The 143,867-nt window shown below is 46.1% G+C and overlaps 2 protein-coding genes across 12 annotated transcripts; one reads left to right on the top strand and one right to left on the bottom strand.

Annotated features, from left to right (window-relative positions):
* Positions 1 to 60,323: 60,323 nt before the first annotated feature.
* LOC118092729 (BOS complex subunit NOMO1) lies at positions 60,324 to 96,309 on the bottom strand. The gene is made up of 31 exons (XM_035131182.3): positions 96,050 to 96,309; positions 94,271 to 94,360; positions 93,482 to 93,527; positions 92,025 to 92,125; positions 91,799 to 91,905; positions 91,040 to 91,112; positions 90,652 to 90,804; positions 89,587 to 89,724; positions 88,913 to 89,002; positions 88,053 to 88,158; positions 87,795 to 87,945; positions 86,800 to 86,977; positions 86,023 to 86,164; positions 84,450 to 84,581; positions 83,015 to 83,151; positions 82,253 to 82,340; positions 81,251 to 81,314; positions 78,485 to 78,580; positions 75,665 to 75,874; positions 74,579 to 74,661; positions 73,631 to 73,790; positions 72,563 to 72,689; positions 72,152 to 72,265; positions 69,527 to 69,654; positions 69,154 to 69,295; positions 67,435 to 67,518; positions 63,497 to 63,607; positions 63,079 to 63,180; positions 62,046 to 62,165; positions 61,247 to 61,339; positions 60,324 to 60,768 (listed from the first exon to the last, which is right to left on the bottom strand). The coding sequence occupies exons 1-31, from the start codon at positions 96,194 to 96,196 to the stop codon at positions 60,637 to 60,639; spliced, it is 3,645 nt and encodes a 1,214-aa protein (XP_034987073.2). The 5' UTR covers positions 96,197 to 96,309; the 3' UTR covers positions 60,324 to 60,636.
* A 3,413-nt stretch (positions 96,310 to 99,722) lies between these two features.
* Positions 99,723 to 140,492, top strand: ABCC6 (ATP binding cassette subfamily C member 6). 11 transcript variants are annotated; one of them, XR_015946768.1, is made up of 33 exons: positions 99,723 to 99,860; positions 101,758 to 101,934; positions 104,120 to 104,245; positions 105,455 to 105,586; positions 106,597 to 106,722; positions 108,518 to 108,579; positions 109,612 to 109,743; positions 111,228 to 111,431; positions 113,056 to 113,233; positions 114,956 to 115,117; positions 116,917 to 117,009; positions 117,097 to 117,300; positions 117,389 to 117,535; positions 118,813 to 118,900; positions 121,380 to 121,449; positions 121,863 to 121,989; positions 123,031 to 123,207; positions 124,746 to 124,913; positions 126,724 to 126,904; positions 127,049 to 127,109; positions 128,475 to 128,562; positions 128,863 to 129,070; positions 129,760 to 130,070; positions 131,124 to 131,323; positions 131,848 to 131,974; positions 132,811 to 132,912; positions 133,766 to 133,836; positions 135,211 to 135,357; positions 135,823 to 135,981; positions 136,378 to 136,544; positions 138,288 to 138,482; positions 139,282 to 139,554; positions 140,116 to 140,492. XR_015946768.1 is itself a non-coding variant. In XM_060283011.2 (31 exons), exons 1-31 carry the CDS (start codon positions 99,804 to 99,806, stop codon positions 139,388 to 139,390), a joined length of 4,485 nt encoding a protein of 1,494 aa, XP_060138994.2. In that variant the 5' UTR covers positions 99,723 to 99,803; the 3' UTR covers positions 139,391 to 140,108. The 11 variants fall into 11 exon arrangements, 5 of the variants coding, with proteins under 5 accessions (XP_060138994.2, XP_060138995.2, XP_088512653.1 ...); XR_009558578.2 differs by lacking the exon at positions 133,766 to 133,836 and having other exon boundaries at positions 140,116 to 140,490; XM_060283011.2 differs by lacking the exons at positions 133,766 to 133,836; positions 140,116 to 140,492 and having other exon boundaries at positions 139,282 to 140,108.
* The last annotated feature ends 3,375 nt before the right edge of the window (positions 140,493 to 143,867 follow it).

The following is a 143,867-nucleotide window of genomic DNA, read 5'->3' as shown; positions in this document are numbered from 1 at the left end:
AAAAATTCTGCCCATACTCTGTTTTCAGCAGACAAATCACGGCTATGTTCGGCAAATTCCAGACATATGGCAACCCACATTGTTTTGGAGTTATTGTCTTGTTTGTGTTAGGTTTTTCCTTTAAGACTGATGTGGTCAATGGTGCTACACAGAGATGTGTGTTTGTAACCTTGTTCTGAATGATAGCACACCTGTGAGCTTTTGCTAATTTGAATAATTGAAGGTAGAGTTTGCTTACTGTAATGTGATTGGGTAATTGATTATTTTGAATTCTATATTTAAGCAAATGGTTCATGGGTGTGGTGGTGGTGAATGTATTGTGAAATGAGAGGAAAGGAGTAGAGGAGTGTGTTGTATATAATTGTAAATAAAAGCAAGCAAAGATACTGAATACGACTTTGTTATTTCGTCGACCCTGCCACTGTTGCCACTCAGTTGGTGCGTATTTTGCCCAACATCCGGTTATGGGCCCAGAAACTGCGCATGGGTGTTTGAACTGCTTGCTAAGAGGTCTGTGAAGCTGAGCTATCTGCCGGTCGAAAAGGAGCTGGAAGTATATCCAGGATGGATGACGGCGAAAAGATGGCGCTTACCTTTCCTCAACTAACTGATGGTAATTATAGTCTTTGGTCCTTTAGAATGAGAGGATTACTCGAATGTAAGGACCTGTTTGACTACGCCACAGATGACCCTCCTCAGATAATCACCCCTGAATGGATACGGGGGGATAACAAAGCCAAAGCTTTTATAAACTTAGCAGTGTTCGACCAGCAAGTTGTGTATATCAGAGATAAAACGTCGGCTAAAGAAATGTGGGAGAGTTTAGCTGCGGTCCACTTGAGAAAAGAGTCCGCATCAGCCTTGGCTTTTTACCGCCAGCTTTATCAGGCAAAGCTGCAACCTGGCGGTGACTTGGCAGCTCACCTGAGACATTTACAGGAAATCAGGTTGGAGCTTTTGAGAAGAGACGTTGTGGTTCCTGTTAATCAATTTTGTTTTATAATCCTCTGCTCATTAAACAAAGAGTATGATGCAGTCGCAAGCCAGCTCGCTTTGGTCCCTCCTGACCAGCTGAGTATTGAAGGCGTGACTGCAAAACTGATGGCGGAGCTGGACAGGCGAGACGCCTCTGTTATGCCGGTTCCCAAAGAGCAGAATGTGCATTCAAATGACAATGGGGATGTTGTAGCTTTAAGAGCCAACAAGAAATGCTTTGCCTGTGGCCTTTTGGGACATTTTGCTTCGGAATGCAGAGCAAAGAGTAAAAAGACTTCCTCTAGGTCGCAAAAGGGACGCACAGCCACTCAGGCGTGGAAGCCTTCACAACGTCCGCAACGAGGTAGTCGACCCGAGCCGAAAGCATTCTTTGCAGAACCACAGCCTTGTGAGGTTAAAAGAGGTAACTGGGACTTTTTCATCATCGATAGTGGCGCATCGCAGCACTTATGCAGCAATCGCAGTCTCTTCATAACTTACACACCAGAGACTGGAAATGTGCATTTAGCGAATGGAATAGTTTTGCCCTCACTTGGGAAGGGTACTATAAAATTGCATAGTTTGAATATTACTATATCAGATGTTGTTTATTGCCCTGAACTGTGTGGGAACTTATTATCAGTTTATCAGTTTGCACGTCAAGGTGTTAGAGCTAAATTTACTGAAAAAATGTGCCGATTTTATCGGGCCAACAAGCAGGTTCTCTATGCAAAACAGACTCATGGGCTTTACAGGCTTAAGTTTCACTCCTCTTCAGGAGGAAGCAATAGCTGTTGTGGTGTAGCCAATAGGAGCAGGCAGGGGTTGGCAAATTGCCAGCCACATAAAAACTGCCTACATGAAGCTCACCGCAAGCTTTGCCATAAAAACTTTGCAGATGTTTTAAAAACACGGGATATAGTGCATGGCCTAGAAATTAAACCGTGTAAATTTTACATGAACTGCCTGTCATGCTGCAAGCATAAAATTAAGGTGGCACGAAAGGGCAAAAGCACTATGAGAGAAGTAGCAGAGCCTTTTGAAAGGGTTCACTGTGATCTAGTAGGACCATTGCCAGAATCACTTGGAGGGTCCCGATTCTGGCTAACACTTGTGGACCAGAAAACCAGATATGTTTGGACATATGCAATCTCTAAGAAGTCTCAAGCACTAGAAATGTATAAAAAGTTTTGCAACTGGGTTAAGACTCATTTTGGTAAAAATATACAAAATCTGTACTCTGATCTTGGAGGTGAATTTATGTCACAGGATTTTGAAGAGTTCCTAAATGCGCAGGGGACAGTACACCAAGTGTCATCACCTAGGAGTCCCTGGCAGAATGGGATTGCTGAGGTTGTTAACAAAAACCTACAATCTGGGATAAAAACAATGCTCCATGATGCTCAACTTCCTGATAGCTTCTGGGCTGAATGTTTGAGCTGTTATACTCATATAAAGAATCAATCCTATCATTCTGCATTAACAGTAACTCCTTATGAAATGCTTTTTGGAAAGCGTCCCAATCTAAAGTATTTGTGTGTTTGGGGCAGTGATGTTATGATGCATTACCCAGCTAAAGGGAAGCTGCAGGAAAGAGGTGTCCCAGGTAAATTTATGGGATATCAACAAGGGAATTATCGCATTTATTTACCAGACACAAAAAAGTTTCACCTTACCCGTAGCATTATACCATCAGTACACTGGGATGGTGTAGCTGAGTTTCAAGATAGTGATGGTCTTAAAGAAATATCCCCAGAGAGTACAGCTGATGCTAACGAGCAGCCAGTTGATACCGATCCTGACAGTAATCGGTCAGAGATTGGAGAATGTGAGTTTAAAGGGGAAGAAGAGGCAATGGACAACTCAGACCATACTTTAAGTCCAAAGCCCTCTACTAGCCATATTTCTGAAGTTTTGGAAGGAAATTTAAAAGCTGACAGTGAAAGTTTACCAGAGACGCTCCAGTAGAATAACTAGACCACCTCAGCGTTACATCAATGAACAACAGCTACAAAGGCAGAAACGACAGGAGCAGTTGTTTAAACGTAGAAATATTGCTACTGTTGATGAGGAAAAAGAGGAAGTTGCAAACAATGTATATTGTAACCAAGTTAATTTTGAACCAAAAAGTTTTAAAGAGATACAAACCATGCCAAAGTCACAAGCTCAACAATGGATGAAAGCGATAGATTCTGAGCTTGCATCTCTAAATCAAAATAACACCTGGACTTTTGTGAAGCAAACACCTGATATGCGGGTCATAGACTCAAGATGGGTGTTCAAAGTAAAACTTAATGATAAAAATAAAGTAATGAGATATAAAGCTAGGTTAGTAGCAAGGGGTTATCAACAATTGGAAGGCATTGATTATGAGAATGTGTTTTCTCCGAGTGTGAAGTTTGAAAGTATAAAGTTGATGATGCTAGACGCTGTTAAAAATGGGTGCGAATTGTACCATTGTGACATTTCCACAGCTTATCTTAATGCTGATTTGCATGAACACATATACATGAAAGTTCCGGATGGTGTAGATGCTGCACCTGGGGTAGTTTGTAAATTAAACAAATCTCTGTATGGCCTACATCAAAGTGGCAGGAATTGGCATGAAACTTTAAAACAAACCTTGATGGAATTTGGGTTTGTGCAGGGGAAAGCTGATAATTGCATTTTTACCAAACAATGTGGTAATTCTGTTGTCAAATTGGCCGTTTATGTTGATGATTTATTATTTTCATGTAAACATTTAAAGGAATACCAGTTGTTTCTTTCTCAACTTTGTAAACGCTTTGATGTAAAAGATTTGGGGAAAGTTAAGAATTACCTGTCCATGCAAATAGACAGGGAAGCAGATGGTTCTTTTGCTGTACATCAAACTGCAAAAATTAAGGATTTAATAGAAGTACTAAATTTGGAGAACGCAAAAGGAAAAGAAACCCCATTAACATGTGGTTTTACTTTTACTAAAGAGGATGCACCTTTTCATGACAAAACACTTTACCGGTCGATATTAGGAAAGCTGAACTTTATTCAGCGCGTGTCCAGACCAGACATATCTTTCAGTTTTAATTTTCTTTCCACATTTGTGGAGAATCCAACCAAGCAGTGTTTCCGAGCGTTAAAAAGAGTGGTGCTTTATCTTAAACACACACTGCATTATAGATTACATTTTAAGGCGCATAATGATACAGGGTTCGATATTTTTTGTGACGCATCTCATGCGTCTGAACTTTTCAAATATAAAGGTGTGTCCGGTTTTGTGTACAGATACAATGAATGTCCATTTGAATGGAGAACACGCAGGCAGCGTATAATTTGTATGTCAACCACAGAAAGTGAACTTTGTGCATGTTCTGAAGCCATCAGAGACATTGAATGGTTTTTGCAGTTGTTTGCAGACCTAAAAATAAAAGTAAAATTACCAATACCTGTGCACATTGATTCCCAAAGTGGAATAGCCATTTTGACATCAGAAGGCAATACCCAACGTACCAGAACGTTACGGTTACGTTTGGAGTTTGCAAAACAAATGATTGATGAAAAAATGATTACTTTAGAATATGTAGCTGGACTAGAGCAAATAGCAGATATTTTCACAAAAGCTTTGCCAACAGCTACGCATCTTAAACATACACAGAAGATGCTGAATGTTACTGCTACGCATCATTGACCAGCAGGGGGTTGTTAGGTTTTTCCTTTAAGACTGATGTGGTCAATGGTGCTACACAGAGATGTGTGTTTGTAACCTTGTTCTGAATGATAGCACACCTGTGAGCTTTTGCTAATTTGAATAATTGAAGGTAGAGTTTGCTTACTGTAATGTGATTGGGTAATTGATTATTTTGAATTCTATATTTAAGCAAATGGTTCATGGGTGTGGTGGTGGTGAATGTATTGTGAAATGAGAGGAAAGGAGTAGAGGAGTGTGTTGTATATAATTGTAAATAAAAGCAAGCAAAGATACTGAATACGACTTTGTTATTTCGTCGACCCTGCCACTGTTGCCACTCAGTTGGTGCGTATTTTGCCCAACAGTTTGTTGTTATGATGTGTAATACTATAAACCGTCCTGTGAACCTCTGGCAAAGGGTGGTATATAAATCTGATTAATTAATTAATAAAATGACTTGATTTTACCTTGTGGGGGGGTGGGGGGGGGCACATGCCAGTGTTGGGTACAGCCAGAAGCACAATCAGGCAGAGTAGCCAATGGAAATTTTCCCTTTCTACATTAAGTGAATTTCTACATACAGCCCTCTCTGTTCTGCAAGCAAGCAAAGGCATGGTCAGTTAGACAAAGACAACCACAGCAACAAATCATGGAATCTGGGGGAGAGTCCCAAGGGCCAGACAGAGAATTTCAGAGGGCCACATTTGGCCCCTGGGTCTGAGATTCCCGAGCCCTGAGTCCTGCCCTCACAGGAGAGCCAAATTCTGTCTGAGCCAAGGATCACAACACCCAGTCATTTCTGCTTATAATTCCCTTGCCCCCTTTATCCCACAAAGGTTTTTTTTTTTAATGGCAAAGAGAGTAGAGAAGAAACAATTCCTAAACCCATCTGAATAAGAAGCATAAATACATTCCATGGCAAGAAAAGCACGCGGGGGGGGGGGGGATCCACAGGAGAGGCCTTTTGTTCATTGCTAAAATAAATGTGCTAGTTAGCCTGTCAACACACGTATTCATTTCAGGGATGGTTGATTACAGAGAAGTCAAACAAACTGAGGACCATATTTAACTGAGATGCAAAGCAAGGAATGAACTTTTCCCTCTCCAAATACGATGCCTCAGTGGAAGCAAATTTTGATCATTACTGTGCCTAAAACCCCATGCGAAGCTATAAAAATCAGTGCGCACTCTCGCGCTCTCTGCTTTTTGTCTTGACGCACAAAGGGGAGAGAATGGAATTACTTGTAACTTTGTTTGAAATGATTCCAGGATTCCTGCAGTAGGTAGTTTGGGGGCAGACATCTGTAAGAGACAAGAGACAGAGACGGGGGAACTTAATTTTCAGTAGCTGACTCTAGTCTATATTTATTTTGGATGCACACATTCTCCCCCATTCTGTCTACCAAAACAGTTCCCTGAGTGGCTTTACAGAACAATTCAAAACAAAAAAACAACAAGGAAGCCCCAGCCCTCAGACATACAATCTAAAAGACATGGGGGGAAATGAAAGAGGGAGGAGGAGGAGGAGGGAGGACAAAAACAAGTAGAGTCAGGCACCAGTTCTTGAAGTTGCTGCTTTTAGGACATCTAGGTGGGATGGACACCATTCAGGAAGAGGAAGAGCCAAAGGCAGCCTGTCTTTTAGCAGAGCTGATGGTGTAGACCACCAACTTGACATGAGTCAACAATGTGATGCAGCAGCTAAAAAAGCCAATGCAATTCTGGGCTGCATCAATAGGAGTATAGCATCTAGATCAAGGGAAGTAATAGTACCACTGTATTCTGCTCTGGTCAGACCTCACATGGAGTACTGTGTCCAGTTCTGGGCACCACAGTTCAAGAAGGATACTGACAAGCTGGAACGTGTCCAGAGGAGAGCAACCAAAATGGTCAAAGGCCTGGAAACGATGCCTTATGAGGAACGGCTTAGGGAGCTGGGTATGTTTAGCCTGGAGAAGAAAAGGTTAAGGGGTGATATGATAGCCATGTTCAAATATATAAAAGGATGCCGCATAGAGGAGGGAGAAAGGTTGTTTTCTGCTGCTCCAGAGAAGCGGACACGGACCAATGGATTCAAACTACAAGAAAGAGGATTCCACCTAAACATTAGGAAGAACTTCCTGACAGTAAGAGCTGTTCAGCAGTGGAATTTGCTGCCAAGGAGTGTGGTGGAGTCTCCTTCTTTGGAGGTCTTTAAGCAGAGGCTTGACAGCCATCTGTCGGGAATGCTTTGATGGTGTTTCCTGCTTGGCAGGGGGTTGGAATGGATGGCCCTTGTGGTCTCTTCCAACTCTATGATTCTATGATTCTCTTCTCTCCCTCCGCTCTGCAGCCTCATGGAATAGCTGCTGCCAGGTGACAGAAGACCCAAGGGAGCTTGTCTCTCAACAGAGTTGATGGAGTCACTCTGTTGCATGTGGAGACCTTTTATCCACCCCCCAAGAAATAAATTCAGACAAGACTCAAATTTTGGTTTGGTTTTTGGCAGAATTTAGGCCACAACTTTATCGATTACGATCAAGTGAGTGGTTTCATAGGCTCTGGTTCGACTAGCTCCCTGCACCCTTGCAGGCAGCGCTGACCCTGGGCACCAACCATAGGTCAGCCTCAGGTGAACACCTGGGACAGTGGAAAGCAGGGGGGTCTGCTCAGCCTCCACCCAGATGTCCCCTAGACTCAGGCTCAGGGCACAACCCCTCACAGGGAAGACCAACCATGAGTCCGTGATTCCTTTAGAGGAATACCCAACACATAGGGATGGCTAGGCATTCTGCCACCCCTATCCACCTGAACCAGAGCCTATCCACAACCTTACAAGTTGTGACGATTTGCTACGCGGCAGGCGAAACCCAAGTGGCACCAGCCAATCAGCCAAGTGGGGGAAATTCCTGCCGTGCCCCTGTCCCAACGACACACAGCGGCATAGCAAGGTCAAGCACAAGCCCTAAATATAGGGAGAGGTGGGCGGGTGTTCCGATGCACAGAGCCCAAAAGAGGAAGCTCAGGGACACGTGCATGGGCTTAAACAGAGGTCCCTTGATTGCTTTGACTGGCGTCCCTCTGGCCCAATTGCACCCAGGATTGAGGGACCACCAATAGGGTGTTGTGGCTATCCAAATGTGCCCACCCACAACACTGGGTCTGGTTGCTAGGTCACACCGTGACACGTGCCCTCTTGTTAGGGAGGACCCGATCTATATTTATGGTGCCTGCCCTGACCATGTTAACATTACGATGACTGCTCTGGGACTTTGTGGGAAACTTTAAATGGTGTTTTCCCTGCTCCTTGCCGCTGCTTACCAAAGAAACACATTACTGAGAAGTCACTCAGCGGAGCTCGTCTGATGACACTTTGGCAAGAGCCCCATCAGCCCTGGAGGTGGCTCCAGTACAGACTCTGGAGATAGAGTGAGATCCTATCTATATCTAAGCTGTTCTGAGTTTTGAATCAATGCATGAATGCTGGCTAGTAGGGGAAGCAAGCACCACATTCTTCTGCATGTGCAATTTTTCTACATGCAATAGATGCATAGAAAGATGTGTTCCGAGTTGCAAACTCTGCAGTGCATAGTTAAACATGGCACATGTCCCTAAAGGAAGCAAAGATAGCCCTCAACTTGTATGGCTCTAAAAGAATCATAGAGTTGGAAGGGAACCCAAGGGTCATCTAGTCCAACCCCCAGCAATGCAGGAATCTCAGCTAAAGCATCCATGACAGATGGCCATCCAACCTCTGCTTAAAAACCTCCAAGGAAGGAGAGTCCACAGACTCCCGAGGGAGACCGTTCCACGGTCAAACGGCTCTCACTGTCAGAAAGTTTTTCCTGATGTGAAATTGGAATCTCCTTTCTTGTAACTTGAAGCCATTGGTTCGAGTCCTGCTCTCCAGAGCAGGAGAAAATAAGCTCGTTCACTCTTCCATGTGACAGATTCATGGAGGGCAAGGCTATCAATGGCTATTGGTCATAGAACCATAGAATTGTAGAGTTGGGAGGGACTTTGAGTGTCATCTAGTCCAACCCCCTATGATGCAGGGATATTTTGTCCAACATGGGGCTCAAACCCATGACCTTGAGATGAAGAGTCTCATGCTCTACCAACTGATCTATCCAATCCCAGTCATGATGGCTGTTCTATGTCCATTGTCAGAAGCATCATGCCTGGGAATACAGTTCCTGGGAATCGCAGGTGAGCTGGGTGCTATTGCACTCCTGTCCAGCTTGCAGGTTTCCCATGGGCATCTGCTTGGCCACTGTGGATACAGAATGCTGGACTAGATGAGCTGTTGTCCTGATCCAGCAAGCTCATAAAGGTAAAGGGACCCCTGACCATTAGGTCCAGTCGTGACCGACTCTGGGGTTGCGCGCTCATCTCGCATTATTGGCCGAGGGAGCCGGCGAATAGCTTCCAGGTCATGTGGCCAGCATGACAAAGCCGCTTCTGGCAAACCAGAGCAGTGCACGGAAACGCCGTTTACCTTCCCGCTGTAGCGGTTCCTATTTATCTACTTGCATTTTGACATGCTTTCAAACTGCTAGGTTGGCAGGAGCTGGGACCAAGCAACGGGAGCTCACCCCGTCACAGGGATTCGAACCGCCGGCCTTCTGATCAGCAAGCCCTAGGCTCAGTGGTTTAACCACAGCGCCACCTGGGTCCCTATAGCAAGCTCATACTGTGATCTTAAAGTTCCATTTTCACTCTTGGACCCATGGCAGACGTCAGCACCGGTTGAACCTGTTGGGGTCCTACGATCTTGGCATTTGACGATGGTTGCTGGGTGCTGAGGATTCTTGGTCTGGGCCACCACAATGACTGGAAGAGTTGCCCATCAGATCAATGGCCAATGCACATCTGAGCTTCCCACAGAATTGGGGAGAGTTGCTTGCGCATCGGAATACACCCTCAGTCAGAACTGCTCATGCTCGATTGTCACTCTTGGGGAATCCAGCAGTCTAAATTTATAGACGCAAACTGTTTTGGAAAACATTTATAATTCATGGTGAGTCCATTAATTTTGCATGGCGCTGAAGCCATCGCGTTGGAAAGGTGACTATCAAACTAGAAAGGGACCTCTCTTGTCATTACAGGAAGGTCAACATCTGAGACTAGGACTAGGACACAAGGCAACCAGTCAGTCAGTCATAACGCAGGAATGAAAAATGACACTCGCTGGAGTTGATTCTAGCAGTGGCGTTTGAATTATTCAGCGGTTTCGCTCCCTCTCTCCCCACCCCCCAACACCACCCACTTCATTCACCTCCCCTTCACTTTCTCATCAAAACCTACAAGGGTTTGCATATTTTAAAATTGTCCTGATAAGCCTCTGGGAAAGATAAGGCATCAGAATACAGAAAGGGAGTTGGGTTTGCATAACTGCCCGCCATACATCTTCCTGACTTTCTCTCGATTGGGTGACAGCATTTCATTTTGAGGTATGTACAAGCATGGGGCCAACCTTTCAGTGGTCAGCTGAAGCATTTAACCTCATCCCTTAAACCAGGAATGGGGAGCCTGTGGCCAGGGCCATCTTAAGCAGATCTGGCGCCTTCACAGAACCCAGCCTCGCCTTAGGGCCAGCCCTGCCTGTGGCTTTCCAGGGATAGCTGGACTCCAAATTCCATCAGCCTCCGTCTGCATGGCCTTGTTGAGAGGGATGATGGAGGACCAACATCTGGAGGGCCAACAGTTCCCCATCTTTGCCACCGCTTTGCAGAAAATTCCTCCCACTTTTCCTTTTTTATCCTCCTCTATCACAGGGGAGCCAACTCTATGAGGCTGAGGTGTCTTTGCCACCACCACCACCCATATCTGTTGGGAGAGGGCCAGGGACCCTCGATGTCGTGGGGATGGAGGAGGCCAAGCGCAGAGCCAAAAGTGGCTTGGCTTCAGTGGCTGGCTCTTCCTGAGTGTGAGAAAGGAGAAGCCACCAGTCATTGAAGCCAGGCTGGACTCCATGCCGGGCTCCTGATAATGCAATGTCACTTATCCCACACATGATGTCACACACATGAAATGCTTGCCAGGTGCATGATGTCACACACACGCATCATGCATCTCATGCATGACATCACATCTCTGCCCACTTTGCTATGTCTATATAATTTTATAAGCGTCTGCCCTTCCGCCTCTTGGTCACTTTTCCTCTAAACCAGGCACCCCCAAACTTCAGCCCTCCAGATGTTTTGGACTACAATTCCCATCATCCCTGACCACTGGTTCTGTTAGCTAGGTATCATGGGAGTTTTAGCCCAAAACATCTGGAGGGCCACAGTTTGGGGATGCCTGACCTAAATGAAGACGTCCCAAATGCTACAACATTTCCAAGTTGAGTTGTTCCATCCCCTCCATCGTTTTGGCTTTCCCTCACCCATTCTCCATCACCACAGCTACCTCCGCCCCCAGACACCAAAATCACCCGAACGTATTTCCCAGAAACCTCAATAAGCCTGTTTTCATTTGTTTGCTTTTCTTTTTCGGGACTTTAATCATTAGCAGACAGCATTCAGAGAGATTACCACCCCCCACGCCCAATCTTTCTGATAAAGAGCAGCAAGCCTCACCTGCAAGGTCAGGCACAGAGTACAATTCCAATGAGGGGGGGGGAGCCGGCAGCGAGAGCGGCAAGACCCAGAGAGATTTAGAAAATGTCAAAGGGGTGAGGAAGATAAATGAGGGCTTTCAAAACTGAAGGAGCTGTACACGAGTCAATACTTTCTCATGAATAATGCATTCATTTTTGTAAAAACACGGGAAAATGTGGCCCGCAGAAGTCCCCTGAAATGGTTGTTCTGGGGTTTTTTATTTACCGTATTTAAGCAAAAAATATTGTTGCACACCACCTCAGTCTCCAAGCGGTGCAAGATTCCAGGGGTTCCAAGCGCTCACTAAGGGTTCATGTTACTTTTTGGCAATGGGGTAAAGCAGAGACTGTGGTGTCTTTGAGATATATCCCAGGTGGCGCTGTGGGTTAAACCACAGAGTCTAGGGATTGCTGATCAGAAGGTCGCCGGTTCGAATCCCTGCAACGGGGTGAGCTCCCGTTGCTCAGTCCCAGCTCCTGCCCACCTAGCAGTTCGAAAGCACATCAAAGTGCATGTAGATAAATAGGGACCGCTCCGGCGGGAAGGTAAACGGCGTTTCCGTGCGCTGCTCTGGTTCGCCAGAAGCAGCTTTGTCATGCTGGCCACATGACCCGGAAGCTGTCTGCGGACAAATGCCGGCTCCCTCGGCCTATAGAGCGAGATGAGCGCCACAACCCCAGAGTCGGACACGACTGGACCTGATGGTCAGGGGCCCCTTTACCTTTTGTACATATATACCACCTGAGCCTACGATGGAGGGGTTCACAGAATCCACACCCCAAAAGAGTCTTGTTTCTCCCATACACAGTCAAACAGACATCAAACATAGCTCTCTGACTTCCTCCAGATTGCTGCTTTTCCCTCTAGGTCACATTGCTGCTCCAAAACTCTCTACTGTACTCTAAACTCTTGCTTTATCTATTGAAGGAAGGGGGCACACCCATTTTCTGTCTCACACCAAGCCAGGTTTATCACCTTACCAGGAGACTAGACTGACTATTCCAAGAATTAGAAGCCTTGATTAAATTCTAACACTTGCTGGATCCTGAGATTAGAGGGGTCTGGCAGCCAGTTGAATACCCCAAACTGGCAACAATATTCATTGAGTCCTTAGCAATGTCTGTCGCAAACAAAATACGACACTGATTATGTTGCATGGAATAGGTTGCAATGCAGAGTTGGGCTTTTTTCAGTCTTGCATAGGCTGCAAACTGGTAGATCGCGGGTGGGTCCGGGTAGATTGCAGTAGATCGCGGGACAGACACCCCCCCACACAAACTTTGGCTTCCTAAAAGAAGCTCAACAACTTTGGTAGATCACTGCCAGTTTTTTTTATAGTGGGGGGTAGATCTCAGGCTCTTGAAAGTTGGACATGCCTGATTTAGAGCATAATTTTCCCCACCCCCAAAAGTATCTTAGAAACCTGCAGTTTAGCTCTTGCAGAGCTACAATTCCCAGAACCATTAGCAAACTACAATTTCCAGGATTTTCTTTCAGTTTAGGGTGTGTATGCAGCCATCCTTTAAAAAAAAATTCAGGAAACAGAATTTATCCCATTCCAATGACATAATAGAAGTGCACACAAGTTCAGAGTTCTACCTGAGATCCTGGATGGCTGCTTCTTACATCCTCGTCCGTGAGAAGCCCACAAGCTAGACCCAAGTACACTGGTATTGAATTTAATGGGTTTACTTCTGAGGAGACAAGCACAGAACTCTGTTGATAGGTTCTTTCCAGACAGAACCCAATATTTTAAGAAACAAGCTGACTTAAGGACTATTGAATTTAGGAAAACAAAACCTTTTGGAATGAGAGCGTTGGAAAGGCTTAAATCTCACTTTGAACACTCGCTGAGGGAAATGAGTATTTAGATTTGATTCACAGAGGTGGAAAATCCCCCATTCATTTCATTCCTCCTAATTTCATTGAATGCTCTGCTACATTTTTCATTTGTTTAGTGTGTTTTAATACCCAAACTACCGTGTATGAAGGGACGCGGGTGGCGCTGTGGGTTAAACCACAGAGCCTAGGGCTTGCTGATCAGAAGGTTGGCAGTTCGAATCCCCGCGACGGGGTGAGCTCCCAGCTCCTGCCAACCTAGCAGTTGGAAAGCATGTCAAAGTGCAAGTAAATAAATAGGTACCGCTACAGCGGGAAGGTAAACGGCGTTGCGTGGCAATGTCCCTCCCTCCCCGTGAGAATAAAGACACTCAACACATCAGATAGATTTTAGTGGGCGAAAAGGCCACAACTTTATTGGTTACGGTATTGGCTTAGGCACTGAACCTTAACTGTCTATATCCAACTCCAACCCGTGTGTTGGACGTCCGGGAAGAGTTAACCACCAGTAAGGAGCCCAGTGATGCACATCAACCGGAACTCCCCCTGTGATCACCGTTAGGGGCGTGCCTTAGGCCCTAACCTCCCCAGGCTTCGAACCAGGCCACGCTCCCGGAATCCTTTAACGGAATACCCCTCGATTTGCAGGGCAGGTGATGGCGCTACCTACCCTCCTCACACGTTTCCGTGCGCTGCTCTGGTTCACCAGAAGTGGCTTAGTCATGCTGGCCACATGACCTGGAAGCTATACGCCAGCTCCCTCGGCCAATAACGCGAGATGAGCGCACAACCCCAGAGTCGGTCACGACTGGACCTAATGGTCAGGGGTCCCTTTACCTTTACCGTGTGTGAAGGGGGAAGAAATCACTGGAATTATTTTTGTTGCACTTGCTAGCATTCCAAGGGGTTCTATGACTTGCTAGTAAATGAAGTCCTGCTAGTAATAGCCAAGCCTTGAACTTTTGCAGCTTTTGTCTGTTAAATACAGATATCCCCACCTGCTTCTCTGAGCCCAAGTTGCAAATTTCAAGGAGATGAAACTGCATTTCAAAGAACTAACTTAATCAATACCATTCTTTGACCAGCAAGGTTCGGCGCAGGTTCCCCAAGTAGGAAAGAGTAGCGGTGAAGTCAGAAGCTCAGCTAATAATTCAAAATTATTTATAACTGGATGAATAAATGATGGGGAAATGTTAATAGAGACTTTGTTTGTATGCTTGCCTCATACTGGGAATATAACTTTCTAAGAGATGCTGCTGGGATGGTGTGTCTAGAGGCAAATGGAGCCCACTTTGCACACTTAAAAACCACAAATTTCAATCACTGCCGCTCCCCTGAAACATGACAGCCCAACAGGCATTCACCCCCATTTTCGTGGCCAACAAAATAGGAAGTCTAATAAAGCTGCTAAAATCAGTGCTTTTTTCTGGGGAGACAGAGGGGTACGCATACCCCTAAACATTTTGTGAATCTAAGTTTGGCCTCGTTGAGGGGCAGTATTTCAATATTAGGAAAATGAGAGTACCCCTAAACATTTGAGTGGGAAGGAAGCACTGGTTAAAATCAAACTTAAAAGAAGAAGAAGAAGAAGAAGAAGAAGAAGAAGAAGAAGAAGAAGAAGAAGAAGAAGAAGAAGAAGAAGAAGAAGAAGAAGAAGAAGAAGAAGTAGTTATATGCCACTTATATTGTAGAAATCTCTAAGGGGTTTACGTAAAATAAAATTCACATTTCCAAATTATTATGTTATGCCGATACATAGCATAATATCTATGCAATTTTTTTTTAAAAAAAAAAATACTGATTCTCACAACATCAGCAGCATAAGGGGGGCGGGGACGACAGAAGAGGAGGAAACCAGCAGCAAAATATTGATGAGATCACCGAAACAAACAGAAAGCTGTGGCACATGCAAACAGCTTTCTACATAATTCCAGGCAGCGGTGCCAACTTGAATAAAACACTGGAGGGGGGGGAGTTAAGCCCCGCCCCATATGGTCACATGATGTGGCACATGAACACTATTTCAGTGGCAATGCTCATCAACTTTGGAGGGGTCCGGCCCCCTCAAATATTTTATGGGGAAGAGGCTGAAAGACCCCTCAGCCCCTAGGAATTGGCTCCTATGGTTCCGGGGGCAGCCAGCACAGTGGGGTGAGGCCCCACCGGTGCCGCCCTCCCAGCCTCAGTGTTATTTCACTTACTGGGATTGATTGGGCTGAGGCCAAGAGCCTTAGTGAGAGCTGGGCTGGGCAGGGACATTGATGGTACCACCAGATTGGCTCCAGTGGCAGGTCCACACAGCCCCAAGCGCAACACTGCCCTACCCCATTTCATCCCAGGAAGTGGCAGTGATGCTGCTCTTTGTGGGGGTACAGCAGCACCCCCCTGTGTTTGCCACTCCTGCACAATTCAGAAGCGATGATCTGAGCAATGGAAAGGCTGTTGAGATTCAGTAATGTGCTGGTGTCATTTCAGAAACAAGCCCAGGTCATTGGGAATGGAGGCAATGGTAGTACATTTAGCCTGGGTGAGTGAAGATCGACATCAGGGAACCATGGGGGACTACATCGCGAAATGCCGCCCCGTGGATCCTGCCACATGAGGCAGTTGCCTCACCTTGCCTCATGGATGGGTCGGCTCTGCTTAGTTGTGAAATATATAAGGCACCTTTGAATTGAGACCAGGGGGTGGGGCCTTACACATCACTACAATCACTCGCTGGCTTTATGATCCTCGTCCACCATGACACATTTGATACAAGGTAGTTGGCCTTGGGACCCTCGTACCTACGGGACCGCCTCTCCTGGTATGCCCCACAGTGACCTTAAGGTCCACAAATAACAATATTTTGGAGATCCCAAGCCATAAGGTGGCTAGATGGGCCTTAACTATGGCCAGGGCCTTTTCAGTATTGGCCCCGACTTGGTGGAAAGCTCTCTCACAGGAGACCAGGGCCCTGCGGGATTTGACATCTTTCTGCAGGGCCTGCAAGATGGAGCTGTTCCGCCTGGCCTTTGGGTTTTGATTTGGGCCATTTTAAAATGTGGCGGCATTTAAAAACAATTTTTAGATCTAAATTGTATTTTAATCTGCATTTTAATCAATTGTTTTTCTTTCTTTTACGTTGTATTGTAATTTTATTGATGTCAGCCGCCCTGAGCTGGGCTCTCACTGGGGAGGGCGGGGTATAAATAAAAAGTTATTATTTATTATTATTCATATTATTATTATTCATATTATTATTATTATTACATACAAATGATGCACCCAAATCACAGCTTCTAGCCCACAGGAGAGGCTTCCTAACGGCTTAATGCACTCATCGCTGGGATAAAAATTATATTAGGGAAAACGTGTAATAAAGCAAAATCCATTTAGTAGAATAATGGGCTAATTATGCTCTGGAACCCAAATGTGCTTTTTAATGTCACTGTTTCAAAAAGTCAAAACAATTTATTATAGCGCTCCCTACTTAATGGTCACTTACCATTTCCACCATAGAAGAAATGCGTACATGCATGCACGCGCATGCACGCGCACACACACACACATTATCGTTCTAATTTGCGGGGAGGGTGAAAGAATTCGATTTGGGAAAGTGGAGAGGGTATTGGGGCTTGTCAACCTGGGAAGGTAGCCCATCTAGGGGTAGGAAAACTCTGATCCTATACCTCTGCTTCTTTGTGGGATAGTATACCTCCAGTATACCTGAAGGAGCGTCTCCACCTCCATCGCTCTGCCCGGACACTGAGGTCCAGTGCCGAGGGCCTTCTGGCGGTTCCCTCGCTGCGAGAAGCCAAGTTACAGGGAACCAGGCAGAGGGCCTTCTCGGTAGTGGCACCCGCCCTGTGGAACGCCCTCCCGCCAGATGTCAAAAAGAAAAATAACTACCAGACTTTTAGAGGACATCTGAAGGCAGCCCTGTTTAGGGAAGCTTTTAATCTTTAAGAAATTAGTGTATTCTAATATTTCTGTTGGAAGCCGCCCAGAGTGGCTGGGGAAACCCAGCCAGATGGGCAGGGTATAAATAATATATTATTATTATTAGGACGGATGGATGGTGCCTTGTATACCTCCTTCCAGCAATTCCTGCAGCCAAGCTGGTGTGAAAAATACTGCTCTGCTTTGCTTTGGATCACATCAGTGAGGCTGAGAGCAGGGTCTTGTCAACTGGGCAGTCCAGGACCTCCATAAACACTGCTCGGGCTTGCGCCCTGGCGAGGTCACTCCAGTGCTGCTAATGTAGTGGTTTGACTTCACCACTGTACGCGCACTCCATTGTCTCTCGAGACAGACAGATGTCAACAGCAGCAGGGGAACAATGGTTGGGAAAAGGGATACAGCGGTACCTCTGGTTACGACTTTAATTCGTTCCAGAGGTCCGTTCTTAACCTGAAACCGTTCTTAACCTGAAGCACCACTTTAGCCAATGGGGCCTCCTGCTGCCACTGCGCCGCCGGCACGCAATTCCTGTTCTCATCCTGAGGTAAAGTTCTTAACCCGAGGTGCTACTTCCGGGTTAGCGGAGTCTGTAACCCAAAGTGTTTGTAACCCGAGGTGTTTGTAACCCGAGGTACCACTGTATAGGAGTGGGCTGGGCAACTTTTCTTGCAGAGTTTTTTTTAAAAAAAATTCAAGCAAAATATACATTTAGTAAGCAGTGGGTCTGGCTTGCCTCACCCCTTCCATTGCTGCTCCCCTTCACTTTGGTTCTGAAGTTTATGTTATTTTTGCAAATGGAATGCAGGGGGCAGTTGGAGAAGAAACATTGTCAGCTGAAATCAACAAGAAAAATAGCACATTGATCCTGATGGCAGTTCACATTTCCAAACAGGTATCCAAAGGAGCAATTAACTTTTACTTAGAGCAGGCCCATTGAGATTAATGGATTTAACGTGAATTTCAACGGAGCCATATACCACCTATAGTTTATGTGCACAATAATTTCTGACTAGACAAATGATACCACTAGCTGTTAACCGGAAGGCTGGTGGTTCAAGCCCCTTCAGGGATGGCTGTGGGCAGGATTCCTGCATTGTAGAGGGTAAGACTAGATGACCCTTGGGGGTCCCTTCCAACTCTACAATTTTGTTGTTCTCAGGCACACCTATATCATATGTCTCCAAAAGGTGTTATTAGCAACTCGAAAACTACAGCTAATCCAGAATGCGGCAGCTAGACTGGTGACTGGAAGTGGCCGCCAAGACCACATAACACCGATCCTGAAAGATCTACATTGGCTCCCAGTACGTTTCCGAGCACAATTCAAAGTGTTGGTGCTGACCTTTAAAGCCCTAAATGGCCTCGGTCCAGTATACCTGAAGGAGCATCTCCACCCCCATCGTTCTGCCCAGACACTGAGGTCCAGCACCGAGCGCCTTCTGGTAGTTCCCTCGTTGCGAGAAGCCAAGTAGCAGGGAACTAGGCCAAGGGCCTTCTCGGTGGTGGCGCCTGCCCTGTGGAATGCCCTCCCAACAGATGTCAAAGAGGAAAACAACTACCAGACTTTTAGAAGACATCTGAAGGCAGCCCTGTTTAGGGAGGCTTTTAATGTTTAATAGATTACTGTGTTTTATTTTTCTGTTGGAAGCCGCCCAGAGTAGCTGGGGAAACCCAGCCAGATGGGCGGGGTATAAATAATAAATTATTATTATTATTATTATTATTATTATTATTATTCATCTGAACTAGCTAACTCCTTCCTATAGAGGCACTGCAGAGCTCACTATACCAAAAGCATCATTTTTTGTTGAATCAATCTCAGTTTTAAGTCTAAGATAGATTACAAACAGATGCTAAAGGAATTTAAGAATCAGCAACTGGCAACCATCAGCAGCCTAAATTAATTTTGCTCTCTTTAGGTTAGACTCTCAGGAAAGTCAGGTGATTTCCTCCAACCAATCTAGCAGAGTGCTGGAAGCCAGCTTCATCTGGACTTACACTAACCATAAAAATTTCCAATTAATTCACAACTTCCTTGCCTCAAATGTAAATTACTTTCTTTAATTGCCTTATGTGAATGCATAACTGAAGTGTTTTGACTTGCCCAGAACTAATCGTCTGTCAAAAAGATACTTTGCTGCCAAGCAGATAGCTTAATTGGATATTTAATTTAACTGTGAGCTTTGTTCTTTCAAATTTCACATTTTGTTCCTTAATATTTCCTTTCCTGAGCCCCATCATTCCACTGTCTGTCTCTCTGCAAAGGTTTTGTCCCTCCTAGGAAACAAGTCTCTATTACTGGTTTCTACCATTTTTAGGTGCGTAATATTTTCAGCCTCCATTTTCCTCCCAGAAAAACCATAGACATTGGCTGTCACTTTCAGAACTCTCATATTCAAAACAGGAGCTTGTTTTCCCCTTCTCCCTCCCATTCATTTTTCCTCATGTGCCATGACTGTTTAGATTCTGAGAATTAAGGCAGCAACCATCTTAGAATTAATTTCTGTAAGCCACTTTGAGAGCCTTGACTGAAAAATCAATGATCAACAACAAACCATCCTATTTTTGCATAAATCTGTGCATCTTTTTCTAAAAGCCCACATGAAAATTCATGATGTGCTATCACCAAAATAAATAAATAAATAAATAATATTTAAATCACTATTTTATCCCATCGTTTGCATTTCTAAAAATATTGACACCTGAGATGTGTGTGTTCTTATAGCCCCCTGTATTCTTTGGAATGTACGGTAATCTGTTTTTGGGTGCATGGGATGTTAGAGGAGAGGTAGTACCTCTGATGGGGGGGCACATCATGTACCTTCTGGGGCAGTTTGTCCACCTTTGGTCCCCACCCTGCACTCAGGTCTCACCTGTGGCTCATAGCAGCTGTCAGTGTAAGACAGTAGCCAGACGCCAGGAAACGGCTTTGATTGGCCGGCTAAACCAGGTAAGCCGATGGGTCTCATACCCTTGATGAGTTAGGGACTTTCCCTGCATGTGAAGACAGGCTATGGCAGATTGAGAGAATGAGGCTGCGGCGAACCCCCTCGCCAATGCTGCCAATAGATTGTGAGACAAAAAGGTACAGGAGTAAAGCAATCCCCACTCAATTCCTTACGCCTTTGAATGAACAACCTCTTGCCTACAGAACAGGGACTCTCAACTCAGATCCCCATTGTATCAGTCTGCCATATCACCCTGGCAAACTTGTGGCACTCTAGGTTTTCACCATACTGCCCTTCCTAGGACACAAACTATCCCCTTTTCCTTAGGTAAGTTTTGCCCTTTTCTGAGTCTCCACCTCCGTGAGTTTTAATACACTGCAGGAATAACCGAGACTTTGGCACAAAAAGAAGGTGAATTTTATCTACTTGAGAACATAGGTTTTTCTTTTCTTAACGATGCATAAGTTTACAAGCTTAGTTACAGTTATACATTAACTCTGTCCGACTTTAACTTCAAGTTATCCTAAGCCTAACCTAAACCACCACTATCCTGGCCACACAACCTTCTTCTTCCCTCTTCATCACCACACTCCCCCTCTTCCAACTGCCAAAACGGTTATTCCCTCCTTTTTAAACTGGGCACCGTCCCGCCTCCTAAAGATGTGCTATCAGTTAAGCTGGAGGTGGATCAACTCTTTCTAATCTTCCATGCTGGGGCTAATCTGTTACAGAGGCCAATTAGGGTTGCCAGACTCAATAGTGGACAGGACTTCTGTGCCTTTAATTGCCCTGCTCTCTTTTGAGTCTGGAAACCTTACAGAGGAAACCAGCAGACCCTTTGCTTGGAAATTAAACAAAGGGTCTGCTGGTTTCTCTTTAAGGTTTCCAGACTCAAAAGAGAGCAGGGCAATTAAAGGGACAGAAGTCCTGTCCACTATTGAGTCTGGCAACCCTAAGGCCAATAGTGGGTCCAACGGTCAAGAATATACTTTCTGCACCTGCTGTAGAGGAAGTGAGGGGCAGATAGGACTCATAGACCTGTGAAGGTAGCCCATCTAGGAGTAGGAAAACTCTGGCCCTGGACCTCCACTTCCTTGTGGGATATCTTCAGGAGAAGAAAAGGCTACACAAGTCCAGAGTGGATTCCTAAAATGGTGGGACATAAGCTTAAATGATAATAGGCAAGTAAGTTGATTCTCTTTGCCTGAGGCACAATGGCCATTGCAAAGAACATGGAGGGGAAATCCGTAACAAATTTAGATTTTTGCCAGCAAAGGCACAGAGGAAGCAGGGACAAAACATGGCATTAATAATATACAAGACTAACAATGGTCAATACAAACTGAGATTAACAACCTCAGGAGACTATTCTGCATGGCCCTCTTTGCAGTCCACAGCAGACGTCTTTAGAAAGATGCAACAGATTTTTTTTTAGCTGCTACTGCAAAGGTGGCCACCATGTTCATAATAGTTGTATTGTGGTCTGCTAACAGATCGCAAATAATCTCATTCACGATAAATCAATAATTGGAAATTTGGTACAGTCGACAACTGTATCACAAGATTTGGAGTAGTGTGAAATCTGAAGAATAATTTCACTCGCGCAAGTCTGGGAGGTGCAGTTCAGGTCAGCTTGCATTGAAGTTTACAGAAATCATATTCCTTGAGAAATGCTAGACACAAGGTTTTGCTGCATTCTTCCAAGTGTGCCCTCCAATTACTAGTTTTCTCTTAATGTACTGGCTGTAAAATGTGGAACACCGCAAAACATACAGGGGGAGTTATACCCCACAGCATATGGGAAATGGGATAAAGAGCGTGCTAAATTGAATAAATTACACGGGATGAAATGTTTTATTTTATTTTCCGTCTCTTCATAAAGCATCTGCTGTTCACTCTGAAGCTGCCTGCCACCAAAAGTCTCTCCTCCATCTGATTAGCCCTGCTGTGTGTGATTCCCATTGTGCAGCTGATTAAACAACATTTGTCTGCTAATAAGTTCCCAGCATTTCTTACACAGTCAGGCATTATTCATCTTTAAAAGCACTTCTAGCTTTCCACAGCTCGAAACTTGTTTGAAGAAAGGTTGTATGTCCATAAGACTCAAATCCAATGTGAAATAATAATAATAATAATAATAATAATAATAATAATAATAATAATAATAATAATGGGTCCTGTTGCTCTGGTTCCTGTGCACCCCTTGCCTTTGCCATCCTTCATCAACTCATGTGTACTTTCTATACCAAACTCTGCTTCCCCATCCCCAGCTGGCCCCAGCACCCCTTGCCAGGAGCCTCTTCATCCTCCCTGCTGTCCTGCCAGTTCATGGCACAAACACACCAACAGAGGAGGAGGCAGAGCAGAGCAGCACCCAATCCCAATGGCCACCAAGGAAGTCACTGGCAGAGCACAAAAACCAAGCTTTTTGAGTTTCTTGTTCATGGTCTCTCCAGGCTTCAGAGATGTCAGTACAGCTCTTAGCCAAGGGCAGAAGGAAGCACTTCTCTGCAGAGATGCACATACCGGAGCAAAGTGTGTGTTAAAACGCATATACTGGTGGAAAGAGCATACAAAAAGGCATTCTAGACAGGGAAATCACGTTGAAATGTGTGTGTTGAGCAATATATCCTGTCATGGGGATTCTTGGGGGCGGGGGCAGGGGCAGGGGCAGAGGAAGCGGTGGGTACGGTCCTGGGAGAGACCATACCTGCCAAGTTGCTGTCAGAGAAATAAGGGACCGGGCCGGAAATAGCAGACCGGAAGTAGCGCTGCCGCCATTTTGGAACTGGGCGGAGCATGCTCAGAAGTGACTTTTGATGCTGCTTTGCCCAGTTCCATAATGGCCGCCGCGCCAGAGGTCGCACTGCAGCCATTTTGGAACTGGGCAGAGCAGCATCAAAAGTCGCTTCTGAGCATGCTCCGCCCAGTTCCAAAATGGCCGTCGCGCCAGAATAAACCCGGGGAAAACAAAAAAATCCGTTTTTTCAGCTAGGAACAGCTGGGAAAACGGGGATTTCCCGGGGAAAACGGGAGACTTGGCAGCTATGGGAGAGACGCAGTGGCAAACGGTCCTCCCACTGCCTCTCCCCCAGCTGTAGGGCATCTGAGTGGGAGGAGGCAGGCTAATAATAATAATAATAATTTATTATTTGTACTCCACCCATCCAGCTGGGTTTCCCCAGCCACTCTGGGCAGCTTCCAACAAAGATTAAAATACATTAAAATGTCACACATTAAAAACTTCCCTAAACAGGGCTGCCTTCAGATGTTTTCTAAATGTCAGGTAGTTGTTTATCTCTTAGACATCTGATGGGAGGGCGTTCCACAGGGCGGGTGCCACTACCGAGAAGGCCCTCTGCCTGGTTCACTGTAGCTTTGCTTCTCGCAACAAGGGAACCACCAGAAGGCCCTCAGAGCTGGACCTCCATGTCCAGGCTGAACGATGGGGGTGGAGACGCTCCTTCAGGTATACTGGACCGAGGCCGTTTAGGGCTTTAAACACTTCGAATTGTGCTCAGAAACGTACTGGGAGCCTATGTAGGTCTTTCAGGACCGGTGTTATATGCTCTTGACGGCCGCTCCAAGTCACCAGTCTAGCTGCCACATTCTGGATTAGTTGTAGTTTCCGGGTCACCTTCAAAGGTAGCCCCACATAGAGTGCATTGCAGTAGTCCAAGCAGGAGATAACTAGAGCAGACTCCAGAGGCCCCGGGGTGCACCCCGCCCTCACCACACCCCTATGGGCCCCGCACACACACGCCACCCCAGGCGCCCAAGCGGCTTCCTCCACCGCTGCTTGGGGGGAAATACATTCACAACTGGATGTGGAAATGTGAAGAACTGGATTTGAGAGAGAGAAAAGGAGAGAAACCAACTTTGTCAGATTGGTCCATCCCTACTGTTGGACGAATGGTTAAACTGCCTTTGGATTACACACACAGCAGCCTTAAGATTGCACCCTAAAGGTACAATATACTCCTTATGTTAAATGGCACTTCATTTTCTTGACTAACTCAGGCACATCATTTCAAGTAGCAGGTGAATTATTAAGAGGATGTTGATGAAAAGGATTTGGTGGTGTGTTTTTTAATCATTTCCATACTGTGGAACCTTCTGCACCCACCTCCAAGGTGTTGCGAGATATATATATATATATAAATATATAGCAATAGGCTTGAAAGCCTCTTGCATTAATATTCATCATCTTCTATTCTGCAGGAGCAGTTTGCAACTCAAAACACAGTCAGTGTGTGTCACTTTGCATATCATCTATATTTTAGCTTGAACAATCAACATCAAATTTCAATTACAGGCATCAATCCAAAATCAGCTCTCAAATGAAAATGGCACAGATGATGAACCAAACTGTTCCAAATCATTAGTGCAGGACTTCATAGACTTTAAAGGATGTCATAATAATGTAACATTTTAAAGGCTTGTTTATACCATCAGAGATATACGAGGTCCTTTCAGAGGCTGTCGACACCAGGCTGTTTTCCAAATTTAACAGTCTATATATATATAAACAAGGGGTGTGCTCTGCAATGTGTGTGTATTTTTTTCCTTGCATTTTTATTTTTTATTTTATTTCATATAGTGTGTGTGTGTGTGTGTGTGTGTGTGTGTGTGTGTGTGTGTGTCGTAAAATTTAGATTTAGTTCATTCCTATTTTGAATTCTAATTTGTGTTTTGGAAACAGGGAAGACAATCAGCAGTAGGGAGAAATCTGATTCAATTCGAATTTAAAGCAAAACTTCCCGATTTGCACTTTCTGAACAGTACAGGAATTGGAACTTAAACATCCTTTGAAATTCTCACTTTTCCAAATTTAGCAGTCCAGTTCTTCTCCAGCTAAGTAAGATATGCATATAATAGGGGGTATGTGAATGTGAAAGGGGTATATAAGTGTATATATTATTGAGGGATAAGCTGTTTGGGTTTCCCAAGCTCCTCCTCACCAGCCCCAATGACCAACAGCTCTGCAAGTGCATAGGATTGTGGCTTCTCCTTTGCCCAGGGCCGGCACATCCATTAAGGTGAACTAGGCAGTTGCCTAGGGCGCCAAAATGGAGGGGGCGCTGGCACGATGGGGAGCGTTGCTGGCTTCGCAGGACTCACTCTGCTGCGCGGCCGCTGTGCCCCGATACCACCTACCCGCGTCCAGGGCAGGCGGCAGCAGCGGCACCGGTGCAACCCAGGCATGCCCGGAGCGCTGAGGGCAGCGGCGTGTGGAGGACACGTGGGGCGAGAGCAGCCCCTTCCTGCGTCCGCATGCGCCAGAGCCGGGCCTTCGGCTCCAGGCACCATCGCCGCGCTCTACATCTCGGGGAGGCGGGAGCAGCTGCTGTTGCGCCCGGGGGTCCGTGGCTGAAGCCCGAGGGCGGCCAGAGCAACCCAGCCGTTGACGTCGCAGGTAAGCGGAAGGGGCGCTGGGAAGGGAAGGGGGTGAAGGCTGGGCCAGGCCCGCAGGGAGGAGGCAGACGCCCGGGAGGGGCGCCAGAAGGTGATCTCGCCTAGGGCGCAAGAAACCCTAGCACCGGCCCTGCCCTTGCCACACACAAACTTTTGGATTAGTCTTCAAACAAACTGCCACTCTGTTTCTCAAGTGTAGGATGAGGTGATTGGGTAACTCTGTATCTCTGCCTCCATTTCATGTATGTAAAATGGGAACATTATTGACCTACCTCACAGGGTGGTTGCAAGGAAGAATAAGGTTTTTAAAAGCTGTACTTGGAGGCTGAAATCCCATGGGCCCTTACTTGAGAATAAGCCACCGTGAATTTAGTGGGAACCTCTTTGAAGTAAACCTACAAAGGACGGTGCTGTGAAACTCAGAAACCTAACGGGCTATAAATAATATCCATCTTGCTACTGTTTTCTTTCAGAAATCTAATATGGCAAAGCGCTACTTTAAATGCCACTGATGCTCTCGCTCCTACATGTGAAGACATTAATCTGTTTATAAATAAAATAAATTATAACAAGAAAACCAAAGAGATCTGGGTCATTACACCGGAGGATAATTAAATGTGACTTAGTTCGTACAAGCTTTAGAGAAAACACTGATAAAATCTGCTCAGCTTGGATTAAAAATAAATTACTGGGTAAATTAGGTTTCTCGATGTTCTATCTAATTAATCCGCACCCTTAACTCAAATTGGTTGACTTTTTAATTACCAGATAATCTCATCCATAAGGAAAGTGTTTCCTCCTCATAGTCTCTCTTCTGGGTACATACGTAGAGAGAATTCTCAAAATGTCCTGCCATATGTCATAACTGAGCTAGTTGCCCCTCTTGGACATTCAGTTTAGTCATGTGATCCCTCCTGTCATTGGCCCCATGCATGCTGCCCTACATCAGAGGCAGATTTAGGGGCACAAAGTCTTGGAGGGCCCTGTGGGGGCCCCCACAACTAAGATGTAAAAGATATGGCGAGAAGCAGCAGCGCCAAATTTGGGCATCACACAGGGCACTGATGAAATTTGAGACCGCAAAGTACACCACTGCCCAGGTACAGGTAAAAGTAAAGGACCTCTGGACAGTTAAGTCCAGTCAAAGGCGACTCTGGGGTTGTGGCGCTCATCTCGCTTTCAGGCCGAGGGAGCTGGCGTTTGTCCACAGACAGCTTTCTGGGTCATCTGGCCAGCATGACTAAACTGCTTCTGGCGCAACGGGACACAGTGACAGAAAGCAGAGCAGCGCACGGAAACCCCGTTTACCTTCTCGCCACAGAGGTACCTATTTATCTACTCGCACTGGCGTGCTTTCGAACTGCTAGGTTGGCAGGAGCTGGGACAGAGCAACAGGAGCTCACCCCATCATGGGTATTTGAACCGCCAACCTTCTGATCAGCAAGCCCAAGAGGCTCAGTGGTTTAGACCACAGCACCACCCGCGTCCCTAAACCACTGCCTACACGCTATCAAACCAGTCATCGTTGGTAACAGGCACTTCTGACCACTGAGGCTATCCGAGTCTCCAGTGACAGCAGGATCCAGAAGCACCCCCAAACTGCAAACCGTATCCTTCAGGGGGGAGTGCAATGCCATCCAGGGTAGGCAACTGACCAATTTCTCGGATATGGGAACTACTCACCCATGGTGACTATCTTTCCAGGATTCCAGCTCAGTTTGTTTTTCCTCATCCATTTCAACACTGCGCCCAGGGAATGCATGGCCTTTCCTGATTCATAGAATCTTAGAGTTGGAAGGGATCCAAGGGTTATCTAGTCCAACCCCCTGCAATGCAGGAATCTCAACTAAGGGACCCATGACAGATGGCCATCCAACCTCTGCTCAAAAACCTCCAAGGAAGGAGAGTGCACCACCTCTCGTGGGAGCCTGTTCCACTGCTGAACAGCTCTTACTGTCAGAAAGTTTTTCACAATGTTTAGTCAGAATCTCCTTTCTTACAACTTGAAGCCATTGGTTCTAGTCCTACCCTCCAGAGCAGTCCCTCCTCCATGTGATAGCCCTTAAGAAGTTTGAAGCTGGCTATCATATCTCCTCTTAGTCTCCTCTTTTCCGGGCTAAACATACCCAGGTTCTTCAAATGGTCCTCATAAGGCTTAGTTTCCAGACCCTTGATCATCTTGGTTTCCCTCCTCTACACATGTTCTAGCTTGTCAACATCCTTCTTAAATTGTGGTGCCCAGAATTGGATACAGTATTCCAAGTGTGGTCTGACTAAGGCAGAATAGAGTGGTACTATTTCTTCCCTTGATCTGGGCACTATACTTCTGTTGATGCAGCAGCCTAGAATAGCATTAGGGTATTTTTGCTGCTGCATCACACTGTTGAGCCATGTCATATTTGTGCATCTGGTTCTTCCTGCCTTACTTTGAAATTCATTTTGTTAGCTTGCGCCCAGTTCTCCAATCAGTTCAGAAGTTATGGATAAACAGAATGCCATCAGCATACTGATGGCACCTCACCCTGAAATTCCCAGTGACTACTCTCAGTGGCTTCATGTAGATATTAAATAGCACTGCAGCATCTCATAGTGTAGCTGCCAGGAGCCAAAAAGACACTCTCCCAATGCTACTCTCTGCATTTGGTCTTGAATGTAGGATTGTAGTACAGTGCCCCATACCCTCCAACATTCCTCCAATAAAAATAGGGACGTCCATGGGGTCATGAAGAGTCAGACACGACTGAACAACTAAACAACAACAATTCCATAATAGCATTATTAATAATATTTTTGCTATTTATACCCCACTCATCTGACTGGGATGCCCCAGCCACTCTGGGTGGCTTCCAATATATATAAAAATAATAAAACATTAAACATCTTTTTTTAAAAAAACTTCCCTATACAGGGCTGCCTTCAGATGGCTTGGGGGGTGGGGCAGGTCAGATAACCCCATACCCTCCAACATTTCTCTGATGAAAATAGGGACGTTCTAAGGAAAAGTGGGACGTTCCAGGATCAAATCAGAAATTGGGGCGGCTTCTGTAAATCTGGGACTGTCCCTGGAAAATAGGGACACTTGGAAGGTCTGGTGCCCCCAATTCCCATTCCCCAGAGCTGGTCCAGGAGGATACCATGGCATCATATGCCAACAAGAGGTCAAGAAGCTGGAGCAAGGTCACACTCCCTCCGTCCTGCTCTCTGCAAAGTTCACCAGGGCAAACAAGGCCGATTCAGTTCCATGGCCAGGCCTGAACCCACAATGGAATGGCTCTGTGTCCTCCAAGAATGCCTGCTGCTGGCCCTCCACAGGCCTCCCCACCACCTTCCCCTGAAAGGGGGAATTGGCAACTAGCCGAGATCTGTTCCAATCCCAAGGGTCTAGTTGGAATGCACTACCCAAAGAGGCTTGAGTGGCACCTACATTGTGATATTGACACACCCAGGTGAATTGTTATTTTTTTGAAAAAAAATTTCCCCAGTTCTTTTTGGATCTAATTATATTTTTAGTGCAGTTTAAGATCTGGCCACTAATTCTCCCCACCTTTCTTGTCTTTGGGGTGTTGGAGTTGTCTGGTTCTTAAACTTTGTTAAACTTTGTTTGTTTGTTTTACACTGAGTTTATGCAGGTCTATCTCTAGACTGCACAGTTTTGTTTTATGCTGGGTTCTGAGTTTAATTTTGGTTCTGTGTTTTGATGCAATTGAGATCGGGATTGTTTTATTGAATTGCATTTGTGTATTCCATCGATGTTCTGAAAAGTGCCCAGGGAATCTTGGTTAATAGGCAGCCTAGAAATTTAACAAATAAACAAAGTTGTTCATTCCCCCCCACCCCACCCCCACGTTGCTATGCTTGCAGTCAACTGTTTGTTGCATGTTTCGGAAAGAGTCAGATAAAACATTCAAGAATTGCTGAGCCTATTTATACACCACATAGATTAGAATATCTCAAAGCGATACTATGCGTGAGAGGAGAAGAGTTGTGTCATCTTTTACGCCGCCACCATGGATCATAAATTAATGTAAATGTTATTTTGCTACAGCAGCCTGCAAAGACCCTAAGTCAATTTGCATACCAAATGGAGTGATTTTTGCACTGGGACAATAGCAGTAAATAGATCCCGTTCAGGCTGAGCCCTGGCGACACTTTGGAAGCCGCAGGACGATTAATGGCTAAAGATTTCTGATGAGCAACAAACTTGGTGGAGGAATTCATATCCGTTACAGCTCTTCCATTTGGAAGACAAATAGAAGCGTTTTTCCTTTTTGATATCCGATGGTTTCCCTTCCCCACATAATCAGCCAACCTAAACTTTTAATATTTCCCTTGTGCGATGTTTCATTAAATTGCTGATATAGTTTGGTCTACATCTCTCCCTCCAATGGATAGTAAAAAATAAACAGCAGCCTTAATAATTTATTGGTCTGTTCTGAGAGAAATCCCACTTTGAAGAATACGATTTGGGGAGGGAGGAGGATTTGACCGTGGGGAAGTAAAAGAGGCTTACGAAGCAGGGCTTAGGCATGAAAACAGCACCTCCCAGCTAAGCTACCTCATCCATGCACACCTATCATGCCGCAACAGCAATATGAATGGCTCATTTCCACGAGGCCATCAGAGATCAAGCAACACAGGCAGAAATTCCATATGAAATTATTAGCAACACACACACACAGGGTCCACTGCTAATCTCTGCCTTTCTATACTGGCCTAATCTCTGCCTAATCTATACTGGCCTCGGTCCAGTATACCTGAAGGAGCGTCTCCACCTCCAGCATTCTGCCCGGACACTGAGGTCCAGCACAGAGGGCCTTCTGGCAGTTCCCTCGTTGAGCGAGAAGCCAAGTTGCAGGGAAGTTGCCTTCTTGGTGGTGGCGCCTGCCCTGTGGAACGCCCTCCCAACAGATGTCAAAGAGGAAAACAACTACCAGACTTTTTAGAAGACATCTGAAGGCAGCCCTGTTCAGGGAGGCTTTTAATGTTTAATAGATTATTGTGTTTTATCTTTCTGTTGGAAGCCGCCCAGAGTGGCTGGGGAAACCCAGCCAGATGGGCGGGGTATAAATAATAAATTATTACTATTAATTATTATTATTATTATTAATTATTATTATTATTTCCCTGCCCCTTTTAACTTCAGTGGGCGGTGGCAGTTTCAGCATGAATGCTGAGGGGTTGAGTCTTGATTTCGGATAATGCCCACAATGTAGCACGGCTCCAGCAAAGGTGCGGAGAGCCTTTGTCCCTCCAGATGTTGCTGAACTACAACTCCCAGCAGCCCCCGGCAAGCATGGCGAATATACAGAGATGGTGGTGGTTGTAGTGTGTCAATATCTGGACAGCTGCCCTAGGGCATTGGGGGGGGTGCCCTGATTTTGTGTTGCTCCCAAAGGGAAGAATTAGATGTTGGCTCCTGGATCCAACCACCTTGCAATCATCAAAGCTGCTGTCTCATTCCCAGATAAGCTCACCAACTTAGTTAGGAGCCCACCAAGAGGGCAGTTTGCAGAGCGGGCCGCTCAACGTGGATCTCATCACACTGCCTGTATTATTAATGCAACATCAAATTAACGCTGAGCTTTTAGGGTATTTTTTTATGTGCAATGTCAGTCTGATATCTGCCTCCAGAAGCTGCCAGGATTGCACAGAGAAACATTTATTTTAGGACTGCAATGAATAATTTATTTATGCAGTACCATCAAATGTACATTTTTAGCACAACCCAGAGAGTATAACTAAATCCCAACAACTAAATTAAGAAAGGAATAGAATCTTAAATTGCATTTTTAACTAAGACAGTAGCACTAATTATATTTTACTTGGACATAAATCCAATCAAAATCAATGGGGCCTACATGCTTAGATCGCACCATTAATGTGAAATAGAGATCTTTCTGTTTTGCAGATTATAATAATTATTTCCTCTTCCCCCCACCGAAAGAATCCTCCTTGTTGTCCAAAAGAGCATAGAGTCACATTGATGGTTTCTCCCCAAGCCATCCCTGCCTTTGTCCTCACAACAGCCCTGTGAGAGTGGCTAGTCTAAGAGACACTAACAGGCCAAAGACCACCAAGTAAGCTACATGGTTGGGCAGGGATTATTATTATTATTATTATTATTATTTATTGAATTTGTATACCCCACCCATCTGAAGATCCCAGGTTGGTTTCACAACATAAAAATATAAAACAAGAACACAAAATACATAATAAAACGATAACAAACCAATAACCCCTCTCCCACAAACACATTTAAAAGGCCATGGAATGTTCCATCAGCCAAAGGTCTGGCTATAGAGAAACGTTTTCACTTGGTGCCTAAAGATATGTAATGAAGGCAGCAGATGAGCCTCTCTGGGGAGAGCACTCCACCAGCGGGGAGCCACCGCAGAAAAGGCCCCGTCTCACCCTGCCGCCCTCTGGTCTCCAAAGTCTCTGTCCAATACTCTGACTGGGGGGGGAAGGAAACTGGAAACATGTCTTCCTGATCCCCCAGAAGCCCATGGATTTCACCCTGAAAGTTGCATGGGCTGAACATCTGTCGTTGCAGAACTAATTGCATCCACATCCAGAACAAGGAGGTGAGGCAGTTGCGCTGGGTTCATTTTATTTCCATACCTGGGATAAAGAAGCAGGACACATGCATTGTGCCACAAACTTTCTTTGATTAAGGCAGTGGTTATCCTCTAACCATGATATCCTCTAACCATGGTCCACCTGCCCTGCTTTATATGTGATGTCAGATGCGGGTGCAAAAGGAACAACAAAGAGCCTTCAGTTGGCTCTCCTTGGGCCAAAGATTGGGAGGAGGGGGGGCAGCAGCATGTTGCACGCACATCATTGGGAGAAGGTGCGCTGTCAGGAGGAGGCCTTGCTTTGAGCCAGTGTGGTGTAGTGGTTAAGAGCGGTAGACTCCTAATCTGGGGAACTGGGTTCGCGTCTCCACTCCTCCATATCCAGCTGTTGGGTGACCTTGGGCTAGTCACACTTCTCTCTGAAGTCTCTCAGCCCCACTCACCTCACAGAGTTCTTGTTGTGGGGGAGGAAGGAAAAGGAGAATGTTAGCCGCTTTGAGACTCCTTCGGGTAGTGATAAAGCGGGATATCAAATCCAAACTCTTCTTCTTCTTCTTTAATGGCCATGGCTACTCCTCTCTTGTGCTCAGGAGGAGCCTGCTTTTGATGCTGTGCCATGCTCGGCTCAGCGGTTCGACCTCCCCCCCCCCATATTGTGAGGGCTGAGCCCCCTGCTAAGGAATATTGAGGGGGCTGGTGACACCTCTGCCCCCTAGAGTTAGCGTGCTAGAGGGTCTCCATTTTCTTTAGCAAGTGGGGCCTGCTGTTAAACGTTGGACCATGCTGATAACAAGCCCTTCAGGGCTCAGCTGCACTACAGAGTTGCTATACAGGAACTCGAACATGCAGCTCACATTTGCCTGAAGCAGGGCCTGCACATTCCTTGACTGCTTTTGCCTGGCTGGGATGGATACTTGCCTGAAATGAGGATAAGAGAGGCTTCTGAGTGAGTGCTGAGACTATCCTACTTCACAAAAGCAAAATTCACATTCATTGCTACACCAACATTTGCTTCTGGCCCCACCCTCCACTGGCATGTGGTTAATAATACTAGTAATAATTTTATTATTTATACTCCGCCCATCTGGCTTGGTTGCCGCAGCCACTCTGGGCAGCTTCCAACAGATATAAAAGCACACTAAAACATCAAACATTAAAAACTTCCCTATACAGGGCTGCCTTCAAATGTCTTCTAAAAGTTGTACAGTTATTTATCTCCTTGACGTCTGATGGGAGGGCATTCCACAGGGCGGGTGCCACTACTAAGAAGGCCCTCTGCCTAGAAGTTTGCTCAGAAAGGAACTCAGTCCTCAGACTGAAAGGGGCTCCCCACCCTTGGGATTAGTCCATTAATCTACATTTACCCAGGCTTTGACATCACCATGGAAGCATCAGCCCCTACTAATTTTATGTACACAGGGTGTCTGTCTGAGCGAAACCTTGAGAAGCTGTTGCGGTGATTTATAATGTTCATCGTCTCTTTGCAGGCTTGCTGCATTGGATACGGGCCAGAACAATTTAAAAGAAAATAGGGCCAGCTATCTCTGGCTGGTAAATATCCATTTATAACGACTAATTATCCTCCTGATCTTTTACAGTTGTGGATCATACACGCATCCTGCCACGCTAAAGAGCGATTGCAGCAAACAGACAGACCCCCTTGCCACAAAGCATCAGAATGCTAAAGATGGGTGTGAATGTGAGACCATTTCACTGGCCCAGTCTCCATCCACATCAGAATCCTGAGGTCAGATTGGCCTGTAGCAGTGGACCTTCTCTTTATTCATATTGTACAGAAGAGCATTCAGTCACTACCGTATGAAATTGTGCTGCCTTGACCCAGGTTTGCAAATTCAGATAGAAATAAGCCTGAGATGACTGCATGATCAATGCAAGATGTTCTCATCTTAATTTGCATGGTGAAAACCTGGAATCCCAAACGCTGCCCATGGCTATGAGTCATATTCAATACACGTCTTACAAATCCATCACATTCGAACATCTGCTCAAGAGAGCAATATGCATAGCATTAGCATCAAAAGAAAGATGTTTTAAGTTTGGAAGAGAAGGGCAGCGTCATTTCAAGAGCTGGAACCACACACAAACTTCTAAGGCCCCTCATTTTCTAGTAAGTGAAATGTTCTGGTCCCCATCCACCCTCCTCTGGTACAGGGAAGATGCAACAAAATTAACTCCTGTCCACCCCCATCAAAGGCTGCCAGCCAAAACGAAACATGACAGATTTACAAATACAGAGAATGTTCCATTTATTATTGAATGCTTGCAATAAATATTTGCATGATCTGACATGGGGAAGCAGGATGCTGGTGCGAAAACTCATTGCTTGGCCTCTTGGCGGATTACCTAGAATTGGGATTTTGTATCTGAGGTTTAAGTTTTTTTGCAAGCAGGAGGTGTGGCAATCAGCCTTGCCCTGTTCACATGTTATCCACATGTACATCAGGCAGGTGTTGAAGGAGGAGCAGGACCAGGCCACAGCCCTGCTCTCAGCATTGCATGTGACCATCCTGCCTCGGTGATGCATGTCGCAGTCGTGTGGGGGACATACAGGAGTCCAGCTGCTGTTGAGACATAGGCATAATTACTTATTCAGCAGTCTGTGTTTGTCTGAACTTGAGTCTGGACTAGGGATTCTGAGCCCCCGTGTTCTAATTCGATACGTGATATCCTATCACAGAACATTTCAGGATTTGGGCCTCTGCCATTGGCCCTTAAACTCTGAGTCATGATTCGCAGCTTGGAAGTTTAGACAGCCAATCACGTTGGGAGTGGGAGTGGCCCAGGCCTTCAGAAATGTATATAAGCAGTTGCTTTGCCCCTGTTGTCTAGTTCTGCTAGTTCAGTGATAGCCAAACCTGGCCCTCTAGCTGTTTTGGGACTACAACCCCCATCATCCCTAGCTAACGGGACCAGTGGTCAGGGATGATGGGAACTGTAGTCCCAAAACAGCTGGAGGGCCAAGTTTGGCCATCACTCTGCTAGTTCAATGAAGGTTATTGCTGTTATCGCTGTGTCTTGCCTTGTGGGGGGGACCAACCTACAGTTCAGGCACCATGGGGCATACGAAGGGGGGTGGGGGCAGCACGCCTTGAGTGCCACCCTGGGAGGGGTAACAGGATGGCCCGCTGCCTCACCCCCAGCAGTAGAGCAGCCGAGGTCCGGATGGGTACGAATGCCACACGTGGCAGCCCGTACAGCCCCCACACACACACAGACCCTGGGTGCAAGAAAGGCTTCCTTTGCCCCTGCAGGCACCCATTTGCATTCGTTGCAGCGAACATGCAGACATCATTATTATTGTAACTTTTAAACTGTTTTTCATATTATATATTAATGTTGTAGCCTGCCCTGGGATCTTAGGGTGAAGGGCAGGTGAAAAAAATACATAAATAATAATACAGTGGTACCTTGGTAGTTGAACGGCTTGGCTCCCGAAAACCGCAAACCCGAGAATGTTCCAGTTTGCGAACGTTTTTCAGAAGCTGAATGTCCAACACGGCTTCTGCAGCTTCCGACTGAGTGCAGGAAGCTCCTGCAGCCAATTGGAAGCCGCGCCTTGGTTTTCGAACCATTTTGGGAATCAAATGGACTCCTGGAATGACTTACATTTGAGAACCAAGGTACCACTGTAAAAGGGAAAGCAAACATATATACACATCTCACTTTTTCCTCCAAGGGGTCAATTAATCCCCACAACAACCCTGGGAGGTAGTTTAGCATGAGACACAGTAACTGGCCCAAAGTCACCCAGTGAGCTTCACGGTAGAGTAGGAATTTGAACCCTGGATTCCCAGGTACTGTACTAGTCTGACACCACACAGGCTCTTTTTACTGTTCTCGTGTTGCCACCTTCCAGAGTTCTCATGGAGAAGGCACACAAAGAAGGGCCTCAGAGGATGATCACAGGGTCCAGGTCAGTTCACATGGGGAGATGCGATCCTTGAGAGATTGCTCTCCTGAACCATTTAAGGTTTCATAGGTCAAAACAAGCACTTTGAATTAGGCCCAGAAACTAATTGGTAGCTGGGGCAGTCGGGCTGGGATTGGTGTAATATGCTCAGACCGTCTTGCTCCGGTGAGCTACCTGGCTACCAGGTGAAGATTTTTGCCTTCCCTTTCAAGCATTTTAGTCCCCATTCTTCAGCTATAAATTCTGTTTAAAGACTGAAATCTTTCAGACTCCTGGCCTGTAAATGTTTGGGTATCCTTGGAAAGTCTAAGAGGAACACCTGACTAAAGAGGACAACTGCGGCGCGAGGACAAACCAAATTCCCTTCCCTTTCAACACAGCTCTCATTCTCTGAACAATCCAGTATTCACCCATTAATTTTTAGGTAATGGATGACTGGAACAAGTTTGAAGGTGCCTCGCTTTGCTATATTACATTAATAAAGCACAGCAAAGGGATTCAGGGTTTTTTTTTATTGCTGAAAGGTTTCTCAAGATAGAGGGCTTATGTGCTTCATCCTTAACATAAATTTCACTCTGTATTACTCATGAATTACAGACAGCTTAATGCCAATCTGTCACACCCTGTAGGAGAAGCAAATTCATCGCATCAATATAATTGGGAAAGCTGTAAATAAAAGCAGGGGGAGGCTGGAGAGACGAAGTGCGTTGGTGACGAAAGAAGGTGCAAATGACACACCATCACATTCATGTCCTTCTCTCGTTGGGTGTGAAGCTTTACAAGAGAGTGTTTCAATGGGAACAGACTTTTGGATGGAAAGCCAGGGCCCCACTTAACCAAATGTGCAACAAAGCCCTCCAAATAATAATAATAATAATAATAATAATAATAATAATAATTCATTATTTATACCCCACCCATCTGGCTGGGTTTCTCCAGCCACTCTGGGCGGCTCCCAGCAGAATATTAAAAACACAATAAAACAACAAACATTCATGACTTCCCTAAACAGGGCTGACTTCAGATGTATTCTAAAGGTCAGAGAGTTGCTTATTTCCTTGACATCTGATGGGAGAGGGCGTTCCACAGGGCGGACGCCACTACCGAGAATGCCCTCTGCCTGGTTCCCTGTAGCTTTGCTTCTTGCAATGAGGGAACCGCCAGAAGGCCCCCGGCCCTGGACTTCAGTGTCCGGGTAGAACGATGGGGATGGAGACGCTCCTTCAGGTATACTGAGCCGAGGCCGTTTAGGGCAGGCATAGGCAAACGTGGCCCTCCAGATGTTTTGGGACTACAATTCCCCTCATCCCTGACCCCTGGTCCTGTTAGCTAGGGGTCATGGGAGTTGTAGTCCCAAAACATCTGGAGGGCCGAGTTTGCCTATGACTGGTTTAGGGCTTTAAAGGTCAGCACCAACAAATGCGACCAAATTTGCTCCCCACATGTTGAAGTGAAGTAACGCATATTACCATCTGAAGGGACTTGAAATGTGCTTTCTTTCTTTCTTTCTTTCTTTCTTTCTTTCTTTCTTTCTTTCTTTCTTTCTTTCTTTCTTTCTCCCCAGCCCTGGGGTGTTTGCGGGGAGCTGATCTGGGGGAGAAGGAAAGTTGTGAATAGAGGGGGTGGCACCCCCAGCACTCGCTCAAATATCCCAACGTGCCCGCAGGCCTAAAATGGTTGGCAATCCCGGATGAAGTGCCATTTCCAGATGCATTTCTTTAATTTGAAGCCAGGATAAGAACATAAGAACTTGTCGGCTGCAAAAAAAATGCAAATTTAATCATCAGTGTTCAGAAGCCTGGGCCTCAGATGGTTAGTTTAAATTTAAAAACCACCTTTATTTTCAAATATATAGCTTAAAGTGGACAGATGATTTAATCCAAACACATGCAAAAGGGAGTTTGTTCCGAGCCATTCTCTGAATTTATTTCAGAGTTGGCATTTCATATACAACCTACTCTGCGCTCTTATTAACCAGCTATAAATAAAACATTAAAAAAAAATCTTCTCTGCTTTGGCAATTTCTTGCTGTCCATCAACTCTCGCCTGTGATGTTATTAAAATCCATTTTGAAACAAAACAGACACGGCACTTGGGTGTTCCATTGACACTCCCACCTCACAGGAACAACTTCTATTCTCAGTGGTATTAATTACTTGGTTCTCACTCTCTGCATTCACAGCTTCTATTTTCAATCATGAAAGAAACTTCCCCTGGTCTAATCAACCAATGGCAGTTTCGCTAGGGTTGGCCATGGTGGTGATGGGGAGATAAACTTTCAGCGTCCTAGGAAAGGAATCTAGGAAGCTGGCTTAAACTGAGACAAATAAGTGGTCCATGTAGCTCACAAATGTCTACACTGACTGGCAGTGGCTCCTCGGGGTTTCAAGTAGGAATCTTTCTCAACGGTATCGGGAGATGCTGGGAATTGAATCTGGGTTCTTTGGTCAGCAAGGCAGATACTTGTTCTCTGGATGGTTTGCAGCATGTACAGTGGTACCTCTACTTACGAATAACTCGACTTACGAATGTTTCTACTTACGAATGGAGCTCTGTCCGCCATCTTGGATGCGGTTTAGATAGGATTTTTTCTACTTACGAATTTTTAGATAGGATTGCTTCTACTTACGAATTTTTTCTCCCAATGCATTCCTATGGGATTCGACTTACAATTTTTTTCGACTTACAAATGTGTGTTCGGAACGCATTAAATTCGTAAGTAGAGGTACCACCGTAATTATAAAACACAACATCCTCAAATAATAATTTGCCACATAGATATATCCAGCAAAGTATTAAAGTGGATAACTAGCCAATGTACACCGCAAACATGAAAAACGAAGGGTCTTTTTATTGTCATGGTGTTTACTTTTGGGGTGATTGTGAAGTGGAATTCTTAGTGTTTGGGGTAGCGTTTAATGTTTTAAGCCTTGCATCACTTGCTACGACTAGCAGTGACAAATATGGAACCGGATATTGACCATCTCATTAGCCAAAAGCAGGCCCAGACTTCCCATTGAAATACTTATAAGTTTATGTTAAAATCGTTCTTCATTTTAAATATTATTTTTCCTGTTTTTTGTGCACTACAAATAAAATATGTCCAGTGGGCATAGGAATTCGTTCCTATTTTTTCAAACTATAGTCCGGCCCCCAACAGTATCTGAGGGACTGTGAACTGGCCCCCTGTTTAAAAAGTTTGAGGACCCCTGGCTTATGCCAACCATCCCTCAGCTTTCATCCCAAGCTGAGTCTGTGGGTGTTTTCGCCACCAGCTCATTAAAGAAACATCTTCCAGCTATTAGGACCCATTGACTGAGCATCAGCTGCCCATTGGCAAGCCATCACATTGAACAAAAGGGAGATCCGCCTCACCACTTGATGAGATGGTGTTTTCAAAAGGGGGAAGAGAGGTATTGTCAAGATTGTGGAGAATATCTAATAGTGTTTTGGTTTTGTTTGTTTTTTTCTTTACACAAAATGAGCCTCTAGTGCAAGGAAATGTTGATTACTTATTGCTCTTGAAGGTTGTTTGGCTAATTTTATTTAAATGACTACCCACTGCCAGGCTCCATTAATGGGTTTTATTGATATTTTTGTGTGTGTTCTATTTTACCCCAAAGTCAACTTTGCAGAAGCATTATATGAAACCGCTATCTGCAATGTGTGTGTGTTTTACACTTACTACCGGTAATTTGTTGCAGATGTTCAGAGTCCCAACCTCTTTAATAATACCTAGCGTTATGGGGCCACTACCTTTTTAACAACACCAATAATAGATGCTTGATATTAAAACAAAGGCTGTCAAAACAAGAAAAAACACCCACACATCCCGCAGTTTCTCCTTCCTGAGCTACCTAATCGCTGATCAGCCAATTACAGTGGTACCTCTACTTACGAATAACTCTACTTACGAATGGAGCTCCGTCCGCCATCTTGGATGCGGTTTAGATAGGTTTTTTTCTACTTACGAATTTTTAGATAGGGTTGCTTCTACTTACGAATTTTTTCTCCCAATGGCATTCCTATGGGATTCGACTTACAATTTTTTTCGACTTACGAATGTGTGTTCGGAATGCATTAAATTCGTAAGTAGAGGTACCACTGTAAATGAGGAGGGTTAGGGTTGGGATCCTTGAGCAATGACCAGGGGGTCAAGGCATTTCCAGAGCACACAAATGACACCTGTTGTTCCTGCCTTTATTTTTATTTTTGTTCCTAGCTGGGTACTCTGAGAAGCACCAGATGGCTGAGTTTAATTGCTGTCTTAATTTCCCACAAAGCTCCATGCAGCAAGTAGCTCTAGGGCATTGTGGGAAATTAAAATGGCAGCCATCAGCCTCTGACCCTTCTACACTCCACCACTGGAGTAAAATAAGCCCATCAGAGTCCACTAACATACAGAGGTGGGCAGATCTGTCAATTTTGGTTGGTCTCAGTTTCTCATTTTTCCAATCTTAAATTCAGCTCTCCACATTTCCATGTCAGTTTGCAATTTTTTTAAAATTCCTCATGAACATTCTTTAGCATTTTAGTGTGACTTTATCCCCATGTATATACTTTTATATGCAATTTTGCCTAATATGAAGAATGTTGGGATGCTATTTTCACCAATGTATGCATCCTTTACACTAGTACATTCATTTTGGACATATCTATACATGTGTTTGCGTGCTATTTTTCTTTATATACACATTTTTGCAAAGTGATTTCCTCTGATGCAATGAATTTTTGTTCATTATTTTGAGGAAATGGTCATTTTAAGGCATATTTTAGCCAAATACATGCACTTTTGGACACATTCCTTGACTGGAGAACTGGATTGCAAAATTCAGAGAAAAGATGGCTGTTTGGGGGTTTGTTCACTGTTTCAAAAAGAGTGAACAAGGTAAGTTCAGGTTTAAATGTGAACTGAATCGAATTTCTCCCTCATCCCCACTAGCAGAAGAAGAGGTCAACCAGAGCATACTTTACCTAGGGACTTCTCAAACCTAGAGTCAGTCCTCGACATGAAAGCTGCTTATTGGTGTATGGTGAACTAATGATCACCCACAGGCTTCCAATTGCTCTGAGACGTCCTGTGTACACGCAGTTGTACTTAAGAACATACTAAGCAAAGTCTCCCAGATCACGCCAAAGAGCCATTTGATCAAGCATCTGTCATCGAATTCTACTCAATATTGATCCAGAGTAGATTCCAATGTATAGTTAGCAGAGTTAAAACTTAAAGATGTTGCAGGATTCCCCCAAAAATAGACCAGAGGCAATTATATTTCATCCAGCAGAGCTTTCCTGATACTGAAGGCAAATGAGCATAATGGTCACAAATCCAATACATTCAGGACTGACACTGTCTATAAGAAATCCAGTTGCAGCAGACTTAACTTAAACTTACGGTAACTTATAATAAATCTAAAGCTTAACACTAAGCATACTACAGTGGAACCTCGGTTTATGAACACCTCGGTTTACGGATTTTCGGCTTACGAACGCCGCGGACCCATCTGGAACGGATTAATTCACTTTCCATTACTTTCAGTGGGGAAGTTCGCTTCAGTTTATGAATGCTTCAGTTTAAGTACTCCGCGGACCGTCTGGAACAGATTAATCTACTTTCCATTACTTTCAATGGGAAAGTTTGCTTCAGTTTATGAATGCTTCAGTTTAAGTACTCCGCGGACCATCTGGAACAGATTAATCCACTTTCCATTACTTTCAATGGGAAAGTGTGCTTCAGTTTATGAACGCTTTTATGAACAGACTTCCGGAACCAATTATGTTCATAAACCGAGGTACCACTGTATGTACAGAACACCAGACCAGAAGGCAGTGACGGAGGAAGCTGCTCAGCTGCCCAGGGACAGGGCGAGCCACCCATAGGGGCGGGGGGCGGGCACACCACAGGGCTTAGGGAGTCTGCCTGCCTCCTCCCACTCAGCCGCCCTACAGCTGGGGGGGGGAGGCAGCGGGTGAACCATTTGGGCAGCGTGGAGCCTGCACGCGCCCAAGCCACCATGTCTCTCCCAGAAGAGACGCGTTGCTCGGGCGCACTGCAGGCCCCGCGGTGAGTGCCACCTGGCATTTTGTCACCCCCTCAGTGGTGGCACCCGGGGCAGATGGCACCCACCCCAACCCACCTCCCTTCCTCCGCCCCTGCCAGAAGAGAAAGTGAAACCCAGGCTCCTTCTGGGCTCTTTTTATAGTCAGCATGGCCTTGACAGACGAGATAAGAGAACCAGTGTAAGCCAGCTGTACTTAGCTTCTCTGAAGGAATAACCCGAACATCATGGACCTTACATCATGAACCGAACATCATAAGAGAAGCTTGCAGAAGCTTCCAAAACCCTCTTGAATTAATTAGAATAGGAAAGATCTCTACACATCAGATCAATACTTTCTGCACTAAGAAATGCAAACTGACAGTATCCTGTTCTTACTGTGGCTAACCAGATTCCTCAATGGGAAGCCTGCAAGCAGGACGTAAGCACGAGAGCACTTCCCCCTCCGGTAGTTTCTGGCCAATGGGATTCAGAGGCACTGCTGCCTCCCACCGTGGAGTGAGAACAAAACCATTGTGGCTAGTGGCCACAGATAGCCTTCTCCTCCATGATTTTGTCTAATCCTCTTTTAAAACCATCCATGGATGGTTTTCAATGCTCCAAGCCGGAGGAGGGACACCAAATGGATGCTTCCTTGCACCAGCTTTAACATCCTCGAAACATAATTGATTAATCCTCTTGCACGTTGCTTTGTTTTCATTATAGAGCAATTCAAGCAAGCCGTAATAACCAGAGTACAATACCTTGTGTGAGTCAACCAAGCGGCACATTCAAAGTTGAGAGATATGCTAATGACCCACTTGAGGAGGAGAGAATTTGTTCTTCTGCAAACTTTTTTTTCCTTCTCCAGCTACAAAAAAACAAAACAAAAAATATCTTCTTGGTGCAATAAACATTTGTCAGCAAGAAGATGCCTAGGGAAATCGCACGGCTCTGACACTAACCGAATTAGATGTGTTTTTGTTTGTTTGTTTGTTTTGTAAAATGCGAAACAAGTAGCAGACCTGCCTAATTAACCACTTTGAAAACAACCGATAAAGAAAAGATTGGGACTCATTGGAAACTCTGCCTTTTTAAAGGATAAATAAGACAATGGAAATAACGCCAATTAGGAAGGGATCAAAAGTAAACACTCCAGAATATTAAAAGGGCTTGAGCATGTGGCTCTGAGCAGCAAAGAGTTGCGGCAAAGAAACTTCATAAGAATGGAAGTGTTAGGGCGCCAACAGGTTGGCGTGCTGAAGGCGGCAGTTGGGTGCAGATGGAGCCTTGGTCCAACAGTCTGGGCCAGAAACCAGCCGAGGTCAGGTATCAGTACTGGGGTCAGGAGAAGCCGAAGTCAGGAACAGTCCGTGTTGAGACCCAGCCGAGGTCAGGAGAAACCGAAGTCAGGAACCCTGGAATCAGGAACAGGCTAAGCAAGGACAACCATGCACTTCAGCACAGCAGTTGCAAGTGCTGGCGAGGGAAGCAGCCGGCCTTCCTTAAGTAGCCGGCTCATCACCACGCCTCTTACGAGCTGCAGCTGCTTCCAATTGTTCCCTACATTTCTCAGCTCTACGCCCTACAGCTGTGAAGGGTGTAGAGGAGGGGCCCAAAACACACATTTTGGAGTGATGTGAAAGATCTGCCCAATGGTCGGCTCTATAACTACCCAGGGCATGTTGTTGTTTTTTAAAAGAATTTTGCTGTGCCCGTTTTGAGAACTTCCTTCCATTTGGACACCCTGCAAGCAGGGCCGTCTTAAGTATATTTGGTGCCCTGGCGCCATGGTGTGCCGGATCCCTCCAGTGCCCCCGCCCTGCCCAGTTTCCCAGCGCGGCGGGCGGGCGGGCGGAGCTGCGCGGCCGGAGCTGTGCGGCCGGGCCGGCGGGTGGGCGCAGCGCACAGCGCGGCTGCCGGAGGTACAGCTCCGTGGTGGGTGGGCGGGCGCAGCTCCGCAGCAGGCGGGTGGGCACAGCTTTGCAGCGCCTCCCTGGCGGGCGGGCGCCCTGGTGCCCTGCGCCACCCAGTCTTGCTGTAGGGCCAGCCCTGCTTGCAAGCAATTACAGCACTAGGCTTTAGAACAGGGATGTGGAAGCATCTGAAGGCAGCCCTTTTTAGGGAGGCTTTTAATGTTTAATTGATTATTTTATTTTATTTTTCTGTTGGAAGCCGCCCAGAGTGGCTGGGGAAACCCAACCAGATGGGTGGGGTATAAATAATAAATTGTTGTTGTTGTTTATGAGGGCCACATTCCCTTCTGGGCAATGTTCCAGGGGCCAGTGGGCAGTGCTTTTTTTCCTGGGCGGATGCAGGGGTACACATACCCCTAAACATTTTGTGAATCTAACAGGAGAAGAAACTAAAAAAAAAAATTAAAAATTTAGTTTCTTCCCTAGCATGGTGAATCGTCTGTTCTGTTGCAACCCCCAATGGCGGCTTGTGTTTCCTGAGTCTCAGATGGAAGAGAGCGTTTAATGAGACTGCCCCTAAACATTTTTTTAAGGGGGGAAAAAGCACTGCTAGTGGGGTTGAGTGGGGTCTGAAGCAGCAGCATGCGGAACAAAGAATGCCAATTTTAACTTTGTATGGCAGGCTAGTTTCTACACACACATGCGCACCGCTCTCTGTCCTCCATCCAGACTTGCAAGAGGCACAAGCCACATTTAAGGGCACATTCCAACCAGGCAAAAAGACCCAAAGAGGGTGCAGCCCAGGGCCAGCAGGTTGGTGTGGCCTGGGGAGAGCCCTGAGGGTCAGGAAGAGAGGCTTAGAGGGCTGCATTTGGCTCCAAAGCCTGAGGCTCCTCCCCACACCGGCTTCATCTGCTTGCTTACAACCTTCTTCTGAATGCAGATGTTCCCTGCTGTGTGATCCAGCCACGTCTCCTTTACTACCGAAGACACTACACAGTTTTTCTGCCCACCCCAAGCCCCCACCCTCCTGTTACAAAATCAATTCCTTCTCAACTCTGTGAATTGGTTTCCCAGCCTGTGCGCTGCCTGTTTGCATGCTTCAGCACATGACAAACTGTCCGGAGCGTCTTGTGATAACATCCTAGGTGCCAAAAAAAACCCAGTCATTGCGAGCCCGAAGATCTCTTTATCTCCAAGATGATTTGTATATTGCATTTTGTCCTTGCACATACAAATGGCTGCTTTTCTCCCCGTTTGCATTTCCTATCCTCGCCGCAAGGTCATCACGCCATTATCAGGCCCCGTCCCAAGATAACGCAGTTGGCAAGGCTTTCCATCCATCCTGCCATACAGATTGGGGAGTGGGGGAACATGTGTCATTTGGGAACGTAATTCAATGCAAAGGGGAGCACCTACGCTACATTACAGTCATACCTCGGTTTAAGTACGCCTCGGTTTGAGTATTTTCAGTTTAAGTACTCCACGGACCTGTCTGGAATGGATTAATCCACTTTCCATTACTTTCAAGGGGAAAGTTTGCTTCAGGTTAAGTACGCTTCAGGTTAAGTACGGACTTCCAGAACTAATTACACTCATACTTCGGGTTAAGTACGCTTCAGGTTGAGTACTCTGCGGACCCGTCTGGAACAGATTAATCCACTTTCCTTTTCTTTCAATGGGAAAGTTCGCTTCAGGTTAAGTACGCTTCAGGTTAAGTACAGACTTCCGGAACCAATTGCGTTTGTAAACCGAGGTACCACTGTATCTAGACGTGTGGTGTTTTTAAGCTGCAGCCTTTGATTCGGATCGCTGCCTTTACCATAGCACTGTGCCTTTACTCCTTTGCATAAGGCACCTCTTCATCCAAGCCATAGCAAACTCACTTCCTAATACTTTAATAACTATTAATACAGAGGGGAAATAATACTAAAAGTAGGGGAGGGCTGGACACGATAGTGGAGCGATTTGAAAACGGTGCAGTGCGAGAAAGGGTGGAAAGGAACAAATCAGGGATTGCTGGCAGGGGGTGGGTTGCCTTCCCTGCCCCCAGCTTCCCAAAGTGGCTTACCTCAAAACCAAGTAAGGACCTCCAATAACAATCTAAAAAAAAAATAGCTGCATAGCCAAAAGACAGGACTTACAGATCCAAACCAATAAAAGTGGTCTCATCATTGGCACCCTTCAAATTAAGAGCCAAAAGCCCAGACAGAACATAAAAGTATTGTTTGCCACTGAAAAACAGATGAAGATGGCACCAGGCATCAGGGCTGTCAGTTCTATGGCACCAAGGTGTTTTTGGCTCCTCCCAAATCTGTTGGTAGGAGGATGGGCCCGCTCAATGTTGAGTGGGTGGAGGAAGCCATGCGTGGAGCCAAGCATAATCTGGTTTCAGTGTTCGGCTCCTCCTGAGTGCAAGAGAGGAGGCGAGGCTCTGCTGTGCGTGCCTCCCTGGGGAGAGCATTCCACAAGCAGGGGCCACCACTGAAAAGGCCCCATCTTGTATTGCCACCCTCCAAACCTCCCATGGAGGGGGCATGTGAAGAAGGGCCTCAGATGACAATCATGTGGTCTGGGTTGGTTCTGAGAGGCGGTTCTTGAGGTACTGGGGTCCTGAGCAACAGAAAAGCTTCACAGGCCAAAACCAGCACTTTGAAAAAGGAAGAGGCTTGCTGGATCAGGCCAATGGCCCGGCTAGTCCAGCATCCTGTTCTCACAGTGGCCAACCAGATGCTTGGGGTTTCCCATGAGCATCCGGGTGGCCATCGTGAGAACAGAATGTTGGATTAGATGAGCCATTGGTCTGATCCAGAAGGCCTCTTCTTACATTAACGAGTCCTTTGCACTCTAGACTTCACTGAAAGCCCTGTTGCAGTGTCCTTTGTACAACAAAAAGCAGCAGAGCAGTGCCTTGTGACAAAAATAACAGTGATTTATTTTTATATCCTTGGAGCTTCAGAAGTTCTGGTTCAAGAATATATTTCAACGCCCATCTTGTTGCTTCGGCGGGTATGATTTTTGTCGTTGGCGCCCGTCCGTCTCGAGAGACACTGGAACTGTGCCTCCAGGGATGAAGTGAAACTGCTGTGATAGCCAGCACCAAAATCACCTTCCCAATGGGCAATGTGTATGGAGATTCTGGCCTGCCCTGATGATGAGATCGTCCCCCCTGGCCCTGGTCAGCCTTTCTGATGTGATCCAAAGGAAAGCAGAGCAATTCAAGACCAGCACTTTCTTTCTTTCTTTCTCCTAGATGGGCTACCTTCTCAGGTGTTGACAAGTCCCATCTGCTCATTTCCCTCTACAGCACATGCAGAAACCGCCTTCTTCCATGTTGGACCCACATTGGCCTTAACTTCTCAATCTGCTGGAGTTCGTCTTCACATACAGGGGAAGTCCCTAACTTACCAAGGGTTTGAGACCCCCATGGGCTACCCTCACCAGGTTTAGCCAATCAGACGAGGCCATTCCTGGAGGGGTGGCCGCTGTCGCATGCTGACAGTATCTAGGACAGGCATCCCCAAACTTCGGCCCTCCAGATGTTTTGGCCTACAATTCCCATCATCCCTGACCACTGGTCCTGTTAGCTAGGGATCATGGGAGTTGGAGGCCAAAACATCTGGAGGGCCGCAGTTTGGGGATGCCTGATCTAGGAGCTACAGGTGAGAGCTGGTTGCAGGGTGGAGAACCAAAGATGGACAAACTACCCCAGAAAGAGCATGAGGTGTCCCTCGCTAGAGGTACAATCCCCTCCCCTAACACCCCACAATAATAACAATTCCCGAAGCAACAGGTCCCTTGAAATATGCCCAGCTGGGTTTGAATTAGAACTTTTTGCCTCTTCAGGGATGCCTTGGAATAATCAGGCATTGTGATTTGCACAATGGTCACAATAGCCTTTCATTTCCCAGTGATGGGTGGGAAGGGCTTTGAATGTCCCCGGCATTTCACAGCGAACAGCGTGTAGCGTTGCTCTCTTTCAAAACATTCCCATTATCAAAGAATCTATCCGCATGTCACCCTATTAGACCGCATTGTGGCTCTAATTTCCTGACATTGTAATGCTTCCAGGTGTTGGACTGAAATAACTAATCTCATTTTTCTGCCTGCTAATGATAGACATTTAGTCCCTTTTTCGGTTTCTGCTTTTTCTTTCTTCCCCCCCCCCCAAAAAAAGGGGGGTTTGGGGAAACGGAGAGTTAGATTATCAGCAAATAAAAGACAGCAATTCAAGCACAGAGCCAGCCATCATTAAGCCTTAGATTATCTCCTGCCCCCGCTGCTCCGCACGGTGAGATCCCGACATTTTTTATTGTTATTTCCACAATATGAGCTTCTTTGAAGCAAACGGGGAGCAAGAGCCGATAAAACAATAAGATGCATGGCTTTTATGTAATCCCGCTCCCACTGAACCCCGGTGACAAATGTCCTATTGGCAAGACTGTAATTCAGAGCCACTAAAAATTAATAGGACTGCTGGTGTCAGAGAAAAGTTCAGAGCCAAAAGTGCATCGAGACCTGGAAGAAGAAAGAAAGAAATGTGGGGACGGGGCACCAGCAGCATGGGGAAACCACTCATAATTTGAGGGCAGGCTACATATATGTAGGCTGGGTTACTGTAATGCATTCTTTGTGGGGCTGCCCTTGGAATGGGGACTGAAGCTACAACAGGCGGCCAGACTGCTGGTGGGGACTCATGGCTGACAGCCATTGCTAAAACGTCGACACTCACTTGTGAGATGCTGGGGATTGAACCTGGGACTTTTTGCATGTGGGGCAGATACTCTACCTGTGAGTCACACCTGTTCCCTGTGCACCATAGGTGTGGGAGCAAAAATATGACCTTACCACTCCATGGGCACCCCATTTTTTTCTCGCAAGAGGATAGCAGCTAAAAGGGCCATCACGATTTCAGGCTGCACTTTTTTCACTCGTGGTGCCCCAAAGCACACATTTTGGGGGTGCTGTGAAAGATCTGCCCAATGGCCTGCTCTATAACTACCCAGGTCAAGGGGGGCAGGGGGTAGCTGCCACCCCCAAATCAATCAAAATCAAGACAAATCAATATAAATCTGAGGTTCTGCCCCCTTAACAAAAGCATGCCCCCCAAAAAACAAAAATCCTGGCTTTGCTAATAATAATAATAATAATAACAACAACAACTCTGGGCGGCGCCCAACAGAATGAAAAGCACAATAAAACATCAAACATTAAAAACTTCCCCCTACAAGGCTGCCTTCAGATGTCTTCTAAAAGTCAGAGAGTTGTTTATTTCTTTGACATCTGATAGGAGGACGTTCCACAGGGCAGGCGCCACTACCGAGAAGGCCCTCTGCCTGGTTCCCTGCAACCTCACTTCTCACAGTGAGGGAACCACCAGAAGGCCCTCAGAGCTGGACCTCAGTGTCCGGGCAGAACGATGGGGGTGGAGACACTCCTTCAAGTCTACTGGGCCGAGGCCATTTAGGGCTTTAAAGGTCAGCACCAACACTTGTGCTCGGAAACGTACTGGGAGCCAATGTAGGTCTTTCAAGATCGGTGTTAAATGGTCTAGGCAGCCCATGTACTTCTCCCTCTTAACTCATTTTCCCTCTTTGTGAAAGTAATGTCTGAAGAAGGCTCTGGTTTCTGTCAGTCCATCTAAGATGGTCACTATGGCCAGGAAGGAATCAGCTGATCAAGGAGCAGGGATGTGAAGCTCTTGTATATATTTGTGAGTTTGCATATTCTTTTTTTAAAGTGTTATTTCCGGTGTCATATTCATTCTGCTTTATTTTGTTTGGAACAAGCCTCTGCATTGAGAGCAGATAAGATTAATACTGCCTAATCCATGAGAGGATGCAAACTGAAAAGGATATATGAATTCATTTATTTTCATTAAACCAAGACAGCAGGAAAGTGATGTCAGAAGAGAAAGATTAATCTGCAAACAGAATAAAATGGAGGTGGGAGGGGGGAGAGAGAGAGGGAGAGGGAGAGGGAGAGGGAGAGGGAGAGGGAGGGAGGGAGGGAGGGAGGGAGGGAGAGAGAGAGAGAGAGAGAGAGAGAGAGAGAGAGAGAGAGAGAGAGAGAGAGAGAGAGAGAGAGAGAGAGAGAGAGAGAGATGAATGCCCTGATTTGGCAAAGCGATTTTGATAGGCGACAGTTAACACATCGACTTAAATCTAATAGGGTTGAAAGAATTTTGCTAAGGTCCATGCTCAGATGATTCCTCCCCTCCCCCTTCGAGTTCAGAAGTGTGGAACTCAATCGCTCCTATTTAAATGGATTCAAATGTCCATGGAAGGTGAACAAAAAGGAAGTTTTCTGGGTGGATGGAGTCTAGCTTTGCCCCTTGAAACCAAAGGCAGGCATGGACAACTGCACTTCCTTGTAAACTTCCCTTAGTCACCTGAACAACAAACATGACCTGTACCTGAGGAGATGTGGCATGAAGCCCTCGGCCTGCCCACCTTTACCTGAAATGGGGGAAAGGGCCACTTGGTGTCATGCAGTCCTAGAGGTGCAAGTGTGGCAATTGTTAATTACTTAATTTATCACCTTCCACATATATGAATCGTGGATTGAATCATAGAATTGTAGAGTTGAGAGGGACTATGAGTGCCCTCTAGTCCAACCCCCTGCAATGCAGGGATCTTTTGCCCCAAATGGGGCTCAAACCCACGGCCCTGAGATTAAGAGTCTCGTGCTCTACTGACTGAGCTATCCCATACACACACACACACACACACACACAATTGAAAGATAAAAAGTACAAGCGCACAAAGACACTAAAAAGAAAAGAAATAGTACTCATGTAGGAAACAAAACAGAACAACAACAACAACAACAACAACAACAAAAATTATACATTACAAGGGGGTATTGTAGTTAACCAGACCTTACCCCAATACAGTATTTACACATGGGCAAATTCAATGATATTTGGTATTCAGTACCCTGTTATGAAGGTGATGTACCAAATGGGACGCGGGTGGCGCTGTGGGTTAAACCACAGAGCCTAGGGCTTGCCGATCAGAAGGTTGGCAGTTTGAATCTCCACAACAGGGTGAGCTCCCGTTGCTCGGTCCCAGCTCCTGCCAACCTAGCAGTTCGAAAGCACGTCAAAAGTGCAAGTAGATAAATAGGTACTGCTACAGCGGGAAGGTAAACAGCATTTCTGTGTGCTGCTCTGGTTCGCCAGAAGCGGCTTTGTCATGCTGGCCACATGACCTAGGAGCTGTATGCCGGCTCCCTCGGCCAATAACGTGAGATGAGCGCCGCAACCCCAGAGTCAGTCACAACTGGACCTAATGGTCAGGGGTCCCTTTACCTTTAAGTATGTATAGAGGGACGCAGGTGGCACTGTGGGTTAAACCACAGAGCCTAGGGCCTGCCGATCAGAAGGTCGGTGGTTCAAATCCCTGCAACGGGGTGAGCTCCCATTGCTTGGTCCCAGCTCCTGCCAACCTAGCAGTTCGAAAGCACATCAAAGTGCAAGTAGGTAAATAGGTACCGCTACAGCGGGAAGGTAAACAGCATTTCTGTGTGCTGCTCTGGTTCGCCAGAAGCGGCTTTGTCATGCTGGCCACATGACCTAGGAGCTGTATGCCGGCTCCCTCGGCCAATAACGTGAGATGAGCGCCGCAACCCCAGAGTCAGTCACAACTGGACCTAATGGTCAGGGGTCCCTTTACCTTTAAGTATGTATAGAGGGACGCAGGTGGCACTGTGGGTTAAACCACAGAGCCTAGGGCCTGCCGATCAGAAGGTCGGTGGTTCAAATCCCTGCAACGGGGTGAGCTCCCATTGCTTGGTCCCAGCTCCTGCCAACCTAGCAGTTCGAAAGCACATCAAAGTGCAAGTAGGTAAATAGGTACCGCTACAGCGGGAAGGTAAACAGCATTTCTGTGTGCTACTCTGGTTCGCCAGAAGCAGCTTAGTCATGCTGGCCACATGACCTGGAAGCTGTATGCTGGCTCCCTCGGCCAATAACGCGAGATGAGCGCCGCAACCCCAGAGTCGGTCACGACTGGACCTAATGGTCAGGGGTCCCTTTACCTTTACCAAATGCAAAACAGCAAGGAAAAACCCAGTTGAAAACAAAACAAAAATGACAGTGAATGATTAAAAATAAAAACCAGACACATAACCAATACCATACAAAGCAGACATCTGTGACAAAGGACAAGGCTGTGTACACACTGTACAGAATTCTTGGAGGGAAAGAGTGTGTTTCGAGGGTGCTTTAAAGGTATAAAGTGCACACAGTCATCTTGCTGAAACAAAAGAAAGTCTTCAACTCTTTCTGGAAATGACAGGTGGGGGGGGGGGCAAACCAGGTCCCACTCAGGCCTCTCCACTTGGTTCACAAGGCTGTCTCCACCAAGCCACACCCACTTCCCCTACACCTGGCATCACAGGTGCCATTGCAGGTAAAGACTCAGATGGGCCAAAAGCAGGTCTGCAGGAACAGTTGATCTTGGGCACTTCCCAAGGGCTGTGTCTGTTGCCTGCCAGGTTTGATTTCAACTGGTCACCTAATGTTATTATAATGTCACATGACTGGCAGGTTGGTGGCCCCTTTCTGTCCTCTATCCAGATAAGCAAGGAGCATGAACAGAGTTCAGGGGCACATTTCAGCTAGACAAAAGCATTTGGGGGTGAAGCAAGGCGAGCGAGGAGTGTGGCCTTGGGAGAGTTCTGAGGGCCATATAAAGCCACATTTGGCCCCAGAACCAAGGCTCCCTCCTCCTGCTTTGAAGTGGCTTCTGCACTATATAACATATATTAATAAGAACCCTGTGGAAAAGTGATTTACGATCAACTGGAAGTTTTTATACACAGTGCTACCTTGGGTTGCAAACACCTCGGGTTACAAACACTTTGGGTTACAGACTCCGCTAACCCGGAAGTAGTACCTCGGGTTAAGAACTTTACCTCAGGATGAAAACAGAAATCAAGCGGCGGTGGCAGCGGGAGGCCCCATTAGTTAAAATGGTACCTCAGATTAAGAACGGTTTCAGGTTAAGAACATACCTCCGGAACGAATTAAGTGCTTAACCAGAGTTACCACTGCATTCTTAAACACGAAATCTGATGTAATCAACCAGCAAGCGGCAATTGTTTTTCTCATCTCAACGAGGTATTTTCACCCTCTGAAGGAAGTGGTCTCCTGGAAACATAAAGTCTGAGCCACCGGAAAAAATCAGATTTTTCTCTCTCCAGGCAAGGCGGCTCAAACCCTCCCGAGTCTTGTTACTTCGCATCTCCAGCGAAACACATTCCCTGTCTTTCTCCAACAACGCTTGCCGACTCTTCAGAAGCAGTTGGAATTGCCAACCCCGACCCTGTGATTGAGTCCAGGGGGAGAAATTTTGCATCCATAATGCAACAGGTAGCAAACTTATTAAATTGCTTTCCGATATGCTGCCAATTATTTTACCACTTGCAGAAGAGTCTCTGCCCTCGAGGCTGTCAGACAAATAAGCCTATCGGAATGAGTCTGATGCTGCCTGAGTTCCTGTTTTGCATCTGCAGTGGTTTCTCTTCCCTCGGCTGTTTGAGAAACCAAAGGGGTGAACGAAAAGACAAAACCTTTTACAAACAAACAAGTGGATGGGAAGAGTCATCTCCTGCTCTTCACATGCAGAATAATAGGTACCATGGAGACATGGCGCAGTCTTCATATTGAGACCTAATTCAAGGACAGTCTTTGAGCATAGCTGTCGCAAGTGCTGTAGAGGCGTGAGGTTGCATTAATGTTCAAATTTGCAGCGAGATCAGCTGTTCAGCAAAATGGTGACATCCAGGGGCGCGATTAAATTTGGGGGCTGAAATGAAAGAGGCAAAGGGAAATGAACATTCTGGTTACCGCAAGCGCAAATATGTCCAAGCATCCCAAAGTAGAAAGGGACGTTTCGGAAGCAACCTTTTTTTACTGGGGAATTTGACACATCGAAAAGCCGTGACTGGATTCTGACATGGGGTTGCCGCCTCCCCCGATTGCTTGTGGGGTGGGAATCTAATTGACACCATCGGTGGAAAATTAAGAACAAAATTATTGCCCCATCAGCATCAGTGGCCCATCTAGTCCAGCATCCTATTCTCTCAGTGGCCAACCATATTGGACATCTACAAGCAGGATCTGAGTGCCACAGTACTACCTCCACTTGTGATTCCACAATTCTATGATTCCCAGCGACTGCAATTCAAAGGCATAGTGCCTCTGACAGTGGAGGCAGAACATAGCCATCAGAGAAGCATATCCACTCCTATCGTCCAGCTCGGACACTGAGATCCAGCTCCAAGGGCCTTCTGGTTATTCCCTCACTGAGAGAAGTGAAGCTGCAGAGAACCAGGCAGAGGGCCTTCTCGGTTAGTGGCACCCTCCCTGTGGAACGCCCTCCCATCAGAAGTCAAGGAGATGAGAAACTATATAACAGGCATCCCCAAACTCGGCCCTCCAGATGTTTTTGAACTACAATTCCCATCATTCCTGACCACTGGTCCTGTTAGCTAGGGATGATTGGTCCCAAAACATCTGGAGGACTGAGTTTGGGGGTGCCTGTTATATAACCTTTAGAAGCCTTCTGAAGACATCCCTGTATAGGGAAGCTTTATAAGGTTTAATGTTTTGTAATGTTTTTATATGTTTTGAAAGTCACCCAGAGTGGGCAACCCAGTCAGATGGGCAGGGTACAAAAAATATATCATCATTGTCGTCGTCGTGAGTAGCCTTTGATTAGCCTTAATCTCCATGAATTTGTCTAATCCTCTTTTAAAGCCATATAAGCCAATGCTTCTTGTGAGAGCGAATTCCTTAGTTTGTGTACTGGTATGTGCTTTCCAGGGAAAGAAGACTCCCTGGAAAAGACCCTGATGTTGGGAAAGATGGAGGGCACAAGGAGAAGGGGACGACAGAGGACGAAATGGTTGGACAGTGTTCTCAAAGCTACGAACATGAGTCTGACCAAACTGCGGGAGGCAGTGGAAGACAGGAGTGCCTGGCATGCTCTGGTCCATGTGGTCATGAACAGTCGGACACAACTAAACGACTAAACAACAACATGTGCTTTGTCTGTCCTGAATCTTTCAATGTTCATCTTTGTTGGACGTCCCTTAGTTCTAGTGCGATGAAAGTGAGAAAAACTTCCCCCCATGCTGCACCCAACAAGCCAAAGGATCAGACCCAATTCTATAGCACGATGCCCTGAAAGGGATATACCAAAAGCTGACCAACCATTCTGCCCTCGGTTTCCCAGGCATGAGCATCTAACAAATTTATATCCCTGTTTCTGCCCATGAAATGAGCACTGTCTAAATTGCTATCATTTCAGTGCACATCCTCCATCTGTATCGCAAAGAGAAGAGTCGGTGGTTTTCCATGGTTGTCAAACTGATCTCTCTCCAGAACAGAAAGGAGTTGATTTCCTTCCCATGAGAACACAACTGTGCTCTGATTGAAAGCAAACCTCACTCCTTTTTTTTAAAAGGGGGGGGGATAAATTCCCAGTCAGAGAAAGTGTCTAATTTTAATTTGCTATGCACTGACAATTGACTTCATGCTGCAATTTAATGCATGTGAAGTTTTATTATAATTTACCGGGCAAAAAAGTAAACCAGAATCAAGCTCTTCATTCCAATGTCTCATTAGCATGCCTCTTCCTTCAAAGTTCACATGTTTGGAATACTGTATAGAGATTGTTTGGTTTATTAATTAATATTTATTCATCATCATTGACATCTTTGAGTAAGGGGGGGGGGACAAGCAGGAGGTGAGGAACATAGGAAGCTGCCATATTCCAACTGAGACACTGATCCATTCAGCTCAGTATTGTCCACAGTGACTCCAGGTTTTCAGACTGATGTTTCTCCCAGTCCTTATTGGAGACATTGGGGATTGAACCTGGGACCTTTTGCATTCAAAGCAGGTGCTGTACCACTGAGCTATGGCTCTTCCATAGCATACAGAAGCACCCCTATACATGTTTACTCATAAGTACGGTAACTTCTGCCCTTTTCAACAAGGCTTACTCCTGGGCAAGTGTACACGACTGTGGTTTTATACTACCACTGTAATGGTAAAAGGGTAAAGGGCCCCCTGACCATCAGGTCCAGTCGTGTCCGACTCTGGGGTTGCGGCACTCATCTCGCTCTATAGGCCGAGGGAGCCGGCGTTTGTCCGCAGACAGCTTCCAGGTCATGTGGCCAGCATGACAAAGCTGCTTCTGGTGAACCAGAGCAGCGCACGGAAATGCCGTTTACCTTCCCGCCGGAGCAGTCCCTATTTATCTACTTGCACTTTGATGTGCTTTTGAACTGCTAGGTTGCCAGGAGCTGGGACCGAGTAACGGGAGCTTACCCCATTGCAGGGATTCGAACTGCCGGCCTTCTAATCAGCAAGCCCTAGACTCTGTGGTTTAACCCACAGCGCCACCTGGGTCCCTCCACTGTAATGGAGATCTGCATTAAATGTTGCAAAGCACCCCTTATTATTATTATTATTATTATTATTATTTAGTTATAAGATTATTGCAAGATCTAAGAAGGTGGTATAATGTTAGGCAGGGTGTGGTTGTGACAACCATGAAGGAGCTGAGCAATTCTGAATTTGCCAGCACACTAATGGGCACCGTTTGATCTGTATGATGAAACAGACGTCGCTATAAAAAAACCAGTAGGTGCAGACCTTTGGAAATGAGCAGGAAATAAATATTTGCCTATTAGGAAGGTAATTCTCCCTCTTCTGCTCCTGAGCAGGCGAGAGACATACAGCTTTCCTGCAGATGAATGCTGCTCTTTTGCCCAGCAGGATTTCGCAATGAACATGTAAATTAAGCCTCATGCTTAATGGCAGGAAAGGGTGATCCATGAACGGCTTCCTCCCCTGCTTTCAATTCACGCGAGTCCATTTATGCTATAAGGTAAAGAACCCTAGGAATTTGCAAGAGGCTTTTTCCCAGTAGGCCTTTGGCTTAGAAGCAGGATCTTAACAAATCCCACTAACAAGAGCATTCAGGGAAGGAGCAGAATGTTGATAGCCAAGCGGTCTACACCGAATCGGAGGACTTTAAAAGAGGATTAGGCAAATTCGCAGAGGATGAGGCTAACCATGGCTACCAGCTATTGTAGCTAGGCGCTACCTTCGCAGTCTGAGGGGAAATGGTTATGTTCTGCTTCTGCTGTCAAGAGTCCGTATGTCTCTGAAGGCCAGTTGCTGGGAATCACAGGTGGGGAAAAGATAGCTGAAGGCCCATTATGGTGCCTGGATGGAAAACAGAGAACAGTGTGAGGCGAAAGTAGACTCTCCAAGAGTCCCTGTTTTCCAGGGACAGTCTCAGATTTACAGAAGCCGTCACAGATTCAGATTTCTTTTTTTAAAAAAGAGGTTTTCTTGGTTTACAAAGATATGTGCAATGTCTCTCATAACATTTTTACAAATCAGTTTCATTCATTGGGAAGAAAGGGGGGAAAGAGGTAGATGGGGGTGGGGTCGGGTGACGATGTTTCTATTTTACTCAATATATGTGGGGTTTTTTTGTCAGTGTCACTTGTGTAGGTTCTCTGTTGTTCGCTTGTGTTCCTTTGGTGGTGAGAGATGTTGGGGTTGGACCAGAATGTGGTCTAAACCCCGCTTTAAATCCATATCAACAAAAAGGAAAGAACTCACTCTGAAAATCACCTACAGATGGTACCTAACACCAAGAAAACTACCGCTAATACGCCCAGGAATCTCACCAAAATGCTGCAGAGGGTGCACCTCAACAGGCACATATTTGCACATGTGGTGGGAGTGCCCCAAAATCCAACTATTCTGGACAACAACCATAAGAGAAATATGTAAAATAACCAAGCAGATATTAGAAATAACCCCAGAATTGGCCTTGCTAAACATCTTCCAAGACAATAATGCCCACCTGCACCACAAAGAACTCATAACTCACCTACTCTCAGCAACCAGAAACACCATAACCAGACACTGGAGAGACCTGTCAGGAGTAAGCATGGACCAATGGTACCAAACAGTATGGGAAACAGCCTTACTAGAAAAATTAACCAATAAGCTGAAACTGAAACGGGAACAAATAGAAGAAGACGGCTTCACCCCGGTATGGCTCCCCTTTATCACATACAGAGCCCAACAAGACAATGACAAAAATCCACCAACAGCATACAAGTCAATATGGCTAACCTGATCCAAAACACACACACACCCCACTCACACACGAAACAAAGACCACCACAGCCAATCACAAATGAACAACCATATCCGCAGATTCTGATTTGATCCTGGAATGTCCCGCTTTTCCTTAGGACGTCCCTGTTTTCATTGGAGAAATGTTGGAGGGTATGGAGTTATGCAACCCAAGGAGAAAAGTAACTAGACAACCTTTAGAAGTCATCTGAAGGCAATCATGAATAGGGAAGTTTTTTAATGTTTTATCTATGTTGAAAGCCACCCAGGGTATAAGAAAATAAAAAATAATAATATCATCAACATCATCATCATTCCCTATTCTAGGACTTCCCTATTTTCATCAGAGAAATGTTGGCAGATATGAGGAAGTCTCCTACCATACAAAGGTAAGTTACACTCATTGCTCCACCCACTTTGGCCACTGCCCCCACCCACCAGTAGCATGTGGCCCTCAGAAGGTTGCCCAGAAAGGAATGCGGCCCTGAGGCTAGATAATGTTCCCCACCTAGAGGACTAGAGACATGGCAGGCATTTTGATGGAATTCTGCTCTCACAAGAGGACTTGTCCTCCCTAAAGGAGACCACCTCATTACAAATTAGAACCAAGCTCTGGACACATTTCCTCTGGATAAACGCCGTCTCCTTTTCTGTCCACATGAGCTCTGCTATCTTTGATTACTAATTCGCTCGCTTGTAAGACTTTCATTGTGCAAATGATAACCGATACCAACACCATTGTTACTTAGCAACCTGAACAGCGCTTTGGATATTTCGTTTTCTTAAAAAGGTTGTTGTTGGTTTTTTTAAAAAAACAAAACAAAAACAAAACACCATAGCACTTAATCTATCATCTGTCTAATAAAAAGGACATATTATGAATCAAACATGAATCATCTGCTATAACCAGCTTGTAAACATTCGGTATTAATGATCCCTTTCATTCACAAGTGAATTCTGAAACGCCTGGAGTGTTGCACTACGGCAATCAATTTCCTCCTCACAAAGTGAGAGGAAAGACAGCAATAGGGGGGAAGAATTGGGGGCAGTAAAACTCCAATAGCCACTTTTGCAGGGAGCCTGATCTGTGTAGCCTCAGGGGTGGGGAACCTCAGGCCCAAGTGGGCTGAATGCAGCCCTTGAGACATCTCTATCAGGCCCTCAGGACCCTGGCCATCCAGCCACCCTCTCCCCAGAAAACGCACCCCTCGAGTGGTTTTGCCTGGCTGGGATGTATTTTTGGAAACTCCGATAGTGTATCTCTGGCTTGTCTGGATGGAGGATAATACAAAGATGATATTCAAGTTCATTGTCGTGCCCCCATTTGCCTCTGGTCCTGCATGGGGGGGGGGCGTGGTCCTCGGGAGGAAAGAGCTTCCCCATCCTTGCTGTAGCCTATAAGGCAGAGATAAGACTCCCCCACACAACAGTTGCATTTGCAGAGGCAAATTCCTAGTTGCGAGGTCTTTTTGCTCCACTGGCCAGGCTACACAGGGTACGTTCCTCTTTTTAACTGACTATACGTAGAATTTACATATTTTTGATGGATAGCTCAGCATTGGTAGCCATATTGGGATGGCGGTGCTCACCTGATCGTGGGGTTGGTGCCACTGCTGCTTGCCGCTAAGCGGGAAAAGGAGGTTGGTGCAGTGCGGTAAAGCAGGAGACTCTTAATCTCAGGGTTGTGGGTTCAAGATTTCTGCACTGCAGGGGGTTGGACTAGATGACCCCCGTGGTCCCTTCAACTATACTATTTTATGTCAGCTGGAAGAGATAAAAACCCTCATGAAGATATGGTTGTCCCAGCCATGTTGAAGCCTTCAAGCATGTGCAGTGTCAACAGATGGCTGCACATCTGCACAGGCATCCTGCGGTGGAGCCAGCAGCATGCCCAGGAGTGCATGGTGCAGCAGTGGCAGTGCTCATCTGACCTCCCGACAGACGAGGCTCTGCTTCCTTACCATGAAGGAGAGGGGAGGTCAGCGTGGTGCTAAGGTGCCAGCAGGAGTGCTGGATGGGTTCAGCCAGTGTGTTTGCACCGCACTGCACCAACCTCCTTTTCCCGCTTAGCGGCAAGCAGCAGTGGCACCAACCCCACGATCAGGTGAGCACCGCCATCCCAATATGGCCACCAATGCTGAGCTTGCCTGTGTTGGGGTCCATTGAAATCATGCAAACAGGACTGTATTTGTTTCCGTATGCTATCCTTAAGTATGTTTTGTTCTTGGGAGGGGGCGGGGAAGGGGTGTACGGAGTTTAAATGAAGAGACACAACACAAAAGGTTCACAAAGGTAAAAGATGAAAACTGAAACCAAATTTAACAGCCTGGGAGGCGAAATCAGGTTTTATTGGTTGCCATTCTTGCAAAACCGAGGAAAAAATAATAAGGTGTTATCTCCAACAATAAGTCGCCCGTCCCCCCGCAAACTGCATCCAGTGAGGGTCATGTTCTCCGTATCAAAATCCTGTTGGTTCATCGTCGCAACTATTGATATTCTGTAGATACCACATCTGGGATGGAACCTTAATGTAAACAAATGCCTTTCTCAGGTCCCAGGATTCAGTCCTGTTTAGGAGCTATGCTGCTTGAAAACGCCAGGGCTCTACCATGACAGGAGCTCTTTTCGCCTCATGTCCGCCTCATCTTCTGCTTCTTGGCCTGCCTCTTCATATCCTCAAGGCTCCCTGCGTCAGAACCCGCCTGCCCAAGCGTCCGCACCCCTTGGAGACGGCTGGTTAGCTGGAGGAGCAGGGGGATCAGCTATAGAAGGGGCAGAAAAATGCAGATAACCATGTTGGACCATTACAGCAACAATAGCATAATATAATCATTAAATATAGGGTGAGGAAACCTCTCTTTTTTCTTCAGCCCAAGAGTCGCATTTCCTGCTGGGCAGGGGATATGTGTCAGCAATGGGTGGGGACAAAGGCAAAAGTGGGTGGAGCAATTAATGTAAATTTTACCTTTGCTCAATAGACTATTTTCTGCATCCAATGACAGCCTCTCTCTACCCTCCCATCTAGGCAAGTGAGAGGCATTAACAAACTTCAAGGACATATTCCACTCAGGCAATGCCAAATAAGGCTGGTGAGGGGTATGACCTGGGGAGGAGGGGTGGCCTGGGGAGTTCCCAAGCCCCAGACAGAGAAGGTGAGAGGGGCCACATTTGGCTCCTGGGAAAAAAAGAGAGTAAAACTTCAACACTACTTACACTTACACACAGAGAGAGACACCTTACCTTATCATGGTTGTAACCAGCTAACAGAAGCAGCAGCGTTAATGGCAGGGCGATGTAAGATCCTTGTGCAATATCCTGCTCAGGCAGCTTTCTCTGCAAACAAGTCAAAAGTGTGTGGCTGTTAGTTCCTACAGAACGCTTAGTACAATTTGTCCCTTTGTATGTGTTTTTTAAAAAAGGTCTTGTGTAGCAGTTTTTCTCCCTTCCAAAGTGTGATTGCCCTTTCGAGTAGCCTTTCCCAGTCTTAGTGATGATGATGGGGGTGGTAGTCTAACAACATCTGGGAACCAAAGGTTGGGAAAGGCTGCTTTGGAGTTTTGTCGGGGTTGCTCAATGGAAAGGACAAGAAGTATGTGCTTGACAGCCATTGCTCCTCTTCCCCTGAAATGCACAGCTGCAGGGCAGTTGCTTAATTTCATCATCATCATCCACTATGCATTTTGGAAAGCTGCTTGTTTGCTATGTATTGGGACACATCTTAAGATATTGTAACAAAATGTTGCATGATGCTTTCAGAGATCGAAGAGCAAGTTTTCATCCATGTTTGGATATGATCGGATTTCATCTTGAATCCAGAGTTTTGAAACTTTGGGCGGGGGGGGGGGAGCGGTTTCTTTGAATTGCACCAGGTACCTGGCTGTTAGATCACATATAAAATGCCAAAAATCTTCCCTTGGAAACAAAGCAAGACCCAACTTTATTGAGAGCTAGGAAAACAGAAGAGCTGGAAATGAAAAGGGAGTCCCAACAGAACTTTCCCTTGCGTGTTTGCAGAATAGGCTGGCCAGAAGATGCTTACCGTAGGATTGAAAACCAAGGTGATGTGTTTGTGGTACCCAAGGGTGGTGAATGAAACTTGAGGCAAGGTGTAGTCGTACTGGGACCTGGAAAGCGTCGAGTCCAAAAGTACCACGTAATTCTGCCAATGAAAGAACAGGAGAGAACTGCTAGCGTTCAGTTGGGGGGGGGGAGTATAATCAGCCACGAGGGGCAAGCAAACGGGTTGTGGTGAGAGTTCGCAAGGGGAAAAGGTCCCATTCTGCTGCTCCCCAAAACCTGGAGCCTGTATCGCTTGCATTCCTAACCTTGAGTTAATGAGCCAACAAGATAAATGCCACAATGCAAAGCTGAACAGGAGAACCAGGATCTTCCAATTTGTCTGTGCACTTGGCCCTAAGTCATGGGTCTTCAACCAGTCTGTCAGGACGCCCAGTTGGCTCCACAAGCCAATCCCAACCATGTCAAGGTAAAGCTGTTGTTGCCAAATGGGACTCCGGCTAAAGCTGCCCAAACCGGGCTAGACACATTCTTCTGATGAGACACTCATTTCATTTATTTCGACGAGTGCTGCAAAGTGGCAAGAGACTTTTACAATCAGAAAGCTATTTCTGGCTAGCCGATCGCCCCACCTTCCTACAGTAATGTGTGTAGCCAGGGAGGTCTCTACGGAGCAGGGACAGAAGTGTCTACTGAGGTGGGAAACCCAGTTGCGTAGCGTTTGCCATCGTGGGTCTAATCACTGGCTTTCAATAGCTTCTCCGTTGTTTGACTAGGGACAAACCATCTGATTTTCATCTAGTAGCAATGCTAAGGCAGCACTACGGAAATGGCTCTGTGAACTGCCATTGGAGGATTAATAATGTGCCTTATTTGCACTATTAGGTATAAATCAAAAGTGAGTATGTGAAAGTGCTGCAGGCTTGGGAGTCAGAGGTTGGCCTTGGGTCTGGACCAGTTGAAGACCACTTCAGTGGTGAGCTAGATGAACCAGTGTTTTGCCTCAATATAAGGCACTTTCTAATCTTCCTACGCAGAAGCAAGGAAAATAATACCTCTCTGTCGCGGAGCAATGGTGGAAAGTGGAAGAACAGAGACTGGCCTAGTGAGACGGTGTGGACTGGGTTGTCAAGGTTCTCACTTTTGTAAAGCTTCACCTGTGAAGGGAGAAGACAGAGAAAAAGGCATGTGGCCTTTACTGGGATGGTTAAGATGGCGGCAATCTCATCCCCCTCCTCAGTTCTGACTCTTCCCAAGGCCCTTTGGCTCTAACTGCAGGGTTGCCAACATGGTATCCACGGGCACCAGGGCCCCTGCCAGTACCTCTTCTGGTGCCCACAAAAGGCCCCAGAATATATTCCCTCAAAAATTCACAATGCACAAGAATGAAGAGGGGTTACCCTTTAAGAAATCCACCCAGGGGGAGGGTGTCACATTGAGGAATCTCAAAAACAACAGGAAAGGTGCACTTACCCATAATGTTGGCAGATGCTCTGAGGAAGTGATCACGTTGCCACTCAGATCAAATTGGTTAATTTGGCGGAAAGCGATGATATTCACGTCCTCAATGTCATTGCTGCCAACCTACAATATGGAAAGTGGGGTGGGGGGTGGGGAAAGGTTCCTTTAACACCGGCCAGATGGAAGGCTTCGGATTAAATATGCTGCTCATATCAGCTCTCTGATCAGCTCCCTCGGCCGTAAAAATGAACATTCACGCTGCATTTCAGGCACTGCTGAAAAATATGTCCTCCTTCGTGTATGGAAGGGGGAAAGTGCCACGCACACATCAGTTTTTTCGAGAAGAACCAGGTATGAGTTCCCTCAAATGTATTCCTCAGACTCAACTCCTAAAACTGAAATAAGGAATTGGGCAGCAATTGTCGGTGATTTCCCCACCTCTGGTTCCATGACAAAAGGGCTGTGATTTAGAATGCTAAAGCATGATACTCCCTTAATGCTAGAACCCAGGATCACCCCAGGAAGATAAACGATACAATTGTCTGTGATCATACAATAGTAGAACATGAAGTATAGAATTTGCTATTGCTGGACTTGGTGATTGTCACCAACGTGGATGTCTTTTAAAGGGCATTGATTCACGGAAAAGAGGCATACCAATGGCCGTTAGCGACAGTGGCTACACAGGAAGCTGCTTTATCATGACTCAGATTTGTCCACCTGGAACAGTCTTGTCCACATAGACTGGCAGCAGGGTTTCACAGAGTAGGGTGTCTCCCAGCCCTACCTGGAGATTCAACTTGGGACCTTCTTAAATGAGAAGACCAACTGCTGGAACAGGCCAAAGGAATCCTGTTCTCACCATGGCCAACCAGGTGCCTGTAGGAAGGCTGCAACCAATATCTTAGCACAACAAAGCTCTCCCTGCTTGTGATGCACCACAGGTGATAGTCAGAAGCACAGTGACCCTGGGCAGTGGAGGTAGAACTTCCGTCACCATGGCTAGTAGATACCTGCAGGCTCACCCTCTCTAAATCTGTCTCAAAGTGATACGAATTGGTGGCCGTTGCTGCATCATGCGGGAGCGAATTTCAAAACTGCTGCAATGCACCTTGAGACAGCAGGGAGAAGGATATAAACAGAACATTGATTGCATCTCCCTCTGCCAGAACGGGTAATTTTTTTAGACCAGAGGTCCCCCAACCTCTGCTCATGGGTTATGGGTGGAGAAGGGAGAATGAAATCCTCTTGTTCACTTTTGCCATTAACGATAAACCATTTTATAAACCTTGTGTTGTGTCCCCTTCCTCCTCCTCTCCTCTGAGCTGCCTTTTCCCCAAAAACCAAAAAATGACCTCAGTTCGAAGATAATAATTTTATTATTTATACTCCGCCCAACTGACTGGGTTGCCCCAGCCGTTCTGGGTGGCTTCCAACAAATATAAAAAGCCTAATAAAACATTAAAAACTTCCCTATAGAAGAGCTGCCTTCTAAGTTGTATAGTTATTTATATATGCTCTGATCTATTCCGCCTGCCCCTTATTCCTTACTCAGTGGGCCTCTGCAAATGACTGGGTTTCCCAAACGGCGATTATAAATGGTCTGTATAATTCCTGATGTTTCTCTCTCTCTCTCTCTCTCTCTCTCTCTCTCTCTCTCATGGTCTGAAAACTCTGCATGAAACTAAATAGACTGTGAAAACTGTATTGTTGTTTTTTGCTTGACCAGGCTGAACAGAAGCCTCTTGCATGGAAAAACTGTTTGGATGTAGAAATAGAGTCCTTCCTTGCTAGTGACCTGTGAAACCTTCTCCCCCGCCCCTGTCCTTTGGTGCCCATTTAAGCTGGCTTCTGTGGAGTGGCCTTATTACCCCAGTTAAGTAGATGCTCGGAGAGGATTCTGTCCATTGTAGCAAAAGCAGAGCCCAGAATTCATTCAGGGTCTAAGATCAGGCTCCCCCAACCTGGTGCCCTCCAGATGTTGGTGAACACTTGAGTGCATCCAGTCCAGCCAGTGTGGCCGATTGTCAGGGATGAGGATAGCTGGGAATCCAAAGCGCTTTGGGGTTGTAGGCAACTAGGTTTTAACTCAAGAGTTATGCCCACTGAAATGACTGGACCTTAGTTATCTTTATTCCTTTCAATGGCTTTATATGGAGCAGCCCTGGATACAACCCTTGGAAGTCATGCAGGCCCCATCCGCACTGTACATTTAAAACAGTATCATAACACTTTAAACTGTTATGGCTTCCCCGCAAAGGATCCTGGGAAGTGTAGTTTGGGAAGAGTGCTGACAGATGTTAGGAGACCTCCTATTCCTCTAACAAGAGTTACAATTCCTGGAATAGTTTATCAATCCCTCTTCCCAGTGAACTGTGGTATGATTCTGCTTTAAAGTTAATAGTGCAGATAGGGCCCCAGTTGCTGGTCAGGACAACTGTGGAAAGAGCTGACTCCTTCCTGCCCTATTCATTGGCTTCTAGAGGCATCTGGTTGGCCACTAAGGAGGAAACAGGTTCCTTGGTTAGATGAAACTTTGGCACAGCGTACATTCTTACATTCTTGTTTACCGTCATAGCCGAGGAAAACCTCCAGATTTGGGGGTAATGTACCTTGGAATGCCAGTTGATAGAGGACAAACAAGGGAGTGGGCTATCCCCTCCATGTCCAGCTTTTGGGATTCCAGAAATCTGTGAAATAAGGTGCTGGAGTAGACAGAGCAAATTCTGATCTAGCTAGGCTTTTCTTATGCTCTTAACTGAAGGATTCCCTAGAATGTAAACAGCCGTGCACACAGAATAGCAGGTGAACAAGCTGTTAAATTTAAAGGTGGGAGAATCGCAGCGTGTACACACACACAAAACTAGTGGTAGTAGAAAACCGGCTTCAAAGTGAGTGAGCAACGTCTGGCCATGTCTCCAAAAATCAATGAAGCAACATACCAAGCATTTGGGGCATTACGTTGCTGCATCTACAACAACCTTGTAGGGTGGGTCAGCAGCAGACGCTGCAGGGCATCCCAATTCATAAGTCAATCTCTTGTAGAGCAATCCTATGTGTGTCTATCTGAAGAAACCCCCACTGTATTCAATGGGACTTGTACGCACAGAAGCAAGGGTGGGGAACCTGGGGCTTTCCTGATGCCACCAACTTACAACTCCCAGCATCCTTGAGTATCAGCCATGCTGGCTGGGCTGAAAGGAGCTGGAATCTGCTGACCAATGGAGAACACCAATAGCCTGATCTGAAGACAAGAATGGGCATTTGAAAGGAAGACCTGGGTTTTCTACCTGACGCTGGCCCTACTCAGAGTAGACCCACTTGAAATGAATGTGCATGGCTAACTTGGATCTGTTCATTCAATCTGTCTACTGAATGCAAGCCTAGAGAACTTTTAACCCCTCTTGATTCCCGCCACGGGTCAACATTTGTATTCCCAGGAGTGAAACTATCCCACCCCCCCTTGAGCTTATCGTTGTATAAGGTAAAGGTAAAGGACCCCTGGACGGTTAAGTCCAGTCAAAGGTGACTATAGGGTTGCGGAGCTCATCTCGCTTTCAGGCTAAGGGAGCCGGCGTTTGTCCACAGACAGCTTTCCGGGTCATGTGGCCAGTATGACTAAACCACTTCTGGAGCAACGGAACACCGTGACGGAAACCAGAGCGCTCAGAAATCCTGTTTACCTTTCCGCCGCAGCGGTACCTATTTATCTACTCGAACTGGCGTGCTTTCGAACTGCTAGGTAGGCAGGAGCTGGGACAGAGCAACAGGAGCTCACCCCATTGTGTGGATTTGAACCGCCAACCTTCTGATCGGCAAGCCCAAGAGGCTCAGTGGTTTAGACCACAGCGCCACCCGCATACCTACATCATTGTATATACTGTGGTGTTATGGGTAGCAGCATCCCCTTAACACGGCAAATCAGACCTTTAGTTCCAAGGGTGGCTTACCTCGATTGCAAAGTGCTGCGGAAGGGCTCTTTCGATGTGATCGTTGCCTTCAGCCTTCAGCTGGATGTGATACACACAGGCCGGCTTAAAAGAAAAAGGAAGAGGACCAATCCGAAGTGAAATTGATTTAAACCCAACGATTCCAATTCTTAACAACCAATGACAGCCATCTGGTTTCTACCCAAAACATAACTGAAGAAACTCAAATTTATCACAGCCATCCAGAGTTTTTAGGGAAGTGGCAGAGCACCTGCTTGGCAATCGGAAGGTTACAGGTTCAATCCCTGGCATCTCCAGGTTGGGCTTGGAGAGGCAACTGCCATTATCCTGGCCATTGGAAATACTAGCTGGAGGTCCTAATTCTTCTGGGGATGAGACTGAGTGAGCTGCTTGAAATTGAGCTCCATCCACACGACACATTTAAAGCACTAAGATACCACAGTCAGGGATCCACTTTCAGAATCCTGGGAACTGCAGTTTGCGAAGCGAGAATGGAATTGTTGTTAGGAGAGCCCTATCCTCTCCCTTACGAGCTACAGTTCCCAGAGTTCACAGGGAAGAGGGAGTGACTGTCAAACCACTCTGGGAACTGTAGCTCTGTGATGGGACAGCTCTCAGCACCCTTAACAAACTACTACCCTTAACATAATACAGGCACCCACAAACTCGGCCCTCCAGATGTTTTGGGACTACAACTCCCATCATCCCTAGCTAACAGGACCAGTGGTCAGGGATGAGGGGAACTGTAGCCCCAAAACAGCTGGAGGGCTGAGTTTGGGGGTGCCTGAAATAATACTTTGAGGGAAGCCATGGTAGCAGAGAATCAGAGTTTGAAGGGATCCTGAGGATCATCTCAGGGATATGCAGCTGCCCCATCTGGGATTCAAACCTGCAACCTTGGCATTATCAGCACCATGCTCTAACCAACGGAGCTACCCAGGCCTGGATGCTGCTTTGAATGCATAGTGCAGATGGAGCCTTAGCTAGGCACAAATTGAGTGGTCTAAAAATCAATCCCTCTTCCCAGGGAACTCTGGGAATGGTAGCTGTGAGGGACAGAGGATATCGCGAAGTCCCTCCCCTCCTGAGTTCAAGCCCATCCCCGAGCACAGGGGAAAGCAGAGAGAGTTCCGATTCCAGTGGGGAAGCAGGAAGTCGTGTCCGAGGCTCAGGCAAGGTAGCGGAGCCAGGGTCCCAGGTGGGACAGGAAGGGGCAAATAAGGGGGGGAGACCCATCCCCCCAACTCCGGAATTACGCAGAAAGAGGAGAGGAAAGAGGATGGGTCTGCCAAAGCTTTTGTGTTGGAGAAAGACGCGCCAAAAGCCATTCGGAGGTTCTGAACCCGACTGAGCACATCGCTCCGTGTAAATAGCAATGACTTCAGCACTGTAAATACGCAGCACCAATAAAAGAATAAAATGCAGAGCTGGGTAGAGTCGTTACTCTGAAGTAGTCCGCTCCAGCCACTGTGACAGCTCTGTGAGGGAAGAAGGGGTCTGCTAACCACTCTCAGCACCCTTCAGAAAAACTACAGTTCCCATGATTCTTTTGGGGGAAGCCATGGCTGCTTAAAGTGGTATGATACTGCTCGGAATGAACAGTGCAGATGCAGCCTTGGAGAAGCCAAGGATTGGACGTCCTGCATGCAGGGCTGTGTGCTGTGAATTACTGGAAATCAAACATCAGCCCCCCGGGTTCAAGCTCGTGCAGGATCTTACCAGCAGCCCCCGCAGCCTGAACTTGCCCTCTTCATCCGTCACGGTGTCTTCTCCATACATGCCGCACTCTCCCTGCCCAACGGCTTCCACTGAAATGCCTTGCTCAGGTTCACCGTTTAGAGAAGAAACGGTACCGTAGCAGCTGGAGAAAAGAGAATGAAAGAGTGCTCAGTTTCCATGGGGAGGAGGCTGGGAGGAACATGAACTCTATGGGGGGAAGAAACATTCAGCGGGGGAGGGAGGGAGTGGGGAGTTTGCAAGGGAGCTTGGGCATCTGTGCAGGCCATACTCAAAGCCTGCAGTCGAGCCCATGCAAGGCAAAATTTGCCCAGTGGCATTTTTTAAAATAGAGGGGCATCTCACGTCTACCAACCTGTACGCCGTCCTGTAACCAACTATTGTGATCTTCAGGTTTTGCCCTTCCTGCACTTCGATCATTTGAGACGAGGGCTCGAAGCGAAACTCCTTCATCATGGGCTTGAAATAGTACTGCCCTGGGCTCTGCAAGAGGCATCAAACAAGGGGCCATTATTTCACTCTGCTCCAGGCCTTCTGTACTGACACAAGAATGTCAGAAGAGTCCTGCTGGGTCAGGCCCATCTAGTCGGGCGACCAGCTCTCATAGCGACCAACCAGACGCCCCAAAGAGAACCGCAGAATCAAGAGAGCCCCACGTTGGGCAAAAGTTTCCCGCATTGCACGGGGTTGGACTTGATGACCCTTGTGGTCCCTTCCAACTCTACGATTCTAAGAATGCAACAGCATCCTACCGACTTGCAATTCCCACCAGCTGGTAATAAGAGGCATGCTGCCTCTGAGCAGGAGGGGAGGCAGCATAATTTAATGGCCTAACGATCTTTTTCGAAGAGCAGCTTACACAGAACTGAGACAAAGCACCGCGGCACTCCTCCCCCCCCCTTTTGTCTTCTGGGCTTGCAGGAGACAATCCGCTTCCGGCCAAGCCTTATGAACTAAGCCCTGGGAGGGTGCGTTGGGATTTCGAGATCAAAGCTAGCATGTAGCGAAAGAGAAGTGTGTCCTTGCCTGGCTCCAGCAAGCGTTGAGTGCCCAGGAGATTAGAGGTTTATAGAACAGCAAGGCTAAAGACGGATCTTTCAAACACCTACAAGCTATTTCATATACAGGAGTGCATTCAGACACACACAGGGAACAAGCTCTCTCTCATCGCTCATGGGTACATCGTCTATGAGGTATATCTGCGAGGTTCAAATACTCTACCTGGCATACGGCACCTTCCTATAGGATGCAGGAAGCTAACAAAGTGGATCGGACCATTAAGAATAAAAGAGCCTGCTAGATCAGGCCAATGACCCATCTGGTCCAGAATCCTGTTCCCACAGTGGCCAATCAGATGCCTATCGGAAGTCCACAAGCAGGACGTGACCACAAGAGCCCTCTCCCCTCCTGTGGTTTCCAGCAACTGATATTCAGAAGCATTTCTGCCTTTGACAGTGGAGACAGAACATAGCCTGCTCCTCTAGGAATTCATCTCATCCTCTTTCAAAAGCCCCCCAATGTTGGGGCCATCTCTGCCTTTTGTGGGAGCAAAGTCAACAGTTTTAATATGCGCCAAGTTAAGAAGTCCTTTCTTTTATCCATTCAGAATCTTCCCAAGTCCAGCTTCACTGGAAGTCATTACTGTGTTATGAGAGAGGGAGAAAAAAATTCTTCTCCAGACGCTTTCTCTATGTTGTGCATAATTTCACACACTTCTATCCTGTGGCCCCTCACTTGCCTTTTCTCAAAACCAGTGGTTTTTCAAGCTATTTTTTTTCTGGGCCAGAATAAAAATTTGCTTGCACCACACCAAACTTTGTACTGATAAGGAATACATTGGAAAACAAAAAGAAACAACTCCGAACAGTGTCTGATTGTTAGCCGCTTTGAGACTCCTTCAGGTAGTGCTAAAGCGGGATATCAAATCCAAACTCGTCTTCTGATTTATAACACACAACACAACTGCTTTATAATATAATCATGGGACATCCAGAAAGTACGAAACAGTGCAACTACATAAGAACACAAATCATTTCCAAAATATAATTATAAACGAGCCTCTAACATATACAGTATACCTTAAGTATGGATACAAATTCAATGAGGGGTATGAGTTGACCTGGCTTTTACCAGGTATATACCATTTATATTGGGTCTAATTTGAGACAAACAAACTCTCATCTCCCCATCAACACAAATAAGCCTTTCTCTTGCCTGATCCTTCATATTTGTCAAGAGTTGAAAACCCTTGTTCACAAAAACATGTCACTGAGAAATGTAGAAGAATAGACAATGCTCTTGAAGAGAGGAACGGATACTCTATACTATACTATACTATACTATACTATACTATACTATACTATACTATACTATACTATACTATACTATACTATGCTATACTACAATAACCCATTTCAATGTTTCTTTGATTGTCCTTGAATCTTCCTGCCTTGAATATTCCTGAAGTCCTGTGTACAGTAATGTTAGCTGTCGGGAGCTAAGGCCATAGGTACAAAGGAATGATCGGGAGTCGTTCAGCACTGAAAGCAAGCCCCACTGGGATTGACTGCACTAAGGAGTTCCCCAATGGAAACTCCCTGGTGCAGCCACAGGAGTCCCCGACACAAAGCCCCGCTTCATCCATCTGCAGGTGTGGTTTGAGCCCAAACCTACGTAAGGGGCTCACTTTGAAGCCGCTTTAAGCCAGGCACAGTCAAACTCAGCCCTCCAGATGTTTTGGGATTACAACTCCCATCATCCTTAGCTAACAGGACCAGTGGTCAGGGATGATGGGAATTAAACATCTGGAGGGTCGAGTTTGCCTATGCCAGCTTTAAGCTCTCATCAAAGTTGGCCTGCAGGAGGTGGAACCCAGTTCCCTGGTCTATGTATAAATAATAAAATCATCATCAGCATCATCAGGCCTCTAATGATTTTTCAGAGAGCAGATCCAAAAGAACAGTTGTGGACGTAACCCTACCAAGTTGGGGAAAGTTAGCATTCCATTGTCCTGAGTCAGGAGGTTTGAGCGGAAGACGCCTCCACTGAGGGACAGGAGGACTCCCGCAAGGGGGTGGTCATCTTCTGATTTAATCTGTTTAAAATGGGAAAAAAGAAAAGTGATGCAATACCTCGTACCCAATCAGCAGCTGACAAAACAGTTCGAAGAGCACAGGTGTGTCGCCCTCAGATAAATGGAGAGCCACTAAGTGCAGAGATGTATTCACCTCTTTGGCAGCTGTTGGGAGAATCTTTGGCCTCCCATAAAATTTGGCACTGTGTGTGCCTCATTCTCCCCAAGCAACGTTTTCCCCTTCCGCCCTCTGCCCATGTGAATTCTCTAGAGAATGAACAACTCTGCTGAGGTTCCAGAGGACACGGAGGACGTTACCTCAAAAGTGACTCCGGCAAGAGCGAAAGCTTTGAAGTCCCCAATGGTCCCTTCCACAGCACTCAACACAAAGCCTTCTTTCTGAGCGGTGACAGTGTATTCCAGGTCACTGTGAAGAGGCCCCACGCTTGAAAAATAAAGGGGAACGTAAGAACGTAAGAGCCTGCTGGATCAAGCCAAAGGCCCACCTAGTCTGGCATCCTGTTCTCAGTATCCGTCCAGATGCCTGTAGGAAACCCCCATAGAGAACCAGAAAACAAGAGTACAAGAGGGAAACAGTGGCATGGGCAGGAATTTACCAGCCACAACACTGTCCGAAGGCCTCTGGTTTAAAGCAGGCATCCCCAAACTGTGGCCCTCCAGATGTTTTGGCCTACAACTCCCATGATCCCTAGCTAACAGGACCAGTGGTCAGGGATGATGGGAATTGTAGTCCAAAACATCTGGAGGGCCAAAGTTTGGGGATGCCTGCCCTATACAGTACAGTGGACGCTCGGGTTGCGAACGTGATCCTTGTAGGAGGCACGTTCGCAACGCGCAGGTCGCAATTCGGCACTTCTGCGCATGTGCAAAGCACGATTTAGCGCTTCTGTGCATGCACCGAAACCCGGAAGTAACCCGTTCCGGTACTTCCGGGTTCGGCGTGGAGCGCAACCCGAAAAGACGCAACCTGAAGCGGCTGTAACCCAAGGTATGACTGTACTGTACAGAGCTGGTCTATTTGTCCTACAAAGAGCCTCAGCTTCCAACTCTTTGCCCCGGGGCCATAGGTTCGAAAGCCCTGCTTTGCAGATCTGGGCAGGTTAACCCTAGAAGACATCAGGTGGGATTCAGAGGGGGGCAGGGTGGGGAAAGTTGCCCTTGTATGGGAATGACCTCTCTGCCCCTCCCCTGAGAAACCACAACAAAAAACAGTCCTGTCTGTTTCTAAGGGATCCTTAGAAACTGTGAGGGGACTGCAAAAGGAGGACAGCCAGCCAAAGGGCAGACATGCTCTTTGGTAAGAGCAGAGGTGCCTGGCGTTGGCCTCTGGACCCAAACCCCTGGGAGTTGGCCGCAAGGGCTTACCTGTATGAACCTTTGTCGTCTGTGAAAACCGTGATGAGTGGCGACGGCGCTCCCTTCTCGCTAATGACAATCTCGACACCCTCCAGCTCGGGGTGGATTTGCCCTTCCAGGAACAAGCCTGCTTTGCCATGTATTTCTATCAGCTTTCCGGGGCAGCTCTCTTAAATTGAGGAGGGGAAGGAAGAGAGAGGAAAGTTAGAGTGGGGATTTAAAAATTATGGAAACTCTCTAACTCCCCTCCCCTCCCTCATTTCATCCTCTTATTATCTTCTGTGAGATGGTGAACAGCTTTTGTATTATTTCTTTCTGTTTAGGAAGGCCTCTGGACCATAAATGGCCACATGCTTTTTTGATTTCCATTGCCAAAGCTGAATTACTGTTACTTCTAACGGTTGCTGTATTTCAACCTTTTCCCTCTGGGTTGTAATAAAGTGCCCTGCTGGATCAGGCCGAAGGTCCACCTCATAGAATCGGAAGGGACTCGCCAAGGGTCATCTAGAACCAACTCCCTGCAATGCAGGAATCACAGCTGTAGAATCCCTGGCAGGTGGCCACCCAACTTCTGTTTAAAAGCCTCCAATGAAGGAGAGGAAATCCATCCACTGTTGAAGAGTTCTTGCCAGCAGAAAGTTCTTCCTAATGCTCATTTGGCATCTCCTTTCTTGCAACTCTTAATCCACTGGTTTAGGTCCTGCCCTGTGGAGAAGCAGGTCCACTGTCCTGTTCTCACAGTGGCCAAGCAGTTGCCCGTGGGGAGCCAATGGAAGCCTGCTGTTTTAGTGCTTTATCTCTGCTTTGCTGCATTAACGGCACTGGCCCCTTCCTTTTACAGCCTCCTAGTCCAACACTCCCTGATTCAGCCGTTGGTCCCAGGCTTAGTCGCTCGACCCACTGAGCTGTGCAGATCCACCAGCAACTTCCCAGCGCTGAGCTACAGCCAAGATTTACCTCCACTGACAACCGTTTCTATTGAAGGCGGGTAGAAAAGGAGCTCTTTCGAGGAGGGCGTCACCGTGATTTTCTCCCCAGACCTGGAAAAAGAACCATAAAAAAACATGGGAGCTGGAACTGGATGGTTGAGTCCAAACGGCTGTCTCAAGATGGACAGGATAATAATAATAATAATAATAATAATAATAATAATAATAATAATAATAATAATAATTTATTTATACCCCGCCCATCTGGCCGGGTTCCCCCAGCCACTCTGGGCGGCTTCCAACAAAATATTAAAATACAGAAATCAATCAAACATTAAAAGCTTCCCTAAACAGGATGCGTAACCTTTCTCATCCTGAGGGTTGCATTCCCTCCTGGGCAGCCTTTCTGAAGGAACCATATCTGGGCGGGGCCAGAGGGGGAAAGGGAGTGGAGCAACGAACACAAATTTAAACTTTAAGCAATAGCCCGGTTTACACACACATTCGAACACCCCTCTCTGTCCTCCATCCCGGAAAGCAAGAGGCACAATCAGAATTCAAGGGCAAGTCTAGAAAGCCTGCCTGCCTTGGGAATGGGGCCACCACAAAAGAGGCGACCCCAAAGGGTTTTGTCCCTTTGGGGGTGACACTTCGGGCGGGAGGAATGAGGGCGTGGGCCGGCCCCCTTGTGGTAAGATTAATGTTTTGAAGGGGGACAGGGATGTTTCAAATGCTTCTTTGATTGCCGAGTGTATTTTTATAAGTCATATACACTAGTATTGTTAATCGTTTTAATTTTTATTATATATTTTGAGTTTTCAACATTGAAAGTTTATTTTGTCAGCCACCCCGAAACCTACAGGTATAAATAAGGCGATATACAAATTTAATAAATAAATAAAATACTTGGGGTGTAAAGCAGGACCAGGGAGGGGTGTGACCTAGCAAGCGTGCCAAGGGCCGAACAGAGAGACTGAAGCGCTACATCTGGCCCGAGGCCTGAGGTTCCCAACCCCCTGTGTGCTGAAGCCTAAAGAGACAGCAGTTCAAACTTTCCTCCAAAGCTTCTAAAACAACAAGAAAAAGGACCTCTCTGGGCAGAAGACAAACGCACCTCGCCCAGTAGGAAAACTCGTAGTGGAACGGCCCTTGTAGTTCCTCCACCATTTCCTGCACCGGAGGCTCAGATCCTTCCTCTTCCGGGCCTTTCTTCTCCCTCTCCTGCCTGCGGGCCTCGATCTCGGCCAGCTGCTGCTCCCGACGCAGCTCCTGCTGAGATTTCAGGGGGCCAAGCACCAGGTCGGGTTCGCTGTCGATCGAGGACCTGAGAAAACAAAACAAGAGAATGAATTGTCTGAATGCAAAACTGGCAGGAGAAATGGCCACCAAGGGGCAGATACTGAAATGGCCCCATCATTTCGTTCGTCAGGGGCATAAAACAGGAACAGGGAACCTGCAACCCTCCAGACATTGCTGGGCTACATCTCCCATCATTCCTAACTACTGGACACGCAGGCTGTGGTCTACTGGATCTGTAGTCCAGAAACACCTGGCCATGGGTTCTCCAACGCTGGGACAGAGGATCCTTTTTGATGGCCTGCGGCACATTCAGGCTCAGCACCTGGCTAAACGCAATTTCTGCCCAAGAGACTGGGTAGCTGCTGGCACTCCACAATACGCAGTACTGAGCTAGGCAGACCAGCAGTCTGATCCACAGCATATAATGTTAAAGCATTCTTATGCCATTTTCAACGGTCATGGAGAACCCCGAGGACTCTAACAAAGTACAGTTCCCAGGATACTCCACGACAGTTTATAGTTGCATATGAATGCTTCAAATACATAGTATGGGTGTGGGCTAGGATATCTCCCTTAATATTCCGATAGCTTTTGAGATGCATTTTTCTTGGTACAGTGGTACCTCGGTTCTCAAACTTAATCTGTTCTGGGAGTCCGTTCGGCTCCCGAAACTGTTCGAAAACCAAGGCATGGCTTCCGATTGGCTGCAGGAGCTTCCTGCACTCAAGCAGAAGCCACAGAGGATGTTCAGCTTCCGAAATGTTCGCAAACCGGAACACTTTCTTCTGGCGTTCAGGAGCCGATTTGTTCAGCAACTAAGCCATTTGAGAACCAAGGTACGACTGTAGTTCACAAGTTGTGTAAGGTTGAAGCGTATAATAATTTATTATTTATACCCCACCCATCTGGCTGGGTTTCCCAGCCATTCTGGGAGGCTTCCAACAGACCACCAAAATACAATAATCTATTAAACAGTAAAAGCTTCCCTAATGATAATGACTACCACCCTCAAAGAGGGCACTCTAGTGCTGTAGGCTCTGAAATACGAAACAGCCATCATGCTTTCCAGAGCCGCAGTCTTAGAATCATAGAACTGTACAGTTGGAAGGGACCATCGGGGTCATCTAGTCCAACCCCCTGCAATACAGGAATCCTTTTGCCAAACATGGGGCTTAAACCCACGGTCCTTAGATTAAGAGTCTCAGGGGGGCACTTTTAACCCAAACACGCATTTGGGGACCCATTTCTTGATCTTTTGCCATGTACCGTGTTTCTCATAAAATAAGACACCGTCTTATATTTATTTTCCCTCAAAAAAACCCACGGTGGCTTATTTTCAGGGGATGTCTTATTTTTTCGAGCGGGAGCTTGCAACAGCGTGCTGCGCCGAGCCCCGACCTGGTGAGAGCCGGAAGTAGCGCACCGCGCGGGACCCGGTGAGAGCCAGGGAGCAGAAAATAAAAATGGCAAGGCTGCCCTTGTAAACAAAGCACAATAATAATACTGCGGAGCTCAGCGGGGTTCCGGCCCTCCCATTTGCGTGCTGCTGGGGAGCAGAAGAAACGCCGTGATCCAAGGAGCACGGCCGCGTCGGTGGAGCAGGAAGCAGCCGCGAAGGCGGCTGTGAAACAGCGGCGGAGGGACCGGCAAGAGGCAGCTGCACGGGAGCCGCTTCAGGGAGCACAGCACAGCGTGAAGAGCCTGGTGAGAGGCAGCTGCGGCTGCAGGTGAAGCCCGTGATCTGCGTGCGCGACTGGGGGCAAGCACCCTGAGCGCTGCGACGGTGGCGAAGAGGCGCCTTATCAGCCCGCCTCTCAGCTCACCTCTTTGCCACCGCCGCAGCGCTCAGGGCGCTCGCCCCCCAGTCGCGTACGCAGATCACGGGCTTCACCTGCAGCCGCAGCTGCCTCTCACCAGGCTCTTCGCGTTGTGCTGTGCTCCCCGAAGCGGCTCCCACCCCCACAAAACACAGTGAGGCGGCCGCAGGGGGAAGCGCCGAGAGCGCCCAGGAGCGCGGCTGCAGCGACGCTGATCCCAGCAGCTGCGGAGGTGGCTGTGGGCACGCACCAAGCCCCAAAGCACGGCGGCGGTGGCGCCAGCGGAGATGGCCACTGCGAGTGGCATGAAAAGAAGAAGGTCGCCAGCAAGCGCGCTGTTGCCTCTTGCCGGCTCTTCCGAAGGCGCTTAAATGCCTTCCTTTCCTTGCCAGACCTGCTCCCCCACTATGGCTTATTTTGGGGGTATGTCTTATATTTAATCAACTCGTGAAAAGCCTGTCATGTCTTATTTTGTAGGTACGTCTTATTTTATGAGAAACACGGTATCTGCATGTGGTAGGTTGTGCTCTGTGGATCAGGCCGTGACCCACCAGTTGAAGACCAGTGCTTTAGAGCTCCATTATGAAGAGACAGTGGGCATATCCTTTCGAGCTCCAGAGAGATTAGGTGCACAACTGTTTCAACTGAGGGGTGTCCCATAGAATAAAGGATACGTGGAATTTTTGGAAACCTCCACACATGTAAAAAACAAAAAACCCTTCTCCTAAGCAGCTGCAACCAACTAGCCACACAAGACAACGAACACTTGTTAAAACCTGGTAATTCAAAGGTAGTCTTTGCAACCCCAAAGTTCTTACTTGATGGTAACCATCACATCCATCAATTTATCGGCTGTTATAGTTCCAAGGACATGGTGACGAATCGCAGTCAGAGTCAGGATACTCGGAGCAGACCTGGAACCAAAAGGGGGGGCACTTAAAATGGATCCTAACAACCACTCTTTGCTTTCCATTCCTCTATGAAGGGGAAAGGATTTTCAGCCATTTTGCATTTAGCCTGGGGTTGTAAAGCGGTTGAGGTTTACTTACTTTAAAGACTCTCATGCATAGCCAGGTCAACAGCTAAGGCTAAATATTTAAGGGGATGTTTAGCTCAAATGGTTCCACTATGGAGGGTCAAAAATTCAGCCTAGGAATCTGGCAATTAAGGGGAAATAGAAGCCTAAATAGGAATCTACACTCTGTCTGACTGGCTAAAATGATTGGGAAGAGGATTGAAAACACTGTATATAAGCAAAGTTGGAAAATAGGGTGGTTAATTGAAGAGGGAAACGTTTCTGGAGTCAGAAGCCTGAAGAAGTTGAGTTTCAAAAGTGCTGAACCACTTTAAGAGACTTGAAACACTTGAAAAAGCACTTGTATGTTTAGGGAAACAACCTAGAATGGGGACTGGCAATATGTTTATCTCAGTTTATCAGTCTCTTTGCCCATAACTTTTATAAGTTCACTCCCATCTTCGTGATATAGCAGCCTCCAGAGGTGGAAAGATGGCTGCAATCAATGGCTTGTCATTTAAGATCTCACAGCAACCTCTAAATGGCTCAGCACACCGCCTCTCCCCTTATAAACCAACCTGGACTCTGCAATCAGAGGCCCTTCTTCACGTGTCTCCTCCATGAGAGGTCCAGAGGGTGACAACATGAGAACAGACCTTTTATGCAATGGTCCCGTTTGTGGAATGCTCTCCCCAGGGAGTTTCACCTGGCACCTTCATTCTACATCTCTCGGAACCAGGCGAAAATGTTCCTCTTCAACCAGGCTTTGGGCCGATTAATCTTCGGCAGACTTTTAAATGTGTTTGTGGGAAGGGGTGGTATTGTTTTGTTATTTTCGTTTTAACTATTTATTTGTGCTTTTACCTTGTATTTTTTTCTTCTTGCGACCTGCCCTGAGATCTTATAATGAAGCGTGGTATAGAAGTCTAATGATAAGAAGGAAAATTTCCACAAGTGTGTTGTGGTGCAATGTCTGAACTGAGGTCACAGGAAGAGAGATTCATTAATGAATCACCCGCAGGGGTGAGCAGAACCCATTTGGGGACCACACTGACAAACATCGCTCTAATAATATTGGCTAAACATTCCCGCTAGTGCCAATCATGCCAATGTCTTATATGCCTTGTTTTAATCTTTTACAGTGGAAGTTTTCAGAGAAATCATCCTGTCAAATATGACAATTTGAAATGGCATATTTATAAAGCATGTTCCTAGGATCTCTCCCCCCCCCCCCAAAAAAAAATGTGGATGAGTTTACCCATGTGTGGGCTACATGAATACTGGTCTGATCAACAGTCTTAAAAGTCAGTGTAATGTACTCCCTCTACTGGTAAAAAAGAAAAGCTGCCATCAAATTAAGATTACATTTAAAGAACATTTAAGTGGCCTTTAGATGCTGTACCATGAGCTAAAGGTGAAACTCGGAAAATTAGAATATCGTCGAAAAGTGCATTTATTTCAGTAATGCAACTTAAAAGGTGAAACCAATATATGCAAAGCAAGATATGTCAAGCCTTTATTTGTTGTAATTGTAATTATTTGTCATTAGGCGGGTCAATTATAAATGGAATGGAATGAAATGTAATAACGATGTTTATTTTTGTATTATTGTAACTATTTGTTTTATTACTGTGGAATTTCCAAAAGAAAGCATTTGTAAAAATTAAAAGGAAAATAAAAAATAATAAGTTGCATTACTGAAATAAATGCACTTTTCGACGATATTCTAATTTTCCGAATTTCACCCATGCAACGCAGTGCTGCTATAACACAGAATCATATAACTGTAGAGTTGGAAGGGACCCAGAGGATCATCAATCCAACCCCCTGCAATGCAGGAATCTCAACTAAACCATCCACGACAGGTGGCCATCCAACCCCTGATTAAAAAATATCCCAAGGAAGGAGAGTCTACCACGTCTCATGGGAGTCTGTTTCACTGTCAAACAGCTCTTGGTGTCAGAAAGTTCTTCCTGATGTTTCGTGAGAATCTCCTTTTTCGTAAGCTGAATCCATTGGTTCAGGTCCTAGCCTCTGGAGCAGGAGAAAACAGGCTTGCTCCATCCTCCATGTGACAGCCCTTTGGCCATTTGAAAACGCTTATCATAATGTGGCAGGACCTACAATTTGGAACTCGCTGCCTATTGACATCAGGCAGGCAAGTAGGACCAAGTTCGGCCTGCGGGCCAAAAGTTCCCCACCACTGCTATAGACGATACTGAACTGAATGGCCTGACTTTAACAAGGCAACTTCCTATACTCCTAGGGTCCAAACAGCCAGGTCCTTAGCATGCAAGTGTCACCCAGCTGGGATCCGAGAAGACTGTCAGGTGCTAAGGACCTGCTTTCCTGGCTCCAACCAGGCAGTTAAGTGCCCTTTCTTTAAGAGCATGACAACCACACTGTGCGATGAACCCATGGAATAGCAGCTCCATCGCAGCCTCTAGAAGCCCCGGAAACAGCTTCACATGTGTGAAGCCTCCTTCTAGTTTATCACATTTATTCATTGCAAATATTGACCGTGAACATTTCCGCAAAGGTTACCAACCAGCTGCTACTTCATGCTTACGTATCATAGGTGTAGTATTCGTGTTCAAAACGGTGGCAGGAACGGGGTGTGACTTCGTACACACCTGAAAATATCAAAGCGAGACACAGTTGAAATCCTGATTTCAGGTTCTGAAGGTTCCCATACTTCAAAACTATATCACGCTAGCCTTTTCGTCAGCTCCTGAACCTGCCTCGCTTGGAGCATTTTGCTGGCAACCTGAAACCTGCTGCCTAAACAAGAGGCTTGCCTAATAGAAGACGCAACCTCACCAATTCTCTAGCTCAGTGAAGATCGCATTGGTAGATAAGCACTCCTCCTACGTTCCATGGCGGCCTCCCACCTGCTGCGCCCCCTACAGGACTGATGAGGTACTCCAGGATGCACTTGGTTCCTCAAACTCAGGAGAAGACACTCCAGGAAGGTCCTGGCTCTAGCTCTACTCCAACCTCAAAATAACAACCCTGCAAGGGAGCCTAGCCCAAGACAGCAATTGGCCTACAGCAGGCATGTCCAACAGATGGATCGTGATCTACCGATAGATCACTGGATCTCTGCAGTAGATCACTGGTAGATCATTGGCTTCCCCCAAAGACAATGAACAGCTGTGGCTAAAAAAAGCTCAACATTTGACCTGAACCCCCCAAAAGGGGGTAGATCACTGCCAGTTTTTAACTCTGTGAGTAGATCACAGTCTCTTGGGAGTTGGCCACTCCTGGCCTACAGTCATCCAGTGAACTTGGGGTTTACCAGTCAATGTCCAACATGCTAACCATCTTTTGCAGCTTACCTGTCTATAGCTATCTGTTGATCCTAAAATGTTGGATATTAGGCTAGGCACTGCTGCTCTTTGGAGAATGGGGTAAACCAATACACCTTCCTGTATTTGTGGACTCACCTTGCAGTGGGGTGCAGCTTTGGGGGCTGTTATGGGGGCTGCACTTCAAAATTTACCACTATCTGTTGGAACCTCACACACAAATACATACACACAAGACCATTCATTTCCAAAGAGACACTTACCCGGCTTGGAGAGGCAGAACCTGTTCACCCCTTTGGACAGGTTATAAATGCCAACGTTCTCAGGTCCATTTCCATCCTGATAAAACTCCTGACGATAAAAAAAAACCCCAAGACGTCTATTAGCAGGTATCGAATCCCAATCTTTGAAGTTTCCAAGTCAGTTTTCAAGCATCTACAGCAGTTTCCAATTCTGCCTCCAAAATTAAGTGGGAAAGGCAGTAAAGGACCCCTGGACGGTTAAGTCCAGTCAAAGGTGACTATGAGGTGCGGCGCTCATCTCGCTTTCAGGCCGAGGGAGCCGGCGTTTGTCCACAGACAGCTTTCCGGGTCATGTGGCCAGCATGACTAAACCGCTTCTGGCGCAACGGGACACCGTGATGGAAACCAGAGCGCACGGAAACACCGTTTACCTTCCCGCCACAGAAATACCTATTTATCTACTTGCACTGGCATGCCTTCAAAGTACTAGGTTTGCAGGAGCTGGAACAGAGCAATGGGAGCTCACCCTGTCGTGGGGATTCGTCATCGGCGACAAGCCCAAGAGGTTCAGTGGTTTAGACCACAGTGCGACCAGCACCCCCCTTGGCAGTATAGAAATATATTACTTAAATCATTCATTTGATATTTATGGGCCGCGGCCAAGTTGGTGATTACCAGATTTTGGAAGGGACTGGAGGGGGTCAATACTGAGTCTGACTCTCTATTAGGCTACGTTGTGGGGCAGTTCAGGCCAAAGAGAACACATAGAAGCCATGATCTCACCAAAGTGATCGCGTGGGAAAGAGAACAGCGCAGCATATAGCCGGTCTGGCGGAACTCAATCCCTGATGCATCTTCTTCCAAAACCTCAAGTTCCAAGGATTTATTCTTCCAGCACCAGTCTTCACGGATGATGCTCACTTAAAAGAAGACAGACAGACCAGTAAGGGGGAGGTGTCATGTCTGATGCTTATAAAGCAAGCAGTTAGGCAAGCACAGGAGTAATCCGAACATTTTGTAAGCACTAGCGTTTAAAAATAAGTCTGGATATGGAAGAACTGGGCATATTCAGCCAACGTGGCGCCCTCCAGGTGTGGTAGGAACAGCCATTCTCATCATCCCTGACCACTGGACGTGCTGGCTGGGGCTGAAGCCCAGTAAAAATGGAGGGCGCCACGTTGGCTACCCCTGCAAGACGTAAGGAACTCAAATGCTTTCACCTGTGCATTCTCCACATTTCTCTCTCTCTTTGAAAAAAGAAGTGCACCACAGGGAATGCAAACATCGGACCCAGAAACTTTACGGGAAACTTCAGCGTGCAAGAGAACATGGGAAAGTTTCTTTTTAATAGGATATTTTCCTTCTGTTGTTTTCATACACAATTGTATTCAAATATTTTTTTTTAGAAAAATAATATTATGCTGCATCTTTTTAAACAATTTAACAGTGTGGTGGCAGTGTTGTATTTATTTATTTAATGGCATCTAGCACAGGGATCCCCAAACTCGGCCCTCCAGATGTTTTGGGACTACAATTTCCATCATCCCTGACCACTGATCCTGTTAGCTAGGGATGATGGGAGCTGTAGTCCCAAAACATCTGGAGGGTCGAGTTTGAAGGTGCCTGATCTAGCATATTAAATTGATTAAACACTGAAGGCTGAACTTCAGTGGAGACATATCTTGGCCAAAAAGTGGGGTATTGTTTAGGGATTTTTGTTGGAGTCAAGAATAAATTTTAGAGATTTTAATTCTGCTGTTCTATTGATATTATTTTTTGCAGCTTTGTTTTTAGTTCTGATGTCTTATGTGGTGGTTGTTTAATTTTGTTGTGTACATTTTGATATGATTTTTATACGGCTTGCGACTGCTGTTATACATTTTTTAAATTATGAAATAAATGTTTTCATGTTGGAAGCTGCCTCGAGCATGGTTTTAACTCTGGAAAGGGAGCACAGAAATAAATGATGATGGTGATGATGATGATGATATTAATGAGTAGCAAATTCTGGCACAATTTGAAACAGTGAAAAGGTAATAAAAAACCCTGTGCAACCAGACTCCCTCTCTCCACACTTTTCCAGACTCCACACTGCTCCAGAACTTTTGGGGGTAATTCGGGAAGGCATGTAAGAGAAAGTTCCATTACACAGGTGGAAATCTTTGCACTAGTGGACGACTTAGTTACATACAAACTAGAAGCACTGCATTGTCCTTACTTTTATACTTTCCAGGAAGCACATTTTCAAACAAGAAAGTCACTGAGTTAGACTTTGCTGCAAGTTGGAGGCTACGCTTCTCCCCCTGCCGGTTCACAGACTGGAGTGTCATGGTCAATTCGCCACAAGCATCTGGGGGGGGGGGAGACAAAAAGAGGAGAATGTGCAGATTTCAGATCGGCATGTTTATTCAGCAGCCTCCTTAGGACTTTGGGGAGAGGGATGTCACCGATACCTAGAAATGGGAGTGGGCAGAGGCTTGATTCATATGTTGGCCTCTTGATGAGAGACAGAACTCATTTGAGAACAAACCTGGACCTACCAGCAAGCCGACACTCAACAAGAATTTGCAGCCAATCACCTGGTTGCATCCAGCAAAGTTCACCTCGAGAGTAAAGGTAAAGGGGCCCCTGACCATCAGGTCCAGTCGTGTCCGACTCTGGGGTTGCGGTGCTCATCTCGCTCTATAGGCCGAGGGAGCCGGTGTTTGTCCGCAGACAGCTTCCGGGTCATGTGGCCAGCAACCAGTGCAGCGAACCAGAGCAGCACACGGAAACGCCATTTACCTTCCCACCGGAGCGGTCCCTATTTATCTACTTGCACTTTGATGTGCTTTCGAACTGCTAGGTGGGCAGGAGCTGGGGCCGAACAACGGGAGCTCACCCTGTTGCAGGGATTCGAACCGCCAACCTTCTGATCAGCAAGCCCTAGACTCGGTGGTTTAACCCACAGCGCCACCTGGGTCTCCCCAAGTAGTCATGTCAATATTCAGGCCTACTCTGTGTACGAGCAACACAAAATACAACCCACAAGTTCCCAGGCAAGGATATCTGTACGTCACACGTTTACAAACGGGGGCCCCATTCACGCTTTATATTTTGTGCCAAGACAGGAGAGGGGAGAGCAGCATTCCCTTGTGGAAGGTTTCCTGGGGGCCACATTCCAGTGGTGAGGCAGGGCCAGGCAGAAAGACGATGGAGCAAGGGATGCAGCTCTTAACTTTGTAGGCTGCATTTCAAGCACGCAAAAGTCAGAGGACACTATGCACGCACTGCTTTCTCCATCCAGGTACACAAGAGGCATTATGGCAGCTGTATATTTCAGCCAGGAAACTGCTCTCAATGGTGTGGAGAAAGATTGGTGAAGGCTGTGGAGAGGCACTATAGCCTAGGGAGGGCCAAAGGGCCAGACAGAGAGGGCTGGAGGGCCGCATTTCAGTCTGATGTCCCCCAATTCCACCCCAATGGGGGGGGAGGACTGCCAAAGGGAAGTATTGCTTCCTTATAAGGAGACTGGCAGGAGTAAGTATAGCTTAGTGTGCTGGGAGATCCCCTGCAGGTCCACAGGCCAAGACACGGCCATCAAGCTCTTCCGAGCCTTAGCCTTGCTGGCTATATTGCTACAGTAGTCAACGTGGAGCCCTCCAGATGTTGTAGGACTGCAACACCCATCACCCTCTGCTGTCTGGGTCTGAAGGGAGTTGATGCCCAACAAGATCTGGAGGGCGCAGTGTCGGCTATTCCCACCAGACTATATGAGCAACCTAATTTCCACCCGTCAGTGCAAATCTTACCCAAACAAGTGACTTTCCCCGAAATGGAGGCCAGGAACTGCGAGAAGGTCACGTCCAGCACTGGTTTGGAGGCAACCGTCACAGGAAAAGTCTTGGGTTTCAAAGCAAGGCCAGCTCTGGCTTCTGCCTCGGGAACTATCACCTACAGCAAAGAAAATGATGCTGAGAATTATTTCCTTGTGTGAAATGGAGCAACATGGATAAAAGACATGAGCAGCAAGGAGCAAGGAACTGGAAATATGCAAGGAGGTCATGGAGTATGCTTGCCAAGGCTGATGGGAGTTGTAGGCCATACTTCCCTCAGGCCGACCTTCTGGGGGTCACATATCAGTGGTGGGTTGCCAATTTCCCCTTTGTTCAATAGCCAAGTTCAGGGTTTCCCAAACAGGGTCTCTGGCTGTTTTTGGACTACAACTCCCATCATCCCTGGCTAGCAGGACCAGTGGTCAGAGATGATGGGAACTATAGCCCCAAAACAGCTGGAGACCCAAGTTTGGGAAACCCTGGTCTAGTTTCTACACCCCCGCACCCACTCCTTTGCCATCCAAGAGGCAAGAGAGAAGCATTATCAGAGTTCAAGGACAATGAAAAACTTGGGGTACAAAGCAGGAGAATAAAGGATTCCAAGGGCCAGGTAGAGAAGGCTTGAGGGCCACGTGTGGTCCCTGGGCCTAAGGTCTCCCACCGCTTTGAGAAACAGAAATCTGCTCCCAAGATTCCATATTTGATTGCTTTTACAAGTTATTTCTTTTCTTAAGAGGTACTAGTTATTCTGACCTGGATGACATAGGCACCCGATTTGGCCTTGAAGCAGAAAGCACCGCGAGTGTCCGTTTCTGTAGTCACCATCAAGGTTTTGTCCTTGTCTTGAGGCAACATCGTCACCTTGTATTTGTTGATCTGCTTGATAGAGTCAGGAAAGCGGGTTACTGATATCTGGCCACAGACACTGAACCTATTGGGGAAAGAAGGGCATTGCCAATGGTGAGGAACAATTGGAATTGTCTGGAAATCCAAAAGGCCACAGGGTTCCCAACTCTGATATAATGACACTGTTGTTGCTGTTGTTGTTGATGATGATGACATTTATATACTGTACCACCTTTAACTTCCAAGGATCTCAAGGCACATAGTTCTCCTCCTCCCCATTTCATCCTCACAACAACCCTGTGAGGTAGGTTGGTCTGAGAGTGAAGGGACTGGCCCAAGGGCACCCAGAGAGATTCATAGCTGACTGCGGAACTCAAACCTCCCAGGTCGGAGTCCAACACTCTAACCATTACACCACATTTGCTCCCATGTTGCATAGAGTATTGGATCAGGCTAGTAACTTTTGTATGAAGTTCGCTGGGTGGCCTTGAGCCAGTCACTTATTATCTGCCTAACCTACCCCATAGGACTGCTATGAGGATAAAACGGGGAGAACTCTGCAGGCCACCTTGAGTGGCTTGGAGGAAAGGTGGGACATAAACGCCATTCATTCATTCATAAAGCAAGCCGCACCATTGGTCCATCTTGCTCAACGTTGTCTACTCTGACTGGCAGCAACTCTACAGGAGGTCAGGAGATCTTCCCTAGGCCTACCTGGACATGTTGGGGCTGGAACCAGGGACTTTCTGCACGTGAGGAAGATGCTCTGCCACTGAGCTACAGCCCCTCCCTGGTGTACGGTAGCTTCCTGTGCTGCTATCCCAAGGCCTCAGCTCTGCTCTGAAAACCCCCAAGCCCCCCCCCCCCCGCTGTCTTGCTTGGCTTCCTACTCAGACACTCACTCTGTTGTGATGATGTCAGCCAGCTGGGGAGTGTTGGGGGCAATTTTCACCGTAATGGTATCGAAGAAGAGGTGCTCTTTCTGGGCTTGAATGGTGTACGTTCCGGTGGTTATGTTTTCAAGTCGAAAAGAGCCGTCAGATTTGGTAGTAACTGTGGTTTAAAAACGGACAAATTCTGTTTGAATTCAGCTCAGCCAAAAGCATCAAATGGGTAAGACCCATCTCATAGGACACCAGAGCAAAACAAGAAGCACATACCTTTAATCTGGTTATTCAGCGTCACAGTAGCATCTGAAACGCCTTCCCCTTCTGGGCTGTTCAAAACCCTCCCTGTGACTGAGAAGCCCATGACATGGAAAATGGGCTGAAAGGGAGGAAGTGGGAGAGATCAACGGCTGAACAATAAAAAAAATTATTTTCATTATTTAAAGATTTTATTGAGGTAAATTAAATCAATACAATAAAAAGGCACACTATGTATCTGAGAAGGATTTAGCATTAGGTTTGTAAAGTATTTAAGACCATTAGGAAAACAAAAATTATACATTATATTACGGAGACAGAGTCCTGTGTGTCTATTTTTTTGTACATAAGATAAAATCCCACCAAACAGCACAGACTCTTTCAGGGTCCTCCAAGCCTTTGGCAATATGTGATTTAGAAGTTATTTTTTCAGCTAATCCTAAACTGTACATATTCTTATACCAAATCATACAATGTTCTCCACCTGGGGGGCAACTGAGGTTCTGACAGCCGCCAGCATCCTCATCAAGAGTTTCTGAGAGCTGAAACTTTTCAATTGATCATCCCATAGATTCAGTTTTTTTATTTAAAAAAAAAAGCTGCAGGGAAGTAGGAATGGAATGTTTGAGTATATTGGTCATTTCTTGACAAAGCACTGCCCGGAATTTGAATGTCAATGAGTACAGTAGTTTTACCACAGGTAGAAAAGGATGGAATTAGAATGCATCCTACTGGAACTGTTTTTCCTTCCTCCTACCCGATTTGAAATAGTTCTGAATTGCTGGATTATTTCAGGTTAAGATACATCCATCCGTACGATATGCTTTACCTAAATTCATCCAAAGTGCAAAAAGGGTAATTCGAGAAGAGCTCACCTCAATTTTCAAACTGTCATGCTCCACCGTAAAGTCCAATCTAGATGGAGCAACATCAAACATAATTCTCTCGCCTCGGTAAAAGGGGACCTGAGAAGAATGCAGAGGCCCAGATTAAGCAACGTGTTTCTCCAAAAGACAAATCCAGACAAAATACAGTCCATCACTGTGGGAGGCGTTTCTCTAGCAACGGTGAGTGTTGAGTCTAGGGGCCCTCCAGTCAATCAGCTGCATCCGTTAGCCATAACCAGAGTAAAGAAATTAACGGACATGATGAGCCATTCATTTCAATAAGTATACTCTGAGTAATACTTAGTTGGATACAGCCCAATGTAATAATGTGTATCTACCTGAAGGGGAGCACCATGTACACCTTGAGCTCATGGGAGAAAGTCAGATATAAATGCAACAAATAAATCTGTCGCTCTCTCTCACATACACAAAATATGTTTGAACAAAGCTTGTTTTATTTTTTCAAGCCTACTTGCTGTTTGCAGGGGGGAGGGGGTGTGTGTGGCTGCAGAGTGCAATTGTTGTCCACACACACACACACACGTTTCTATGACCTCCAACTGCACCCATGGGCCCCAAGAAGGCTGATGACCCCTGCTTGCAGCCTTCACTTTTGAGGAACTCCTTATTTAGAAAGGCCAGGGAGCTCTCTCATTACTCACCACAGTGTATTTCCCACTCGGCAAAGACAGAAAAGTAAAGGAGCCGTCCTCTTTGGAGATGACATTGCAGAGATAGGCGAGAGAATCGTCCCTGGCAGGAAAGCCGTCAACTGGAGAGGTGCTGCAGCCCATGATGTCCTGTACAAAAGAAGGCAGGCAATCCTCTATACAGAGAGAACAAGCACAGAACTTCCCAATGGCTGCCAAAAGCTTCCCCATTCATCTGGAGAGGCACTCAAGTGATGGTCTTCCCTCTTCACGTAAACCAACAGGGAATTTGGCTCACTGAGCAGCAGGCAAAACAGATGCTTCACATGCAAAAACCAGGACTGTGCACATGGAACTTGGGTACAAAATCGTTCCCTCCCCTTCCCAAGACACAAGAGAAATCCACACTGTCCATCATCTAATTACTTTGGAGCATTGGCCGTTCCCCACAAACCAGATGAATCAGAGCAGTGTTCAAGCTTGGATCCCTAGAAGTTGTTGACATACTTCTCCTATCATCCCTGGTTGGTAAAACTTTAGAAATGTGATCCTCCATCTGTACCCTGAAGGCACCATCTGTTCCAACTTTTAAATACCTATTGAAAACTTGTCAATTCTGTAAGATTTATGCAGGCAAGTAAGAATACCTCTTTCCATAAGGGTTAGCTGATTTCTGATTTTAACTTTTTTAATAGGGTTTTTATTGTATGGAAGTGTTTTTTTTTAATAGAGATATATAAATACTTTTTATAAATAAAATGAATTTAGTGACACAGTCCCTTTCTTCCACAGCCTACCTCTACCACTGTCTCAATCTGTGAAGACCAGGCTCATTTAGCTGCAGTTAAGCATGTTTGTCAAAAACAATACGAGGGGGTAAAAAAAACAGGACCAATATCACATCTCCACAGATGTCAAAACTATTCTGAGTTGTACCCAATGTTAGTCCTACTCAAGGTAAACCCATTGAAATTAATGGGAATGACTAAATTGGGTTCATTAGTTTCAATAGGTTTACTGGGGTGGGGAGGGGAATAGTTGGCTACAACCCTTTCTTTTGCATGATGTACAACTGACCTCCTTGGTTACCGATGACGAGAAAAGGAGGAACATGACCCCTTTCATGGGCTCCCCATCACTCCGGACAGATCCTGAAACGTTGTAACCAGCGACGACGAGAGGGCCAGAGGCATAAGCATTAGAATTGGTCACTCTTACAGTTGTGCTGGCCTGAAATATAGAAAAATGTGAACAGTTGGTCTCATAATTCCACAAAAACAGTTAAGCATACGGTTTTGGAGGCTTTTTTTGGGGGGTAAATTCTGTAAGGATAATACCATTTTGACCATTAAAAGATGCTTCTTGTTCTGAGAAAGTCAGCGCCTTCCCTTCACCAGCATATAAGGCAGATTTGTGTGCAAGCAACCTCTTCTTGCCTGATGCTTCAATTTACAGCAGCACTCACCTCTTTCAGCATCCAGGTCGGATGGGAAGCAAAGATTTCGTATTCCCCAGGAAGGACTTTGAAAAAGGCATACCTGTAGAAAAGGAAAGTTGGTTCACAAACAGAATAGCTCTGGCTAACAGTGATGATGATATTTGTACCCCACCCACCATGTGCTTCACCACTGAGCTATGCTCCCCTCCCCTTCTTTTTCAAACAATCAAGACTGTAAGAGAGGAATCGGAAGCAAAAAGTTTCAAGCAGTCGCTCAGGCCCTACCTTTTTAACTGTCCAAAAAACCACCTCTGATATATAAGCAGCGCACTCTATTTACGCAGGCATTACCTTGATCTCTCAGCCAGATTCTTCCCTTTTAGTTACTGAGCTGTTTTTAATGGGGATGTTTTTACTGCGTATGCTATTTATGGATTTCTATATTTTAACACTTGCGCAGTTGGGTTTTTATACTCGTAAATCGCTTTTATACTCGTGAGCCCTAAGTGCTGCATGTAAATAACCTATGCTTTGTAAACTCATCTCCATGTATGCTGTCCCACTGGCACAATGGGACTGCCATTTCCTCTCCTCCCACCGGTGTGCTCCCCAAAGCTGCTCCAGGGAGCCCCTCAACTCTTCAGAGTTTATTTTGAGGGTGGGCGTGGCAGGGTGGGATGGAGGGAGCAGAAGAGGAAGTGGAAAATCTGCTGCACACACAGAAATCTGCTGCGCCACTGGAGCTACGGCATGAGATACAGCCCTGCGGCAACAAGTCAGACTCACTTTCCGCCCGGCTGAGTGGTCGTGGCTTGTATGCTTGCCTCCGAACCAGGATTCCGCAGTGCAACAAGAACCCCGGCAGGACCCAGTGTCTGACCTTTGCTGAGAACCTGGAAAGAAGGTGACAGAGCAGCTCTTCAGCTTGCAGGGAAGAAAGCACATAGGACCTGCTTCCCCATCACCTTGCCCAAAAGGAGGCAGCAACGGTCAAACAACAAGGGCCTTTTACCTTCCCATTTACGGAGAAGCCTGTAAACACAAAGTTGATGTCACCTCCTTTAGTGCAAATGTCATTGATGCCGTCCACGTGGATGTCCACGCTCGTGGGCTCTGGTGGGGAGGGAATGAAAGGAAAAGTATTAAAATGGAGGAAAAATTATGTTGATGTCTTCTGCGTCTGCTATACATGAAGCATCATTCCTTAAACCATATCCGCCCCAAACATTTTAAAGCACTATGATGCCATTTTAACAGTTGCAGCTTTTAGCAAAAAATCCTGGGAAGTGTAGCCTGTTAAGGGTGCAAGGGTTGTTAGGAGAACAGTATTTCCCTTGCAGAGAAGAGGGATTGATTGTTAAGCCAATCAATGCAGTTCTGTAAAAATAGGGACCTCATAACAAACCTCCACACCCTTAAACAATAGTTCCCAAGATTCTCGGGGGGGGGGGGGGAGCCATGACTGCTAAAAATGGTATGCGGGTGGTTTAATGTATGGGACAGATGTATAGGAGTTAAACATATGAGGAGGTGTGTCCTTGGTTGCTTCGGACTTCATGTGAAGATGCTATCATTTTGCCAGAGTTTTCCCTGCCCCATGAGACTGGACCTTGCTATTTCTGAATTCCTCCACCATGTTGCTAGAAGACAGAAACAGGCCCATTTGATGACATTTGGAACAGTTTTATTGCATTTGTTAACATCAGTTCATCAGACCAAAGACCCCCCACGGACCTACAGTCGGGTTTGGAGGGCCTTATGTGGATTATTTTGAACGCTTCTGGTCAATAGATTTATAAGTTTATATAGATTTATAAGTAATGGGAAAGGGGGGGACAATATCAGGCAAGCAGGTTTAGCATCGTTTTTTTAATGCTCTGATCCAAAGAGCTGTTTGGTTTACCTGTTTTATTGGTTGTTTTCATTATACTTGCAGGGGGAGGGATTCAAAACTGAGTTCCTGTTTTTACCTGCTCCTGTGTACTTAGTGCTGTTTTACTCTTGTTATGATACTGTGGCTTTTAAAGGATTTTTTTAATACACCAAACCTTGGTGCTCCGGTTGCAAAAATACAACTCTCTTCAATCCCAGCAAGCACAGTCAAGGACCAGGAATAGTGGGGAGCTGTAGTTCAGCCACAACTGAAGGGCCAAAGGTTCCCCACGCCAGCTATAGAAGCAAATGCCACCAGAAATGAACTTTTGAAAACCTCAGTTTCAGTCCAGTGCAATCCTATGCTGTCCTTTTCAGTGAGTTCAGTAGGACTTATTCCCAGATAAGAATGCATATGACTACAACGTTACAGCGCAGTTCTGTACGTTGGGTCAGCAAACCTTTTTTTCTGACAGCATGCCAAAAGTGAGCAGAACCAAACATACACACCAAAATGCTAAGTCCTGTCTAAAACCATCAATTGGAACAATTCATATCCCACCCCATCAAAAAACAAACGAACAGGTACATACATACCAAAACTCCACCCTAGGGGAGGTTCAATTTTAAGGACAAAATCCCCCTACAAAAGAAATCATGAACATTTTTTGCAATTACAATAAAAACACAACACTTTCTAAAGAAAACCCAGCAGCTGACTATCTTCTATCTTAAGGGGTATCCAATAAATCCTATGCAATAGGTGAAGTGCTTTCTTCTATCTGTCCTGAAGCTTTTAACATTCAGCTTCCTTAGATGTCCACAAGTTCTGAATGTAATGAGAGGGGCAGAACTTTTTCTCCATCCACTTTCTCCATGCCATGAATAATTTTATAATCTGTTATTGTGTCATCACTTATTCACCTTTTTTTTCTAAACTTAAAAGTCCCAGAAGCTGCAACCTTTCCTCTCACTCTTGGTAATTGTGGTCGCCCTTTCTGGAAACTTTTCCAATTCTGCAATATCCCTTTTCAACTGAAGTTACCCAAACTGTAGACAGTACAGTAAGCCCTCAACTTACGTACATTTAACTTTTGTGCAATTAACTGTACACGCATGGTAGAAAAATGAACTCAAAACTCAAGAAAGACCTACGCCAGGGGTCACTAGCCTGGAACCAGTAGCCCCTCCCGCACCCAGTGCTAAAATTAGGCTTGAAAGCTTGCCACTGTAGCCTGTAGAACAGACAGCAGCAGTGTGTGGTTGACAGCTGTGTGGAGTGGGGTGATGGTGTTCCCATTTTCTCCAATTTGCAAATTTACCCACAGGTACAAAAAGGTTAGTGACCCCTGGCTGTTACAGTTCAGGTACCATGAGGTTGCTTACCTTATCGTACAGAGGAATCATGAAGTAACCATTATTTGGAGCACAGTCTGTTTGGTATTTCAAGGTTCCATGCTTCGTGTACAATTTAATCTATAAATTGAAAGCAAAACAAAAAACAAACAACCCACAATGGAATATGGTCGTTCTGCCACGGCAATTATTTATTATTTTAAACTCATATACAGTACCTCATTTTTATATATGTTAAATAAACTCAAAAGCTTTTTGAAAAAAAATAAAAATAAAATACAGAACACACAATGACCTGGTTTGCACGACACATTAAAACACAGTTACGCTTAAAAATATGGTTTCAAAGCAAAAACACTGTATGCTGGTGAGCAGGAAGAAAACCAAGTGCTTCATGTCCGTCCCCCCACTCCTCCTGCTGCTACGCTCCAGGAAGCAAAGCCATGGTTGGGCTCCGCATTAGGTAAAAACCTAGGCTCAAGGTTCGGCTCCGCCAAACAAAACACAACCAGTAAGCTAAGAAGAAACCTTGGATACAACTCTCACTTTGCTCAAGCCTGGGTTTGGATGTAACACTAAGCCAAAGCATGGAGGGGCAAAACAGGTATGATTTTATCCCTGAGCACCAGCATGTTACACCTTCACCTTTAAGCTAGTTACGCTTTTAACTATGGTTCAAAGCAGGGGCAGGGGACCTGTGGGCCTCCAGATCTCATTGGATGCCAACTCCCATCAGCCTCATCCAGCACAGCCAATAGTCAGGGACGATAAGAGCTGTAGTCCAGCAACATCTGAAGGCCACAGGTGTCCCACGCTACTTTACAAGAAAGGCTAAAGCAGCCTTGCAAATAAGCCCACAGAAGTTCCTAGCCTGCAAAAAAAGAAAAGAAAAGAAACTAGCCTGTCTGATCACCCCAGAGAAGCCTCTATCTGAAAGACACACAATCACGCCCCACGCTGAACCCTGAAGTGACCTGAAGGCATCACTCAACACGTCACAAAAAGAGTGTAATGAGGGTGGGGGCACTTAAGACACACTCCGCCAACATGTGTGGAGGCTGGGAACAGGAATCCCCACACAAAATGGCTGTCAACTGTATGACTTCTCCGGAGTGGACTGGCAGAGGCACACAACCTGCTTTGTGCTTCAGCGCTGGTCACAGAACAGGCTTTCCTTCTTCTGAGGAAAACATAGTAGCAGGCTAGTGCAGGGTGAATGCAAGACACCTCCAGGGCTGCCAGTATTTCACAAGAGGAGCTCAACTGCATAATGGAAACTTAGGTTTGCGCAATTAATGGTATTAAAGAGTTTGTGGTGCAATAAATCTACTCTATGCATGCAGTGAGCGTTGCTTTTCCTACAGCTACATAAGTGCCATGCACTAAAAAGTGCATGGTAAGGAACTCGACCTGAGTATATCTACTTTGGAACTCACTGCCTATTGAGATTGAACAAGGCACCTTCGCTGAACTCTCTTCCGAGCCTTCTAGAAACATACCTTCCCAGATGCTTATTAGAAAATCGATGTGATTTTAACCCACTTCAGAGTTTTAAACATTTGTTTGCGGGTTTTCCTTGATGCTGCTGCTTTATCTTTTCGTAAAGCGCTTTGAGGGGTTTTGGAGGTGGGCTTTTTCTTTTACAATCAGTGTATGAATTTAATGAAATAAGTAAGTAAAATGAGAAAGAGTCCCTTGATCCATTTCTTCTTCTTCATCATCATCGTCCCACAGGAGCTGTTTCACCTGCCCGCCCCCCGTTTCAAATGCTAGATAGAGAGCGGGCGAAGCCGGAGGCGCAGCGCTCACCTCGATCAGGGAATAGTTGATCTCCACGTCGGACTTGACGAACCCCCCGCAGCCCACCACGATATCCTCGGAGCCCCGCGCCGCGTCCCACAAGCGGCAGCCCCACAGGAGCCACCAGAGCGCCGCCGGCGCCCATCCCCGCGGCATCGCGGCTCCCTCGCCCCCCTCAGCCCCGCCGCGCGGAGCAGCCTCGGAAAGTCGACGCCGAGTCAGGAAGAGCGACGGCGCATGTGCCGAATGCGCTCTATGGTCTCCACTTCCAGGCCGGAAGCAAGCGCGTGCGAGAGGCGAAAGGGTTATTCCCTGCTCCCCCTGGCGGCTGGGAGGGGAGTTGCAACTCCCAAGGGTTGGATTAGCAAGCCGCTCCGAACGGCTTTGGCGGAAAAAGGACGCAGTGCTTTCAGAATGAGCGACGTCTGAGCTTGAAGAACGGTTTCGTGACGTAGAACGTGACGGGTGCCGGCGTGGCGTGACGTAGAGCAGGCACCCCCCAAACTCGGCCCTCCAGATTTTTGGGGGGTCTACAACTCCCATCATCCATAGCTAACAGGACTAGTGGTCAGGGATGATGGGAATTGTAGTCCCAAAAAACATCTAGAGGGCCGAGTTTGGGGGTGCCTGACGTAGAGCGTCGGGATAGGACCCGGATTCGAATCCCCCTTTGGCCATTACCTTGGGGGCGGGGCAGTTCACTGCCTCTCTCAACTTAACCTACCTCACAGGGTTGTTGTGCGGGATTAAAATGAGAAGGGGGAGAACCATGTACAGCTCCTTGGAGAAAAATGGTGGCACAAAATGCAGTGGATAAAAATAGGTCCCCCATCTCACCCTCCTTGGCTTCATTTCAAAAGAGGAGAAGGGAGATGGGGCCTCTGGGGTTGCACTAGAGCAGAAGTGTGGCTTAGTGGTTAGAGTGTCAGTCCTGGGAGGCCAGAGTTCGAATCCCCACTCAGTCATGAAGTTCACGGGTCACCCAGGGCCGGTCACCATCTAGCCTACCTCACAGGGTTGTTGTGAGAATGAAATGAAGACAGTGGGGTCTTCATTTCCTCCTTTGAAGGAAAAGTAGGATACAATATAACCCTGGGAGTTTTAAGTGTTGTGGGAGTTGTAACTCTGTGAGGGGCAAACTACAGTTCCAGGAGTCATTGAGGAAAGCCATTTGCTTTTAAATGTACAGTATAGTGCTTATGCAGCCTTGGTTAGGATTGTACTGTTATTTCTGAAGGTAGGATTGTGCAGTTGAGCTACACTCTTAAGCACTCTAATGTTTAACCTTAGTATGGAACTTACTTCTGAGTAAACCTGGTTGGGACAGAGCTGCAAGGCTCTGCTTACTTGATAAATTCCCATTGATATGCAATGAGACTTAACTCCTGAGCAAACCTGCTTAAGAAAACTGGTAAAGAAATTATTATTGATTGATTTCTATTCATTTTATTTATTTTATAAAATTTATAAACTACTTCATGGTTTAAAAAAACACCCAACAACTCAAAGCCCTTTACAGAAAAATGAAACAATGAAATTATCAGTAAAAACAAAAAAAGTTTGAAACAACTACTTAAAACTTTGAAACAAGATTTAAATAGAAGATGAACTAAAAACCCAGTTCATAGAATCATAGAGTTGGAAGAGACCACAAGGGCCATCCAGTCCAACCCCCTACCAAGCAGGAAACACCATCAAAGCATTCTTGACATATGCCTGTCAAGCTTCTGCTTAAAGGCCTCCAAAGAAGGAGACTCCACCACACTCCTTGGTAGCAAATTCCACTGCCGAACAGCTCTTACTGTCAGGAAGTTCTTCCAAATGTTTAGGTGGAATCTTCTTTCTTGAAGTTTGAATCCATTGCTCCGTGTCCGCTTCTCTGGAGCAGCAGAAAACAATCTCCCTCCTCCTTATGACATCCTTTCATATATTTGAACATGGCTATCATATCACCCCTTAACCTTCTCTTCTCCAGGCTAAACATACCCAGCTCCCTAAGCCGTTCCTCATAAGGCATCGTTTCCAGGCCTTTGACCATTTTGGTTGCCCTCTTCTGGACACGTTCCAGCTTGTCAGTATCCTTCTTGAACTGTGGTGCCCAGAACCGGACACAGTACTCCAGGTGAGGTCTGACCAGAGCAGAATACAGTGGTACTATTACTTCCCTAGATCTAGATGCTATACTCCTATTGATGCAGCCCAGAATTGCATTGGCTTTTTTAGCTGCTGCATCACACTGCTGACTCATGTCAAGTCTGTGGTCTACCAAGACTCCTGTGGTCTGTGGTCTACCAAGACTCAACATTTTACATGCCTGGATAGGCTTGTGTAAACAAAAATGTTTTTAGCATTGCATCAGAAAGAGTAACTGACTGATGTCAATAGGCAGGGACTTCCAAAGTTTGCATGCTGAAGAAGACAGAAGTGGCCGTGGTATTCCTGAGGTGGATTACTTAAACAATAAAATCACACACCACAAAGCTGAGCAGGTGGCATGAAGCCCATTGCACTTGCTGTTGCTAAATCAGGGGCTGCTTTGCAGCTTGGGAGAATCATTTACCAGTTCGGTTTATTCAGTTATTTTATAACAAACCTGCTGCCTGACCCCTGCTGGACTTTACTACAGCAGCCTCACAAAACCCCTTTTGCCTGTAGCAGGAATCCAGCTCACTTTCTGCTCTTCCGTGTTGAGAGGGATGGTTTGGGGTTGCCAGGCATAAAAATGTTTATCTGGTGCTCCAGTACATTTATCCAAACATCCCAAAAGATAATCTCGCCCCTTACATACCCAACCTGCCCCAATGTACTGCGGGAGAGGACACCCTGCAGGAAGTATCCGTACTCTGCACCTTGTTCGAATTGGGCCTTTACACAGCATTCATTCAAAGCACATTCCACCCCCACAACAAAAAAGAAGCCCGGGAATTGTAAATCTGCTAAGGCTGCTGGGAATTTCTATGAGGGGTAAACTACAGTTCCCATGATTCTTTGGCAGGGTGTGCTTTAAATGTCTGGTGTGCTTGCAGCCCAAACACACCTAGCCTTTGGAACTCCCTCCCACTGCACATCAGACCTATTAACGTGCCTTTTTTCTATTGTCTTTTTGGAGCCTGCTAAAGCCGTTCCTCTTTCATAGAATCATAGACTTGTTGGGTTGGAAGAGTCACCTAGTCCGCTCCACTTCAAGATGCCTTCTAAATTCTTTATCCCAGTTTAGATTTGCTTTGCATTTGAATTGATATTGCCGTTTGAGATGCTGTTGCTTTAAATGGTTTGTTATATTTATAATTGTGGCTTTAAAATGTTTTTTATATATGCAATCATTCTAACCGTTTATATATGTAACTGTTTATATATGTAACTGTTTTATATGTTAATTATGTTGTACACTTGCTTCAGCTGTCAAGTTCTCCCTTTTTTTAAGGGAAACTCCCTTATGCTCACGAGAAAAGGGAAAACTTGACAGCTATGCCCATGGGAAGCAGTTCAAAAATAAAATTGATAATAATAATCTCCCATTTTCTCCATTTGGGCACATTTAAAATCAATTCCCCCTTTAAAAAAAACAACAACCCTATATCTGCTGAAGGCATGCCCTTGGCAAAACAGGTCCATGCTAGAGAGGCTAGTCGAATCCCCGCCCCTTGAAAGAGGCAGTTCTCAAGCCAAAGGGGGCAGGAATTGTGGAAAGGAGACTAGACAGCAAACTGGAGCAGCTGCGGAAGATCGGGAGTGGCTGCTGACAAGGCAACAAGCAGGAACCATGAGTGGAGTGAGCTGGCTGTGCAGCTCCAAGGAGGATCAGTTTGCAGAGCTATGGGTGAGTGTCAGCCACATTTCTCAGCTGGGCAAAGTTTTCTGGGTGAGAGAGAAAGTAGACCTGGTGGCCTCTTTGCTGCATGGAGTTTACAGCTCCTGCTCGCTGTCCCTCTTGCACAACTAAGCAATGCACACCCACTTGTACACAGAGAGGTAAGGGGCCATGCCATGCGTTTTCCTGGTGTGGTAGGGCGAATGGGTCACTCTCCCACCCACCTCATCTTCTCCCCTCGTTCTTTCTTCCAGTGGGGGGGGGGGGCTATCAGCTTTCTCCTCCTAAGACCGTGTACACATGCCCTCTCTCCTCACTGACGCGGCAAGCTGTGCACACACAAGCTTGGCTGTGCACACACAAGCTTGGCACACATCCATAGCTGCCCCATAGTTTCTCAAGGAATACTGCTCTCTGATGCGTTGCCCCTCAGGCCTCCTGCTTGCATCTGATGCGAAAAGGCAAGCCTGCTTCGGTTCCGCAATGAAGCTGAGGTGTGCGCGCTCGAGAAAGCTGTTGCACATGTGCAGGTGACAGCTTCCTGCATGGGAGTCAGGGGGCATGAGGGTGCATGGAATCTAAACATGTAACATGCATCGGGTGAAGATACCCTTGGCCTCTCTCCGGTGTGTACAGCAATGTGCAAAGGCAACTTGAAACGCAGCCAGGGGTGTGAGTATGTGCATTTTAAGCCACAAATGCATACAAAGCCTCAGTTGCAGTGCTGCCCCTTGTAGACCTCAGCAGGGAGGAGGATAGGGACAAAACTAGAATTAGATGGCTCCGCCTCTTATTGGCTCTGGCCCCGCCTACTGTTGGGCCTCCCCACCTTCTACCCTGCCAGCCCTAATGGGGCACCAGCCACCACTGTTTTCATCTCTCTTTAATGCTAAGTTCCTGATTTCTTCCCTAAATTCATTCTGGAAACAGGCTCAACGAGCAAGAAGCCAGCCTAGTCAACGGTCCTGTTAAACTTTCCTTACTGATCTGTCAGTATCTGTGTACAGTTGAGAAACTTTGGACTTCTCTGGCAATTAAAACACACACCACACACACACATCCAAATGTGCTAATCTTTTCTCATGGACTGCAGCTGAAATTATTCCCTTTTGCATCTTAATATTTGAAGATTAGGGCCATGAGATGGAGTCAGTACTGCTTTAAAATGACTGTACAATTTTATCTGTTTATTTATTTAAAAGTGAAATCCTCTAAACATCTATTCAGATGTAAGTCCCAGAGGCAAAAGTAGGTGGAACATCAAATGTAAATTCTGCCTTTGCACAGTAGGCTTTTTTTCGACAAGAGCAAGAGGCATGAACAGAGTTCAAGGACACATTCCAGCTAGGCAAAAAACACTCAGGATACAAAGCAGGGTAAATTTTGAAAAAAAGTTTATAGTGCATGTATTTATTTGGAACAGCCATACACTCCCCTTCACGGCCAGGCAGCTACCTCAGTAAAACAACAATAATCACATCTAAAATAAACAGTCAGCTGGCTAAAACATTGCAATGCTGGCTGTTCCCTCTTAAGGGCATGCCCCTGAGCATGTGTGAAGCACTTTTCTGTTACTGCATTCAGTATACATAGAAATAGCTTTGGTGCAAGTCTGATTTCCAAGCATTTTGAACTGGGAATCAGATTATAAAAGTACCCTAGTTCAGCGGCAGAGCACATGCCTTGCATATAAAAGGTCCCAGGTTCAGTTTTATTTCTTTTTTAAAAAACTTATAAAGGGTTCCCTCACCCTCTTTCGGCTCTGCCTGACAACCATGCCCACTTTTTACTCTGATACCACCTACTGCCAGTATGCAGCCCTCAAGACGGAAAGTGGTCCTCACAGAACACGGGTTGTCCACCCCTGATTTAAAACTTTAGCATTCATGCTCTTCTGTCATTACAGGATTGGAACCAGACATGGCATACAGCCACCCCAAGCTTTACTTCGTGTTTTCAGAGTACCGTGCTGATTTGGATTCCATGTGTCTACCTTTGGGTCTCTTTCCCTGTCTATTACCTCTACCTTAGGAAAAACTGCAGAGGTTACATCAGGATGTCGGCTATCTTCAAAGCAAAAATGGTAAGGCTGGGCCTCGGGGGTCTGAAGAATTAGGTCCTCTCCAGACTGTCGTCATTTTGCAGGAGGTGTTCAATCACATACTGGAAATTTAGGTGTGGATTACATGACTCTGTCTTTTTTTAAAAAAAAAAAAATTAGAAATAAGCTTTATTAGAATTCAGATTAAAATACATTCACAAACAAACCAAACAAACAATAACATAAAAATAATAACATACAAAATCATATATAAATAATAATATAACATACAAAATAATAACGTACAAAATCATATCTAAATAATAATAAAAACAAAAAAACAAAAATCATACATTCAGACATACATTCGTACCCAAAATCAAAATAATCAAAACACATTTAAACATATAAATTTTAACCTATAAATGAAGCTATAATTATCAACTATGTTCCTAATTTCCCTTTGATTCATACACATTTATTTCTTCCCCTGTGTCCAGGGCCGTCTCAAGCATGTCGGGTGCCCGGGCGCTGTGGTGCGGAGATCGCTCCGGCACTCCAGCCCTGGTGGGCGGGCGCCGCCCTGGCGCCCCACGCCACCCAGCCTACCCCTAGAGCCGGCCCTGCCTGTATCTCCTCCTCCCATAGTAGACTTCCACTTATCTCCATCTCAGGTTCTTTAATGAATATATTCTGGTACTGCTTTCCCTCAGTCATATGTATATATTCCAAACATTGATATCTTATAATTCTTATATAATATCTTAACTCAAGATAAATAACCTTCAATCAACTTAAATCAAATCAACTCAATACGAGGCGTTAGAAGTAGACCCAAGACTTCACCGCGGGGCACTGTCCTTTCATGTACTCTCCAAATTTTTCCCAGCTCTGTTGAAATTTCTTGTTAGTATGCCCTCTAATTGAATTGGTCAATTTATCCAAATCTAAATAACTGAGTAGCTTCTCCTGCCACTCCAGAATATTGGGTACTTCTTGCTTTTTCCAATAGGATGCAATCAAAGTTCTTGCAGCCGCCATGCCGTACAAGAACAATGTCGCATCCTGTTCTTTTATTGTGTTACATGACTCTGTCATCGTAGTTTAATGAATCCACTTTTTAAAAAACCAACCAAGGGCCTTTTTGTGGTTAGGAAAGTGGTGGGGAATGCACTGAAAAATGTGCAACAAATGAAGGATTTGTGGGGAAACTTATTTTAAAATGCACAAGCAAATCAGGATGAATTTGGGATGCTCCAGTCCTTGTCATATAACCGGCCTGTCAGAGTTGGTTGTCATGCTGCAGGGGGCGCCAATAGAATGCTTTAGAATGGAGAGCGGGAGGCGCTAAATTTTAGTATGCATGGGGGCACCACTGAAATTTGAGAGCCCAAAGTTCACCAAATCAGAACAAATGCTTTATTTATTATTATGATTATCAACAACTACAACCCACCCTCCATCCTAAGGTCTCAGGGCAGTTTATAAGACAGGTCCTCGCAAGTCTACACCTTGGGTATCAAAAGCCAGAGAAAAGAGGTGTGTCTTCAGCACTCACTGAAAGCTACGGAATGAAGACACACCTCTGTGGGCAGAGAGTTTCACAAGGGAGCTGCCACAGAGAAGGCACTCACCAAGCTTCTGAGACCAGTGGAACAACCAATAGGGCCCTATGTCAATCATACTACCCGAGCCCCCCCCCCCGAGGTCTGTTGGGGAAGAGGCAGCCTTTGAGGTATTTGGGGCCATTTAGGGCTTGATATACTAATGTGAGCACCTTGACCTGGGCCTGGAAACGAACCGACAACTGATGCAGCTGTTTTGGAATGGGTTATGGGAGGCGTGAAGGGAACCCAAGCCAGTAATCTGGCCGCTGCGTTTTGAACCAATTGAAGTTTCACAGTTGTCTTCGAAGGCAGCCCCGTTAAATAAGACTGGACATAATGGAACTTTTTGCAAGCAAATCAAGACAAATACTCTGTGAACCTTTCACCTGGAAGCCCGCTAATGTCTCTGTTTCCTCAGGGTTTTACTCAAACTACGTTTTAGTCATTGGATCCATTGAAATGAACAAACCTAAATTAGTTCAACACATCTGCTCTGAGTAGAAGTTAAAATAATTCATGATCAGAAACAGTTGAGATGCTGATTCCTTGTTTTGCCCCTTTCACATCCACTCTGTCCTTTGAGTCTGCTGTTCTAATTGAGGTATTCTCCCTGTTTCCAGGCTCTTGGCTTTGCCTTGCTCTCGCTGTCTCTCTCAACTGCCTTCTACATCCTTTGGGAAGCAACCCAAGGAATTCCCCGTGCACCGGGATTTATCATTGCTCCTCCTTTGCAAGTGGTCACAATGGTAATGCTTATTATTTCCTCTTGTGTTTTTCACATTGCACCTCTTTTTTTAAACAAACAAACAAACACACAAACTTCCTGATCTTCCAAATCAGTGCGCACATGAGAAAGGAATCGGGCATGCTTCAGCTGGAGGAGACTGAAGGGAGAGGGAGCAGCAATACCCGAAGGGATGCCACATAGAAGTGTGCAGAGGGTTGTAGCTCAGTGGTAGAGCATCTGCTTTGCATCCAGAGAGCCCCAGGTTCAATCACAGGGAGACACCCCTGCCTGCAAGACAGATGCTGTACCACAAAGCCATGGCCCTTCCTTGAAAAAATAAAATGTTTTTTTTTATATTCCCCCAGTGCATATTCCAAGTGTTGGGCATGATCCAGAATAACACAAGTAAAGGGTTAAAACACCTCCAGCCCCAAAGTAACCCATACCCTCCCTGCTAGGGTCCCGATAAAGATCTGGAGGCCCATTCCGTCCAATTGTGTGGCCATGTCTTACAAACGCGATTGTGTTTTAGCGGGACTGCTTTTCACAACAAAAACATCATTAAAAAGAATGCTGTGTCTTGCCGGGGGAGACTGGGGCTTTTAAGTTTGTTTCATGCTTTTATTCCTTTAGGTCAGGGGGTCCCCAAACTAAAATCCGGCCCGCGGACGGTCCGGGAATCAGCATGTTTTTACATGAGTAGAATGTGTCCTTTTATTTAAAATGCATCTCTGGGTTATTTGTGGGGCCTGCCTGGTGTTTTTACATGAGTGGAATGTGTGCTTTTATTTAAAATGCATCTCTGGGTTATTTGTGGGGCATAGGAATTCATCCATATTTTTTTTCAAAATATAGTCCGGCCCCCCACAAGGCCTAAGGGTCAATGGACCGGCCCTCTGCTGAAAAAGTTTGCTGCCCCCTGCTTTAGGTGTTACTCCCCCCCCCCCCAATTTGCACAAATTTGTTGTACCATGTTTGAAAAGAGGGGCATGTTACCAGGTGCCAGGGATGTTTGGCATTTTAAGGGTGGCTTATATTGGATGTAGCTACTTTGCATTTGGGTCTAAATCAATTTTTGTTGACATTACCCTTCATTACTCTCATGCTGTTCAACGTTTATGTCATGTTGGTTTGGTGGCTAGATAGAAATAAATCTCAACCTAGTGTGACCATATTTTTTAAATGTTTTATAATTATATAAAGCATTTTTTTCCTGCCTTTTTTAAAGGTCCTGGTGGTATTTCTAACCCAGATGGAACGACTGAAAGGTGTGCAGTCTTCGGGCGTTTTGCTGGTGTTTTGGTTACTCTTCTTCCTCTCTTCTATCATTCCCTTTAGCTCCAAAATACAACATGCCGTGGTAGGTGTAAGTCCATGATTAAGTATAAGTCTATAATTGCTTACTCCTAGTGGCTATATACTACCTCCTGGGTCAGAGGCGCTAGGCCTCTGAGGCCACATTTACACCACACATTTAAAGCACCACTTTGAGCCGCCACGCCGTCCCCCAAAGAATTCTGGGAGCTGTAGTGTGTTAAGGGTGCTGGGAGTTGTTAGTTGTAAGGGTGCTGGGAGTTGTTGCTCTTATACCTCAACCAGGGAGGGCATTCCACAAGCTAGGAACCACCACTGAAAAAGCCCTGTGATGGGTCAATGCCGACCGGGCAACCTTCAATGGTGGCACCACCAATGAGGCCACGCTTGCTGACTGTAGGCTCCGAAATGCAGGATGTTAGAGAAGACACCCTTTTCGGTGCTTGAGTCCCAAGACACTTAAGGCTTTATATGCTACTACTAATACTTTGGGTTTGGCCCAGTATCTCATCATGTGGCACGAGAGTCTCCTTGCTTTCTGAAGAAAGCTAATACAGTGGTACCTTGGTTTTTCTACATCTCGTAAGCCGAACGTTTCGGTTTTCAAACGCCGGAAACCCAGAAGTAAATGCTTCTGTTTTTGAATGTGCCTCAGAAGTTGAACAGCTTCTGCTGTATTTTTCTCATTTTTCTCAGTTAAAATTGCAGGCCACTCATTGCGCCTCGGTTGTCAGACGTTTCGGAAGTTGAACGGTCTTTCAGAACGGATTACATCCGACAACCGAGGTTCCACTGTATCTCCTGACTTCCTTCTGATACTGTGATTTTACTAATGGACAGCTTCCATGTATTCCTCCCCCCCCCCGAATATTTTAAAAATGTAAAAGCAGCTTTCTAAAGCTATTCTAAAGCTATTTCTGTGATATTTTTATTCTGTATAAACCACTTGGTTGCTGTTGTTTCTGGTGAGAAGCTAATGCTGCCTCTATAGTAGAGGAGGAGGACATTGTCTCCTAGATATGCATAATGACAAGCAATTCTTCTTTATTTTTGCAGGGATTCAGAGAAGGATCCTTCCATCGTGTTAGCTCATACGTTCGTTTCACCTTGGTCGTATTGGAACTGATCCTCTGTTGCTTTGTAGATCACCCTCCTTTCTTCTCCAAAGTTGGCAATGATGCCGTAAGCATTTCCGCTTTTAATTTATAGAGCCTCCAAGATGCCAGGTATCAAGTCTCTTTTTAAGGGTTCTAGTCCTTGTTGCTACAAGGAAAAGAGTTGATACGTTCTCCAAAAACCAAAAGGCCATATGTAGGTTCTACTCAGAAGAAAATTCCACTCAGTTCAATGGGATTTACTTCCAGGTAAGTATGCATAGGACTGCAGCTTAAAAGAATTGAAAGTAAGGTATGAATTAAGAAGCAGACTTCATTTTATACACATAGATAACACGCATATATGTATTCAGCTATAATAATAATAATAATAATAATAATAATAATAATAATAATAATAATTTATTTATACCCCGCCCTCCCCAGTCAAAACCGGGCTCAGGGCGGCTAACACCAATAAAATTACAAAAAAACATAAAAAGCAATTAATTAAAATAGAGATTAAAATACAATATTAAAATTTAAAATGCAGCCTCATTTTAAGTAGTCCATAAATCCAAACCATGAGGGAGGAAAAACACAGGGGTCAGACTAAGTCCAGCCCAAAGGCCAGGCGGAACAGCTCTGTCTTGCAGGCCCTGTGGAAAGATGACAAATCCCCAAATGACCCCAAAGTGCATAAAAAGGTAAAGGTAAAGGGACCCCTGACCATTAGGTCCAGTCGTGACCGACTCTGGGGTTGCGCGCTCATCTCGCATTATTAGCCGAGGGAGCCGGTGTATAGCTTCCAGGTCATGTGGCCAGCATGACAAAGCCGCTTCTGGCGAACCAGAGCAGCACACGGAAACGCCGTTTACCTTCCCGCTGTAGCGGTTCCTATTTATCTACTTGCATTTTGACGTACTTTCGAACTGCTAGGTTGGCAGGAGCTGGGACCAAGCAACGGGAGCTCACCCCGTCACTGGGATTCGAACCGCTGACCTTCTGATCAGCAAGCCCTAGGCTCTGTGGTTTAACCCACAGCGCCACCTGGATCCCATGAACCCAAAGTGCATATATGAACTATTTTAAAGAAATGTTTTTGACATCTCACATTGGGTGGTCATTTCTCAACAGACCTCTGCACAGAGGTGCGGTGGGGGTGGTTCACCCCGGGTGTCATCCCGGGGGGGTGACAAAATCCCCCCTGGGCGGATTGCTGCACCCCCTGGGCGGATCGGTTGCCTGAGCGGCTAGCTCCGCCGCTGCCTCTGCAGTAACCGCCACATGTTCAATAGCATTAATCTGCCATCTGAAAGATTTGGGGAAACGACATGTAGATTATCCTCATTCATAATTCAAACCAGCTCTCTGAGAACTTCATATGAGGTCCTTGGAGTCAAATAAATTGTGTGGATGAGCGACAATGTACATGAAACTGCTGGTAGCTTCCCTCACACAGTTTTGAATCATGTTCACAGTTTTGCAAGCAATCTCCCCTAATGTAATGCATTCTTGTATGTTATTTTCACTAATTTCTTCATTTTTATGCATTTTTACCCCCACTAGATGCATTTTTGTAAACATTGTTTGCTCGGAGAATTGCATTCCAAAATTTGGATAAGTGTGAATTTCTAAAGGTAGCTGTGTTTTGCTTCCCACATTGTTTTGGGAAAGTACAGATTAGGCTTTAAATGTATACCGAATTGAATTTCTCCTCCATCCCTAGTTAGGACCCTTTATGCTGTTGCTGGAGGTGAACATTTTTGAACCAGAACCCATTGCAGAAACCAGTTAGGTATCTTCTTCCCACTGCACCAGATGTTGTATATGTATGTATGTAGACCTGAAAGCCTTCCTTCTTTTCTTTTAAACATTTGCAGAACCCGTGTCCTGAAGCTGGGGCCTCTTTTGTTTCCAAAATCACATTTTGGTGGTTTGCTGGGTAAGAAAATAAGTAACATTGCACCATGTGACTAACGTAATTACCAATCTGGCTCACAATGCCAGCGGTCACCAAGGCATCTTGTGACAAAGATTTGTATGCTCTGCGAAGAAGGTCTCCCTTTTGTCTGTCCTTAACCCTCAGGAGGCTAATTTGCCAAATATTCTTCCAGAAAGTTTACCAGGTCATCTTCTCAGTCTTCATAATAGATATCAGGGAGCCCCAACCTTGTGGGCACATTTAGATTTTTGAGTGAGTGCCATGAGAACCACTTATGCTGCTCACTTATCCCCTGCTACGTACCCCAATCATCAGCTGCCCCCTCTGAAAAGGAGAGAATGACAATATTCCATGCACACTTCCAAGTGATCAGGGTAAAAAAGTCAGACCCAGTAGAATTAATGTGAGCCATGAAAAGCACATACAGTAGAGTCATACCTTGGTTCTCGAATGGAATCCGTTCCGGAAGTCCGTTCGACTTCTGAAAACGTTCAGAAACCAAGGCGCAGCTTCTGATTGGCTGCAGGAACTTCCTGCACTCAATCGGAAGCTGCATCAGCTGTTCGGCTTCCAAGAAAAGTTCACAAACCGGAACACTCACTTCCGGATTTGTGATGTTTGGGAGCCAAAACATTCGAGTCACAAGGCATTGGAAAACCAAGGTATGACTGTAGACCTGAAACAGGAAGTGTGAAAGAATGTCACTCTTCCAATTTCCTCCTTTATATACTTTTCAGGAACGAAGAACAGCCCTAAGACTAAGTGCCACCTGAAACCTAACCCTTCCATTTTTCTTTATCAATGACACTATTGCCAATGTCACCAGTGGAGGAAACCAACTATAAGGCCTGGTAGCCTAAAAGCAGGAATCAGCAACATGGAACTCGCAGGTCACTCTTGCCCACCACTCTCTCTCAAAATTTCAAATGTGTGCAGTGGTGGGGGGAAATGATGTTGGTGACCACCCCCACCCCCCAGACTAGATAATCTATTCCACTCAATTGATTGGGAACGCCTTCTGTTTCATACCAGGTTGCTCTGGAAGGGATATCGGCAGCCATTACAAGCAGAAGACCTGTGGTCACTTGCGAGAGAAAATTCCTCTGAAGATATCGTTACCAAGATTGAAGATGCGTGGAATGAACATTGTGCAAGAGCCAAACAGTAAGTGCCTTTTGTGTGTATGCATAAGAACAACTACCAAGGATTGAAGGGAGGGGGGGAGGGGGGAGGGAGGGAGGGAGGAAGGAAGGAAGGGAGGGAGGGAGGAAGGAAGGAAGCTGCTAGTCCTTCACGTTTCCAGAAGAGCAGGTATCTTCATAGGAGGGATCTGGTTGGCCTCTGTTGAGATCAGGACATTGTGGCTCTCTGGAAGTTGTCAGGCTACAATTCCTATCAGCCCTGACCATTGGCCATGCTGGCTGTGGGGCTGGTGGGAATTGGAGGGCAACAGCAACTGGAGGGCAACAGGTTTCCCATCCCTAATGTAGATGACCCCTGAGTCTGGTCCAGCAAGGACAAGTTTTATGGGTTCTTGGGTGTTAGGCAGCAGCTGAAGACATTCAGTTCACATTTTCAAGACAGACTTACCCAATTCACACTTTCCAAAACAATGCATGAACTACAACACAAGCATCCTTTGAAATCTGCACGTCTCTGAACGTTGCACTGCAGTTCTCCAGTAACGTGTAAAAAAAGAAAAAGAAAAAGCACATGCTAGGGTAAATACCATACAGCAATTCATTACATTACGGAAAATTGCTTTGTAAAAATGGACTTATTAGGGGGAAATTATGTACAAATATCTGCCTATAAGGAGAAATCTGTGTTAAAACGCTGGTGGGTTTTTCATGAGCGTTTTAAAAAATAAAAATAATTGCAAATCTGTGTGGAAGTGTGGAGAACTGAACTTAAGGGGGGGGTTAGAAACTGGGAGAAGCCAAAATTAACTAATTTGTCCATTCCTAGCAGCAGCACCCAATATGCTGACCTGCTCACACATTCACTGAAAATGAATGAGAATCGTACCTCTGGGAGAGCAGTACAGTGGTACCTCGCAAAACGAATTTAATTCATTCCGCGAGTCAATTCGTTTTGTGAAAAATTCATCTTGCGAATCACGGTTTCCCATAGGAATGCATTGAAATTTCTTTTTTTTTGCCCATAGGAACACATTAATTAAATTTCAATGCATTCCTATGGGAAACCGCAATTCGCAAGACGAATTTTTCGCAAAATGAATTCGTCTTGCGAGTCACCCATAGAATCGCAAGGCGCATTCGTCTTGCGAGGTACCACTGTAGTTGCTTATGCCCATTGGCAGCTGTAGGGTGAAAGGCAGGGAGTCCAATAGTAGGTGGAACCAGAGCCAATGACAGGAAGAGCCAACGAATTCTAGTTGTGTCCCCATTCTTCCCCCCGCTGAATTCTACACGGACAAAGGAGGAGGAAGCTGGCTGCCATTGCCGCTCCTTGGTTTGGCTGTAGGTAAGGAGGCAGGTAGGTGGGGGCTGGCTGAGGTTGGTGGGGCACTGCCCATTTGCCCAAATGGACCACCCTCTAAAGATGGCTACAAGGATTTGGATAATATGAATTCAGATGCACTGAGTACGTGAAAGGCTAGAGCTCTCTGTTTCCTTGTTGATCAGAACTGCAGACTCCGCGAAATTTAAAAGAGAGTGTGCAAGTAATGAAAATGCCGAGGAAACCAAGATCCTGCTTCAGCCTGAACATAGCAAAAGCAAGCCGCTCCTGAAAGCTTTCTGGGACGTGTTTGGGACCTCTTTTCTTTTGGGGACTCTTGGTTTAGTCCTCGGCGACGTCTTCTTGTTTTTGATCCCGAAGACACTGAGGTACGTGGAGAACTAAAGACTGCTTCCTAAGAAGAGCGTAGCATTTGTGGCTGCCTTCTTCCTCCACTGTCAAAAGCAGTATATGCCTTGGAATACCAGTTGCTGGGAATCGCAAATGGGGAGAGAAGGTTGTTATGGTCAGGTCCCGCTTTGAGGTCTCCCTCCGTGGGCAGCTGGTTGTGAGAACAGTGAGGACTAGACTGGGCTTTTGACATAGCGGGTGGGTTGGTTGGTTGGTTGGTTGGTTGGTTGTAGGTCGCTTTGGGTTGCCCTGGGCGAAATTAAGCAACTAACAATAATAATAATGATGATAGTAATAATAATAATTGATTACTCCCCAGCCACTCTGGGCGGCTTCCAACAGGATAGTAAAAACACAATAAAGTGTCAGACATTAAAAACTTCCCTAAACGGGGCTGCCTTCAGATGTCTTCTAAAAGTCAGATAGTTGTTTATTTCCTTGATATCTGATGGGAGGGCGTTCCACAGGGCGGGCGCCACTACCGAAAAGGCCCTCTGCCTGGTCCCCTGCAACCTCACTTCTTCCAGTGAGGGAACCGCTAGAAGGCCCTCAGAGCTGGACCTCAGTGTCTGGGCAGAATGATGGGGGGTGGAGACGCTCCTTCAGGTATACTGGGTTGAGGCCGTTTATGGCTTTAAAGGTCAGCACCAACACTTCAAATTGTGCAAATTAAATAAATAAATAAACATAAGCAAATCATAATGAAGCAGGGCTTGCTCTTCTGTTCTTAATTTCTGGCATCTCCAGGTTGTTCTTTTTAAGGATCGAGTAGTAGCTGGCATGAAAGACTGGATGTCCTGAAACCCTGGATGTCCAGGGGTGGCCAGCTCTCAAGAGACTGCGATCTACTTTCAGAATTAAAATCTGGCAGTGATCTACCCCAGTTTTTTTTAGTGGTTCAGCTCTTTTGGGAGGAAGAAAGCCCCGTTTTTTTAGGGGTTCAGCTCAAAGTTGTTGAGCTTCTTTTGGGAGAAGGAAAGCCCTTCTTGGGGGGCGGGGTTAAGGTGCAGGCTTTTGGGGGAGGGGAGTTCCTTTTGGGGGGGGAAGTAAGGCAAGGGGAGTCACTCACAAAAACATCGCTATGGATGAAAATAGTCACACAGAGGGAGCTCCGTCTACCCTTCCTGAGTTCAAACAACAATGGAGGGCGGGGCGAGAAGTGGGGCAGGAGTCAGATTTAACGACGCAGAAGATTCTACCAGAACATTGCGGGGATCTACCAGTAGATCGCGATCAACCTGTTGGACATCCCTGGCTAGAGAATACTGGGGTCAGATGTGTGGGAAGGCACCATACTGTAGGTCACTGGGGGAGCATGTACCGGTATGTGCTTTGCCTACAGAATGTTCAATCTCTGGCCACCTTCAGTTAAGAAAAGACCAAGTAGCAGGTGATGGGGAAGGCCTTTGCTGAGATCCTGGAGAGCTGCTGCCAATCAGAGTGAACAACACTGAGCTAGATAGATGGCCTGACAACCAGGCTTTAGTTCAAGTCCATTTTCTGTGTTCTTTATCCTGCCCTGGAGCATTGCTGTGACGGCTCCTCTCTCTGTGGTAGCCCTCATTCCAGATGTGTGGTTGACGATGCTTTCTCCTTTTGTAGTCTCTTCCTAGATTTCATCACTGATCCTGAGGCTCCTTATTGGAAAGGTTATTTCTATGCTACGTTGATGTTCCTCTTAGCCTGTCTTGAGACACTGTTGGAGCAGCAATACATGTATATGTGCCTTGTGCTGGGAGTGAGGCTGAAGACTGCTGTTACAGGCCTTGTTTATCGGAAGGTAAACCCTGCTGTTTGTTGGCTGGTCTCCTTTGTTTTCCGTCCATCTCATTGCTGCTGTGAACTGGATCCAGGAAGACTGATGGGAAAAGCCTGTTTCCACACTGTACATTTGCTGTGAAACAGCCATGTTTTCTTCATGGCCCTTTTATGGACATCTGCATGACATCGTGGTTAAGAATACCCCTCCCAGGTTTCCCCTGTTCATCTTCCATTGCTTTTTCAGCTCTCAGAAAACCAGACCTTTTTAAATGCAGTGGAACAACAGCCCAATTTCTCCATATGTAGAGATAGTCTATTGCACCACTATTCCATAACTTTTCCGGCTGGTTCTGAGCTCCCTCGCTAAGGGCATTGTGCGGTCAGGCGGAATCCCCCAAAGCCCCAGGCAGCCCCCGAGCGGAATGATGACACAAGACCACGTTCTATGGGATTAAAATTGGCCACAACTTTTATTAAGGATTCAGATGTAGGGAGACCTTGGCTCAGGCATTGGGCGTATATCCTTCCCAGCCAGGGATCTGGGTAATTTCAGGGTTATCCAGCATGTGTGGGGGTTGGGCTAGCTCTAGAGAACATATGTTCAAGCAGATAGCCCCCCCCCTCGATCACAGCCGCTGGAGGGGGAGGGCAATGAAAGCCTATTGTGTGTGGTCAATGCCTCCCCCTTAGCCCCATTTACAGGAACCCTGTTACCGCTGCCACAAATGGGGGCGGGGGGACACCGCTCCACGCCCCCCCCGGTTTATGTAGATGACTAAAGGATTCCGCCCAAGGCCTGCATCCGCCAAAGTTGTGACGAATTGCTACGGGAAAGGCGAAACCTGCCAATGCAGGGAAAATTTCTTTCCGGCCCTTCAACAGCAGCCTTGTCCTAGCAGCGCCTGTGTGCGTGTACGCCTGTGGAAGAAAACAACCTGTAATGCAATCATTAATTTTTTGGGAGTGGAGGGTGGGAAAGCTCTGGAGCCGTCGACTGCTTCCCAGGAGTGACTCTGCTTCAGCCGTGTGCAGGTAAGGTTACCTCCTCCTACCTGGCCAATCCCCCCGGCAACGCCTCCCCGAGCTGGATTGGACAGGTAACTGCGTGGGCGGAGTCCACCAGTATCCAGCCTGGGAAGGCAGCGCCGGCCTCCGAACTTCCAGGGCTGCCTTAGGGATCCCAGGGGGCTGCGTGCGACCGCGCAAAATGCGCCTCCCCTTTTATGTGGGGAACGGTCATTGTTACAGAAGGTGGGGCATATGGTTGGCCAGAAATATCCTTCCTATTGAAAAAGGTTCTTTCCTTTCTCCTGCCATTTTGGAGTACACATTGAGAAAATGAGTGTCTGGTCAGAAGACTGTGTTCTAGCCCAGACACTGCATGCTGTGCTCTTTGAGTTGGTCTGCCATAGTAACAGCTTTGCCATTACCTACCTGTGGGTCCTGACCCACTTGTCCGGTGTTTCCCGAACTTGGGTTTCCAGCTGCTTTTGAATTCCAACTCCCACCCCCCCTAGCTAGCAGGACCAGTGGTCATTGCACAAAGGTAAAGTTCACATTCACTACTCTGCCTGCTTTTGTCTCTGGCTGAAAAGGATTCCCCACCTCTGCCTTAGGACAAACAGGTAGAAAGATTTTCATAAAATGAATTCGGAGTCCTTTATCTTGGGATGCTGCTCACTGCCTTTTTCCAAACCTTAGTCAATGTGTGGGCTTGTGGGTTTCATTTTCTCTCTTGTAGATCTTGACCATGTCAGATGCGGCTAAGAAGGCGACGACGGAGGGGGAAATTGTCAACTTGGTCTCTGTTGACGTGCAGAAGCTAACAGATCTCATCACGTATTTTAATGGAACTTGGCTCGCCCCCATCCGGATTATCATCTGCTTCGTCTTCCTTTGGCAGGTAAAAGATTCTCGCCCGCCTCTTAGATCTTTGGCATGTCCTATAGGACTTTAAAAGCCAAGGAGACGAGTTTCGTTGCATACAGGCGCACAAGCCAGAATACCGTACAATAAAAGAGAAACCATTCAGCCCCTCCTAAAAAGGAGCCATCTCATTTTAATTACCCTTTGTGTGAGTGTGTGTAGAGACTAGTGTACTGTACAAAGGGTTTTGATTTGGTTCGGTTGCTCCACCCTCTCTTGCCACTGGCCCCACACACTACTGGGCATGTGGCCCTCAAAAGGTTGTTCAGAAGGGAATGTGGCCCTTGGGGTAGAAAGGGTTCCCCAGCCCTGTTCTAACTGGTCAACAAACCACTTGTTTTTGCAGTCTTGGTTGCTCCAGCCAGTAATGGGCCACTATGCATGGCTGGTGGACATATTGGCTTGGTGAGTCCACAAAATGTACAGGCCTGGCAGAAGGAAGCGGAAGGAAGTCGAGTGGTAGATAATGTGCCTGCGCAAAGCAGTGTTTCTTATACGTATTCTTGTGCCAGAATGCCGATACTGTTTTTAAAATTGTGTTTACCAAATGGACACTATTCACACAAGTCAATTTAATCAGCCATTTATCTCAAGACTGAGCCACCCGGAATTGCAAAGGGGAAAGGACCAGTGGTGAAAGACGTGCCTTCGCTGCTTTGCCGAATTCATGCAAATTCAGCCATGCTCAGCTGACCACTAGATGTCTCTGTTAATACATAAGAAGCAGCGCAAGGAGTTTTCACTAAACAATCAATTGCTAAGTGAAGGCCTTGGATAGGAAATACGTTCTTTGATTCTCCTTTAGTCCAACGCAATTCTTCAAAATGTATGGTTGAAAGGTCAGGTGGATTGAGTAATGTATATGAGTTGTGTGGGTTTTTGGAGGGGAAGGAAACAAGACTCTTAGCATTCATAATGGAGGCATTTGGTAGCATGCAAGTGCAACCTGCAACAAAATGTTGCAGTATTGTCAGCTCCTAGTAGAAATGCTTTTACGTATTCAGGTTTCTAGCCAGCCGTACCTTCCCCCTTGACTCTGTAAACTATAAGGTAAGGATGGGGAACTTGCCGCCCTCCAGATGTCCTTGGACTCCAACTCCCATCAGGCCCTGCTGTCATGGGCAATGGTAAGGGATGATGGGAGTTGGAGTCCTTCGACTTCTGGAGTGCCACAGGGGTGCTCACTCCTGTAAAGGGCTGCAGCAGGACATTTCCTCACCCCCCCTCCTTCCTTTTCCAGTTGATGCTGAACATTCTGTGGCGAGTCAGAATGCTTATTCCTCATTGGGCTGGGGTTGGTTTTTTTGGAGGAGGGTGTTGTTGCCCACTTTAAGCTCCAGGTTTGCACGGAGGGGGGGTCACTGCTGCAATCAGCATGAAAGAGGGGTTTTACAGCTGCTGACTGGAGCGAAAGGAAGTGAGTCAGCTGCTGAGGGTCAGCTCCTTGGGTCACCCTGGAGAAGGCAAGTGAGTGGGAAGAACACCAGGGAAATGTTGCCCTGCATGCTCCAAAGCACAGTATTTAGGAACACTGCTTCCCTGCAAATTCTGCTAACTTTGGTCATGGTCTCTGAATGCAACGTAAGTCTCTGAATGGATCACAAAGTCATTATAGTAACTTTGGTTATTAATATACCCCGACTCTCATATCCTTTCCTGACAACTGAATAAATGTAAGGGTGACGGTGACAGAACATGTAACGGGTGGGTGGGTGTCAAACTATTCCTCCATGTTCCTTTCACTTAATATTGCTTTTGATTTTTGCATCCTATTAGCTCCTCGGGCCATACGCTTTGACGGCTATTGCTGTGTTTTTATTCCTCTTGCCGCTGAACTTTGCAATCAGCAAAAAGAGAAGCCAGTTCCAGGTACGAGTTGCCGTTTGCAAATAGTTAGCAAGCTTTTGGTTCCGCGCTTGAAACCAGATCGGGCTCCGTTATTGTTTTGTTTCTCAGGAGGCTCAGATGAGATATAAGGACAGCCGTGCGAAGCTCACCAGCGCCATTCTCAGAGACATCAGGATCCTGAAACTGCATGGCTGGGAATATAACTTCATGGACAAGGCGCTGGGTGTCCGGACTCAAGAACTTCAAGCTCTGAAGGCATCACAGTTCCTCTTCTCTGTGTCTCTTGTTTCTTTCCACTCATCAACGTTCCTGGTGAGTGGGGTGGGGGTGGTGCTTTTTAGACAGCAGAACAAACTGTTGTATCTTCTTCACCTGCTTCCTTCTTGTTCCTTCTCTGCAGATTGCGTTCATCATGTTCGCAGTCTACACGCTGGCAGATGAGGGAAACACCCTGGATGTGCAGAAAGCCTTTGTGTCTCTGACCCTGATCAACATTCTCAACAGGGCTCATTCTTTCCTCCCCTTCTCCATCAATGCTGTTGTGCAGGTGAGCCCCAGAAGTCGACTTTCAGTTTGCATGAGTGTAACAAGGAGGTGCTGTAGCTCCCATTCTTTGTGATCTGAGCTAACTTCTTAGAATGTAAGAGGAGTCCTGCTGGATCAGGCCAGAGCCTATCTAGTCCGGCATCCTGTTCTCACAGTGGACAACCAGACGCCTGTCATGGAATTCTACTCCGTATTGATCCACAGTAGATTCCAATGTATAGTTAGCAGAGTAAAAACATAAACACGTTGCAGGATTCCCAAAAAAATAGACCAGAGGCAATTATATTTCATCCAGCAGAGCTTTACTGCTACTGAAGGTGAATGAGCATAATGGTCACAAATCCAATACATTCAGGATTGGCACTGTCCATAAGAAATCCAGTTCCAACAGACTTACCGTAAACTTATGGTAACTTATAAGAAGTCTAAACCTTAACACTATAGCACAGTGATGGCCAAACTTGGCCCCCCAGATGTTTTGGGACTACAACTCCCATCATTCCTAGCTAACAGGACCAGTGGTCAGGGATGATGGGAATTGTAATCCCAAAACAGCTGGAGGGCTAGGTTTGGCCATCACTGCTATAGCATCACTGCTATGTCCAGAACACCAGACCAGAAGGAAAAGAGATAGAAAGTGAAAGTGAAACCCAGGCTCCTTCTGGCCCTACTTTTATAATCAGCATGACCTTGACAGAAAGAGATGAGAACCAGTTTAAGCCAGCTGTACTCAGCTTCTCTGAAGGAATAACCAGAACATCATGCTCGTTTGTTTCACACAGAGAAGCTCCCAGAACCCTCTTGAATTAATTAGAATAGGAAAGATCTCTACACATCGGATCAATACTTTCTGCACTAAGAAATGCAAACTGACAATGCCCAGCGCGATGTGTGGACAGTAGCACTTTCTTCAACTTGTGATTCCCAGAAACTGGTACAGTCGTACCTCCGTTTACGACCACAATTCGTTCCGGGGAGCCAGTCGCTCCCCAAGCAGGTCGTAAATGGAGAGGCGCTTCTGCCAATAGCTCAAAGTGTCAATAGCTTCTGCGCATGCATGCGCTGCGCAGAGAGCTTCTGCACATGCGCGCGTCGCGGAACCCAGATGTAAACACTTCCGGGTCTGCGGCGGTCGCAAACCGATCGGTCGGAAACCGCAGCGGTCGCAAACCGAGGTATGACTGTTTTCAGAGCAATTCGACACAGTGGTGGTGGAACAGAGCCGCCATGATTCAGCTGTGTGTGTTACACCATGGTTATGTGTGTCCTTTGTTCCAGGCAAAAGTTTCCTTGAACCGTTTAGCTGCCTTTCTTTGCCTTGAGGAGTTGGATCAAACGGAAACGGGCTCCGGTTCTTTGGACTGCAGTAAGTATCAGCTTATGGGTGGTTTCCTTTTGAGCATAGGAAGCTGCCCTATACTGAGTCAGGCCATTGGACCATCTAGCTCAGCATTCCTGTCACTGGCTGGCAGCAGCTCTCTAGGATTTCAGGCAGGGAGCCTCTCCTAGCCCTACCTGGGGATACCAAGGGTTGAACCCAGGCAGAACCTTCTGAGCTCCTATGTCCTATGTGCCGAACCCTCACATTTTTATCCTCACATTAGTGGCATGCTGTTATGCAGCAGGATAGGGTGAGCCATCTCTGCTGGCTAGAGATCTGGGGGAGCAATGTGATTCAGTACACATCAGAAAGCAAATCTACCTACCGGTAATTCACAGTTTCTGAAGCAATACACAAATGAAAATACAGCCATCTTTCAAAAATCAGATTTCCCTGAAGTCCACAATACAGTATGGCATACAAAAATGTACACAGTGTGGTAAAGTATGCATAAAAATGCATATGTTGGTGGAAATAACGTACAAAATGCAAAATATTGGGGGAAATAGAAATATTACTATTATAATATTTTTATTTATCTACATCCTGCCTTTCTCCCAGGAGCTGAATTCATATAAGGGGAAATGTGCTTTGCAAAAAAAAATGTATTAGGCAAAATTGTATATAAAATGTGTACATTAGGAGAAATTCACACTAAAATTCTGAGGAATTTCCACGAGGACTTTATTTTAAAAATTACACATTGAAAAATTACACATGTCCAGAAGAGGGCAACCAAAATGGTCAAAGGCCTGGAAACAATGCCTTATGAGGAACGGCTTAGGGAGCTGAGTATGTTTAGCCTGGAGAAGAGAAGGTTAAGGGGTGATATGATAGCCATGTTCAAATATATAAAAGGATGTCATATAGAGGAGGGAGAAAGGTTGTTTTCTGCTGCTCCAGAGAAGCGGACACGGAGCAATGGATTCAAGCTACAAGAAAGAAGATTCCACCTAAACATTAGGAAGAACTTCCTGACAGTAAGAGCTGTTCGGCAGTGGAATTTGCTACCAAGGAGTGTGGTGGAGTCTCCTTCTTTGGAGGTCTTTAAGCAGAGGCTTGACAGGCATATGTCAAGAATGCTTTGGTGGTGTTTCCTGCTTGGCAGGGGGTTGGACTGGATGGCCCTTGTGGTCTCTTCCAACTCTATGATTCTATGAATTGTGGAATTGTGGAGGAATGAAAATTAAGATTGGAAAAATGAGAAATTGATGTATTTTTCCATCGCTAGCCAGACCTGAGCCGGAATGTCTCAGAAGGCATTTATCTGATAAAATGTGTAGTGAGTAAATAAGGTAGTGTAGGGATCCATACTCAGTCCTATGGCCACATTCCCTCCTGGGCGACCTTTTGAGGGCCACATGCCAGGGGTGAGCAGGGCCAGAGGAAAAATTGGGCAGAGCAACAGAAGTACCTTTTATACCTTTTGTACATGTACCTTTTACCTTTTGAAGAGCCTGGCAGATCAGCCAACGGCCTGTCTAGTCCAGCCTCCTGTTCTCACAGTGGCCAACCTGGTGCCCACGGGAAGCCCACAAGCAGGACCCGAGCACAAGGGCTCCAGCAACTGGCCCTCAGAAGCATTGCTGCCTCTCAACTGCGATGGCAGAGCTGCAGGAGGCTAGTTTTAGCACATTCTCACACACTCTCTGTCCTCCACCCAGGCAAGCAAAAGCCATTACCAGACTTCTGTACACCTTCCAGCCAGGGAGGAACATTCAGACAAGGTGTGAAACAGGGTCAACTGAGGGGTGTGGCCTGTAGAGAGAGGGTGTGGCCTATAGAGAGTGCCAGGGGCCAGATAGAGAGGCACAGACGGCCACATTTGAGGCCCCCTGAAGTTCCCCATCCATAAAATAAGGGGGAAACCGGATGTGTTTTGTTTATGATCTGGAAAGGCAAAATTCGTTTTCCTTTAATGCGCTCGACTTTATATATTGTATCTGAGGTTAGCATATGTTCCCATTATAACAACCTCATTTATATAGCAAGCGATATAGATATAGAAAGCCGCCAGTTGTGCCAAGACACTAATAATAATAATAATAATAATAATAATAATAATAATAATAATAATAATATAGTCATACCTTTGTTTAAGTACGCTTTGGTTTGAGTACTTTCAGTTTAAGTACTCTGCAGACCCGTCTGGAATGGATTAATCCCCTTTCCATTACTTTCAATGGGAAAGTTTGCTTCAGGTTAAGTACGCTTCAGATTAAGTACAGACTTCCGGAACCAATTGTGTACTTAAACCAAGGTACCACTGTAATAATAAACTTTTATATATACCCCGCCCTCCCTAGTCAGAACCAGGCCCAGGGTGGCTGACATCAATAAAATTACAATAAGACATAAAAGAAAGAAAAACAATTGATTAAAATGCGGGTTAAAATACAATTTAAATTTATTTATTTATTTTTAAAAAGCATATAATAAGTGCTCCTCTGCCTTTCTTCCTCAGTGCAGGATTGTGTTATGGTAAGGCAAGGGACCTTCAGCTGGTCCAGAGAGAGCCCTCCCTGCCTTAAAAGGTAAATGGCCACGAGAAAATTGGGTCTTTTCTTCTAAAGATGAGCTCTTTTCCTGATTTTATCTTGATTATGGATTGGGCTGGTGGACGGTCCACAAAAGCAAATGAACTGAGCTGTTGGGGTTTCTTAATCCTTCCAATAAACTGGCTGTGATTATTATCCGCTGCGGTTCCTGCATTGCAGGGGGTTGGTCTAGATGACCGTTGGGGGTATCTTCCAACTCTCCGATTCTATAATTCTGTACAATAGCAACACCTTGAAGAGCACACACCGCCTCTGCCAACCCCTCTTGGCTAGCTGACTTACTAACAACAGAATTAACTCTTTAAATTGCACACCAGATTATCTCTGCTGTTGCACTTCCAACAGCATGTGCCAGACACTCACTGGAGTATATGTTGCCATCCATGCAGGATTAATTTAGCAATACCTCGGGGCAGTCTGTGTGCTGTGGTTGGCCAGGTCGGAGCGGGAAAATCCTCACTACTCTCAGCATTGCTTGGAGAGCTTCACAAAAGAGAAGGCACTCTGGCTATGAAGGTAAAAGCTTCACTTGGGGAAAAAAAATTTAAAAAATGAAAGGCACAAATACAGGATGGGTGACACCTGGCTTGAGAGCAGTACATGTGAAAAGGATCTAGGAGTCTTGGTAGACCACAAACTTGACATGAGTCAACAGTGTGATGCAGCAGCTAAAAAAGCCAATGCAATTCTGGACTGCTTCAATAGGAGTATAGCATCTAGATCAAGGGAAGTAATAGTACCATTGTATTCCGCTCTGGTCAGACCTCACCTGGAGTACTGTGTCCAGTTCTGGGCACCACAGTTCAAGAAGGATACTGACAAGCTGGAACGTGTCCAGAGGAGGGCAACCAAAATGGTCAAAGGCCTGGAAACAATGCTTTATGAGGAACGGCTTAGGGAACTGGGTATGTTTAGCTTGGAGAAGAGAAAGTTAAGGGTTGATATGATAGCCATGTTCAAATATATAAAAGGATGTCATATAGAAGAGGGTGAAAGGTTGTTTTCTGCTGCTCCAGAGAAGCGGACACGGAGCAATGGATTCAAACTGCAAGAAAGAAGATTCCACCTAAACATTAGGAAGAACTTCCTGACAGTAAGAGCTGTTCGATAGTGGAACTTGCTGCCAAGGAGTGTGGTGGAGTCTCCTTCTTTGGAGGTCTTTAAGCGGAGGCTTGACAGCCATCTATCAGGAATGCTTTGATGGTGTTTCCTGCTTGGCAGGGGGTTGGACTGGATGGCCCTTGTGGTCTCTTCCAACTCTATGATTCTATGATTCTCCCCCCCCCCCCTATTCTAAGCAAGCTTTTAGTTTTAGGTCACATCCACACCGTGCATTTAAAACACCTGGCTTCCCCCAAATAATCCTGGGAACTGTAGTTGACCCCTCGCAGAGCGACAGTCCCCAGAACCTTTAGATTACAGTTCCTTTGGGCTTTAAATGTATTGTGTGTATGAGACCAGAGTCTAGTGTATATATAGTTGCTGCTTTCTGAGCTACATCCTTTCTTACCCTCGTTTTTTGAAAGCTGGTGATCATCTCTTAATTCAATTTCACAGGGCACAGTAGCGTTTGTTCCCCAGAAACCCTGGATACAAAATATGTCAGTGGAAGACAATATCATATTTGGACAGAAGATGGATAGGAAGTGGTACAACAGAGTGGTCAAAGCCTGTGCGCTGGAGCCGGACCTGGAGAGCTTCCCTGCTGGAAGTCGGACAGAAATCGGAGAGAAGGTTCTTGGTTCATTATTTGTCTGACCAAGAGCTAATTTTGAAAAATGATGATAATACCTGATTGTTTGGGATGTTCTACAGGTGCTTTTGTGCCCGCCTCCAAATGGGACTCATTTTTGTATTTTATAGTCCTATTGTGGTGTGTCTACCATTTTGATTTTTACTCTGTGCAATGCTGTTGTCAGGATGCTGTCAGCAGCTCCCGGCTGGTTGCCCAGGAAAGTATATAAAGACAAGGAAAAGTTCCTTACAGTCCTTTTTTTAAAATTTCAGTCTTTACAGAGAAAGGCTATAGAACCCAGCCTCTTGGATAATGGCGTTGTCCCAAGTGAATCTCCACACACCCCTGTCTCTCCCACTTCCTCATTTGTCTCTTCTATGGGTGCTGCTATATGCCCTCTGTCTTTGAACTCTTTGCTCTCCTACTTTTAAGGCTCGCCAGGTTCTGGGAGATGGAGGGTCTGGGGTGCTTTCTAATGATAACGTGTCAGCCAGGTGCTGTTCCGGCTCTCCCATGATTTCCCAACTTTCACCCTCATCTGCCTCTGAGCCGCAACGTCCCTCAAACCCCTGCTGTAAATCTATACTGTCTTCCTCTTCCTCCTCCCTGGAAGGGTCAGGATGGGGAGGCAGTCTCCACCAATCCTCCTCTGCCCAGTCCCTGACAGCTGTGGGTTTATCTTTGACAAAGAGAAAGTGGGGTGCAGGTTGTGACAATATTTGCAGGAGCATAGAAGTGTATCCAGCTAAGCTCTCCTTGGACCCATTAAAATGAAAGGACCTGAGTTAGGCATGCCCGCTAACTTCAGTGGGTCTACTCTGAGTCGGACTAGCAATGGATATAACCCATAGGAATTTGCATTATATTGAACCAGACCATTGGTTTGTCTTGCTCAGTGTTGTTTATGCCAGGAGTAAACAAAAGATGGATCAGGATTTAATTTAAGGTAGGCGCTGCAAGTAGTTGTGGGGGAAGAAATTGAGCTTGGCTCGCATTTTATTGTAAACCTATTTGTTTCGTACTTCCCAAAATAGTATGTGAGCCAAAAATGCAGCTGTTCTTCAAAATCCTCACTTCTCCAAATTCTGGGTTGCAGATCTCCAGCCAAAGCACATATTGATGGAGATGCTTGGGATCTGTCTTGTCTCTAAGTAGAACTGGGAATGTCCCCATCTGAAACCTTGGAGGGCCACTGCCAGTCATTGCAGACAAAATACTGAACTAGATGGACTGATAGTCTGGCTCTTTGTAAGGCAGCTTCTTATATAAAGCTGATGTTTGGATGGCCTGACCTTGCATAGGATGGATGTGTAAGGGCTGAGTTTCCTGAACCCAGAAGACTTTTCAGCACAATGCTTAAGTGAGTTTCTAGCCAATCTGGGGTTTTGCAGATGCAGGAAACTCAATTTCAGCCTCACTTATGAAAAGCCCTTTTCAGGAACTCTGTGATAAGGGATGTGTGTATGTGTTGTGGATATTTTGTGTGTATGTGATAAGGGATGTGTGTATGTGTTGTGGATATTTTGTGTTGCAACAGGGCATAAACATTTCTGGAGGACAGAAGCAGAGGCTCAGTCTGGCTCGGGCTGTTTACAAGAAGGCTTCCATTTATCTTCTGGACGACCCCCTTTCGGCTGTGGATTCTCAGGTTGGCCAGCACATTTTTGAGCAGGTCATTGGACCAAACGGCTTATTAAAAAACAAGGTACTAATTGCTCCCTCTCTCTTTAAGCCCTTTATGGGTGCCTTTTCTTTCGTGACTTTAAAGGATCCAATATGTAGTCCTAAAATAATCCAGCTGAACATAAGGCCAGAGTTTCAAAAGAGGAACACAGCCATTTGGTGCTAAAATGATGAAGAAGGAGCAAAGTTAAACTAGAATCCGCTGTTTAACAGTGCTTGAAACTGGGCATAGATTAGAAGATGTACACACAGATAACGCAAACTGATGCATGCCTAATAGTGTTTCTGAATGGTGCACATGAATTTTAATCTTAAGAATTGTTTTGCTAGATCAAACCAAGAGTCCATCTCATCTAGCATTTTGGCTCCCAACAGCCACCAGTTACTACAGTTCCCATCATCCTTGATCACTGGCCATGTTGGTTGGGACTGATGGGAGCTGGAGTCCAAAATGTCTGGAGGACAGCAGTTTGGGGAATTCTCCCTTCTTCCCTCTAGTTGGCACTTGACAAAGACAGAGGCCTTTTCAGTGGTGGCTCCCTGTTTGGGGAATGCTCTCCTTGGGGAAGCACACCGGATGCCATCATTGTTTGTTTTTAGGTGCTAGACTTTTGATCTTTAATTGGGAGGGCAGTTAGATATGCCAGTGGGCTTAGTGGTGCTCATCATTAAGTGGGATGTGTAGGATTCGTTCTCTCTCTTTCTACACACACACACACACACACACACACACACACACTCAGAGCAACCCATTGAAATAAATGAACATGACTAAGTTAGGTCCATTATTTTCAGTGGATCTTCTCCAAGTAAAACTAAGTTGAATACCACCCACCCCACCCAGGTCTTGTTTTATTGTTGTTTTAATATTTGGTTTCATTGTTTCTCATTTGATGACGTAAGTTGCTTTGAGACACTTTGCTGTAAAAGATGACAAATAAAATCGATAAGTATTATTATTATCGTTGAGATGCACAAAAAGGTAAATAAGATGATGAGCTGTGGAGTGATGGGGAACATTAACCATTTGTGAACTTACCCTGCTCTGTTACTGTTGGCTAGCAGCAGTTGCCTCAACTTATACCCAATGTGGGACCTTGCTAACTTTGCAGGCTGAAGGAGGAGTTTCTCTTCGAAACTGGAATCACCTTGCTCCAGTCCTGTTTGTTACAGCTGCTCCTTGCATCAGAGATAATGAAAACATATAATTTATTGTAATACAGTGCCCTGCAAGACGAATTTTTCCCAAGACGAATGTGTCTTGTGATCTGATGGTGACTCGCAAGACGAATTCGTTTTGCGAAAAAATTGTCTTGCGAATAATGGTTTCCCATAGGAATGCATTGAAATTTAATTAATGCGTTCCTATGGGCAAAAAAAGAAATTTCAATGCATTCCTATGGGAAACCGCGATTCGCAAGACGAATTTTTCGCAAAACGAATTGACTCGCGGAACGAATTAAATTCGTCTTGTGAGGCACCACTGTATTGTACTTATTTTGATGATTCTGGAGTACCACTTATATGCACTGCATGTCTTGTACATTGTGATGAATGCATTTGTTGTATTTTGCTTGCCATATCCACCTCTGAGTAATATCCGCCTGTATTTGCGTTGCGATAAATAGGGCAATGCCACCTTTTGGTCTACATGCCATATATTGTGACTTTGTATGTTGGCCTGAACCCGTTTTTTTTTTTCTATTTGTGTCTGTTACTATTGTCAGGACAGGAAGATGTAATATCTGGCAGCAGGAAATCTATTTGTACGGTAGAGTGGAATCAAAGAGAACAGACACCACAGAGTGATGGTTTGTTTCTTCTCATTCCAGACTCGTGTTCTAGTGACCAACACAATCCATATTTTGCCCAAAGTGGATAACATCATTCTTGTAATGAATGGAACGATCTTTGAAAAAGGTTCTTACCATGAACTTGTGCAGAGACAATGGGCTTTTGCAGACTTCTTGAGGTCACACGACACAGATGAGAAAGAGGACCAGGATTTACAAGGTACTGCAAGTCACAACGGGGCATCAGTAAAGAATCGGCCCCTGAAGTGTTTTTTTAATTTCAGGCATTTCCCATGTTATTATTTGGGCTATAGCAAAATCTGTCACACACATGCAGAAATCCTGAAACTTCTTAATTGCACAGGTACAGGAAGTATTGAAATTGTCAGCAAAGGACACATGACCTGCCACAGAAAACTTGGAGGGTAAGTGTCAGGGGGACTCCCTACAGGGAGCCTCCCCTCATCATCCTGACCAGCACTTCGCCCAGTGAGAGCGGTAGCAGCGGGTCAGTAGGCAGTGGAATGGAGGAGGGAAGGCTCAGCGAGGCATCAGAGCCCTTGCACCACTCCAGCCAACAAGTGGAGGAGGGAAGGCTCAGCGATGTAGCAGAGCCCCGGCAGTGCCCTAGCCAACAAGTAGAAGAGGGAACACAGCCTCTTCCAGCGCCCGAATTGAGGCGCACGCCCAAACGCAGGGTTAGAGGGTGGCATTTCGGGGTGTCCATGCTTTTATGCTGGCCCAGAAGCAGAAGGGCGCCATTGCCGGATTCTGCGAGTGACTAGGAGGTCATGTTTTCTGTTATCTCTGCACTGTAAATAGTATGCACAATAAAACCCTTAAAGACAGAGTGGACTGGGGCGTCTTTACTTGGGAGTAGCCGCAACAATCCCCTGACAGTAAATAATTGAGATAGTAAGTTATAGAAACTGCAAACCACGCTTATCTGTGAGTAAGCTCCACTCAATCAAATGGGACTTACTTCTGTGTAACCATAGTTAGGACTGCAACCACACGTCACAACCACACATACATCGAACACATCCTTGTATCACTTAAACAGCCATGGCTTCCTACAAAGAGTCCTGGAAACTGTGTTTGTTAAGGCTGCTGTCCTCACAGAGCTGCAGTTCCCAGCACCCTTAATAGACTATGGTTCCCAGGATTCTCCATGTTTTAAGTGTGTGGTGTTGATGTGACCTCAGCCATGAATGTGAGGTGATATCCGAAAGCTCTTTAAAGCTCAACAAGAGCCCTTTCACTTATCTTAAGTATATTTTCACTCTGATGGTGCAGAAGAGGATCCATGCTATTTTTTAAAGGGAGAAAATACCGTCTGGGAAGTAGGGATCTTGGAGAATTCTGACAAGAATGGATAAAGGAATAGAAATTGCCAGTGTTCACTTATTTGTCCTGTATACAGGATGGAAATCAGTCTAGCAAATATGGTTGTTGTTGTTGCTGCTCTTAGTCTGCAAAGGTTATGTCAGCGATGACATTTATCCCCGTTAGCATTCCTTTTAATTGAAATGAATGGGGTGGGATAGCACAATGGCAATGAATTTTGCCGCAGTGGGCAGTGAGATGAATAATGCAGAAGGCAAACTGCAGTGGAAAGGAAACAGGGCTGCATAGCTGATATTCTGTCAGTGTAGCTGGAGCTTCCACCAAACCCTATGGACGCTTAGCCAGTGGAATTTGAGAATAGGATTGTGCCCCAAGTAAAGCTTTTTGGACTGTGATAACCCAGTACATGAAATCAATCCATCTTGCTGCTTCTTTCTATCAAGGTCTTACAAGTCTTCGGAAAAGAGAGGTTGCAAGACAACAGATGGAGCAGAATTCACGACAGAAGGCGAGAAACAGCAAACTGGGAGGGTAATTTGAAATGACTTAGTTGTGTATAATAACACAGTTTTCCATCACAACTCCCTGGGAAGAGGGATTGATTGTTAGGCCACTCTGAGAAACATAGCTCTGGGTGGGGAAAGGTGGGGGTCTCCTCTCAGCACCCTTAACAAACTACAACTCCCAGGATTCTTTGGGAGAAGCCATAGCTGTTTGAAGTGGCATCGTAGTTTTTTTTAAAATGTGTGGTGTGGATGTGTCCATAAAAGGCAGCTTCCTGTCTTCCTAGCTTAGCCAACCTGAGCTTTTTTATCCCCTTCGTCTCTCTAGGCAAAGACTTCAGTCTACCTGACCTACCTGAGAGTGGCGGGGTCTTTCCTCTGGGCTTACATTCTGCTTTTGTTTATCTGCCAACAAGCTGCATCCTTTTGCCAAGGTTACTGGCTCAGCCTGTGGGCCAACGACCCCATTTACAATGGAACGCAGCAGCATACCGAGCTCCGAATCAGCGTTTACTTTTTCCTTGGATTCGCCCAAGGTTTGTTCAGCCCTGCAGTCTCCCCAGGTCCTTTCTGCAAATTCCTTGAGACTTCTCTACTCAGCCCCTGAGACTTTTCCCAGGTCATTTCCCCCTCTGTCTCTGGTTATCAATGTCTCTGGTGTAATTTGATTGTTTTCTTTCATAGTGTTTTGCTTTAATCTGCTATTGTGAGCTAACTAGGAAGGCTCTCGTTATCTTATCTATCTAGTTAACCAGTCCAGGCCACCTTAATATTGATAATAAAAGAAAGTATCTCTCATCTATTATTATCATTTTATTTATCCCCTTTGTATACTGCCTTTTCTTCCAAGGAGCTCAAGGTGGTGTGTGTGGTTTTCACTGTCTCATAGAATCATAGGAGAGCTGGAAGGAGCCACAAGGATCATCTAATCCAAACCCCTGCAGTGCAGGAATCTCTCACCCAATGTGGGGCTTGAACCCATGGCCCTGGGCTTGAGAGTCTCATGCTCTACCAACTGAGCTATCCCCCAGGGGTAAAACACATTACCTCCCTCTCTCATACAGCCCTATTTCACCTTCACAACAACCCTGGGAGGTAGGTTGGGCTGAGAGACAACAACTGGCCCAAGGTCACCCCATTGAGCTACATAGCTGAGCAGGGATTTGTACCCTGGCCTCCCTGACACTCTTAACTATTACGCCACACTGACTCTCTTGCACTGCAGCCATTGGGAAGTTTGGATCGATAGCCTCCGTCTTCTTGGCTGGGACCGTGGCCTCCCACGAGCTCTTCCGGAGGCTCCTACACGATGTCCTCCGGTTGCCGATGTCATTCTTTGAACGGACGCCTAGCGGCGACCTGCTCAACCGCTTCTCCAAAGAAATGGACGCCATTGATTCCATCATCCCAGACAAGCTGAAGTCCTTGCTGGGGTTCCTGTTCATTCTGCTAGAGATCTACGTGGTTATTGTCATGGCCACTCCAATAGCTGTGGTGGCTATCGTCCCCCTGACAGCCTTGTATGCTGTGTTCCAGGTATGTATTAGCTCCCTCTGCCATGTTTTTGGGCCAGTTCATTGTTGTAATTAGAGGTGAATGTGTGTCAGGGGGACTCCCTACAGGGAGCCTCCCCCCGTCATCCTGACCAGCACTTCGCCCAGTGATAGCACGAGCAGCGAGTCAGGAGGAGGGAATGAGGAATGGAGCGGTTTAGAGAGAGGGCTCAGTGAGGCGTCCGAGCCCTGGCTATGCTCTGGGGAACAGAGCGGGCAGGAACGGCTCAGAGACGCGTCAGAGCCTTGGCTCTGGTTGAGGGACAGCGGATGAGGGGCTCAGCGAGACGCTGGAGCCCAGGCGCCGCCCCAGCCAGCAAGAGGGGAGACCTCTCCTTCCGGCACCCGAATTGAGGCGTGTGCCCACACGTAGGGCTAAGGGGTGGTGTTTTGGGGTGTCCAGGCTTTTATGCTGGCCCTGAAGCAGACAGAAGCCATTGCCGGATTCTGGAAGTGACTAGGTGGTCATGTTTTCTGCTATCTCTGCACTGTAAATACGTATGCACAATAAAACTCTTAAAGACAGCGCGGACTGGAGCGTCTTTATTCGAGATTAGCTGCAACAACCCCCTGACAATGTGTAATCTGCTCTCCTCATTAAAATACTATTAGTTTACCTATACCTCTTGCCCACAACCAGGACTCAAGGCGGCTTACAAAAATTAAAACAAACACAGGAAAAACAGAAAGCTTAAAAAAACAACCATAAAATATCATTATTGATTATTTGTTTATTAGATTTGTATGCTGCCCTATGCCCGTAGATCGCAGTTCACAACACAGTGGCTGAACAGCAGTAAGACTATATTGGAATTTAAACAATGGCTTACTTTCCTGAGCCACTGTAATAAGGGTAGACTTGGATGCTCTGCTTCAGTGTTCCTTTGCAGATGCTTTACTGCAACAACTCTCACAATCCCTTGCTTGCTGGGTTTGATGGGAGTTGGAGTCCAACAAGGTCCGGACAGAGGACCCCAGCTTGGGAAAGGCCGCTCTGCTTCCGTGATGTCTCTTTCTTCTTCCTCTTGTCCCTCAGAGCTTCTTCGTCACCACCTCCTGCCAGCTGAAACGCCTGGAAGCCGCCAGCCGCTCGCCCATCTATTCCCACATTTCGGAGACCTTCCAAGGGAGCACCGTCATCCGTGCATACAAGGACCAGCAGCGTTTTATTCTGCAGAACGACCTTAAGGTGGACAAAAACCACAGGGCGTCTTTCCCGGCCGTGGTGGCTGACAGGTATGAAGTTGCAGCTTCTGAGAAGGAAAGAGAATGCCATGCGTCCGAGCTTTTATGGTTGGGCTCAGAATGGCTGTCCTCTTGGATGCGGGTGGCGCTGGGGTCTAAACCACTGAGCCTCTTGGGCTTGCCGATCGGAAGGTCGGCGGTTCGAACCCCCTAGCAGTTCAAAAGCACGCCAGTGCAAGTAGATAAATAGGTACCACTGCAGCAAGAAGGTAAACGGCGTTTCCATGCACTCTGGTTTCCGTCGCGGTTTAGTCATGCTGGCCACATGACCCGGAAAGCTGTCTGTGGGCAAACGCCGGCTCCCTGAAAGCGAGATGACGGTGGGCCTCCAGACTTCTCCATGTGGCCCTCAGGACTGGGCCTTCTTCCCCCTGGGGGCCCCCCAGCTGGTGCCTCAAACCACTCCTTTGCATCCAGCCAGTCTGTGACATGTGAGAACCAGGCACCTCTCTCTCTCTCTCTCTCTCTCTCTCTCTCTCTCTCTCTCTCTCTCTCTCTCTCTCTTAAAATCCCAGGTGGCTTGCCACAAACACAGAATTCCTAGGGAATGGCATCGTCCTGTTTGCAGCTTTACTCGCTGTGGTAAACAAATCACACCTCAGTCCAGGGATCGTGGGCTTTTCTGTTTCCTGTGCTCTGCAGGTAACCTGAACACATCACCATGTCCTTATCTGGCAAAGAAAACAAGGTTGTTTGCTTGCTTTTATTTAGCAAGAAGTGCACAGGAATCGGTTTGATGAGGCTCATGGGATTTTGAGCTGTAGAGTATTATAATCACATGCTATACGATGCACTTTTTTGTGCCAATAAAGGAGATCGACTGATACGCACATGGAAGATGGAGCAAGCTTGTTTTCTGCTGCCCCAGAGACTAGGACCCAAGCCAATGTATTCAAATTCCAAGAAAGGAGATTCCGACTAAACATCAGGAAGAACTTTCTGACATTAAGAACTAATCAGCAGTGGAATGGACTCCCTTAGAAGATGGTAGATGCTCCTTCATTGGAAGTTTTTTTTAAACAGAGGTTGGGTGGCTTTCTCTCAGGGATTCTTTAGCTATCAAAAGCAAGGTCTTTCCCTGTTCCTTGCCCCCAAATTAACTCAATGTATTGGTTATTAATCCTGTTAGCCTTGCTCCCTGGTTGTTTAGGCAAGGAATGATAAAAGTTAAAATACAATTTCAAGGTGTGAGGGGTGCAGTTCCTCCTTATAAGGCCTGTATTTGCATTTTTAATTTTCGGTGTCTTTTAATTTAATTTTATTATTGCATTTATATCCCACCTTTTTCTCCAAAGAGCTCAAGGTGAGCTTCATGGCCAAGTGGGGATTCAAACCCTGGTTTCCCACGTCCTAAGTCCAACACGCTAACCACTACACCACACTGGCTGTCCATAAGAGGAATGTGGATCTGGAACCACCTAATCCATCTCGGCTTCCTGTCATTTTGTGCTCCCCCCCCCCACTCTCATTTTGTTCAGATTACCGGTGTTTTGAACTGGATGGTGCGCTCCTTAGCAGAAACGGATAACAACATTGTGTCTGTAGAGAGAGTGACTGATTACTCGATGACGCCCAAAGAGGTAAGTGATGGCCCTCTCCTTGAGTCAATTCATGTAGGAAACCCAAATGGGTGGTTGATGAATGGTGTGAGAAGAAGTGGGGGAGTCCCCTTCAAGCCATGAGTTCCTGCTTGGAAGAGCGCTGTTGCTCTCAGGTCCTGCTCTGGGGCTTCCCATTGGTTGGCCACTGTGAGAACAAGGTGCAAAGTTTTTGCCCTGATCAAGCACAGCTTTCTCATGTTCTTAGCCATTGTGATCTGTCCTTCCAGCAACCCTCTGGGCAGAGAGAGAGAGAGAGAGAGAGAAGCAGGGAGGTCATAAGGGGGGCTGAGAAAAGGGTGAGTTCCTTCTACCTTCTGATGGGGGAGTAATTTGACTTGGCTTGCATTTAAAAGCAAACCTACGGTACCTAATGTAACAATACCGTAGATAAACCAAAACAGAGCTGTCCTTCAGAATTAACTCTCCATTTTGCGTTGTAGTTATCCAGCCAAGGGCAGATAAATGCATGTGTTACTGAAAACAACATACAAAACTGCATTGGATTAGGAGAAAATACTTTGCACACACACACACATACACACACACAAACACACACACACACACACACACAAAATATGTTAGGCAGAATTGTTTAGGGAAAATTTACCTATTGGGGAGAATCTTCGCTATAATGCTGATGAAATAAATGAATAAATAAGTGTGTGTGTGTGTGTGTGCGTGTGCGTGTACACACTCACACACAGAGAGACACATACAAAACAAATGTAGAAATGTAAAGGAGCAAGGTTCAGATTGGAGAAAATGAGAAACGATGGATTTCCCCCTGAAAGAATGTAACCCTTGACAGAAAACTTCCCCATTCTTGCAGTAGAAGGCAGGCAAGCACAAGAAAAACAGAAGGAGCCTTCTTTAGTGGGAAAGAGAAAAGGAATTGCTTCACTCGTAAGTTAGTTCCGTCCCCGTCATTGCCTCTCTCTAAGGGAGAGAGGTCCACACCTCCATAGCTTCTAAGTCTCTGGGATTCTGGGACTGCATATTTCCTTCCATCCTTCCTTCCTTCCTTGGGATGCTGTCACCTTCATCATAATCATCTGTTCGATGTCTTCCATGCCTTTCACTTTAAGGTCCCTTGGACAGTGGCAGCAGTATTACAATACAATATTAAAAGGAGTTAGAATTTCTTGTTATCTTCTGTATACTGTTTTTTTCTTTGTTTCTCCAGCTTTAATAAAAAATACTTTTGTTTTTGTTTGTTTTAAAAAGAAACATTTCCAATCAGAAGAGTAGGGTGGGTCCTGAAATATATATATATGGGGTTTCAAAAGGCATGGGTAAAGAGGCATGTCTTCATCATATGACAATAGCTTCCCAGGGAAGGTGCCAGAGGCACCTCAGTGGGGTGGGAATTCTGCAGCTTAGGGTCCCTCTCCTAGACCTCCACCCTCCATGCATCCAAGAGAGGTGGAAATGCCAAGAGGGCCTCTTCTGCCTCCCCTAACACTGAGGGGGTCTGTAGGGAAGGAGGCAGCCTTTCAGATATTTGTGGCCTATAAGCTAACAGCTGTCTCTCCTGTGCCCCATCAGCCTCCATTTTAAAGGGCCTAACAGGCAGTCTTTTGTCTCACCCTCATTCACCCTGCACCTTTCTTTCCTGGCTGCAGTTGTTGGTTTGTCCAGCAAGGAGGGTGCTGGCTCAGGGTTGTGCACCTTCTGGCAAGTTTGCACAGATAATAATAATAATAATAATAATAATAATAATAATAATAATAATAATCCCACCCATCTGGCTGGGTTTCCCCAGCCATTCTGGGCGGCTTCCAACAAAACAGTAAAATAATCTATTAAATGTTAAAAGCTTCCCTAAACAGGGCTGCCTTCAGATATCCTCTAAAAGTCTGGTAGTTGTTTTTTCTCTTTGACATCTGGTGGGAGGCTGTTCCACAGGGCGGGTGCTACTACTAAGAAGGCCCTCTGCATGGCTCCCTGTAGCTTGGCTTCTCATAGCGAGGGAGCCGCCAGAAGGCCCTTGATGCTGGACCTCAGTGTCCGGGCAGAACGGTGGGGGTGGAGATGCTCCTTCAGGTATACTGGACCGAGGCAACTAGCATGGTACTCCCTTTTCTTACTATTAGCTCTCCCGCATCAAACATTAAATGTGGATCAGAGGAAAATTAGCTGTCTGCCCATCAGCTAACCCTGAAGCCACAGGATTTAAAGCCCTACTATAGCAGCCCTTTTGTACCATAGTTGCTCTGTTTCACAGCTGTTTGAGACCTGGTGTTTTTGAGCTTGAGGTGCCACTGTGTCTCTGTTCAGGCTCCCTGGACTTTGGACAATCACCTCCTGCACGAGAACTGGCTCAATGAAGGGGAGATTGAATTCAAAGGCTACAGCTTGCGATACAGGCCAGGCTTAGAATTAGCTTTGGAGAACATCAACCTCAAGATCAATGGACGAGAAAAGGTAAGCTGGTGCTTATGACACCTTAAGTACTTGGAGGGAGGTGTGTTTATTGGGTAAGCGCTACTCAAGAAGAAATAGCATCCTTCCCAAAGAGAGGGTGTGGGGAAAGGTGTTATATGAAGCTGATCTTTCCCCACTTTGTTGGTTTGAGGTTCAATCCAGACATCCTTTTGATTGTGCATTCAGGATGATTTGTGCTCACGATGGTATATGCAAACCATGTTTTCATGTCTACAAAAGTTTTGGGATGGCATACTGCTTCATTTCCAATCGGTGCATGTCCCGCAACTTCCTGCTGAAATCCTGCAACTTGTTTTCCTATGTGTGACTGGGATGTTTGGAAATGGTCTTGTAGGAATAAAAGCTGTATTGGCAAAGATGCAGCACAAATCCAAGCTTTTGGCTGACTTTGCTTTTCACAGCTCTGCTACCTGTCTTGCATCTCAACGCTCTGTTATCTCTTAGGTTGGCATAGCTGGAAGAACAGGGGCCGGGAAGTCATCCCTAGCCATGGGACTTCTGAGGCTAGTGGAAGCTGCTGCGGGAGAGATTGTGATTGACGGGACCAATATTGCCCTTTTGGGTCTGCACGACCTGAGAAGCAAGGTTGCCATTATCCCACAGGTATGAAGCTGCTTCCTGGTGGCAATGATCAGTTTGTTTATAACTGTAATAGGATTTCTAACCCTCCCTTCACCATAAGATCCCAGGGTGGGTTATAACAATATTGTTATGCACCACCCCAGGCTCAAAGATTCCTGTACTTACTCAGCTTCAGTTTCAGCAGAGACTCTGGTGTCTTCAGGATATATGGTTTTAGTTGCACATGCACACAAACTGAGCATAGGATGGAGGGGCTCACAGCATTAACACCCCCGTAGATCTTGCATCCCCTTTAGGTTTCTAGGGGAGGCCCAAAGCTGTATGTAGAAATATGGAGGACTCAATTTAAGATTGGAAGATGAGACATGGCGAAAGCCTGAAAGGGACAGAATTCTCTGGTGCTTTCCCTCTGCTCAGGACCCAGTTTTGTTTTCGGGCTCTCTAAAAACGAACCTTGATCCTTTGGACGTGTGCTCTGAGGAGGAGATCTGGACTGCTCTCGAACTGACGCTGCTCAAGAGCTTCGTTTTGGATCTACCTGATCAGTTGGCTTACGAGTGCTCGGAAGGAGGCGAAAATCTGAGGTACCCAAAGGAAGGGGAAAGAAAAGGAGACTTCACTTGTGCCTTGGTTTCTGGGGCTACCAGTTTGTCAGGACCTGGGGATCAGCTGTGGTTGGGAAACATGAGCAGGAGAGGGACAGTGCCTTTGCATATTATTTATGGTCTTCCAATAGACTGGCCACATGGAAGCAGAATTCCAGGCATGTTTTCCTCTGAAATTTAACCTCTTCTGTGTTCTCTGTCCTTTAAAAAGGTAAAGGGATCCCTGACCATTAGGTCCAGTCGTGACCGACTCTGGGGTTGCGGCGCTCATCTCGCGTTATTGGCCGAGAGAGCCGGCATACAGCTTCCAGGTCATGTGGCCAGCATGACAAAGCTGCTTCTGGTGAACCAGAGCAGCGCACGGAAATGCCGTTTGCCTTCCCGCTGTAGCGGTACCTATTTATCTACTTGCACTTTGACGTGCTTTCAAACTGCTAGGTTGGCAGAAGCTGGGACCGAGCAACGGGAGCTCACCCCGTTGCAGGGATTCAAACCGCCGACCTTCTGATTGGCAAGCCCTAGGCTCAGTGGTTTAACCCACGACGCCACTCACGCCTCTCCCTTAGCACTGCCTTTTTCATTGTGTTGTTGATTGAATGTTGGTTAGAGTGTTAGACCTGGGCTAGGGAGACCAGGGTTTGAATCCCCGCTCAGTCATGAAACTCACACTAGGGTGACCTTGGGCAAGTCACCATCTCTCAGCCTCGCCTACTGCACAGAGTTGCTTTGAGGGTAAAATGGGGAGGAAGAGAACTATGTATTCTTGTGCTCCTTGGAGGGAAGGTGGGATAAAATAGGCAATAAATAAGAAGAGCTCTGCTGGATCCGACCAATGCCCATCTAATCCAGCATCCTGTAGCTAACAAGATGCTTGCAGGAAACCTCCAAGCAGGTTCCAAGCACAAGAGCACTCTTTCCTGCTATGATCTCCGGCAACCGGCATTCAGAAGCATTACTGCCTCCTGCTGTGGAGGCAGAGCGTAGCCACTGTCAGGGGATTGTTGCGGCTACTCTCGAGTAAAGACACTCCAGTCTGCTCTGTCTTTAAGAGCTTTATTGTGCATACTATTTACAGTGCAGAGACATCAGAAAACATGACTGCCTAGTCTGATTCAGAACCCGGCAATGGCGCTTGTCTGCTCTTGCACCAGCATAATAGTCTGGGAACCCCAAAACGCCGCCCCCTTGCCCTACGTCTGGGTGCATGACCCAATGTGGGCACCAGAAGGGGCTGCATTCCTTCTCCCGTCTTTTGGCTGGAGCGTTGCTGAGGCTCTGACACCTCGCTGCGCTGTCCTTCCTCCTCTGGCCAGCTGGGTCAGTGCCAAGGCTCTGATACGTCTTGGAGCACCCTCTCCATTCCGCTCCATTCCTCATTCCCTCCTCCTGACCCACTGCTTGCGCTGTCACTGGGCAAAGTGCTGGTCAGGATGACTGGGGGAGGGTCCCTGTAGGGAGTCCCTCTGACAGCCACCATGATTATCCGCATTATCCTCCATGAATTTATCCAATCATCTTTTAAAGCCATCCAGGTTGGTGGCAGTCACTACGTTACTGCGAAAGTGAGTTCTGCGGCTCCTCTATGTGCTGTGTAAAGAAGTGCTTTCTTTTTATCTGTCCTGTATATAAATACATAAGCAAATAGAAGACACATCGGGTCATATAGTTTCCCCTAGCTGTAAAAACCTGGGTGGCCAATGAATGGTCCTTGCTTCTTTCCAGTGTCGGCCAGCGGCAGCTCATCTGCCTGGCGCGAGCTCTGCTTCGGAAAGCCAAGATCCTGGTTTTGGATGAGGCCACTGCAGCTGTGGATCTCGAAACAGATTTGCAGATTCAAGCCACCATAAGGACTCAGTTCAGGGAGTGCACAGTTCTGACCATAGCCCACCGAGTGAACACCCTTTTGGACTGTGACAGGTAAGTCTTCTTCAGCTGTTAGTTAACATTAATGATTTGTGCTGGTTTTCTGTGTGTGGTGGTGGTGGTGGGGGGTGTTGCACGGGATCTGCTACTTTTTGGTTAATAGATGTCAATAAGTATCAAAACCAGGAATAATTAGTAGAACAGAAGCAGCCATTTTGGGAATTACGGTATGCATGGAAAGGCAAGATATAATTTTAAACAAATGTAGGAGATTATAATTGTACTTGAGAAGAGAGCAAAAGGATATCAATTAGAAGATAAGGGCAAAAAAAAACCAAACCACCAATCATTACAGAAAGCTTGACGGAAAAAGAATAATCTGTTGGAAAGAAGAAAGTAAGATCATACAGGGAGGAAGGGGTTCCACAGTCCTAAGTGCCACCACTGAAAAGGCCCCATCCCACATCCCCACCAATTTTGTTTCCAATGACAATGGGATGCAGAACAGAGCCCCCTCCAAAGTGTTCAGTGGCATGGGCAGAATCATTTGGAAATTAGCAGTCATCAAGAGACCATGATGGTGTCCATGAGTTCTGCACATGCTCTTCGAAATGAGCATAATAGCACCCTTTGCCCAAGAAACTGTATATCTTGTAGGTCTCGGTCAGCAATGCCCATTGATGAATTTGGCCCTGGCTGCTTACAAAGAACACATCTCACCGCAAGCTGGTTGGTTTAACTAGTTACGGTTTCATTGCATATTGAAAGCTTAGCTCTTTCTTTCTTTCTTTCTTGATTTGGCATGACTAGTGATAAAATCTAACATTTTATGCTCCACTTCTAATATTTGCAGGGTTTTAGTGATGGAAGGTGGCCGAGTGGCAGAATTCGATGCCCCTGAGACATTAATAGCCCAGAAGGGACTGTTCTACAGAATGGCTGAAGAATCAGGGCTAATATGATGAGTGAACCTCAAGAAATAGACTGTGGTACAGGATTTGGGGGTCCAAAGGAAGACACCTGCCTCTTAACCTTTTGTCATTCATATATAAGTCCCAGTCCTTCTGGTGTCCAAATACACGCACAAGAGGTATATCAAACATCTCAAGGGAACCCAGAAATTTATGTAAGTACACTAGGGATATATGAAGGCTTCATTTTCTATTCCGCCCTGTATTCGTTGCATTCAGCCCTGTTTCCATTCTGCTGCAGGTCATCTTCCAGCAAAAGATCTACATTATTCTGAATTCTTAATTTTATTTTATTTTTAATTATATGATGAAATACGGTTCCAATGATTACACTTGGTTGAGCATAGACTAAAAACTCCACAGAGATAATAGAACGGTTCTCCACCATGTTAAAATGGACGCAGAAATATTAAGATATGAAAAGCTGAAAACTGCATGGAGGCAGAAGGAAGTCATTAAATAAATCACGGGAACAAAACCAGAGATTAGGCATAGATAAGAAAGTGAGAGTCATGAGGAGAAAAGGAGAAAATGATAAGGTGATGCAAAATAATCTCAAACTAGAAATATGTATTAATAATGTCAATGACGGTTTGTATTCCTTAAATCACTGTATGTATTTGACAATTGTTTGTTGAATGTTCTTTTTATTCTTTCTTTCTTTTTCTTTTTTCCTTTTCCTTTCTCCCCCCCCCTCTTTTTTCTTTTTATAATAGATCAATGTGTTTCATTATGTGTGACTTTTAATATGTAAATAAAGTATTTTTTAAAAAAGATCTACATTATTCATCTGCTGGCCCCTGCAGCAGAATTACTTAACTTATGCAATTTGCATAATTAATGTTAATTAAGTTGTCACTGTGTTATTCCACCCAGTTCATTTCAGTACAAAGGAAGCTCAGTGGGAGTGGAGGGGACTAACTAATTATGTATCATTTGCAAAGTGAAAGCAACGGCAGTGAATACCAACTTGTATTTGATGGATCGATTTACATCGTGGACATGGGATGCATAAACAAACTTCGGCCAATTTCCACTCATGTTTCAGCTCTCCTTAGAATTCTCCAGCACTCTTAGGTATAACAAATATTTACAGGGTGGGGGTACCTTAAGGGGAGAGGAGAAACTCCCAAACAGCTTGCTTCCACTGTATCTCTGCCCATCATTCATTTCTTTTCTTTTTTATAATAATTTTTATTAGTTTTATACAAACAAGACAAACAAAACATACAATATGACACTGTCCCTTCATTTTCCCTCCACCCACCAGTCCACTTCTGCCACCAGTAGTACCTGTGGGCGTTGAGAATCAAAGGGGTCCATTATAAGTTGGGTTTGGCCTCCCCCCCTCCCTCCCCCCATCCCCTCCTGCCACAAGAGGAACTCGCAGGGCACAGCACTTCAAAGGTTCCATTTTTGTGTCTGGGTTTCCCTCCACCCCCTCCTTTCCCCTCTGAGCACCCGCCCATCATTCATTTCAAAGAAACAAAATAAAATTGTCCATTTGACAATATGTGTTGGTCCATATGCACATGGTATGAGTCTTGTTCTGTTTCTCTGGGTTGCATACAGTGATTCCTTGAGCATCATGCTAATTGTACACACACACACACACACACACACACACACACACACACACACACACACACACACCCCTTTGCAAAGATGAACCAGAAATGTCCATTCCCTATGTATGCAGGCACCAGGGCCGTCTCTAGGCCTGGACTGGGTGGCACAATGCGCCAGGGCACCTGGCCACCAGGGGGCGCTGTTGCTGGGGTTGGGATGGAGGAGGAGGAGGCAGTGGCAGCTGCCAATGCTGCTGGTTCTGCCTCTGGAGGATGGGGAGTGGGAGGCAAGCCTGGGGGCTGCTGCAGGTGCAAAGGGGTCCACGGCTGCCTGCTCTGCGAGGCCGCCCCGCCCCCGCAGGTACCACACGCGGCATCAGAGGAGGAGGAGTGATGGTGGGGGAAGGAGCCCGTGCCTGCTGCCTTCGGCCCGGAACCTCTTCGGATGAGGGGCGCGCGCCTCTTGAGGGGGTGCAGAGTGCAGGCACCCACTGCGCCAGCGGTGAGAAATTGCTGCAATTATAGAAGTGGGTGGGAGGAAAGGGGCCAGAGGAGCCACTCCGCTGTGAGGAAAGGTTTGGGGCTCTTTTGGTTTGGGGAAAAGGCACGGGGGGAAATGACACGATCGTGGCAATCATGGAGAAAGTGGGTAGAGGAAAGTGTTTTCCTCCCTCTCTCACCTAACACTCGAACTCGCGGACATCCCGTGAAGCTGAATATTGGGAGATTCAAGACAGAGATAAGTGGAAAAGGCCCTTCCTCACGCAGCACAAAGGTCTGGGAAACGGGGGGGGGAGCGCAAGAGGGATCTTTGAACCATGGTGCTGGATAGGCTTAAGACGGCCCTGGCAGGCACCAAAATGAACACACAGCAGCAATAAAATATGTATACGAGACACAGGTGCAAATTCAGCACTCCCAGTTAGATTGCATGACCTGCTACCGTGCAAAATTCCTTCCAATGAAACAATATTCTTTAAGAGAAAGGAAGAGGAGGGAGATCTTGGAAATTGAAAAAAACAACAACATGGGAAACATTAATGCCAGACTGAGAGAAATCCACATGAGATACCACCAGACATAAGCAGGATTAGATTCCTGCCTCCTTTTATGCAAGGCTCTAAACTCCAAAACGTGTGTGCCCCCCCCCCCAAACATGTGGCTTTTTAATTATTCTGTTGTAAAGCTTTCCACATTTATTGTGTACACCTCTGCTGGTAACTTCTTATTAGAGAGAAGCCATTGCATCTAAATCAGCAGAATTTCCCCCCAGAAAGAGTAGTTTTCCTCCTAAGTTGGGCATATATAGAGATAGTGAAGGAATTTTATACAGTCGTACCTCGGTTTAAGTACACAATTGGTTCTGGAAGTCTGTACTTAACCTGAAACGTACTTAACCTGAAGTGAACTTTCCCATTGAAAGTAATGGAAAGTGGATTAATCCGTTCCAGACGGGTCCGTAGAGTACTTAAACTGAAGCGTACTTAACCCGAGGTATCAGTGTAATTGGTTCTGGAAGTCCATACTTAACCTGAAACGTACTTAACCTGAAGCGAACTTTCCCATTGAAAGTAATGGAAAGTGGCTTGATCCGTTCCAGACGGGCCCGCGGAGTACTTAAACTGAAAGTACTCAAACCAAGGCATACTTAAACCGAGGTATGACTGTATATATATCATTGAGGAGGTGTCTAAGCAACATGAAAGAACTTTGCTTTGTTGGGCGGGTGTCCCCTTATCCCAAAGCAAGCGAACCAAAAAACGATCCCACCCTCCTCAACCCCTCCCCTGGCTTGAAGATCTGAAATCGTCAGCTCCTGCTTTTTGTGAGGAAAAAAGTTTCCGTCAGCTGCCCTCCTCCAGAGCTGGCTCCGAAAGGGAGGTCTGATGTGGTTTTGCAAACACTGAGGAGGATTCCAACGCCATGGAGTTTCGGCACATAATTATTTTCCTTTCCATTTTTGCAGCCAGCATATCGAGGCGTAAGTAGAAGAAACTAAATTAACCATTTCATCCACGACTCTCACTATTCTCCTCCCCCACCCCTCCTTTTCTCTCTGTCAAATGCAAAAATGTGGCTTCAGAGAAGTGATCTCATTTGCCTGGCATTTGATTGTGTTGAGGCTTGCATTTAGATAGATAGATAGATAGATAGATAGATAGATAGATAGATAGATAGATAGATAGATAGATAGATAGATGATATGACTTCCCTAGAACATTAGTTTCAATACATAGATTGTGGCTGTGCTTTTTTTTTGTCATAGATGGTAAGGTTGGCAGGTGGTAGAAGTGGGGGAGGAATTCAATTCAGTTGTCATTTAAAGGTGAACCCACCAAATTCACACGTTCCAAAACAAATACTCAAAACTAAAACGCAGCCATAAAATTCGTGCTTTTCCAAATTTTGCAATGAAGTTCTCCAGCCTAGGAATGTGCGCGCGCGCAAAAAAAAGGTGTTACTTGGGTGGAGTGTGCATCTAAATGAATATATTAGTGAAAATGACATTCAGAAAGGAGTTATAAGGCGAAATAGCTTTGCAAAGGTGGGTTTGTTAAGCAACGTTGTGGGTTCAAGCCCCATGTTGAGCAAAAGATTCCTGCATTGCAGGGGGTTGAACTAGATGACCCTCTTGTACCCTATCAACTTACAATCTATTCTATTTATTAGTAGAATTTCACACTAAAATTTTCATGAGAATTTTTAAACACACACAAATTGCTGCAGAAATTCAGATAGCTGATTTTAAGATTGGGAAAACGGAAAACGGAAAACGGAGAGCAGTCATCCTTAGCAGGCGTTGGCTAAAATCATATCTGCCAATTCAGAGGATGTGAGATTATCAGCTTAGTCAAGTGCTTTGTTTTCCACCCACTCCAGCTTTATTGTTTTATAGGTAA

Source organism: Zootoca vivipara, chromosome 13, assembly GCF_965207765.1.
Source record: "Zootoca vivipara chromosome 13, rZooViv2.hap1.1, whole genome shotgun sequence".
Lineage (NCBI taxonomy): Eukaryota > Metazoa > Chordata > Lepidosauria > Squamata > Lacertidae > Zootoca > Zootoca vivipara.
This window is presented reverse-complemented; position numbering and strand designations above follow the sequence as displayed.

What these genes read in the sequence shown, in the direction of transcription:
- LOC118092729 (XM_035131182.3), bottom strand. Translation starts at nt 96,196, where the DNA reads ATGCCGCGGGGATGGGCGCCGGCGGCGCTCTGGTGGCTCCTGTGGGGC. An exon ending in CGTCATCGGTAACCAAGGAG is followed by an intron (nt 89,725 to 90,651) that starts GTCAGTTGTACA and finishes TCTTTTGTACAG; the next exon opens with GACATCATGGGCTGCAGCAC. An exon ending in CCTTGGTTTTCAATCCTACG is followed by an intron (nt 61,340 to 62,045) that starts GTAAGCATCTTC and finishes ACTTGTTTGCAG; the next exon opens with AGAAAGCTGCCTGAGCAGGA.
- ABCC6 (XM_060283011.2), top strand. Translation starts at nt 99,804, where the DNA reads ATGAGTGGAGTGAGCTGGCTGTGCAGCTCCAAGGAGGATCAGTTTGCA. An exon ending in CTATCTTCAAAGCAAAAATG is followed by an intron (nt 101,935 to 104,119) that starts GTAAGGCTGGGC and finishes CCCTGTTTCCAG; the next exon opens with GCTCTTGGCTTTGCCTTGCT. An exon ending in TTGATCCCGAAGACACTGAG is followed by an intron (nt 111,432 to 113,055) that starts GTACGTGGAGAA and finishes CTCCTTTTGTAG; the next exon opens with TCTCTTCCTAGATTTCATCA.